At 42.5% G+C, this 144179-nt stretch overlaps 1 protein-coding gene and 1 pseudogene across 3 annotated transcripts in view; both read right to left on the minus strand.

Annotated features, from left to right (window-relative positions):
• Window positions 1-44820: 44820 nt before the first annotated feature.
• Window positions 44821-86860, minus strand: SEC16B (SEC16 homolog B, endoplasmic reticulum export factor). Of its 2 annotated transcripts, XM_023231273.1 has the most exons (25): window positions 84308-84603; window positions 82531-82643; window positions 81663-81783; window positions 80787-80895; window positions 78186-78330; window positions 77387-77535; window positions 76940-77001; window positions 75451-75586; window positions 74747-74977; window positions 70897-70994; window positions 68571-68652; window positions 64338-64455; window positions 63013-63124; window positions 61159-61264; window positions 58427-58567; window positions 57143-57247; window positions 56221-56296; window positions 53532-53831; window positions 52614-52681; window positions 48460-48612; window positions 48189-48287; window positions 47673-47784; window positions 47466-47545; window positions 45510-45608; window positions 44821-44892 (listed from the first exon to the last, which is right to left on the minus strand). In XM_023231273.1, exons 1-25 carry the CDS (start codon window positions 84601-84603, stop codon window positions 44821-44823), a joined length of 3183 nt encoding a protein of 1060 aa, XP_023087041.1. The 2 variants fall into 2 exon arrangements, with proteins under 2 accessions (XP_023087041.1, XP_023087042.1); XM_023231274.2 differs by lacking the exons at window positions 44821-44892; window positions 45510-45608; window positions 47466-47545; ... (7 more) ...; window positions 58427-58567; window positions 61159-61264 and adding an exon at window positions 86806-86860 and having other exon boundaries at window positions 61941-63124; window positions 77387-77538; window positions 84308-84659.
• Window positions 86861-121583: 34723 nt separating this feature from the next.
• LOC111555312 overlaps window positions 121584-144179 on the minus strand; it is a 44595-nt pseudogene continuing 21999 nt past the window's right edge. The window contains exons 5-11 of the transcript XR_002735491.1: window positions 143475-143525; window positions 142866-142927; window positions 141992-142101; window positions 141026-141112; window positions 136606-136789; window positions 133170-133398; window positions 121584-123511 (exon numbers count right to left, since the gene is read on the minus strand). The product of XR_002735491.1 is annotated as a quinone oxidoreductase-like protein 2 (transcript). The remainder of the gene's footprint in view (window positions 123512-133169; window positions 133399-136605; window positions 136790-141025; window positions 141113-141991; window positions 142102-142865; window positions 142928-143474; window positions 143526-144179) is intronic.

A 144179-nucleotide genomic window follows, 5' to 3' on the forward strand; every position in this document is an offset into this window, starting at 1 on the left:
CTGTCATCAAACTCCTTCTCCCTTTCAGAAGCAACTGGAAGAAAGCCAGCATTCATTATTGACCTAGTTCCACAGCACTTAAGATTTCCATAGTGCTTTGCAATGGTTTCTATTAACTAATTCTCATGTCAACATATGAATTGAGTTAGTTTTGTTATTAGTGGTTTGCAAGCGGAGAGACTCAAGTACGGAAGATTTGGCAACTTATTCATGTCTCTTACATTTAATTCACGGAGTCACACTTTGGGAAGCTATTTTCAAACTCACAATAATTCTTTCAAATATCTAGAAAATTCACTTAGTAGGGTACTATTTGTGACTGAATTTCAATATAAACATTGCTTACTTTTGGAATTTAAAACTTTGGTGGCCTACTTATGAAAAGGGAATCTCCTTCTCCCGTGGTTTTCATTGTATTATTGAAGATACATATATTCATATTTTCAAAAATCTTTTAAAAGAACTGAATGTTTTATTGCCATCTCTATGGGCTGCATTTTGGTGTCTGTTACATTTTATTACTTGTATCACTGGCCTTCTTTGGGGGAATATCATATCTTTCTAATAGATGGAAAGTATCTCGAAGCAAACTGTCTTATTCTTTGTATTCCTCCAGGCACGAGGACAGTGCTTGGCCTGTGGTAATGACTTAGTAAACACTTACTGATGAGTTGGTGATCAAGTTGGTAGTTAGTTCCACAGTATTCAAAGTTGTGCTTGTTGGAAATTGTAGTCTCCACCCAGTGGTTTACTATTTTTAAAAAAAATTTCACAAAACATTACTCTACTTTGCAGTATTCAGCCTCTGTGATACTCCTGCTGCAATTAGCTTCCTGCCACCAATGCCCATGAACAAGCCATGGATATTTCTTTCATGACTGAGGAGTCCCTAACTCCACACCTGCCACTCCCTTCATCTCTCTTCCATCCAGAAATTTACTATGTTAAATAGAGCTGATTACTTACGCAATGGGAATGTGGTACAATGACTGTAATAATTGTCATAATTCTTCACTCCTCTCTATGACCCTGACCTTTGCAGTGTAATTTTGATTCTCCTCCCAATCAAGATGTGGAGTCTATTTTCCCCTCCCCTTGAATCTAGTATTGTGAGTTACCTTGGTCAGTAGAATATATCAGATGTGACCATGTGCCTGTTCCAAAGACAGACTTCAAGGGAAGCTGGATGTTGTTACTTATTCTCATGAAACTTGCCCAGCAGAGAAAGGGTAAAACAAGCCCATCAGCCAGCTGGATGATGAGCTTCACATGGCCTAATCCTCCCTAACACCTCAGCCAACAGCAATCAACTGCCAGATACAGGAATGAAGCATACTAGACCAGGCAATCCCTCGTGAACTTGCACAAGCAGGCCCAGCCAAGATCAACCAAGTTTGCCCCAGAACAGCAGAGCCACCCAGCTGCCTACAGACTCATGAGTATTGTTTTAAGGCACTAAGTTTTGGGATGGTTTGCTACACTGCATTATTTAAGTGCTAAATATCTTTAAAGAGGTCTTTTTAATCATAGTCAAATTTAATGGAAAACTACCTTAATTTAAACCCTTTAGAAATTGTCAAGAAATCTGTTCTCTTTTTATTCATTTACCAAGAATAAGCTAAAATATATAACTAATTTTTCAGATAATTGATGTTTACCTCTTTACATATAAAACCTTTTATTTAATATAACCATTTTTATAATAATTGTTCTAACCTCTATTATACACACATTTATACTGTAACATCAACATAATATTTGGGAGTTTTTCCTCTTATTTTTCTTTGACATACAATAATTGTACATACTTATGGGATACAGCATGATGTTTTTATTCATGTATAATGTGTAATGATCAAATCAAGGTAATTGGCATTCAAGCATTCACCTTCACCTCAAACATTTGTTATTTCTTTCTGTTGAAAACATTTAAAATCTTTTCTTCTAGCTTTTTAAAAATATACAGTAAATTATAGTTAACAATATTCATCTTGCAGTGCTGTAAAACAGTAGAACTTATTCCACCTATCTAGCTATAAGAGTCTAATTATTAACCAACTCCGTGTCCTCCCCTCCCCACGGTCCTTCCTGTTCTGTAAGAACCAAATTCTACACTCTGCTTCCAGGAGCTCAGCTTTTTAAATTTCCCATATATAAGGGAGAACATGTAGTATTTATCTTTCTATACCTGACTTATTTCACTTAACATAATGTCCTCCAGTTCCATCCCCTGTTACTTCAAATGACAGAATTTCATTCTACTTTATGGCTGAATAGTATGACACTGTGCATACCTACATTTCCTTTATTCATTCATCTGCATCAACATAATATTTGAATTCTGTATTTAACTTTCCCTTGATGGAATTATTAATAAAAATGCTATCCTAAAGTACTATACAGTAATGACCTGAGGGAGTACCAAAAACTACTGGACAATTTACATTGGGTGGTCCCAGGCCATTTTGCTTGTACTCATATCTGTTGATGCACACATTTTTGGGACCTGCCACCCTTTAAGATGTCATCTATCATTTCTTGCTACCGTAGAATGTGCTTATCCCTAGCAGCTACCTCTCTTTTAATTTGTTTCTTCCTATCGACTGTGGACCATCAAGTCGTATAACCATACGACCATATTGGTAAATTTTTTAAGTTCCCCAAATTAAAGAAATTCTGAGTGACTGTATCAGAACCATTCTACCCTGAGGCAACACTTACACAAAGAGGGAATACAGATTTATTTCCTCTTTTCAGAGACACCTTATCACCTAAGATGAATAATCACCCCGGGAGAATATAAGTGTTAGGTCAAATTAACAAGATATCAGAAAAGTAAAACAACTATAAAAGAAATACATTGAACTGATCAACCTATGAGATATAATATGGGATTAATGGGTCATCTAAATAGAGACAGTCCCCAACTTAATGATGTCCCAACTTGACTTTTCAACTTTACAAAGGTGTGAAAATGATATGCATTTAGTCGAAACTGTACTTTGAATTTTGAACTTTGATATTTTCCTGGGCTAAGAAGAATTGGTGATCCCGCCACTGTAGCATCACCATCACCTGGCAATTAATTGTAGTTCAATGCTTCAAACATTATTCAGGCCCAGTGTGCATTCAGCTGTGCATACAACAGTTCTGTTTTTCACTTTTAGTACAATATTTAATGAATTACATGAATAAATTCAACACTTTATTGTAAAATACACTTTGTGTTAGATGATTTGCCCAACTGTGGGCTAAGGTAAATGAGTGTTCTGAGCACATTTAAAGTAGGTTAAGCTAAGTTATGATGTTCAGTAAGGTAGGGGTACTAAATGGATTTTCAACTTATGATATTTTCAGTTAATGCTGAGATTATCAGGCTATAACCTCACTGTAAGTCAAGAAGCATCTGTATACATATGTATATAAAAACACTATAGAGATAAAACTATAGAGTTACAATTATAGGACATATGTGTATGTGTCTCTCTATAGAGCTTATATTTATTTAAAAGATATGGAGGCTAGGCATAGACATTCATATCACTGGAATTTATATTACTGGACTCTCCAATGGAGAGAAAATATATGCAGAGAGGTGAATGTATTTAGCAAAATAATGACTATAATTTTCCAAGAATTAAAGATATGAGCCATGAAATTAAAGGCTTTATATATTAACGAATGAATTAGATTTTAAAAATCTAAACCTATTATAGTAAATTGTGATTCATAAAGTCAAAAAGAAAATTTCAAAGGCTTTCAGAGAGAAACAAAAGGAAAACACCTACAAGGAAACAAAGACAAAATTGGCATCTAACTTCCAAACAGCAATACTGGAGACAAGAATTCAATAGATAACTATTTTTTAAGTGTTGTAGAAAAATTAATTCAAACCTGGATTTTCATAGCTAACTAAACTTATTTAAATGAGAAAATAAAATAAGGATACTCTTGCTTGTATACATGGCTTCAGAACGCTTCCTATGCTATTAAAAACATTCCCTAACTCCCGAAGAAAAGATATTAGTCAACATGGATACCATGAAATATGCAAAAAGTGATTAAAGGTCTTAGTAAGTATCCAGTGAAAAGTAGAAAGTACGGGGAGGGGGGACAAAAATATGATACACGGAAAACAAAAATTAGGTTGGTAAAAATAATTCCTAATGTATCAGTAATTTTAAAATGTAAATGAATTGAATTCACTGATTAAAGGAAGAGACTCTCAGATTGGATGAGAACATAATCACCATAAAATAAGATACTTCTGAGAACCACATTTTAAACACAAGTTTTCTGAAAGTTGAAAGGATGTAAAAAACATATTTATGCTAGGCAATTATAAACCAAAGAGAACTGGAGTAGCAATCTACATTTCAGACAAATTAGAAATCAAAGTGCAAGAAGCAACAAGAAACAGAGACATTATATATTGATAAAAGAAGTAATGGATCCAAAATATATATTATTTTAAAAAGTAGTATTAACACTTATTGAGGACTAAGCACCATTCTGAATCCTAATCTAAGATCTTTTCGGGTATTAACTCATTTAATCTTCACAATAAGCCCATGACCTAAGTTATATTGTTATCTCCATTTTACACATGAGGCAACTGAGGTACACATATAAGTAATAACCAAAAATACAAATGCATCTAACAATAAAGTTCTGAAATACAAGGCAATAACTAACAAAAATAAGGGGAGAAAAAAACAATAATTATAGTTAAAATTTTTAGATGCATCTTCTAAAATCTATTAAATCAACCACACATGAAAGAAATCCTTGAATCTACAGTCATATCCAAAAAAGAGGGAACGAGTGCTCATTTACAGAGCAACGAATAAATGTAGAGGACGCAGTAGCAGAAGAAAATCACCATCTGTAACTAACAGTGTAAATCTTGATTCAGGCAAGGATCATTAATGTATGATAAAGCCATTGGGCAAAAGATTATTGAAAACACAATATTTACACAATCTTAATATATCATCCCACGGACTACTTATTGATTCCACAGTGAAAAAAATATATATACATTTACAACAAAGAGATCTAATACACACCACCTAAACCAAGTTACCAATAATGGAACAAGCTGACATTACGTGCCTCTTCATGTAATACAATGGGAACAATATAACTTTGAGTCTAAGAACAAAAAAAAAATCAGAAAAATCCATATTGTGAAACATTAGGACAATTGGACTGGACTCATAAAAAATAAGTCGAAGACAACCAAATGCAAAATATGATCCCTGATATCCAACTGACCCTGGATCAAAATTTAAAATAAGATGAAAAATTAGCAATTTCAATTACATCAAAATTAAGGATTTATTCTTCCTAAAGAAATTCCAAATAATATATATAAATACTCCTTCGTCAAAAAGATGAATCTTAATTCCCCTCCCTTTGACTGTGGGCTGAACCTAGCGACTCATATCCAAAAAACAGAATGTCAAAAAGAAAAAAATGTAACTTCTCAGTAGAGAAACTAGCAGACACCACCTTAACCAAGTGTTCAAAGTTAGTATCACCAGAGATAAGTTATATTAATATTATGTACCCTTTGATGTGGTGTGATAAAAAGAGCACTTTACTTCTGTGATCTTCAAAAAAATTCATAAGCCCAGTTTAATCCTAAGAAAACATCACACACTTATTTTTTTCCCAAGATGGTGGATTAGAGGCTTTTAACATTCCTTGGCCACTTGGAAATAGCAACCTAGTGCATAAAGACCAACTCTGTGGCTGGTAGGGTGGCTCATGCCTGTAATCCCAACGCTTTGGGAGGCTGAGGCAGTGGATCACATGAGGTCAGGAGTTAGACAGACCAGCCTAGCCAATATGGTGAAACCTCATTTCTACTAAAAACACAAAAATTAGCCAGGCATGGTTGTAGGCACCTGTAATCCCAGCTACTTAGAAGGCTGAGGCAGGAGAATCACTTGAACCCCAGAGGCAGAGGTTGCAGTGAGCCAAGATCATGCCACTGCACTCCAGCCTGGGTGACAGAGTGAGACCCTGTCTCAAAAAAAAAAAAGAAAAGAAAAGAAAAATAGATCAACTCTGTGAGCTTTAATTCAAGAAGGAAAATGGGAATCCACTATAACCATGAAGGACACCCCAGATCCTAAGGAGGAGAACACAGGCAAACAGCTCCCATGAAGGTGACTGGCTGATAAAAGCGAGTGAAGCCCCAGTATGTGAGAGGACAAGGCAGCCTTCCTTGTAACTCACCTAGCAACCCAGGACAGGGGAGAGCACTTTGTTTTTCCCAACCTCTGGAGCTAACTTGAGGAAAAACTTGGAGGCACCGAGAGAAAGACACTGGGAAAAGCTGCAGGCATTTTCCCAGACTGGTATTGAGAGCAGGACGCCATTTTTAATCCAGTCACAAACGAAGTCAGTCATTCTTTGGCAGCCTAGCAGTGTGACCACACAGGTATTTTAATCTTGGGCCAGATATTGGAGCACTTGCTCTGGAGCAGGGTAGGGGCCTCCACAGTCAGAACTATGGAAAGCACCTCAGTAGTAGGTGCTGGAACTGTGCTCTCCCCCATCACAGGCCTGGAGCAGGAGGAGAGCTGCTACAGCTGCAGTTTCTCCTGAACAATAAGACTTGCAGCCCAGAGCCGGCTTGGCAACCTGGAATCACTTTGCATGTGTTGTTTCTGGGTGCCCCAGCCTGCTCCCCTGAGATCACAGTGAAGCGGAGCCCTCTCCACTCCACCCCCAGGCAGAACTTCAAGAATTCAGAGTACACGCTTGCCTAGATCAGCAGCCTGAGCCACCTAGACCTCCCTGAGCATAGATCATGGTGCAGTAGGGCCCTCTCCATTCCACACCAGGCAGATTACCAGGCATCCAGAGTTCTCCCTCACCTAGATGAGCAGCCTGAGCTGCCCCACTCTTCCTGTGCAGAGATCTTGTTGCAGGGGAGCCCTTTCCACTTCACGCCCAGGCAGATCTCCAGGCACTTGGAGCACTGGCTCACCTGATTCAGCAGCCTGAGCCACCCCACCCTTCCCAGGCATAGATTGTGGTTCAATGGGGCCTTCTTTGCTCCATGCCCAGGCAGATCTCCAGGTATGTAAAGCTCCTGCTCACATAGATTGGCAGCCTGAACCACGCCCCTCTTCCTATGCAGAGTTTGTGGTTCAGCAGGGCCTTCTCTGCTTATGCCCAGGCAGATCTTCTGACATCTAAAGCACCCACTCTTCTGTAACAGGAGTTTAGAAATTGTACACCTAAAGATTCAATGCTATTCCTACTAATGTCATAAACTACTGTCATTTTTCAAAGAATTAGAAAAGACTATTCTAAAATGCATATTGAACCAATATGAGTTGGTTCAATACAGAGCCTGAATAGCCAAAGCAACCATAAGCAAAAGGAAAAAAGGAAAAAAGCCAGAGGCAGTATATTACCCAATTGCAAACTATACTACAAGGCTACAGTAACCTAAACAGTGTGGTACTGGTACAAAAACAGATACACACACCAATAGAACAGAATAGAGAATCCAGGAATAAAGCTGTATACTGACAGCCATCTAATTTAAAGTCAACAAAAATAAACAATGGGGAAAGACTCCTTAGTCAATAAATGGTGCTGGGATAGCTAGCTAACTGTATGCAGAAGAATGAACTGGACCCCAACCTTTCACCATGTATAAAAAAATTCACTCAAAATGGATTAAAGATTTAAATGTAAGACCTCAAACCATAAGAATCCTAGAAGAAGACCTAGGAAATACCATTCTGGACATCAGCCTTGAGAAAGAATTTATAACTAAGTCCTCAAAAGCAATGGCAACAAAAACAAAAATTGATAAGTGGGACCTAATTAAACTAAACAGCTTCTGCACAGCAAAAGAAAATATCAACAGAGAGAACAGGCAACCTACAACATGAAAGAAAACTACGCATCAGACAAGGGTCTAATATCCAGAATCTATAAGAAATTTAAACAATTCAACAAGCAAAAGCAAAATAACCCCATTAAAAAGTGGGCAAATTCGTGACTATCTTGGCCAACATGGCAAAACTCCATCTCCACTAAAAATACAAAAATTAGCCAGGCATGGTGACATGTGCCTGTAATCCCAGGTATTTGGGAGCCTGAGGCAGGAGAATTGCTGGAATCTAGGAGGCGGAAGTTGCAGTGAGCCGATATCACACCACTGCGCTCCAGCCTGGGCAACAGAGTGAGACTCTGTCTCAAAAAAATAAGTGGGCAAAAGACATGAACAGACACTTCTCAAAAGAAGACATACAAATAGCCAACAAACATTTTAAAATGCTCAACATCACTAATCATCAGAGAAATGCAAATCAAGACCATGATGAGACAACATCTCACACCAGTTAGAATGGCTGTTACCGAAAAGTCAAAAAACAGATGCTGGCAAGGCTGTGGAGAAAAGGGAATGCTTACACACTGTTGGGAATGTAAATTAGTTCAACCACTGTGGAAAGCAGTTTGGAGATTTCTCAAATAACTTAAAATTGAGCTACCATTTGACCCAGCAAGCCCATTGCTAGGTATATATTTAAAAGAAAATAAATAGCTCTACCCAAAAGACACTTGTATCATATGTTTATCATGGCGCTACTCACTACAGCAAAGACATGGAATCAACCTAGGTGCCCATCAGTTACGGACTGGATAAAGACAATGTGGTACATATGCACCATGGAATACTACACAGCCATAGAAAAGAATAAAATCACATCATTTGCAGCAACATGGCTGGAGCTGGAGGCCATTATCCTAAGCAAATTAATGCAAAAACAGAAAAACAAATACCACATTTTCACTTATAAGTGGGAGCTAAACATTGGGTATTCATGGACATAAAGATGGCAACAACAGACATTGGGGGCTACTTGAAGGAGGAGGGAGGGAAGGGACAAGGGTTGAAAAACTACCTCTTGGGCACTACGCTCACTACCTGGGTGGTGGAATCATTCATATCCCAAACCTCAGCATCACACAATACACCCATTTAACAAACCTACACACATGCCTCTAGAATCTAAAATAAAAATTGAAATTATTTTTTTAAAAAAAGAAAATATCGGACAAACCCAAATTGAGGGACATTCCACAAAATGCTTGACCAGTACTCCTTAAACTGAGACCATCATAAAAACTAAGGAAAAAAGGAGTAACTTTCACAGATCAAAAGACTAAAGAGATACAGCAACCAAATGCAATGTAGCATCCTGGATTGGATCTTGGAACAGTAAAAGGATATCAATGTGAAAACTGGTAAAATCTGAATAATCTGTGGTTTGGTTAATAGTATTAAACCAATGTTAATTTGTTAGTTTTTAAAAATGTGCCAAGTTAGGTCAGACATTAACATTAAGGGAACCTTGGTGAAGAGAAAACTCTGTAGTATCTTCACAACTTTTCTGTAAATCTAAAATTATTTCAAAATAAAACATTTGCCATATATAAAAGAATTTCTCCTTAACAAAAAAATACAAGAAGAAACTTGCACCAACTAAAATTGACAAAAATAAATGTCTGAAATATACATGGAATTCCAATAAATTAATGAGAAAGACAAGAAAGTCAACTGTAAAATGGACAAGGCAATGGATAGACAATTCCCAGGAAGAGAAATCCAAAACACTAATAAATATATGAAGAGATGTTCTACCTCACAAATAACAATAAATGCACTAAGTAAAATCAAGAAGTATAGTTCCATGACGCAGTCTGAGGAAAAAAAAGTTATGATGAAATAGAAAACCTATTTCACTCCTGATAGGAGAGGAAAGTGGAACAGGCACTTTGGAGAGTACCTGCGCGGTACTACCCATTAAGCATGGGATCACCCCCCAACCTGTAATCCTACTCTAGAGCTAACACTCCAGAAACACTCACCCATGATGGTATAGGGGCATGGATAAAATGGTCCTCACAGCATTGTTTGTAGCAGCAAAGCCTTAAGCCAACAATGGTGTCTGTAACTGGCGTTGTAAGCATCACATGGTGGATACACTCTGGACACGATACAACAGAAGAATTAGCCAGATGCACATTCACCACATGGATAAATCCTAGAAAATTAGGCCAAATGGAAACAGTAAAAAGCAAATATATATGCACATATATAGTTATATATTTTTTTACTGAAATACCATTTATATAAATTTAAATGTCATACATTTTAATGGCATATTCTCAACACATTAGTATGCATGTTTATAATATATCAAGGGAGAGAATAGGCATTGGGATGGGGCATGAAAAGGGAAAATGTGAAAATGAATTAACACATGGGCAAGACCATGAGCAGGTAGACGCCAAGAGCTCCTTAGGATGATGACTTCAATTTGCACCTGAGATCCATGCTAAAGGAAAAAGGGAGAAAATGGCTCTGGATGAAGGTTTGAGGAGATCGCCTTTGAGTTAAGAGCTTGAATTTTCATGTGGATAAATGTGGAAACATCTATATTGTCTGCTCAGCAGCCCTTTTTCTTTACATACTGATTACAAAATAAGTCATCTCTTAATGGCCAGTAAGTCATGTTCACACAAGCAAAGCAGTGCTGTACTGAGTTTCATTATAATAAGATATACCTACAGTACAGCCTGACACTCAAGAGTAATTTTTTCCAAGACCTTTATGAATCCCTCCAATTCACAAATTACCACTATGGCACATAATTTCCCCCATAATATGCATATACAATGAATGAAAACAACATTTTTTCTTTGGGTGCCTGGGGGCAAGATGCCTGACTCATTTACTAGCTGTGCAACACCACTACACTTGCATCCCAGCTGGCAAGTGAAATTCTAATTCATGCTTCAGCAAAAATACAAATTATAATGTATTTTAAACATGGAGGGTCATTTGCAAATAATGAGAAATGCAAATTCTAAATCAATGAAAGTCCAGGGAGTACTGTACCCTGAGGACCACTCTGCTGCCCTGGAAGAGTTACCGCAGCTTTTGAAGTGTTTAATATAATCTCTGAAACAACGGAGGTCATGAGCAAACTCCACTCATTTTGATTGACAATTTGGCCTGTGGCTCAGACCACTGACTCTAAGCAAATCATAGAAGATTGAAATTCTAAAAGAAGATGTTGATTTCAAAGCTTTTAATGATTCAAATTTTCAATCAGCAGTTTTTAGTTTTCTTTTTTCCAGCTCATTACCCACAGACTCTGTGGATCAACCGATGTGTGCAGCCTATCTCCTCCTAATTCCTCTAGTAATACAATCCTGTCCATCATTTTACCTAGCCCTGGAAAACAAAGCCAAAATATACATGTTCATTTCACCTTCATTTACCTTGTCAGGATTCCAAAATCTCGGGAAACAACATTAAAAAAAAAAAAAACCCAGCATATCAGAAAGCTTCTAAAATGAAGCTGATCAAGCCAATGATTTCTTCACACAACTGAACTGATGGGACATTGAATGCAGGCTGGCAGCTCTGGCTGTGACAAAAAAGAGTTGCTTGTGAAAACGGGGAGGAACAGGAGTGTTCAGCCTCAAATCGGACTTGTGTCCATCTCAGTGTCATTCCACCTCGGAGTCTGGAGATGAAAATAACGTGACTTTGAAACATGCCTGCTATTCAGAAAAGCAGCTGATAGTTACAAGTATGAAGTGGGATATGGGAATAGCTTCCTATTGTGTAAAATTGCATGTTATTGAATTGATTGAGTTGTCATTCAGAAAAGGTGATTTTTGAAATGAAGCTGGTGGGGAAATAGATAGAGCAGAAATTCAGATCAAATTCATTCAAGTATTGCGACAGATACTTGTGAAACTAAAGGATTGCAGCTTGGGAAGGTAATGTCATTAAACAACAACACTGAAGGTCATTCCTTGTTACCCTTTTATATAAATGATCCCACCTCTTCTTTGGCTCATTATCACTCAGCAGAGTCACTTGCTCACTGACTTACCTGGAGCCAGGGCCAGTCAGGCCTTGGTAATATTCAGAAATCCCCATGTTGTGTTAAAAGTCTCCTAGAACCCATTTCCCATGTTCTATTCCCAACTGTGACCCACCCTTACCTCTGGTGTCTCCCCTAAGCTACCATTTACTGTGTGTTTACCAGCTGAGGGACATGTAGAGAACCAAAGCCCAACTTTAAAGCCTCCTGTGAGATAGACCACAGTAACACAAAGTAGAACTTCTATAGGTGTGTGGCAAACTGGTTCCATTAGGGTGACCTTGAGAGCCAAGGGGGGTCAATCCTGGATTGTGTCTTATATATAGTAGATGCTCAATAAAAATGCGTATAATGATAGAAATAAAAATGAACAAATGGCAGTTCCCTGAAATAGCAGGAGTCCAAGGAAAAAAAAACAGCAATCAGCATTCAGTTCTGGCAGGTCTGTCCACAGGAACAAAACCCCAGCTGGGGAAGGGAGCATGGGGGACAGAGCTCAGCTTCCTGGAGGACAGGGCTGGCAAGGAAGTAGCAGGTTTCCAGGACTTCAGCCAAGGAGGCTGGGGATCGGAATGGGGTTTCAATCACAACAGGGAATGCAAGTGTCGAATAGGGCCAACTCGGTAAGCTTAGAGGAAACACGTGCAGGCTCATCAGAACAACACAGCCCTGGGCAGGATCAACCAGGAGTGAGCAGGGAGCACTGCAGAGAAGGAGCCCTCAGGGCCTGCCCCAACTGGGGAGTGCTGATGCCCCTCTCCAGTTCGCATCTACTGCCTTTCAAAACTGGCTCCTGTATGGCAGCTGATGCAAGCCCCCACCCTTGTGGAGAGATCACTGACAAGGAGGCCTCAGCGGAAGCACCAGACTCCAGTCCCAGCCCTGCTATGCCCAGAATGCGCCCTCAGGCAAGGCATTTAACTCCTTCAAGTCACAGACCCCTCCTCATAATTGGCAGCAATAGTTAAATTTATTGGAGCATTTGAAGATAAAGAAGATTACACATATGGAAGCACTCTGTAAAGAATGTAACCCTGTAAATGCTGGCTATTTGTGCATTAAGCAGTATTCTATGTTGAATCCAGTTTTGAAATTGTCAAATTGAATTTTCTGGAATCATGGAAATGAAGCTTTAGTTTCTCATTCAAGAAATTTTAAGCATCAGGCAGGCAAACTGAGCTTTGCAAAGAGCAAGAGAAGCCTTCCCTGGGCCCCTGAAAGCACGCTGCAGTTGGCATCTAACCGATGCATTGCCACTTAGCTGAGCTCTGCTTACAGCTGGGATCGGCAGCCTCCGTATGAAGCACATCTAAGTATCTACTGCAGGGCATGTAAATAAAACTTCACTAAGGTAAACAGTTGTTCAGTTTTACAGCCTATTCACACATAACTTTTATGCTCCATTATGATATATGGCTTCTATATGTTTGGAAGTCCTAGAACATCATTTTGTGCAGTGTCCTCTAAGTGACTGGTTGATAAACGGTTATTTACTCACTAGCTTTCACGGCCCATGAAAGTCTTTAAACTGGAACGCTGTCCCTAACTACCCATTAGTGATCATGGTAATTCTTCCTAATGGGATGTGAGCCAGTTATCTTGACAGGCTTAGTGGCATGGGGAGAAAGGTTGGGCAGGATAAGAAGGAGCCCATGCCCAACCCACAGTATTCTACTGCACTGTCTGAATCAAAGGCCATGCCTACCATTGGGACATAACATGGCATGCACTCTCAGCACATAGTCCGTGTCACACATACCAAGAGGATCCAGGAAAGTACTTGTGTGCAATAAACAGCATCTGTTACTGAATCAAGTGACTGAGCCTCCAACGCCTGCCTTCTGCTGGTTTCACACCAACATGACTGTGATCACCTGCTTGATACACTCTTACGGCACAGATAAGGGAATCAAGTATGTTTGTTCCATTTCCTGGTGGCACATGTGAACTCTTCCGTAATGTAAGGCAAATCACTTTTCCACTCTGGGACGGAAAAGCAGTCCACAGTTTGCTAACAGAATGGGTTCAAATTTTGCTTGTAAGATTGTCGGTTGGCATTCGCAAAGTGTTTTTAATAGAAATTATAAATAGTAGTCTGAAAATGTTTAATGGTTATTATAATAACAATAGTGTTAAGTATTAACAGTATGAAGTATTGAGTGCTTATTACTTGCCAGAAACAGTACTAAGCATTTTATAGATAATTTTCATGATATTTATGGTAAGTCCATGAGATGGGGTTTATCTTTTCCATTTCACAGATGAGAAGACTGAGGCTCAGAGAGAGTAAGTAACTTGCCCAAGGTTACAAGGCAACGAAGCCTGGGCTCTTGACCACTCCTCCATAGTCAGCAGTGACCCTTGTGTCCTTTATACTTTCCATATTTCCCAAATTTGAAAATGAATTGTTTTAATTGTACAATCAGGAGGACATTTTTGGTTAGCTTTCTAAGTTAGCCGTCAAAAATTGTTAGCTATACACAGTTGATGAATGAGAACATGAGTCTGATCAGGGCGCCAGGTGAAAGACGAGAAAGAACACAGCAAATGAGGAGCCAGGAATAGAGGAAGAAGTCAGAGATGGAGGAGGAAGAGCAAAAGCAAGCAGAAATGGAAAAAAAGACATCTTCATGAAAGAGAATATGAAAAGGAACAGTGCAAGGAGGTTGGGTTAAGATGGTGAAAGCCTTTGAATACGTCAAAGAACTTTGAACTCTATTCCATCTCCGAAACCAGTGCCACTTTTTACCTCATGTGGATTTCATAACACAAAGATGTAATGAATGTAAAACAACTGTCAACTGGAAAAAGGAGGAAGTAAGTGTTGGCACCTACAAAGACCAATTTTTTTTAAGCATGAGATTACTTAAGTGTCATATTTATAGTCAGAATCACCTTATCCTTTGAAGTGATGAAACAAGATGATTTTCACTTTTCAAAGTACTAATGAAAACCCAGCACACTTAATTATTGCAAATGCTTAGATGCATGTGATCAGGGCTCATGTTTTCTAGTGTACTTTTTAATAACAAATGCTGTTGTATACCATCCTCAACAACATCTGACACTGTCTCTACACTCAGCAGGTACTCCATAAACATCAGCGGCTAGGGTTTCCAGGCACAACTCCACCCTCATCAGGTCACTGGAATATTAAGCAGAGAAACTGAGGCAGAAGTCCAATTGTGAACCAGCCCAATGGCTGTAATCCTAGCATTTTGGGAGGCCAAGGTGGGCGGATCACGAGGTTAGGAGATGGAGACCATCCTGGCTAACACGGTGAAACCCCGTCTCTACTAAAATTACAAAAAAAATTTGCCAGGCGTGGTGGTGGGCACCTGTAGTCCCAGCTACTCAGGAGGCTGAGGCAGGAGAATGGTATGAACCCAGGAGGCGGACCTTGCAGTGAGCCAAGATCGTGCCACTCCACTGCAGCCTGGGCGACAGAGCAAGACTCTGTCTCAAAAAAAAGAATACCTTTTGGAGCCTCCTCAGGTATTTAGGGCTCAGCCTATCACAAGAAAAAATTGAATACCAGGTACTTCCCCTGGCACAGTGGAGTTGTGCGCTCATTGAGCACCCTGGGTGCCAGGCACTGTGTTGATGCTGCAGAAAGAGACAAAGAAGGCAGACTCCTGTCCTCAAGGACTTGCAGGGACTGGTGGGACAGAGCTTGTAGATGCAGGGTGTCCATGGGGCCTGTGCTGAAGGCTGATTGCATAGAGGTGAGATGCCAGGTACAGGGAGCAGAGCAGGGACCCTCTTAGTGAGGATGCACATGGTCTACACTATCCCTGTACAACTGTGCAAGAAGGGAGCTTGCTTTCCTGCATAAAGTGGGACAGAAGAAAGGATATTTGCTTTAGCTTCGATTTGTTTTGACCACTGAGCCCAGCAGACACTTAATTACTTTTCCACTTTATGTGGAAAGTGGTCACTTACCAGCCCAGAAGGGCCAGCCCTAGCTCTTGGACTTCAGCCCCGTTCCTACTGCAGCCCTCTTGGACATGTTTTAGCTCCTCAAAGGCGCCATATTCTCTCCACTTTGGACTTTTGCACTGTGTCTTCCTTCTGATGGGTATATTCGTCTCCCCTCACTCCCCTCTCTCCCTTCACCTGGATAACTCCATTCTGCATTGCAGTGTCAGCTTAAGCATCACATCTGAAAAGAACTCTCTCTCTCCCAGACCAGGTTGAATGCCTTGCTATCTGCCCCTTAGCACACTGTTGTTCCTTTTTCATAACTCTTATCACACTGGTAATTATGTGTTTATTGTCTCCTGCCCCTCTAGACCATGACCTTTATAAAAGCAGGGCTTTATCCGCCTCACGGCCCATTGTGTTCTTAGCATCAAGAGCAGGACTAGGCACAGAACAGATGTTCAATGGGTCCTTGTTGAATGAGTGAGTGAGTCACAAGGCACATCTCCATGGAAGAACAACTTTCTGGCAACTGGTATAAGTCCGTTGTGAATTCCTAGAGGCTGGGACCAAGCCTGAGTCATCTTTGTAGCTGTGGTGCCTTGCATTGTGCTGAAACGCTGTAGTCAGTGAACTCACAGGTGCGGTGCAGAGGAAGGGAGAGCGTGAGGTGGGATTTCCCAACACCAGGCCCTCCCCACTACCCAATCCCAGAAGACCAGATAAATTTCACCGACTGCAGGACATCTTTCCTCTCCAATGCAGCCCCAAATCAGCTTCCTCTTTTCGACTCCTACAGGCCTTAATGTGTGTGCTTTTCAGTGAGCCCTTGTCACACCCTGTCTTTTCATGTCCCTCATGAGCTCCTTGAAAACAGAAGCTGCAGCTCCTTTTCTTTATTCTCTTAGCTCCTAATTCCTTGTGCAGAGCCAGTGCCCAATCTATGTTGATTGAGGGCTGACAAGAAATTGAATTTGTTTCCAAAAAGATTTGATAAGCTCCTTCCCTGGTGGACTTTGAAATATGGGTAGATTTTCAGGTGTGCAGAAAGCAGAGTAAGAACTTTTCTGGAAACAAAAAGGTAAATTGCATGAGTCCCTGTCCAAGCCTTTGACTATATGAAAACAAGTGCCTTACTGACACTGTAAAAATGAGAAAACACTCTTTTTGGCTTCCTTCATTTTAGACAAAGCCTGGCTTTTTCGCATACGCTCCAGTTTCAGAGGGCTCTGGCATAATAGGCAGCCTTCTCCACTCTGACTTAAAGTAAACTCAGACAGGCTCTCATCCCACTGAGGGCAGACTGAGCTGCTTACTCCGGAAAGCTGAGTACAGATTGCCAGCATCAGCACAGAAAGGATCAGCCGCACCACAGAGGCGACCCTGTTACTTCATGCACAGAGCCGGGCTTCCATCAAGGTCCTTCCATAAGGTCCTTGTCCCCACACTTACTGGCTCATTGCCCTGACCCACAGATAATGTACAAAATCTTCCCTTGCCTTTGCATGGCATTTTGCCTTGCAGGATCTCTGCTAAGCCTCTCGCCACCTTCCCTCATGGGCAGAGAGAGGACAGGCCCCCTTAGAGGGACCCCTGGGTGTGTCACTAATCCATCCGCCTGCTTCTATGTCACATTTAATTACTCACTCAATACAGAATTATCTGTACCAAGACTCCAGACTAATGAGATGCTGTGAAGCCTTCAAATTGGGGATTACAAACTGCAGCATGTTGTACCAAGGTCGGTTTGAATTGTTCTAAAGCTCTGATTACTACGTGATCACCTTCTTCTTAACCTGAAACCCTTTAATTTTCATTTTTCAGTAGCAAAAAATTTTAGAGTGCTTTGGAGGAGGCAAAGGGCGCTGCTTGGTTGTTTTAACTACATGAAAGCTTTAGTGATCAATATCTAAATCCTCAGCGCTGCACTGAAGCCAACTACCTCACAGTAATCTTCCCAATGGGGTATTTGACCTTTGCCTCAAGGGAATAAGAAACTACATAGATCCTCTTGGTGGCATTTTGCAGGGAAATAATGCAAAGGTTAAATAGATATTGTTTTAAATGTATCTGTATTCTTATCTAGTTTAATAATCAGAGAGTCTCCATGCAATCCTTTTGTCCCAATTCCTTATCATGTGGGTCTCTCAAAGGTAAAGACTTTGTATCCCACCATATTTGCTGTGCCCAGGAAATATGGGGGTCACAGAGAGCTTTCTGGACATTAACTATACACTCCATACTCCTGTCTAATACAGTAGCTGATAGCCACATGTGGCAATTGAACAGCTGAAATATGGCTAGCCTGAATGAAGATACATTATAAGTGTAAAATAACCACGAGACCTTAAATTTTTAAATGTAAAAAAACAGATTATCAATTTTTTTTCTATTTGATTACATATTGAAATGATGTTTTGAATGTATTGATGTATTGGGTTAAATCAGAGCTTCTCAACCTCAGCACTGTTGATTGATATCTGGGCCAGATATTACTTTGTTGTGGGAGGCTGTCCTCCAATGCATTGTAGGGTGTTGACCAGCATCCCATCCACTAAATGCCACTAATGCCCTCCTAGTTGTGACAATCAAAAATTGCCCAGTGACATTGCCAAGTGACATTTTTAGATATCACCAAATGATTCCTGGGGAGCAATATCTCCCCTGGTTGAGAACCACCAGGATAAAAATATATATACTATTAAGATTAGCATTACTATTTCATTTTACTTTTTCAATGTAGTTACTGGAGAACCTAAAATTACACATGTAGCTTGTCTTTGTGGCTTGTATTGTATTTCTATCGGACAGTGCTACCCTAACCTGTGAGCATCTTGGGATTGAGGTTAATGCCTTTTCATTGTTGCATAACCAATATTGAGAAGAGAGCTCCTGGGGACCTTGTACTGGGGACAGAGTCAATGAGTAATGCTTACAAGTGGGGTTGGTAGGCACTGGCCCATTGAAGACACTCATAGGAACACAGGACAAAAGCTAGAAAGTCACAGATCAGGCCCACAGGTGATAGAGGAACACACTTACAAGTCACGGAGTTTGAGCAAAAGTAAATTCTTAGTAATTGTTATGAAATCACAGGCTGTCCCTAATAGTATATATACCACTGGATAGAGACCACCTCAGGACCCCATGTTGTCTTTTAACTGAGAAAAGCTTTACTGGAGTCAAATCCAGTTTTTTCTTTAATGTATCATTTGAGGGCATCACATCTCCATCAGCACACAGGTCCCCAGGTCCCTTTGCTACTACTTTTTCTACTTTTCAGTCTGTTCTTTCCTCTTTTGGGTTTACTTTCACACCCATCATGTCCCACTCATACCATAAAATCCTCAAAAATTTACTGTTCTTAAATCACCCAACATACCTTTCCATTCACCCAGGTGCTCCCAACCTCTTCCACTGTGGTCACGTCTCCCAGGTCGTGAACTCTTTACTCATACCCCAACCCTCTGCCTCCAGCTCTTTCTAAAATTAGTCCCTTCCTGGTTCTTCTCCTGATAGACCTTAACTTAGGTGCATAGTTTACGGCTAAGGGCAGTCTCTAGCACCAGGTATCTCCCATTTCCTCTATAAGGCTCAGGGCTCCTGTCACGTACCCTACCTCCATGTCCCCATGAAGGAAAAGGAATTTTTACCATGCCATTTTATCTATTAGGTTCCCTTTGACTGAAAGTAACAGAGAACTCCAACTCCAAATGGCTCATAAATAAGAGGTGGCCAGCACCACGGTTAACTTGGCAACTCAGTGACATAATCAAGGACCTAAATGCTTTTTATCCTTTTTGTCTGATCATTATTAATGCATCCACTTTGCCCTTAGGATTGCTCCCTTCATAGTCCCAAAATATCTGCAACAGTTCCAGGAGGCCCATTCAGAGATAATGTCAAGAAGCAGAAAGGGAACGCTCTTCTCCCTGGGTCTCTGTGGAAGAGTGGGACAACATTTCTCATAAGCCCTCAGCATATTGATCACATCTCAGGGGCCAGAACTGCATCAGGTATCTATATCTAAACAATAACTGGCAATACAAATGGGACCACTATGATTAGCTTAGATTGGTGATGCTCAAAGCATGGTCCTCGGACCAGCAGTATCAGCATCACCTAAGAAGTTAGAAATGCAGATTCTCTGACTCCATCTCGATCTCCTAACTCAGAAATTACTGGTGGGTCCCAGTATTGTTGGTTGATTCCAAGGTGATTGACTCCAAGGCACATTAAAGTTGGGGAACCACTGGGTTAAACCAATCAAGGCCTGCTTCTGGGTGAAAGCCTGCCTCCCTTGAAACATGTGGTCATGATAAAGGAGGGCAGATGAACAACACTAGGGTTCTTTCATGAAAGAGAAAGGAGTGATGGAAAAACAGGTGTTGAATAGATAGCCAATATTATCTGTTAGAATCACCATGTGGCCGGGTGCAGTGGCTCACGCCTATAATCCCAGCTCTCAGGGAGGCAGAGGCAGGAGGATAGCTTGAGCCCAGGAGTTCGAGAACTGCCTGGGTAGTATAGCGAGACCCCCGTTCTCCACAAAAAGGAAAAAACAAAAAAACAAAAAAAAGGATAACCATGTAATTTTTCCCTTTTTTAAGACCCAGCCTTCTGGTATTACAAGCTTTTGTTGAACAATTCAGTAACCAATAACTAGCAAGGATATTTTCAAAGAACATTTCTGATATGCTTAGAAAAAGTTTCTATTTCTATACAACATCCAACAAAAACAACAACTCTTCAGCAATGCACACACAGTCTTTAAAATTCTTTCCCATAAAGGGTTTTATGTTATCCTTAGGACAGTTCTGCACAGTAGAAAGAGCAGTTATTATTTTTATTTTCATTTTAGTGGTGGGAACACTGAAGCTCAGAAAGGGCAGAATCACACAGCTCAAGGCCAGGATTCACTTCACAGGTCTTCCAGCTGCTGATCTTCTGGAACATCCTCCAACAGAACTCTGAGGGGGTGGGGGGGTGACCTCCTGCAAAAATATCTTATACGGAGAAAGCTGTGAATGTTTCAATGACTTTCATCTGCATGGCCTTCTCTAATGCAAGACATTGGAATTCCAACTACAAGAAAATCTGACAACTAGAACAAATGGCACAGATTTCCCCACCACTGTTAATTGTACAACAGAGGGATTTTGTATGCTGCTGCCCAAGAAAATGAGCATTTTTATTCCCCACTATAGCATTAATGAATGAACTAAAGTTGAGCAAAAGAGATGCTACCTTGATCACATTGAAATTACCCAAGAAGATGTTTTTCTCTAGAAAATCCAAAAGATTTTTAATTCTACTTTTGTGAGCTAGAGATATGGATGTTTTTAAAATTCTAAATAGGAAAAAAAAAAGCGGAAAAAGCATGTACATTACACATTAAAAAAAAAAAAATGCCAACAATGACTTTTCAGCTAGAGGACCCAAGCTGTTATGTTCTTAAAGAGCCATCAGACCAGGAGCTCAACCCTCAAAGATCGCCTGGGAATCCTGGAGCAACAGAACCCAAGAGACAGGGCCGACATGTTTCTCAACCTCAGAGGCTCCAATCCCCTTGTATTCTATCCATTCTGCAGGCCTGCCAGGAATGCCCTTCAGATCCTGGGAGCACTTTTTACTAGAGCAGTATGGCCTAAGATGGAAATTCTATGAGCCTCCCAACCTCTGTCCCAGCCTGGGTACACCCTGTGAGATTCTGGGGCCCAGGAGACACAGTATGTCATATAATGGGAGATTTTCAGAAGAAAACAATTTTCAACAAGATGAATATGTCAGCAGATTTCAATGGAAATCCTGAATAAAGGACAAGGGCAACATTATCCTAACGTCCTTGCCCTAGGGCTTTCCAAGATAAACAATCATTTCCAGATTCCCACTCCTGGCCCTGCTGCTGATTTGCTACTACTTTTCTTCCTTTTACGGACTCAGTTTACCCAAAATGCTGATCTCTGAGCCCTGAGGTGGTATGGTTCTGTGCTGGACCAGCTCTCCATGTGTAGGTTCCAGCATCTCTCCAACAGGTTAGTCTAGATCTAATGCTGATCACCAAGATGCTGTCACCAAGGATCACTTTCTTTTTGATAAAGAGATGTCCCTACTCCAGTTCCACTGGATCCTGGCACATCTGCCAGGTTCTGTCCCTGACCGAAGTCATACGTCTTCCTGCGAGAACCCAGGTGGAGAAGAGCACATTCCCATCTCAGCCCTGCAGGAGCAAAGGAGTTCAAAGCCCCGGGAAGAGCTCCGCCTAAGCTGGGTTCATGAATGCTTTATTATTGTTCTGCTGAGCAGTTACCCCCATGCCAGGCAAGTCAGAACAAGACTTCTAAGCTATGGTGATGGATGTTTGCAGGGAACCCATGGGAGTTATTAATATTCATGTTCCTGTCACACTTTTGCAAGTAATGGAAGCTTGTTTTCTGTAACACATCATTAGGTGAGGAAGACAAGTGACCTCCTAGAGTTTTGAAGTACAAAGTGTGGTCACCCGAGACCCAGAAGGGACTGAGGGAGGAACAGACAAGGTGAGAGGGTTGAAGGTGTCATATTTTCTCCTTTTGGAGGCTCACAAGAGATCCTTTCAGTGAATGCAGACCTTCGTGGGCCCCTACAAAGTGAGCAGTTGTGGAGCCTGGGAGCTGTTCACTGTCTCTCCTCTCTCACTGACGACAGCAGGACTCAAAATGGGATGTCTGAGACCACAGGTTTGAGAGAGGGAAGTGGGGAATTTGGATGCCTGAGTTGAGCCATTTTGCCTGCTATAGAACACTGGAGGGACCTGCAGACCCAGGACCAAAATGTCAAGTAGTCGTGTGGTCCAGAGCAAGAGCTCACCCACTGCCACTTTGAGTTTAGGGGAGACCAGGTCCAGAGCAGCAAAGGACTGGAGGGAGGGAGGGTAGACATGTGCAATAGCTAAAACAGCTGGTCAATGGGGTGTGGGCAGGACAGCAATGATTTCAAACAGGCCTCTCAAAGCTGCCACTTCCCCTCCCTGCTCTAAGGAATAGTACCCAGCCAAAACAGAAACTGTTTTCTTGCACCCCAACACTGCTCGCACTGTATTGCGTCTAGGTGTGTAGCCTCTCTGCCTCTGTGCATGTTTCCTCATCTGCAAAATGGGCGTAAGAGTAATATCTCATTTTGTTGTGAAAGTTGAGAGTTAATATACATAAACATGCTTAGAACAGCACCTGGCATGCAGTACACCCCATCAAATGTGAGCTATCGTTACAACTGCTGTGAGTATTACGTGTGTCTATTTTCCTCCTTAGACTGAGTTCTCTAGAAGCAGGAACTGTGTCTCATTATATTTAGTACGCCAAAGCCCAGCACTGTGCCAGACACAATTTGGCTGCATAATAAATACCTAATAAATCAATAACTCGATGAATAAGGGTACATTCTCTAGTCCTACCATCCTCAGGCTACACGGAGTCATGTCTTCCCAACAGCATCAGATCATTAATTACTTCGACAAATATTTCTTGATCACCTGCTCTGGGCCAGGTACTGTTTTGAGTGCTCAAGGAGCAGGGCAGGCTCAGTTACAAATAGACTGGTAAGGGACAACCTGCCTAAGAAGGTGATATTTGCAGGAAGCCCAAAGAAGTGACAGAGCCAGCCACGTGGCTGTAGGGAGGAAAGAGAAAGTGCCAGGATCAGCTTGTTTTTACTGCAGTGCCTCGGGGGCATCTATCACAGCTACACTGAAATGGATAGCATTTCCTTCAGCACCTGGGTGGTAGAAGTCACTTGAGGGTGTGTTCTTCCACAGAATCAAAGCAGTCAAGGAGCACCAGCCCTTCATTAACTAAGCTGTGTCTGTGGGATGAAACTGGATTTCTCAGCCTGATGAAGAAGAACACTTCTGAAAATTCCAGATGTGTTTCTGTCTATACATCACAAACCTCTTGTTTCCCTGAGTATATCAATTAAATGAGATATCTGGAAAATGCCTAGCCTATTTCCTGGCACATCGTAACTGTTTTTAATGGTTATTACTGTTATTTCAGTCTTCCTTCACTGTCCCTCAAACCCACCCTTCCAAAATGCTACAGAGGAGGAAAAATACTGGAGGGGCTTTTTGCTACATCACTATTTGGGGAGCGTGGGTGGAGATGGGGAGGAAAGAGACAACTGGCTGTTAATGTGTATGTTCTGCACCAGACTGTGAGCAGCTTGAGAGTAGCAATCTCTAACTCTGTGACTATGCACACTGCCCAGCAGAGCACTTGGCACATAGTAGATATTCAGTAAATGGTTGATGAAGGAAGAAATGAAAAATAAAGTACAGTACCATACACTGGAGCCTGAGGCTGTAATGTGCTCGCTTCCAGGAGCCCTGCCATGCCTCTCAGCCAGCAGGAGCTGGTGACATCCGGGGAGAGAGGCTTGACCCAGACTTCACATCTCAGGAGCTTAACTCTCCTACTGTTTCTTGTGCACACTCCCTCAAATGCCACCTGGTGCTTTAGGTTGCCTGTGAGTGGCAGCCCACAAAGGGGCTTTGGGTGATTTTCCTACAGTTTAGCTTTGTTGGCATTTAGATCAATCATCCCTTTCTGTAATATTAAACTTTAGTTCAGTGTTCTCAGAGAAGATATAAATTATTAAACAAAGGAAAGCAACTCTGGTTTCAGATCAGATGGTGATTAGCATCACCTAGCACTGAGACAAGTCCCTTCATGTGGTCCATGTGTCAGCATAAAGAGTTGAGGATTTGGCAACGATGCTCAAGTTCTAGCTGATATTAATCTCAGTTGTGCCTGGACCCCAAAAGGACTAATTGAAACAATTCAGGCATTCACCATCACTGCAAGAGGGAAGGAAGGGAAAAGAAGGAGAGGGGAGGGGAGGGGAGGGGAAGGGAGGAGAGGGGTGGGAAAGAAAAAGTAAATTTTGATATAAGAACAAAGAGAATTTACAATGACTGCTCATCTTCTATGTATCATGTATGGTACATATGATCCGTGGCATTCTATGTACCATGTAGGGTACATGGTAACATATGATTTCATTTTAATTTATACATCATGAAGTATGTGCTACACTCTCTATTTTGCAAATGATGAAATCACTGTTCAAATAAGTTAAGTGACTACCCAAACACACGCAGCAAGCAGAGGAGCTGATATTGGAACCTGGGTGATATAATTTGACTGTGTCTCCACCCAAATCTTCTGTTGACTTGTAACTCCCACAATTCCCACATGTTGTGGGAGAAACCTGGTGGGAGGTAATTGAATCATGGGGGCAGTTTTTTCCTGTGCTGTTCGCCTGTTAGTGAATAAGTCTCACAAGATGCAGTGGTTTTAAAAAAAGGAATTTCCCTGCACAAGCTCTCTCTCTCTTTGCCTGCTGCCATCCATGTAAGATTTGACTTGCTCTGCCTTGCCTTCCACCATGATTGTGAGGCCTCCCCAGCCTTGTGGAACTGTGTAAGTCCATTAAACCTCTTTTTCTTCCCAGTCTTGGGTATGTCTTTACTAGCAGTGTGAAAACAGACTAATACACTCAGTCTGCCTCATACTAAGCTGCCTGTTCTCAGAAGATGGCACAGGACCCTCCTGATGGCCACGGAGTCCATGCCAAAAGGCTCCACAGGCAATGAGCAACAGTGCCCTGGGAAAAGTTTAACTGTGGGCTATGCCCTTGGAATGAGAACACTGAGAGGGAGGAAGGAATCTTTACACATTTCAATGGCATCAAAATGTTCTTTGCTGTGGAAAGAGGAACAAAGTCTTTCTTTATAGCAAATTGAGTGAAAGTCATATAGTCCTAGAGCGGTTTCTCAACTTTTTCTTCACTATGGTCTGCCTAAAGCAGCCTTTTTAGATACTTTTTTCTGAATCATGAAATTTTAATACCACATATATGCTGTATATTGTATATATATGGATATATCTGTGCTTTATATATGAAAAGAATAAGATTTTTTGCTGCCCTTCCCTCCCCCCACCCCAGAAAGCATGAACTTGGGTTCCACTGAGAACGCATGTCCTACAGCAAGTCAGGGTAGCAGTTATTTCATTCATTCCACAGAATTTGTTGTGGGCTTCAGACCAGAGCACCTCACAGTCATTTTCCCTCCTGAAAAGTGGTGGGACTTAAATTGTCTCATCAAAAAGAAGGGGAAACTCAACTGAAGTCAAGAAACACAGGAAGCCAGGAGCAAGGTAGAGTACAAGTAGCCTTATTTGTGGCAGAGGTTCTGCGGGATGTGGTCTCCAGCTGAAGCTGATTCAACCCATTCAAGTCTGGCAGGACCCCACCTCCACATTAGTGTCCATAATGCCCCTACCCTAAAGTACAGGACTCTCAGGAAGGCAGGCCTCACATGCCCCTGCAAGAGCATGCTGAGGCATGGCCACACTCACATCAAAAAACCCCGGGAATTAGGACAGGGAAGATCCTCAATTCTCCTCTAACTAACTGTCCCGTTTTACAAAGAGGGAAGTGGAGTACAGAGGGAAGTGACTCAGCCAACGTCAGAGTGGCCTTCTTAATGGCAAATGGACAAGAAGGCAGGTCCTGATACCCTTTCCAGGGCATTCAGTCAAATCTAGCCCTGGAATATCTCAGCAAAAAATGCTGATCAAGATCCAGCCCAGTGCCCTGCTCAAAACAGGCTCCATAGCAGGTTAGAAACATGCAGAAGTTTTCCCAACCACACGTGTGGCAATAACAAATGGCTTGGAGCAGTGGTGCCTGAAATGCCTGTGCCCAGGAAGAGTGAGGCAGAGAGACAACCATGCAAATCAACACCAACACACTTGACTCCATTTGGGAAGCTTGCACTGGTGTTGCTCACAAAACAGCAAGAAGAAGCACCCACAGTAGTCCGAGGCGTTATTTGGGGAATATTGATGTCTGAAGCAGCTCATTTGCATTCTTAGAGCCAGATAAGCTGCATGAAGACTTATCCTTCAAGCCACAACTGTAATACCACCTCTTCCAGGAAGCCCTCACCAACCCTTCCCTCCATTCAATCAGAAGTAAACCCTCCCATCTCTCAAAACACTCAAGTTGTATCATGTTTGTGGCACTATACTGCCTTGTATCATAATCACTATTGCATTCACTTTTGCTTATGGTGTGTCTCCCTTTCTAGATTATAATCTATATTCTAGGTGTAGATATAGAGCTAGAGGCTGGGCACGGTGGCTCGTGCCTGTAATCCCAACACTTAGTGAGGCCAAAGTGGGTGGATTACTTGAGGTCAGGAGTTCGAGACCAGCCTGACCAACCTGGTGAAACCCCATCTTTACTAAAACACAAAAATTAGTGTGGCATGGTGGCAGGTGCCTGTAATCCCAGCTACTCGGGTGACTGAGGCACAAGACTCACTTGAACCTAGGAGGCAGAGTGTGCAGTTAGCTGAGATTGTACCACTGCACTCCAGCCTGGGCAACGGAGTGAAACTCTGTCGAAAAAGAAGAAGAGAAAGAAAAGGAGGAAGAAGAAGAAGAGGAAAAAGGAGGAGGAGGAGGAGGAGGAGGAGGAGGAAGAAGAAGAAGAAGAAGAAGAAGAAGAAGAAGAAGAAGAAGAAGAAGAAGAAGAAGAGAAAGAGGAGAAAGAGAAAGAGGAGAAGAGGAGGAGGAGAAGGAGAAGGAGAAGGAGGAGGAGGAGAAGAAAACAAAAAGATATAGATCTAGATATGTATATATTTTACATTCCCTTTCAATGTCTAGAACTGGTCCTTGCCCCCAATATATACTTAGTAAGTATTTGTTGACTGAATACTCTTATGTAAAATCTATCAGGGCAATAAAAGATTACAAATGATTCAACAAAATAGAATTCAAAGAAGAGAAGCCTTAAAGCATTGATATTTTTTCCTACTTCCAAAAGCAAATCCTTCTCTTGGAATTCAGAAAGTAACAAGAGTTGTTGACACAGGAATATGGGGGAAGAGGGAGTTAAATCAATCAGGGATCAAAACAAAAATCTTTATTTTCCCAAGAGTCCCTTGGCCTCTGCCATATGCTTTTTAGGAAGAAAAGATTTCACTTCTCAGGGATGACCCCCATGGAAATGGGGGTGAAATTCAGTTGAAACGGTAAATAAAAATAAAAGAGTTAAAAGAACACCATCAAAAGGCACGTAGAACTCCCAAGTCAGAGTTCTAATTGGTCAGGCAAAATAGGATTGTGAATAGAGCAGAAGGCTGCACTGCAAAAGACCCTCAAACTGCCAACAGAAATCTGAAATCCTGAAAAAATGAACATCAGGCAGGTTTGGAAGAAAATGCTATTTCAAAGATTCCTAGTAAGACCTTTTTACCCACCTGGAGAGACCACACACACACACACACACACACTCACGCTTATGCACATAACTGATGAGAATGTTCCCAGGCCTTGGTAACCTTCCAACAACCATTGTTGCCAACTGCTGTGCCCTTTGGTCCCAAACCACCTGCTTGGTGCAACACAAGCCAGAAATTCCAGCTGAGCATCCCAGGACCATCAAAGTTCACACTAGCCAGGTGACTTCCAAGCCTGAGGGAACAACCAGCTCAAACATTTCACTTGGGATCATGCCAAAAAGCAGCTGCCTGGATAACAGGACCATAACCAGCTCCACTAAGATTTTCCCTCTGGATAAGAAGGGTCACTGGTGCAGCCAGGATATGGGCTGCGAGGCGGGAAGAAATATTCAGATAAAAGAAGCAGAGAATGTGATAAAGTCTATGTATTTCTTTCCAGGGAATTTCAAACCTTCTTGGACACAAAGACCTAGGCACGACCACTGACATAGCTTCTCTTTGCCACAGGATAGTTATAGCTATCCTAATTCATAAAATAGCTAGAACTTATCCGAGATCATACAGCTCTGGAACTCTCACTCTTAAGCATATACTATACCATGTCTTGTGTTAAGATCCCAGGGAAATCCTCGTAGTGTGTACCTCACACGCTCTCACTCACACAGAGTAACCTCTCAATCTCTCCATTGGGATATATGCATGTTCCTGAGTATTTATCCAATTCAGTAAATTAAATGAAGCCTTATTCAGCACGTGCTAGGTGAAAATCAGGACTAGATACAGGGCTGGCTCCATCTGGTGGCAGGAGTCAGGGCTCTCCTCATTGCAGCTCACCCCCAAGGAGAAGGTGCTTGGGACACCACTGGTCATACTGCCGGGTGGTATGTTCTGTGCAATGAGAAAGAAGTTCAATCCTCTTGCATCCTTGATCTGCTCTCTGCCTTCCTTGTTTAGTCGCTGCCTTCATTTCCAGATCATGTCCTCATATTTGGTTAGTGTGGTAAATTAAGCCTTCAGCTCCCTACCAACCCCTACATCCCAGTGCCTCAGGGGTATAACTTAGGCCAATTGTGCTCTAGTCTACACTTCCCTAGACCAACTCCCTGTTAGATTCAGCTGTCCTCATCATTCCTACCACCAGAGTGATCAAGACCTGGGGACAGGCCTCAGAAAAAAAGACAAAGGAAGCCAGTTTTTAGCCCAGTTCTTGAACTCCTCAGGATGCAAAGAGGATGCTGTGACTCACACATGGTGAAGTCAGCTCACCCACGCTATGAGTTCTATGTGGGGCTTTTAGCCAATACTCTGTAGTAATAAATAGCTTGCAATTGTCTGACCTCGTCTTCATGCATTTTCACCTCAAAACCAGTAGTGGTGAACTGGGACTGATTGAGGAGTCTGGTTTTCAGGATGTCACCCATGTCTATCTCCATGTTAAAGATACAAAGATCAATGAACCATGGTTCTTCCCTTCCTTTGATGAGCATACAATTTAGTGGAGACAGAGATTTCTGACAAGTAGTCAGAAAAAAGGTAGTCCGTGCCCTGGGAACACAAAAGAAGTCATGATGGATTTCAACGAAAACATTAGAAGACGTTTTACAGGCCTTGAAGGATGAACTGGATTCTGATGGCAAGGAAGCGAAGTGCAGTCCAGGTTAAGGGAAAACGTGAGTAGAGACTTTGAGGCATGAAAGAGCGTGCAGTTTTGACTTGGATGGATATCAGTGGTTGACACACTGGGTGTAGGAAAGCCTCCATGTTACATGACTCGGCTTTTGTACTTTAACAAGTAAGCAGATACTATAGGTTTGGAGTATTTATTTTCTGAAAACTTTTCCCGACCTCTCCTTTGAACTCTGGACTAGTAAATCCAGCTCATGCGCTTGGCATGCCTCTACTTGTCGTGGACACATACATCTCAAACTTAATGTGTCCAAACCAAACTCTTGCTTGTCGCTCCAAATCTACTCTTCCTGAAGTCTTCCCCGTCTTTCTGCTGCTTGAGCCAGAAACCTAGGAGTCAGGTTATATTCTTTTCTTTCTCTCAGATTCCATAGCCAATTTATCAGCAAATTCTAATAGTTTTACCCTGAAAATATATGCAGAATTCAACCACTTTCTACAACCATCCCCATGGTTACCTCCTTGATCCAATCACCATTATCTACCGCCTGATTTTGTTTATTTGTTTGTTTGTTTTTCAGATGGAGTCTCCCTCTGTCGCCAGGCTGGAGTGCAGTGGTACAATCTTGGCTCACTGCAACCTCCACCTCCTGAGTTCAAGTGATTCTTCTGCCTCAGCCTCCCAAGTAGCTGGGATTACAGGTGCCCACAACCATGCCCAGCTAATTTTTTGTATTTTTACAAATACATGTAAATTACAAATACATGTTGGCCAGGCTGGTCTCGAACTCCTGACCTCGTGATTCACCCACCTCAGCCTCCCAAAGTGCTGGGATTACAGGTCTGAGTTACCCCGCCCAGCCTGAGTTATTACAAGAGCTTCCTGTCTACCACCCAGAGTCTAACCTCTACTCAGAAGCCAGAGTGATACTTGAAAAATGTAAGTTAAATCATGTCACAGTCACTTCTCTGCTCAAAACCCTTCAGCGGCTTCCCCTAACTCAGAGTAATGGCCAAAGTCCTTACCTTGGCCTCTGTGTCCAACAAGACCTGTCCCTACCATCCTCTCTGAGCTCTTCTCCCATTACTCCCTCCTCCTGCCTCACCCCCACATGCTGGCCTCCTTGCTCTTACTCATTCACCAAGCATGTTCTGCCTCAGGGCCTTTACACGTGCTGCTCCCTTGGCCTGGCTGGTTGCTCTCACGTACCTGCACACCTCACTCTGTCACTCCAGCCAGGGCTCTACTCAATCACCTCCTTGTCAAAGAGACCATTCCCTGACCTTCACATGTGAAAAACAAACTCCTACAGCAATCACTCTCTTCCCTTTACCTTGCTTTATTTTTCTTTGTAACATTTATTGCCACCTGATGTATTATACTTTGTTTTTCATAAATCTCCTTCCACTAGAATGTAAGCTCTATGACAGCAAAGACTGTTGTATTCACAGCTGTATCTCTGTGACTAGCAAGGTGGCTGGCATATAGTAAGTGCTCAATAAATACGTATGGTGACTAAGCATAGAAGTACACACAGAAGTACACTATTTTGTAATGTCTAGATCAAGAAGGTGCATGTCTAGAGTCAGAGACATCATTAAAGACCACCAAAGAGGTTCTTATAATGATTCAAGACAGTCAAGGATGAGGTCCAGAGCTAGGGCAGATCCGGGGCTTGCATATGTTTATATATACACTTATGTTATTGGAAGCATAAATAAATAGTGGGTCTCTGGTCATGTCTAGTAGCTTCAAGTCACAGCAAACCCAACTCAAAGGGACTAGAACATTAAAGGGATTCTTTGTGTCCACTAATAAGCATACAGAGAAAGGTTCCAGAGACAGCTAATTTAGCAGTTCACTGATAACACTGTGGACCCAGTTTTTTCTATCTTTCTGTTCAGACATTCTCAGCATTTTTTGTTTTGTCCTGAGACCTGTCCCCTTATGGTCACAAGATAGCTATGGCGGCTTCAAGCATTACCTTCTCAACTAGCAATCCCCATCATCCAGAGACTATTTAAGAGAGAGCATTCCTTTCCCAGCACCACTTTAAGAGTGAGGGGAGCTCTCCAGAAATCACAGAGCAGATTTCTCCTTCCGTACCATTGGCAGAGTTGAATCCCATGCCCATGGCTAACCAGTGCCTGGCAAGGGAATGGGAGAGCTGTGACAACCTTGGCCTAATCGAGATTTATACGAGGGCTGGCAAGGACCACTGTCCCCTGAAACCAGTGTCTTAGGATGCCTGAACAAAATCAGGGTTCTGTTAGGAAGGAAGAAGGGAAGAAGAGCTATTGCCTGTTTGTGACAGAATGATTAACAGCTTGGGAGACATCCAGTTCCTCATCCCTGGGGCCTACAAATGTTGCTTTATGTAGCAAAAGGACTTTACAGATTTGACTGAATCAAGGATCTTGAGATGGGGAGATAAACCTGGATTTTCCAGGCACAGCCAATGTAATCAAAAGCCTTCTTAAAAGAGGGAAACAGAGGGAAATGTGAAAGAGAAGAGAATAAGACCATGTGATGAAGGAAGTGGAGATTGGAGCGGTGTGGCCACGAGCCACCAGAAGGTGGAGGAAGCAGGGAACGGATTCTCCCCGGGAGCCTCCAGTGGGAACCAGCACTGCAGACACCTGGATCTTACCCCTGCAAGACTGGTTTCAGACTTCTGCCCTCCAGAACTGTAAGGTAATAAATGCATGTTGCGTGAAGTCAGCAAGTGTGGCAATTTGTTACAGCAGCCATAGGAGGCTTTTATAGCTGGGAAACCAATTATATCCATCACAAGTAGAAAAGCACTGGAAAAGGCCTGTTGGATCTTAGGAAGACTTTCACTCAACTTTTAATAAACAGGGGCTTTAATAAAAATTCATCACAGCCCCGCCTGCTTCTGGCTTCTTCCATAGCAAGATGTTGGAAGCTGAGGCCAGCCCTGGGCCAGTTCTCTTCCACTTGGCTTGGCCTCTGACATAGCAGTAGCTTTAGGAAATACTATTTTCAGACCTGACATAGAGAAATCATCTTATTTTTTAAGAGCATTTTCTTCCCTAGCTTTGTCTCTCTTTATTTTTTTCCCCAGTGGGAGGAGGAGAAAGAGAAGACTTCATGCCCTAAAGTAGAGATAATTCCCTTCCGGATTTTAAGACCACATTCCCACTGCTTATGCCATTCTGATCAAAGTCAATCACGAATGAAGAACAAACTGGGGCCCTCTATTCACTATTTCTTTAAATAATCTTTCTTCCTCTCCTCTTTGAGGAAAACAAAATTTTAATCCAAAGACTACTATTAACCATAATGATCATGTTTCACATTTATATTCTCAAAGAACATCAGCATCATTAGGCAGTTAATGCATCTGCCACTTCTCTTGGTGAGGCAGGTCAGTACCATTCTTCTCTCTGAGCAACAGTCATCCAGGTGCCGTGAGATTCAGCATTCACTCATCTACTTGTCATCTATCAGTCACAGAGTCAGGGCTGGAAACCAGGTCTGCAGAACCGCAGATCTTTCCAACATACATGGAACCAGTAAGGGCCAACGGCCTCCGGAGAAGATTGAGTTACAAAAGAAAAAGTTTATCAATTAATAACAAGATTTAAATGAATTGTTCCCATTCTTTAGGAGAGATAAGATTTGTGACTAATAAACAGAGAACAGAAGACAATGTAAAATCCAAGAGCTACACTGTATGGCATAGACAACAGAGCTGCAGCAATTCAAAGAAAGGAGAGGTGGTTAAGGAGGTATGTCCCCGTGGAATTCTCTTTTTCCCATGGTTTATATCAAGTAGAATTGTCATTCTCAGAGAGGTGGTCTGTATTATGCAGAGCACATATATGTTCTACCTAAAGACAAAACAGCGACTACACCCACGGCAAAAGAAAGCACATTAGACATTGGTAAATTGGGCCTCTGTGCCCCTGTTATTGGCTGACCTGGATATAAGAAATCTCCTATGTCTTAGTTAGGGCATTGCTACAAGCCTGTGACCCAGCCTGGATCCCTGCTCTGAAGAGACAACACAGAGAGGAACTTGTACGACAGCATCTTATCATTTACTGAAATGTGCTATTTCTTTTAAGGAGCCCAGTGTCTCACTTAAGGCCAACAGGAGACGTCAGCGAGTTTTTTTCAGATAAGACAGAGATGAGTTGTCAGTGGTTCCAGACTTTGGGATTTTATAGACTCATGAAACATCCTCTCCTCTCCCTCTCAAAAAAATGTGGGTGATTCAGGAACCCGCAAAAAAATTAGGAATTTGTTGTTTTACCAAATAAAGGGACTTAAGAGAGAAAAAAAGTAGCAGCTATTATCTACTATTACGTCTTTTTTTTTTTAGAGAAGAAACTTTAACACCAAATAGAGTAAAAGGACCTAATCTTAGAATTCTAATAGATAATACCTTTGGCTCTATGAAAAGCTCACTCTACTGTTTTTATTTTTTCATCTCATTGCAGACGGGTGAAAATTTTGCAGTGTTCTGGCACCAACTGCACACCTGCATTTGGAAACCACCGGGGTGAGTGCTTCCTGAGGTCTCTTACAGCCCTTATTCTATAAGATTCTATTTGCCATTTTACCTTTTCATCCAAATTCAAGGAAAGCCATGCCACGAATCTATCTTGTTCCTTCAAGCCACAGTGACTGCAGATTGTGCCTGCAGAGGACAGTTCTTGAGGGAACGCTTTTATACATCCACCTATCTACTCATTCATTCATTCAACATTTAATAAGTACCTATTGACTATCAAGGACTATATTGGGAAATGGAGAAGCAAAAAGGAATTTCAAGTCCTACTGACACACAAATCATGAAACAAGGAGACAAAGTTGCAGGAAGACCTACAAAAGCAGTGCCGGAGCCCACCCAGGTATAATGGTTGGAAGGCGAGGGGATTTGGGGCATAAGGAAGGTGGGGTACTATGTACATGCTGCCCCCACCAAAAAGTACATCTTTCATTGTACATACCCCGGTAATGATGCTGAGCTGACGGCAGGCATATCTTCAGATAAGCAGACAATGATACATCCCACTGTTCTAATTCTGGAACTGCTATGCCACCTCATTAATATGTGAAAATGTGTTAAAAAGCTGCTGATAAACAGCTGCACAGAGGCAGAAATAGTGGCTCCCATCATATTTGCAAGCTTTATTGGCTCTCCAACATGGCGTAAGAAAGGAAGCTTTGCCTGCATGTATAAACTCGGTAATTTGCTATAATGCTCCACTTCATTGGTAGACATTTTGCCATATCATATCTCCCCAACCACAGTTTCAGGACACTTCTGTTTTACACAGCTCTGTAAACTGCCTCTTTCTTAGGAAGAACTGCCATGTTGACTAGCAACGTTGCTTTAACATTCCAATTTATCAATAAAACAGAAGGTTGACTAGCTTCCGTGCATTGCACAACTTCTAACAACTGAATTTCTACTTGCTCAGAGAGCATTTGATTAAGAAATTAAATACTAGTTATGTATGAATCAGTGCAAGTCCTGAGTTGACTGAGGCCATGGAAAGTGCAGTTCTTAGGCAAGGGGAGTAAAATTTTATCCTAATCCAAGACCAGCCCAAAAGTTAGAAAAGAGCCTTATCTGAAATGTTACAGCCAGAGCAGATTTTCAAACCTCAAGGGCGCTACTTTCCAGCTCCAGGACCAAAAGTCCCAATTTACCTGACCTCAGGGATGGCTCTGCTTCGTATTTCTCCAGCTACACTTCCAGCTAGAGAAAAAGTCCCACTGAAGCACAATCCAATTACCTCCTTTCTCCCGCCACCTCTCCCCTTTCCAGTGACAGATTGATGGACTCCTCAGGTGCCTCCTGAGTGTCCTGAGACAGGAAACAGAAACATTGAGTTCACTGAATTGATTTCCACCTGCTACCTATTTCGACCAGGCCTATGGAGGTGCGTTTCATCACTGACCTTCTCTTGACCCCTCACTCCCTGCCCCACCCAATAGAGGAATTACAGCCTGTTGGGGGAACCCTCTGCTCTGGATAAATATTATACTGTTTGCTGTTTGGTACCAGGTGGCAGTTGCTCCCTTCCTTCTGGGTTGGGGATTATGTATTTGTATAATTTTTATATTATGTTTGTTTTCTTGGTGGATGGTTATCTCATTATTGGAGTGGCATGCTGGAGAGAGGGAGGGTGTAACTCTAGGGGTATGGTCTGCTTGATAAAAGGCAGATAATAAAAAGGTGGGTTTTTTTTTTAACACAGAAAGAGCAGAACTATATAATTTAACCAAATGCAAAGAGTCTTGCATCCTGCAATTATCCAAGCAATACTTGGAGCAGGATAACTTTGAAACTGAATTTTCTTCTAGAAGCATTTAGATGATTCTCCTGGCACACACATCTCCTTTGGCCTAGTTCCCCTGGACCCCTATTCCCTTCCTACCCCCTTAGAAGAGTCCCCGTATGGCCTTATCAGGGTGTCTCCATTTCTTAAAAAATGTGAGTGCTTCCTGGCAGTGCCGAGAGAAGGGGGCCTTAGAATTGCAAATACAGCATTAACTTAAAGCCCTTGGTATAAAATTCGACCTAATTAAGACACTAGCGGGGCAAAGCATTCCAATAGCAATTACACAGGTTGTAAAGGGGTGAATTACCTTTTAAAACCAAGAAATGCTTTTGCCAGAAATAAGCGCCCCTGAGGGTCAAAGGAGGAGTTGTAAATACAGGACATCACTTGCCTTGACCTCAAGTAAGGCGCTTCCCTTCCCTCAGCTGCCACAAATGTCGCTGGCCTGGGGACGAAGCACTAGACTCCCTCTTCCGTAGACCTCCATCATCTCTTTCACGGACAGTTTCTCAGAAGCTGTGATGATCCTTTCATTTTGCCCGCCCTTACTAAGCCACTCATCCCTTCACAGATTTTGTTTGAGCACTTACCATACGCCAATACCTTTATCAGCTTCTAAAGATGCAGAAAAGGATCAAACTCTAACAAGAGAATGACTTCACATGATAATCTCTAGACCAAATATAATTTGTGGACATTTTTTGCAAGTTCTCCTGAAGTTCTCATGGTGGGAAATTATTCACTCAATTCTGTTTTGAATATTGAGCCCTTATTAGGCATGGGTACTGTGCAAGGTGCCAGAAATACAAAAATTAGTAAGTTATAATATCATCCCAGTCCCTGAAAGTCATAAGTCTAGTGGAAAAAATAGGCATACACATAAACATTGGAGACAACAAATAATAGCCCTTAGTTGTACCTGGGAAAGAGAGACACACAGAATCACCCTAGCTGAGACAGCACAGGACTCGAAATAAAGGTCAGTGGTCCTACTTGGTATTGCAGTACAGGTCCACCCACTTTAAATTAAGTGAACAAGAGATAAGGGTACAGGCCAGACTGCAGAAGTTCAAATACCAGGTCCTCCACTTTCTATGTGTGGTTCTGGGGTAGTTACTTACATTTTCTGCACCTCCATTTCCTGATCTATAAAGTGAGCTAATCAAACCCCCTCTCTAAGTTGTTTTAAGGGTTAAAGACAACATATGTAAAGTACCTGCCTCGATGCTCTCCCAGTTCCATCATTAGCTGTGTAACGTTGGATGAGTTATTTGAACTCTGTGCCTTAGCATCTTCCGAATACCTACTTCCTAGGGCCATTAAGAGAATTTAATGAATAAACACATGTAACCTCTTACATAAAATGCCTGGCACAAAATCTCAGTTATTATATTGATGTTTTTATTAACCACAAATATACCCTCAATGTAATAATTAAAAAGCTTTACATTTTAAATTATGTTCTCCTATTCGAAGAAAAAGACCATCAGCCTGGAAACCAGAACTTTAAGAGGATTTAGGAAAATTGATGAACCTCTCTGGACCATGGTTTTTTCACTGATAGAGCCCCCTCCTTCCAAGCCTTCCTGACAACCTCCTTCCGTGGTAGGCAGAGTAGGCGCAACATGACACACCAAGGGCGCCTGGAGAAATGACTATCCTGGGTTGCCCTGGATCACTTATTAGTTTCCTAATTCGTCTGTGAGCCCTTTGAGGGCTAGGACTTTGATCTCACCTATGTATCCCACAGAAGGTCCTAAATAAATGTTTGTTGATTGAGCAAGTGCCAGGTTTTTAGCTGAGATGTTTGGGGGCACTGAGAGATTCAATTGACATACTTTTAAAGTCAACCATCTAGCTAGCAGAAAATGTGAGCCTGGAACTGAAAGTCTTCTCATTCTTACTACAATGTCTTCCCCCAAGACTACAAAGTCAGCATCTACGAAGAGAGAAAATGGGAACGATTGTTTTCTTTATAAATAACTCTTTATTTCAGGGGTTTAACATCAATTACCTTCAAATTGCAAGCTACTCCAGTGCATTTAAAAATTAATTTGATTTAGAAAATGTCAATGTATCTGCAACTCGTCAGGAATGTACCTGTTGCTCAGAGCAAATGACGCTGGATCCCGACTCACAGTTTTAATTGATGTGTATTATTAGGCTGACTAACGCCATCTGTGGGCTTGGGGTTGGTTTGTTGTTGTTTGCAAAGAGAAGCAGCTGAAAAATTAAATAAAGAAATCATGACTGTAAGTCTCTCATTGGTTCTTACTTAATTCCTCGGCATTTATCCAAATACTCAAAGAAGTGGAATGAAATCTTGACGCACAAAACTCATATTATTTTCACTCCAGGACAGTGAGGTTTTCACATGACCCCAAATCATGATTGTAGAATATTAAAACAATGAAAAACAGTGATTATCTTTTACATTCCAAAATGAGCCCTTAAAACTCGGAGACAAGTTTTAAAAGTCAAGGTCTTGGATTTCTTAGAACCAGTTTGGGGAAACATAAAATTAGCTAAAATTTGCTAGCCAAAAGTCTGGATGTATTGACACAATCCTGTGCTGGTAAGTGGGACTTCACAGAGTCTTTGTAGTATCAGCCACTTGGAAGATGCTTTATGGAGAGGCTGTCTTCTGGGTAATCCTCTCTTGGGAATAAAGAGTAACTGCGAGGAAGAAGAAGTTAAAGAGGCTAGGAGTGGAGACTAGGTGAAAAGAGACATTCCGAAAGGAGCCTCATGGATGGCACCCACGCACATGCACACACATGAAACCATATACACTCCTCACCAGGGCTCTTGCCTTCAAATGTGTTCCATTGCAACATTCACAGTCCTTTCGTGCCTCCAAACCAACAGCATGGAGAAGTGGGAAGAATTTCTGCAGTGGCAATTTGACAAGTCTAAATCAGATCATCCTCCTTTCATAGATCATGGTGGTATTTGTGATCACAGTACACTATTACCCTTGTGCATCCAGACTTTGTCTGCATCCACCACATCTTAAAGCCACTTTAGGCCAGGCACGGTGGCTCAAGCCTGTAATCCCAGCACTTTGGGAGGCCGAGATGGGCGGATCATGAGGTCAGGAGATCGAGACCATCTGGCTAACCCGGTGAAACCCCGTCTCTACTAAAAAATACAAAAAACTAGCCGGGTGAGGTGGCGGGCCCCTGTAGTCCCAGCTACTCGGGAGGCTGAGGCAGGAGAATGGCGTAAACCCAGGAGGCACAGCTTGCAGTGAGCTGCGATCTGGCCACTGCACTCCAGCCTGGGCGACAGAGCGAGACTCCGTCTCAAAAAAAAACAAAAAAAAAGCCACTTTAAACTTGGCCAACAGATATGCTACTCTACATAGCTAGCAGTGAACTTCACCTTCATCTTAACCTATAGGGATGATGTAATTTGAATATTTTATGTATTTCCCTCAAAATTATATAAATATGTGAAATTCATATATTATTAAGGGATTGAAGCTATGAAGTTATTTGTACATATATTTAGAACAGCTCTCACATTATGCAGAAATTTCTGTGTTTACATGTCTGTCTCTCCCACTAGACTGTAAGTATTTTAAGTGTCAGAACCATTTTTGTTAGGAAAACAGCAATGCCTGACATGCTATTCAATTAATATTTGATAAATCAGTGAACGAATGTACACATGTCCAGGGACAATGTGGCTAAAAGCCCAGATTCTGAGATCGGACTACCTGGATTCTAATTCCAGCTCCATCCTTACTAGCTGTGTATGTTTGGACAAGTTACCTTACCTCTCTATTCAGTTTTTTTATTCCTAATATATGTTGAAATCACAAAACTATATACTGCATAGAAAGTATACATACATAGAATGCAAGTGTCTGACACAAAATACTCAATAAATGTTATACTATTATTATTGAAATTCAAGATATCTGAACACTGGAGCTACCAAAAGACTCCTAGCATTTATCCGGTTTAATCTCCAATTCTACTGAAGAAAATCCCATTTTGTAAGACTTCATTTCATAAGCTGAGGCATGATTCAATGACCTTCCAAAATGTGAACGAGTTCCCAGGCACAGGTGGTGGTGAGCAGCTGTTTTCCATCTCTGCTGAGGACCAGTTAAGAGTCTTAAAGAGTCACAGGAGTGATTGGAGTAGAAAGTATTAGAAATAGCTTCCTAATGTTTGAGGAACCACAGGCTGAAACCTCAAAGGAAGCCATGGAATCCCGCTCTGTTGAGAATTCTTTAAAAATTGGGTAGGTTAACTGGCTCTCTCTAAGATAGGTAAGGGCCGGGAAAACATCTCACAGTAAAATAACAAGCAGTTTGCAAAGGTCATTTGAGTTTCAGTTAAACTGCTGTTGACCCTGATTATCTGGAAACAGGAATATACAAAAAGGAAGAAAGTATAGGAAGCAGATTTCTCTACCTAGCACAATTGTAATGAAAACATTTTCATATGCTGTTAATCCTCGTTCAGAATAACTTTAAATCTCATTAAGAAACCATTTCTAAAGGACCTGAATGAATGATGCCTGGTATAAGTATGGCCAATTAATGAAATGAAAACAGGCCATTGTTGAGGCCACATTTCGGGACGACCTCAGTTAAGTACCTAACATTCTGTTGCTTGCAGATCATGCTTCATGCAATTTCCAGCTTAAGGCAGCAAATAGAAGAGGGGAAAAGTCACTTCCATTCCACTCTCTGGTGGAAAAAGTGAGAGAGAAACTCACATGATTGGAGAGACCCAAATTACACACCTATTATTCTTTTCAAGCAGAAAGAGGGTTTTGCACATTCCCTCTTGGGTAGAAAGTCTTCTGATTTTAGTGAAGAAGTAGATGCAGTCTCTTGCTCCTCTTCTTGGTTACTCAGAGGAAGATACCAAAAAGAAAGAGACTTTCTAGGGGAAAACAAAGCTAGCAGAGGCTTTGATCCTGAGCAACCTGAAGCCTGGGAGAAGGCTGAACAGAGAGGACACACAGGTGACTGAGGACTCGGGGCTCATTTACAGCTCTATAGCCACATGAGGGTATTAGACAGAGGGCTGGAATAGTAACATGTGATAAAGACCCTGAAATGGAATTTAGTAGTTTGTTCACTTTCAAATTATAGAACATTACATTTAAATGTTTTTATATAAATATTGAATTATGTGTATATGGCAGAATCATAAATTTGCCCACTACTACTCAGCTTTTCAAGAAAACTATGGTTCATTTCGTATGACTGAGCTCTTCTTCCTCCAAGCTTGGACTCTGTTGAGAAGCAGGTGAAAAAACAAACTTGCCAATTAACAATACCTTAGGCTCTTCCCTTTCATACCGTGTCTTTTGATAATTCATTTTTTGAGAGAGAAAGAGAATTCTGTTCATTCTCTTTCCCCAAACAGCTCACGGTGACGGAAAAGAGGGCTATGACCTTCACAGTGTGACCTATTCATTGCTGGTGGCTTGTCTGGCCCACTCCTGATCTTTTGCCTTTTGGGAGACTACTTGTCCCATCTGGCCTTTGGGGTCATTATGCAATTACTCCCTGCTAGAGTCTACACTACAGCAGGCTTCAGGGAGCTCGGAGCTCTGCCTCAGATCCCCAAAGCCAAGCTGCTATGGCTCCCCAGACACACTGGACATGTTGCCAAGCCAAAGCCAGCTTCTCCTCAAGTCTTGCAGCCTCCCTTCCCAATGTTACCAGGGGACCTAGAGGAAAGGGCCACTAGCCCAGTGTGCTCCCTTTCATAGCAGTGTATATCTGTCACAACCTACTCTATTTCCCAAGCCTCCACCTTATAAAAGGAGAAAACAATATTTTCTTCTGACAGCTGCATTGGTTTCACCAAAACGGATTTTAACCAGTTGAAGTCGTAAAATAACCATGACCTTTAGCAATACCACCACCACTACCCAAACAGCACAGATGAGCAACTAAGAACTGGGAGTGACTCCAGCTCCTCAGACCCTTACTGGACCTAACCTAACCAATGAGCAACTGGGCTTGTTTTAACCAAGCATACACAGATGAATAGACACATTCTGACTTTGCCAGAGTAAAACCTTTAAATTATGAATTACCATAAACACCAAGAACCTCCTCCCTTTCTAGTGCATAGAAACCCTGACTCTTCCTCTTCACAAAGTATATTCATTGCTCTGTATTCCTTTGGCTGGGAGGTAACTAAACTCAGTGCTTGCTTTGTTGAGCATGACAGTAGCCACTGGTATTCCACGAATTCTCTTAACAGGAGGAGGACGAGAGGACACAGGCATCTGAGGTCTGTGCCTTCCTCTTTGGTCTGCACTCTCTCCTCCCTAAAGTGCTTTATTTCTTGGACAGGACCTCCCCTACACCATTGTTCCCTTGGGCACAAAGCCTCATGGCCTAATGTTGGTGTTAGAAGGGATGCAGGAAGAGAAACTGACTTGGCAATGACACATATTGAGAAGTATGTTTTAATCATCATCCCTGTCCTATACAGATACCAAGAACAAAAAATCTATAGTCAGATCTGGTAGGCCCCAAAAAACAGTCAAGATCTTATTAGATTGCAAATTAATAATAAAAGACACCATAATAAAGTACAGTTGAGCTTTGAACAATGCGGATATGGTGGGCACTGAGCCCTGCAAAGTCAAAAATCCACATACGATTTTTGACTCCCCAAAAACTCAACTACTGATAGCCCACTGTTGACTGGAAGGCTTACTGATAACATAAACAGTGTATTAATACATATTGTATATGTTATATGTATTATATACCGTATTCTTCAAGTAAGCTAGAGAAAAAAACATGATTAAGAAAATCATAAGAAAGAGAAAATATACGGGCTCTCCATTGAGTGAAAGTGGATCATCATAAAGGTCTTCATCCTCATAGTCTTCACATTCAGTAGGCTGAGAAGGAGGAAGAAGAGGGGTTGGCCTTACTGTCTTGGACAGGCAGAGGCAGAATAAAATCCAAGTACAAGTGGACCCACACAGTTCAAACTCAGTTTGTTCAAGGGCCAACCATACTTAGTATATACCAGGCCCATTTCTAAGGGCCTGACTCATTTAATTTTTGCAATGTCCCTATAAGGCAGGTACTATGATTATTATCATCTTAATTTTATAGATGAGAAAACTGAAATACAAGACAGTGAGGTAACCTTGCCCAAGGTTACAGGGTGAGCTACAGATGGGCCAGGATGCACGACTAGGCAGTGTGGCTCCTGTGAAACTCACACACTAATGCCACAGCACCACCACTGGATGTCAGCATACCAAATTGAAGGAGCAGCAGCCTTTTAAGGAAAAAAGGGGAACAGCATTTACTGAGGGCCCTCCAGGTGCGAAACATTTATGCATACATTTTCTAATTTAATCTAAGAGGTTAAAACAACTTTTTGTGGAACAAAATACACAACATTTAGTTTAGTTAGTAAAGTGACTGACTTGCATCAGAGGAGCTTTTTGTTCATATTTTTTAAATTGGAAAAATAATAACATTAAAGTAGACTTAGAAGTTAAGAGGATCTGTCCCTAGATTCTTCATTAACAAAGGGCTCTTTCCAGCTATTCACACTTGATCACACAATAAAATCATTATTAGAAAGACTTCAGGGCAGAGACCACCAATGTACTGTCTTCCTCTGCAAAAATCAGCCAGAGACAAGCATTTGCTATAAAATTATCTGGGTTTAATTATTATCAACATCAGAACTATAGAACATTAACGTACTAAACCTGTATTTACAATTACATGTACAAAAAAATGTTCTTTGTGAGGAGCAATTTTCAGCAAATCTGACAAACAGCAAGAGTCATTCCTATTTTGGGTTTGAAAAGAGAAATGGAAATTTCCAAGACGCCCCCCTCCTCCCTCTCACTCCAGTGACCCTCCGAACATCAATTTGCAAAGGCCTGAGGTAGAAAGGGAGGTATTAACAATATCAGGCACTCATTCTTCCCCTCTTATGAAAGGGATGAATTTTTAGGAACCGTTTTCCATCATTTATTATACTGATGTGCCATCCATCTGCATCATTAGGTTCAGTAGTTACCATGACAATTTGATGCCTAGAGCAATCTAACTTGATAGCCACATGCCAGAATGTGAAAAAATAGGACCAGCTAAGAAAGTGAGAGAAATATAATTAATCTGAACCACATTTAAAAAAAAAAAAAAAATGTGCACAAAACTAGGACCAAGAGGGAAACTGCTGAAGTATCATTGAAGAAGAAATTATAAAGGGCAGTAATAATCAAGTTTCAGTATAAAAACTTTGCTAAGTAGAGCCATGTATTGGTCTATTACTAAGACAGGAAGAAGTCCAAGTTGGTCTAGAACATTGTTCTGAGCTCCTGCCCCTCCCCCGCTTCCCATTTCCTGCTACAGGACCCTGTGGTCCCATCTTTGATTCTAGCTGTTAGGGCCCTAATTTCCCCAAGGCTCTCAAGCCACCACCATAAGTGCCACCACCATGTCACTCTGCTCATGTGCAGTCTGCTATTAGACCCAGACCTTCCACCTGATGAAATAATTTCCGGCATTCTGAAGCTAATCTTAAGAGACTGAATTGTGCTATGTCTTGAGAGATCTTGTCCTCTTGCCTTCTAAGTGCCTGGTGGAGGCATCGGGCTGACACAAACCTCTTGAGGGTCCCAGTATGGTAGAGAGGGACTGGGAGATTGAGAAAAGGAGAGCAAGCAAAGTTGCGGAGATGAACGTGGGACGCGTGTTTATTCTCAGCATGGCTGAGTGGGATAGCGACGCTGAGCTAGGCGATTTGGCCGATTCAGGCTAGTGGCCATGGGCAGCTGGAAAAGAAGAACAAATATTACACTGAGTACAAACATGACTCTGCAAGGGATTGATTGGATGGATGGAGCTAGGGCACCCTGAGCCTCTGTGTAGAACATTTCCCAAGGTTGTGTTCTAATTATCTACCTCCACCCAACACCGTCACCTAACTCTGGTGAAAAGAAATTGGATTTTATAAAGAGAGGAGGCCAAATGAGACATTAGCAGAGCTAAGTCTACCCAGTTTGCTGAGGAACAGGGAACTTAGCTTCTCTCAAAGTTTCCAATGATCCCTTTATCCCCAGGACAGACTGACAGTGCACCCACACTACTGATGCCAACACCGACTGTGTCTCCCACGTCTCAAGAGCTATTAAAATTTAAATACGATATTAAGAGTAACTACACTTATTGACCATTTTCTGGGTTCCACGCTCTTCATATACATATCTGTGAGCTAGCTACTACTGACCTCATTTTACAGATGCAGAAACTGAGACTTGGGCAGTCTCAAGACTTTCCAGTTGCTCAAGAATTCACATATCGTAAATGGCAAACTGGGATGATAAACCTAGGTCTCCTTAATCCAAAACCTGTGCTCCTGGCCAGCCCCTCCCCCTGAGGGTTTCCTTACCTGAGGGACCTGAGATGGGTTGTAAAGAGGAACAGCCCCTTTTAAGGCAGGTGGAGGAAGCAGAACACCAGGGTTGGAACAGAGCTCAAAGGAAACACTCTGTGATAGAAAAGCATGGAAAATCCCATCAGTGCCCGCCTCCCAGATTCCAGAATGTTGAGGCTTTCAAGAAGCACATCAGGATTATTTGGTATTTTTCTCAGTGATTTCTCTGAGTTCCTTATCGACTCTCCAAAGGACATAAACAGAAATTTCTCAAACGAAGAAATGGCCAATAAACAAATGAAAAAAATGTTCAACATCAATAATCTTCAGGGAAATGCAAATTAAAGCCACAATGAGATACCGTCTTACTCCTGCAAAAATGACCATAACTAAAATGTCAAAAAATAATAGATGTTGGCACGGATGTGGGGAAAAGGGAACACTTCTACACTGCTGGTGGGAATGTAAATTAGTTCAACCTCTGTGAAAAACAGTATGAAGATTCCTTAAAGAGCTAAAAGTAGAACTACCATTCGATCTAGCAATCCCACTACTGGGTATCGGCCCAAACGAAAAGAAATCATTATTTGAAAAATACACTTGCACAGGTATGTTTATAGGAGCACAATTCACAATTACAAAATGTGGAACCAACCTAGGTACCCATCGACTAATGAGCACGTAAAGAAAATGTGGTATACATATACGATGGAATACACTCAGTCATTAAAATGAACAAAATAATGTCTTTGGCAGTAACTTGGATGGTGCCAGAGGCCATTATTGATTATTCTAAGTGAAGTACACAGGAGTGGAAAACCAGGAACCATATGTTCTCACTTTTAAGTGGGGAGCTATGAGTACGTGAAGACATACAGAGTGACATAATGGACTTCAGAGACTCAGAAGGGGAAGGGTGGGAGGAGGGTCAGGGATTAAAAAAAACTAGGTACAACCCACATCCATGCCAACACTGCTTGAGTGATGGGTGCAATAAAATGTCAGAATTCACCACTATATAATCGCTCTAGGTAACCAAAAACCACTTGGGCCCCAAAAGCTACTGAAATGTTTTAAAAGAGAACCATATCAGAAGGATTTCTTAATAGAACTCAGGGAATCTCAAGCAAGCAAACATGGTTCAAGTGGACACATCCAACCCCTGGGTCCGGAGTGGCAATATTGACAAAAAGAAAAAGCCTCAGTAAATTATACTGATACCATCATAAAAAGTAATATAACCTTCAAAAGGCCTAAAATTATACAAGTGTTATCTAACCAGGCTTAAAGAAATAAAAATGTTTTCCTAGCCATAGATATGAAATCCATACTAATGTGAACAACTCATCAAGAATTTATCATAGCCCTGGACAAGGTCTCCATTGAACTCTGCGTCTTCCTGGGACAGGTAAAAAGGCAATTCCCCAGGCTTCCCCTGAGGAAGCTGTTATAGGTTGAAATGTGTTCCCAGAAAAAAAAAATCACGTGTTGAAGCTCTAGCCCCCAGTACCTCAGAAAACATATGTTTGGAGAAACATGAAAATACAACATTTGGAGATGGGGTCTTTAAAGAGGCAATTCACATAAATGGAGGTCATACTGGCAGCCCAATCCAGTATGACTGATGTCCCTATAAGAGGAAGAAATCTGAACACAGACATGCTCAGAAGAAAGGCCGTGTGAAGACGTAGAAAGAAGATGGCCAGGCACAAGCCAAGGAAAGAGGTCTCAAAAGACACAACCCTGCTGAAACCTAGACCTCAGCTTTCAGCCTGCGGAACTGTGAGAAATTAGGTTTCTGTGGTCTGAGCCTCCGTTCTATGGTACTTTGCTATGACGACCTGAGCAAACTAACACAGCAGAGAAGCATTCCTCATGTTCCCCAGGAGTCAGCACCGTCCACACTGAAGGTTCAGTCCTCAAACACAGGCATCTGGTGGGATCCAAGGCTCCAGCCCAGGGGCTGCTCACCTCAGGTCCAGACAAGCCTCCAACCCCAGCACCCGCAGCTGCTCCCCCACTGGATGTGGATCCTCGGCCTTCACCCCCACCTGGAAAGCAATGAGTCAGAGCTGTTTCCTCTGCTCAGGACTGGGGGTCCCACTCCCAGAGGGCACCCCCACCCTTGGGAGCGCTGAGGGGACCACCCATGGCCCAGAGGACGCGAGGTGGCGGTACCTGTGCCCATGGAGAAGGCGCTAAGAGCTGGCAGAGGAGGGGACTCAGGGGAAGGAGTCAGTGAGAGGCCCAGGCCAGCCTGGTGGGGAGAAGATGCTCTGGGGGTCTCCCGCTTTGTGGAGAAAGAAAGGCAGCATTGGCGGCATTGGTGGTTAACAAATTCACGCCCACCCACTTGCGTTCCCACACTCAGGATGGCGGCCTTGCCGCAAACTGCTGCTGGGTACTTCCCAAAACCCCCTGTCCTCATCCCACTCTTCTGCTCAGTAATCCACACTAGCTCCCGACTGCTGACCCTCTAAAGTTACATTTCCTCATCCCAACTTTTTAAAGCTTTTATAATCTGCCTTGCCCCCACAGGACCAATTCATTTCCCACCATCTTCTGTCGCAAAACCTCTGTCTCGTGTGGCCTGGGGTAGAGTCAGGTGCCAGCTCTGAGAGCTCCTAGGTGCTAAGGCAGCTCCCTCTGAAAGACCCACAGACAGAGGCATCCTCTCCCTTCCACAGAGCCTACCTCAGAGTCAGGGCTGTCCGGGGAGTCCTCCTCTCCAGAGGGAGATGCGTTCTCGGTGGGCTTCGATCGAAACCAGCTGAACCAGCCAAACCCTGAGCTCTGGAAGGGGAAGAGGACATTTTATGACCTGCAGGTTTGCTTCTCCCCCTGACTATGAGGTTAACCCGCCCCCATGTGACAGTCAGAGCCCAGACTTCCAAGTCTGCACCACCCTTAAGGAAGGGAATGGCAGGGGGAGGAAAGCCGGGGAGAGAAGAAAAAGTCCCTCCACCTTTGTATGCTCCTTCCCATCTCCGAGCTTGCCTCTCCGGGCAGTATTTTGGGGAGAGTTTTTATCAGCCTCATCGGAGGACTCCTCCTCATCCTCCTTGGCTGAATTGGTGGAACTCTCAGAAATACTTGGTGCTCTGGCAGCCAGTGGTGTCTGGAATTAAAGAAAGAACTCACATTTGCATGGCACTTGACAGGTTACCAAACACATTTGCACGTACTCCCTCACCTGACCTGCTCAGAAGCAGTGGGATTGTCTCTCAGAATCATATTGTACTGAAGAGGAAGGAAGGTTTAGCCATGAAAAATGACTTGCTGAAGGTCGCAGGATAAAGACAGAGCCCGAGACCATGTTATCCCTAATCTTACAGACCTTCGTCTGTGGTGCCACCTCTCTAGAAACATACAGTTTTCAGAACTATGCCAAGGCCTGGAGCAGGGGTTATGGACTGCTACTGCTGGAGATGAAGAGGGCCAGAAAACACCCCACAGAGGCCCACAAGCACCCCCAAAGAAAACAGAGAATGTAGCAACCACCAAACATAACTTGTCTTAGAGCTCATTTCCTAACAGACTTGCTCAAGATCAACTGTGAACATATGCACCAGAGAGGGGTAAAATACACCCACATCCCTTTACATTAACTTTTTTTTTTATTGTGGTAAGATAGACACAAAATAAATTTTGCCATTTTAACTATTTTTAAATGTGCAATTCAGTGGCAGTAAGTATACACACAGTGTCGTACAACCATCACCACTAGCCGTCTCCGGAAGTTTTTCATCATCCCCATTCCATAACTCCCCATTTGCCCCTCCCCCAGGCCCTGGTCACTGCCATTCCACTTCTGTCTCTGAGGTTGCCTATTCTATGTGTCCCACATAGGTGAAGTCATATGACATACTGCCCTTTTCTGTAATATTTACATTTTTTACTCTCAATAAAACACAATTGATACAAACCTTAGGAAATACTTTGGCAAAATAAAGAAAAAAGCTTTATTTTTTGTTCAAATGCATATAGTGTTGACTTTGTGCCTGGCACTGTTCTAAGGGCTTTATATGTAGTGATGCATTTAATCCTTACAATAGTCCTGTGAGCTAGGTGCTATTATCTCATTTTATATATGAGAAAACTAAGGCACAGGAAGGTGAAGCAACCTGTCTCGGGTCACCCAGCTCGTAAATGGCACAGCAAAGGCTAAATAAAGGTAGGCTGTCTGGCTTTCCTTCTAGGAATTCCTCCTAAGTGAATGATTCAAGACATAGACAAGGGTTTATATACTAGGATGCCCAGCACTGTGTGATATATATGAGTGAGAAAAGGAAGGAGGAATGGAGGGAGGGAGGGGAAAGGATACAACACTCATAATGATTAACGACAACACGGGAATAATCTACCAGAATGTGAGCTCCTTACTGTGGTCATGGAGGCCCCGTAAGCTTGCCTCTGCTGCCCTCCAGCCTTGTTTCTCAGCCCTCCTCCCTACTGCTCCCCACTCTCAGGGCACAGTGGCTCCCTTGATCTCCCTTAACTACACCAAGGGAGCCACTCCAGGGCCTCCAGTCCTGCTGTTTCTCTGCCTCGAACGCCTTTCCGCTAGATATTCACCTGGCTCATTTCCATGCTCCATCCTCATCTCCACTTGAAGGCCTCCTCAGTGACACCTTCCTTGGCCACTCCTCTGAAGTGAGATGCCTGGCACGTATACTTGTCTATGTTTAGTCACTTCCACTAGACTTGAGTGCCTGAGGGAAGGCTTGGGCTGACGTGCTGATGCCTCCCCAGCCCCTGTGACAGGGCCTGGCACATTGTAGGAACTCAGTGAATATTTTGAATAAATGAATGAATAGCACTACTTTCATAAAATGAATTTTGCCATGCCAATATTAAAAATTATATTTATGGGGGGCACCAAGATGGCCGAATAGGAACAGCTGCAGCCTCCAGCTCCCAACGTGAGCAACACAGAAGATGGGTGATTTTTGCATTTCCAACTGAGCCTCCGCTGCTGATACCCAGGCAAACAGGGTCTGGAGTGGACTTCAAGCAAACTCCAACAGACCTGCAGCTGAGGGTCCTGACTGTTAGAAGGAAAACTAACAAACAGAAAGGACGTCCACACCAAAACCCCATCTGTACGTCACCATCATCAAAGACCAAAGGTAGATAAAACCACAAAAATAGGGAAAAAGCAGTGCGGAAAAGCTGAAAATTCAAAAAATCAGAGTGCCTCACACCCTCCAAAGGAGCATAGCTCCTTGCCAGCAATGGAACAAAGCTGGATGGAGAATGACTTTGACAAGTTGAGAGAAGAAGGTTTCAGTCAATCAAACTTCTCAGAGCTACAGGAGGAACTGTGAACCCAGTGCAAAGAAACTAAAAACCTTGAAAAAAGATTTGACGAATGGATAACTAGGATAACCAATGCAGAGAAGTCCATAAACAACCTGATAGAGATGAAAACCATGATATGAGAACTACATGACAAATGCACAAGCTTCAGTAACCAACCTGATCAACTGGAAGAAAGAGTATCAGTGATTGAAGATCAAATGAATGAAATGAAGCAAGAAGAGAAGTTTAGAGAAAAAAGAGTAAAAAGAAATAAACAAAGCCTCTAAGAAATATGGGATTATGTGAAAAGATCAAATCTACGTCTGATAGGTGTACCTGAAAGTGAGGGGAAGAATGCAACCAAGTTGAAAAACACTCTGCAGGATATCATCCAGGAGAACTTCCCCAACCTAGCAAGGCAGGCCAACATTCAAATTCAGGAAATACAGAGAACGCCACAAAGATACTCCTCGAGAAGAGCAACTCCAAGACACATAATTGTCAGATTCACCAAAGCTGAAATGAAGGAAAAAATGTTAAGGGCAGCCAGAGATAAAGGTCGGGTTACCCACAAAGGGAAGCCCATCAGACTAACAGCAGATCTCTCGGTACAAACTCTCCAAGCCAGAAGAGAGTGGGGGCCAATATTCAACATTCTTAAAGAAAAGAATTTTCAACCCAGAATTTCATATCCAGCCAAACTAAGTTTCATAAGAGAAGGAGAAATAAAATCCTTTACAGACAAGCAAATGCTTAGAGATTTTGTCACCACCAGGCCTGCCCTACAAGAGCTCCTGAAGGAAGCACTAAACATGGAAAGGAATAACCATTCCATGTTGGAATGTACCAGCCATTGCAAAAACAAAAGTCTGATAAAACAGACTTTAAACCAACAAAGATCAAAAGAGACAAAGAAGGCCATTACATAACGGCAAAGGAATCAATTTAACAAGAAGAGTTAACTATCCTAAATATATATACACACACACACACACACACATACACACATACATACACAGACATACATATATGTGTGTATACATATGCATATACAGAAAAATAGTGTAAGAAAAGAAAAACACGTTGACTGTTGGATTGAGTGATATTTGATTCTTTATATGATACTTCACTTTTAGATTTTTCTATAACAATAATGTACTACTTTTCAGTCAGGAAAAAAAAAAACAGAAAACCATAGAAGTTTGTTAAGACCTGTACCCCTGTTTTTCTACTTTAAAAAGTTATAGGATGTAACCCTCCAACCAGGAGAAGCTGAAGAATGCCTTAGGTTTGGGACAAACACTGCCCATTGCTGAGGGCAGGGGTGTGTTCAATCAGAGCTAGAGAGAATGATTCATCAGACATGGTCACCTCCAGGACCTTAGAGCCTAACTGAGGAGAAAAGACAGAGGCAGGCACTGTCACAGCTACCACAGATCTTTCTTTGAAATAAAGCCAGGTAAAAATTAAAACAAGGAAATATCAACAGTCTTCCATGGCAGGACAGGGTATGGCAAGCATTTTGTGCAGAACTGAGAAGATGTCAGAGGTAACAGAGATCTGAGAGGCCAAAACAAACCAGCTCAGTTGCTCCCTCTCACCCCGTGGACACAGGTTGGTGGGGTTGAGTGTAAACAAGAACACAGCCTCCCACCCAGCTCCCAGGAGGTGGTATAGGAAGAGGCATGGCGAGATGTGGAAGATAAAGCTGCTGCAATGCTGAGGAGGAGCTTGCATGTGGCCAAGAAACCAGGGCAACTGGTAAAAACCAGAAGTGTGTGAGTGGGCAGTGGTATCTTTTATGCTGTGTGCTCTCACCTGTGGTTTGGAAATGACCTCTTGGCCATCAGGAGGCTGGGAGGTTTCTTGAGACATTGTGTTCTCTCCTGAATCACAAACAGAAATGGAAATAGCAGTGGGAAGTTGTGCTTTTCCCATCTATCCTGAAGAAGAGTAACTGGGACACAATCAGCTTTCTTAACTGCAGCAGAAGCTCTGAGTCCATAAGCCCAAGCCAATCACAGCAAATACAAAGAATGCTCACATGGCTCAGCTCAATACCAGCCACCCCAGGACATGCTATTCAACTCATCCTCTACTTCCACAGCCACTCTTCAGGAGTCTTGGAAATCAGAGCAACATCAAGCGAGGTCACAGGGATCCTCCATCACCTTCCTCTCCATCTGAGCCTTCATCTTGGACAGGACCTAATCCTGGAAGGTCTAAGATCTAATCATTCTAGGTGACTTCCAGCATCTCCCTGGCATCGCTCAGCATTGCTCACCCATACTTGGCCATTGTTGTCAAAGGTCTGATGAGCCTGAAAAAACTCGGGACCAAGACAGACACATGGGTTTCTGCTGGAGACCCTAATAGTAAGCTTTTGGGTGCAGGATGATTGGAGAAAGAGAACTTGGCCTCTATTTCTCCATCCTGTAATCTCTCTCCTAGAAACTATGTAATCGTTTGGATGGCAGGTGTGGCTCCATTTGCCCTGCTGTACCCAGAGGAGATATGGACCGGGCTGGAAGACAGCAATCTCCTTCAGATATATGCAAAGCACCAGTATAGTGGCTGAAAACTAGCAGGCCCTCAGTAACAGGCACATACCCCCGCATCTGTGTCTTTCCCAGCTCCAACCCAACCTCCTCTGACTGGTCCCAGCACCTCCCTTTCCTGCTTCCTCCCTACCCAGACCCTATACTCAACGTGGCCACCCTAGCTGCCAGGTCTTACCAGGGCCCAGGTGTGTCTGCAGCGTTTCCTCCCAGGCTGTTCCTCCAGGGGCCTCTGTCACTGCCACGCTGCTGCCAGTTCCTGATAGGTGGATCTCAGGAACTGAGTAAAGAGGCATTGGTGCCCCTGTCTGCCCTGCACCCCCTCCTGCTGGGTAGGAGCCCGGCTGGAGAGGGAGGGGCTGCTGTGGGCTGGGCTGGGGCAGGCAGGTCTGCTCAAGCGTCAGCCACAGAGCTGAGCGGTACCCAGGGGCTTCAGAGTAACCTTGACATCCAGAAAAGTCCTGGTAGAAAGTGTTTTCTAGGACATAGAACGAAGGTAAAGAAGTGAGACCTGAAATGTGGCATTTGCATACTGATCACACCAGAAACATTCCTGCTCATGTCTTCTTTGGAAAGCAGTCACAAGGACAAGCTATCGAATGTGGCTTCCAGTAACGTGATGACAAGTAAAACACAGAGTGATGGTAACACCCTCATTGCTGTTTACAGAATTGTTTCCTTCACTAGTGTACCCTAAAAATAAAATCCTAAGCCCCTCCATTGACTTAACAGACCCCCTCTTGGACAAGGGGACCCCAGAAAAACCTTAAAAACTGAGTTCCCAGCCATGACGGGATGGGAGGTGAGACACCCTTCATTATACCCCCTCTCTTTTGTAGTTCAGACACAACTGACCAGCATTAATGTTAAAAGCGAGATCTTAAGACTAACAGATCTTATGGCTTGGTGGCCATAAGATACCAAATTATACACAGAACCTAAAGCCCTGCCAGGCAACGGTTAAGTCCCGCACCTTAAGAATAAACTGTGTTCTCATGGCCACGAGGTTTTTTTCTCTAGCGGCTCAGCAAGCACTGGCCTTGAGATGAGCAATGTTAAAACAATTACAACTCATTCCACTCGCAAATGCTGACTAAATGAGCCTCTGTTCCATCAGCCATAACCACAGCTTTGATTGGACAAGACTGATTTCAGTAACTTTCTCCAGATAAGAAGACCACCAACCATGAACTGGGTCTGGCCAGTTTACAGAGGGTCCCCACTTGAGTGTTTCTGTGTCCCGAAAAGACCTTTTGACAGGTAAGGCCTAATTGTAATATGCTTAAAGGATAAGTCTCCACCCCAAGGTGAACATGGGTCATGTGTTACATGCATGTTAGCTCATCAGGCATGTGTGAGGACCTCCTTCGTGAACAGTCACAGCTCCTCCTATAACGTGTTAAATACGTATGTTTGATCAACCCATTCAACTTAAATTCTTGTCTTACCTCTCCTTCCCTCAAAGTGCCTGGCTATACTTCCCAGCCTGTGGGATGGCCACCTTGCAGGCTGGAATCCTTTGTAAGAAATAAAGTCTCCTTTCCGAATGTACACATTGTGTGACCATTTTTTTAAGTTAACACTACCTTGTATGATCTCTGAGCCTCTAGCCAGTGGGTTGGGAGGGCTGAAATTACCATCCTATCTAACTCACATCTTTTTAATTTTTGATAAATTATTTCTTCTGTAAGGACTTCCTAATGGACTTGGGTATTTAAAACTTAGAAAGCTTCCAGCTAAAAACCCAAACCAGATCACAGAAATCATGGCTTTGTTCTTAAAGAATCAGAGTACAGCTGCATCCATGTCCCTACAAAGGACGCAAACTCATCCTTTTTTATGGCTGCATAGTATTCCATGGAACTATCACAAGAAGAGAAAACCAAACACCACATGTTCTCACTCATAGGTGGGAACTGAACAATGAGTTCACCTGGACTCGGGAAGGGGAACATCACACACTGGGGCCTATCATGAGGAGGGGGGAGGGATAAAAAAAAAAAAAAAAAAAAGAATCAGAGTACATTTGCCCTGGAAAAGACCTGACTGGTAACATAAACTAAGGTGTGGACCTATAACATGATTGGTCACAGGACTGGCCATGGGTGGCCGACCCACCTGCTCCATTGGACACCAGGAGCCAGGGCTGTGGGGAAGCAACATCTACAGGCACCCAGCCTAGCTCTCCTCCACCCCCCACCTTTACAGACCCTGCTACACAGTGAGAAACAGAAGCCAAGGCCTGCCCTGCCCTCCCTTCCCTTTGCTCATGCCTGAGGAAGGACACAGGGCTGGGAAGAGACGAGGGCCCTTTACTGACCCTACTGCTGGGGGAACTTGGGGAAAGAGTACAGAGTTAACCAGGGATATGGTGGCTGCCAACCCACCATTGGGAAGCATCCCAAAGGAAGAATAGAGATGCCGTGAAAACATTGAAACATACTTATTCCACAGTCATCTGGCAATTGCCAGCTCAAAACTCTTAAGGACTTTCGACATCCCCAACACTAACATATGATACTGATGAACTACAATCTCTGGACTCAAGAAATGTATCCAGCTGAAGAGAAGTTAACACAGGAGAAAGAATCAGCTAACAATACAGTGCAACACAAAAAACACTCAGGTATTTAAAAACCTGAATCGTGAAGCAGACACTCTCAGACTGAGGGAATTTAGAAGTGTGGGGGATGTGTGAGGCTGGCAGGAGCTGTGTGGAGGAGGCGCCTGGACAACGGGGTGGATTTACACAGGCAAGGCAGGCACCCTGGGAAGGGAAGGGCGAGTGATTTTGTAAATTACTTTGTCTCGTAGAATCGGATCCTGAGCGTCAGCTATGTATATGCTCAGTTCATCATTTGGGGTACCTGTTGTTGTTCCTCTGGCTCCCGAAATAGCTGAGCGAGTAGGATGAGGATCCCCAGTGTCTCCTGCTATCTTTTGCTATTCAAAATAAAGTAAAATTCCTTTTAAGCAGCACAAAGGAAAAACAAGAACAGAGAAACAAAGTGATTCAAAACTTAAGCCAAAAAGAAACTTCCTTTTTCTTGGAAGGAAGACAAGGTAAGGGAAACACTTGTATGCTTAGGGGCCTGGGGGATCATGTGGATGGAGCTTCCAACTCTGCCCAGACCAGGCAGAGATGGCTGGAGACCAGAGTCATCCACCCTCCCCTGAAGGAAGGAGCGCATGGAAAGAACTAAATGGTAGGCCTCAGCACGTACAGCAGATAGAAGGGGTAGAGGCTGGGTGTGCTTTAAAAAATCCACCCTGTCTTTCCTTCAGAGCAGAATGGGAAAAAGAAAATGGAGGAGGCCCCGTTCCAATTACTGTTCCAATTACAACCAGCAGCTTTTGCGATTGTCAGAACAAAAAAGAAAAGGCCCGGAAGTCTTTTAAGCAATTGCCCCACGTTACATGAAAGTGACACTGGTCCACTGTGATCCATTGTTCCTAGCAGAGATGGGGAAGCTTTGATGGTCATGAAACATATTCTCTGGGGCCTCAGGGAAGGGTGGCAAGAGTGATTGGGAAGAGCGCCCCAACGTGTCACATGTGAACATAGGAAAACGCTTCCACACAGGGACAAGCAGCGGCAAGGAAGCTGAGTCCCACCCCTTCCCCAGACACCAACTGTGCCTCATGGGTGATGGAAGAGACCGTGGCGAGGCATGGGGACCAGGGACTTGCTAATGTCAGCGCCTCCCTGTTCCATGTCTAGGGGAGGGAGGAGGGAAACAAAGGCCGACACCCGCCCCCCACCACTGCCCTGGCTCCAACCCCACTCACCTCCAGCTGCCTCCGAAGTTGCACTAGCCAATCTGGCTCTAGGTCCCTGTCTCCACTGCGTCTTTCTAAAACCAGAGGATCTGACAGCTTCAGTTTCTCTGCTAGCTGTGCCAGGTTTCCAGATGGGTTAGGGGCAGAAAGTAAGAGAGAGGAGAGGAGAGAGAGGGAAGAGAAACGGAAAGACAACAGGGAAGAGAAAACAAGGAAAAAGGAGAAAGAGAGCCTTAATTCACTTGTAAATTACATTATAAAAAATAATCGAAAAATAGCTAATTCAGCAGACATCCTTCCAAAATTGCAACATAAATAATTAACCCGTCTTGGGTGTTAGATTCTAAATAAAGTATGAGGAGAAACAGTTACTCAGCTTCATTTCTCTGCAAAGCTGTCTGCTCTGTAACAGTGTTTCTCAAACTTAGGTGTACATACAAATTTTGTTTGAATTCTAATTGTAAACTTGTTAAAATGCTAATTCTGATTCCATACATCTGGGCAGGGGCAAAGAGTCTGCACTTTTAACCCGCTCCCAGGTGATGCTAATGTTACTTTGTATTTCAAGGATTTATTCCATAAACAAGTTTTAGTTACCAAACCTTTTCTAATCATTCATTCTGAGCTCCTTGCAACCATCAACCTGTTGGCAGAAACTTCAGGGTATGGGGAGGCTCACCACCACAAATTTTTATACGTTAAAGAATCCAGCACGTGGGCCTCATCTAAGGCAAAACAAAAATTTAAGGGTAGGCTGCTTTTTTACTCTCTAGCTAATGGGTTTTTCTTCAATTAATTGAAACAACTATTTGCTTGATTGTTGTTTTCTTCCCTAGGAACTAAAGGTTGATATGTTTTTCTTTTCTATTTTAAATGTACCTCACATGTGATAAAATATTCCATGCATTTAAAAGCATTTTAATAAGGATCATTTACTCTTTTAATCACTAAAATATATTTTCTAAGCCCAGCTTTTATAATTAGAATGCTTCACCATAGCATGTAGTTTTACTGTACCAGAAAACCAGATGCAAAAATGAATTTCTCAAGTAGCACCGACATGGTTTCCAGTCTCCAATCCCACCACCGCCCGCCCAGAGAGCATCCTTCTTTGTGTAGTGTTGGGCCTCTGCTTATCGCATCTGGGCACGCATACGTGGTCAAAGACGGCCGTGGGCTCCAATTTTACGGCAGGTTCAAAGAAGATGAAATGTAGAGTCTAAGCTGCTCTACAATGGCTTTCTCTGAATAGTGAAGATAAAACAACTGCACAGAACCCTTTGAGAGGCTCACCTTGATGAGTTCCGCTAATAGCACAGGGTGACTGCTCTCTCCCTGGCTCAAGACAGCTGCACCAATGGCTTCGCAGTAATGCAAGGCCTGGGACACGAGGCCATAATCTGCCAGACGGGAAGCATAAAGGAGCTTATACACCTGTGAAGGGAAACGAGTCAGTGACTAGTCCATCCAGGCAGGGGGAGAGAGAGAAATGTAGATAAGACTTCTTGGAAGTCAGCTGACTGTCAGCTTCCGCTAACTCTGGCATCCAAATATCAAGAGGCTTGTGCCATTTGGAGCATTTTATCTATGCGCGGGCACAACTCCAAATCCAGCCTGCAGTTCCTGCATTACAGAGAAAAGAACAGGAGTCCCATCTGCTCAACCTTCCTAGGTGCTGGTCACCGTGCAAAGTGCACTGGAGTCCTTATTTATTGGGTAGCCCACTTATCCAGAGAGCCTGATGTACAGGCACAGGACCAGGCAAAAGACGGACATTAAAAGAAGCAAAAATAGCCTGGGTGCGGTGGCTCACGCCTGTAGTCCCAGCACTTTGGGAGGCCGAAGCAGGCAGATCACTTGAGGTCCAGAGTTCGAGACTAGCCTGGCCAACATGACGAAACTTCATCTCTACGAAAAATACAAAAATTAGCTGGCATAGTGGCATGCACCTGTAGTTCCAGCTACTCGGGAGGCTGAGGCAGGAGAATTGCTTGAATCCAGGAGCCAGAGGCTCCAGTGAGCCAAGATCAGGTCACTGCACTCCAGCCTGGGTGACAGAGCAACTCTATCTCAAAAAAAAAAAAAAAAAAAAAAGAAGCAAAAATAGACCCTAGTGCAAAGGGCATAAAGTTATTGGAGAAAGCTTACTGAGAAAAACAACTAAGCTCTCATGAAAGCATGAGTGGCAGGGCAGGAGCAAGTGTGAGGGCTTTGGTATCAGACAGACCCAAGTTCAAATAAAAGCTCCATGTGAGGTGTGAGACATTGGGCTAGCTACCTCATCTCTCTGTGCCTCAGTTTCCTCTCTACTACATGGGAATATTACTACTACCTACGCCCTTGGTTGTTATGGAGATTAAATGAGATAATTCAGGTGAAGTACTGAGAAGAAACAGCATGCAAGAGATGTGGGCGGATAGCATGTAACCCTTCCGGGCCTCCGTTTTCTCTTTTGTAAAAGGGAGTTAATCATACCTACGTCACAGGATTTGAAACAATACACAAGAAGTACAATGCCACAATGCTGGGCACACAGAGCACATTCAAAGTAGCTAATCTCATTACTAAGAGCAGCCCCAAGCAGCACCAAAATAACTGAGAGTTGGGATGAATAAACAAGAGAAAAAAAAGGAGACCAAAGAGCCAGTCGAGGAACTGCAAAGAGGAGCTCATCAGGCAAGGTTTTGCTGGAAAAGGTGAGTCTTTGGCAAAGCCCTTAAAAAAAAGAAGATGCTATAGGACACATGCCTAATGCATGTGGGGCTTAAAACCTAGATGACGGGTTGATAGGTACAGCAAACCACCACAGCACGTGTACACCTCTGTAACAAACCTGCACATTCTGCTCATGTATCCCAGAACTTCAAAGAAAAAGAAGAGAAGATGCTAATTGGGCCCCATTTCTCTATGACACAGGAATTCACTTTCAAGGCTTTGTGTTGTGTGTGCATGTTGTTGTAATTGTTGTTGCTGCTGCTGTGTGCACCCTCGACACCAAGCACTGAAGGAGAAACAAGGAATTGCTGGAAAAGATCTCTACCTAAAGAAGATAACTAAGGTAGGAAGGTAAGGTACCCGTGCATGAAAGGCAAGAAAACGCAAGACAGCGTGAGTTCAATGTCAGTGGGGGCCCCTGGATTCAGCTGTGGGAGCCACACCGTGCCTGCCATGGCCTCAACACTGACAGCAGTTGCTGTGTGCCAGGCGCTGTTCTCGTGCATTAGAGAAACTAACTCAATGTCATGCCAGCTCCATTACGAAGCACCACTGTCATCCCATTTTACAGCTGAGACCACTGAAGGCTGCCATCTCAGTCATACTCATAGGCGTGGTCCGGGGAGCCTGCATGGAGGAAGGGATGGTGCTGGACGTCAGAGCTCACGGAGGATTTAGACAGAGGAGGGCACGATGTCAGCACTGGTCTTAACGAATGTAAGGTGACAACGGCATCATGGAGAAACATTGCAAAGACAGGGCAGAAACCACAGCATGGTCACCAACCGCACAGCTGATGCCCTGAGAGGGACGAAGAGGAGTGAGGACCAGGGCTGAGCACAGAGGGATGTCCAGGGGTAGAGGACAGAGGAGTTCAAAAGAGGCCCGAGAAAGAGCGCGGAGCAGAGGGAGGGTGAGCAGCCACTGGGTGGGCTGGGCCTGCGTTCCCACTCCATCCCACAGGACAGCTGCAGGAGCTCAGAAGGAGGGAGCGCTGTCTGGAGACGGGGAGAAGGAGCTGACAGCAGGAGTGGGGCGCAGGCCAGGGCGGCAGGCAGGACGTTCAAACGTCCGCAGTCAGGCAGGAGCCTCCAGCAGAGAGGCCTCTGCAAGGTTTTACCTTTGTATTATAAAACGCAGACCTTTAGGGGACGTAAAAAGAAATCCTACACCCTCCCACGCTTAAGCTAATGAGGAAAAGTTCAGTGGTAACTTAGCCCTAGGTACTAGTGCCAAAAAGCAAAGCTGGAAATACAGCTGCCTGCAGCTGCCTGACAGTGACAGTGGTGGCCTCATCTGGGCTCAGTTACCTGGAAAGAAGGGATGAAGGATTTGGGGCGGCCCAGCATCTGGCAGTACTCGAAGATTTCCGTCCTCTGGATTGCCTCAGTTGTTGCAAATTTCAAAAACTCTTGACTAAAACCAGGGAATAACAATAAAAGAGATTGAGGTGTGGGGCACACGGGAGTTAAATCCTAGTGGATCGCCAAACACCAGCTGCAGCCTTTCATGGGGGGAGTTTCCCTCCTGGGCTGATCCCTACAACGGCTTCAAGAGAAGAAAGAGACTCTGGGCTCCCAGAATGAGTGTTTCACCTCCTCTCCCTCTCCCTCCTTGAGGCTGAGGAAAGAACAAAACAGAACTCTGCACCAGAGGCGCTGGGAGGCAGAGGCTGCGGAAAGAGGGCGTCGCCTGCCTTCTTGCTGAAGGGTAACTCAAGGCAGGCTACCTCGAAGGGCACTGGGCCCTCCTCTTAAACACACAGAGAGCTGGTCCCCATGCCCGTAAAGCCTGTCGTGTACCTGTAAAGAGCACCCCTAGTTTGAGCAAACTCGCACAAAAGAGGGGAGCCATGTAACACCCCAGGAGCACTGAGACCAAAAGGCATGGCAGAGCAGGCGAGGACTGCTGAGCCAGAAAATCGAACAAGCGTCTGTACATTGGGTGTTCATTCCACCAGTGAGGATGGGGACTGAGTGAGATCTGATCGGGGCAGGTGGTGGGGGGCACAAGAGTCTCATGTGACCCAAAATTTCTCCCATCAACAGCACGCCATGGTGTTTAACATCACAATCACCAGGTTATTCCTGCAGGGAAGGACTTTATTTCTAGGAATTTCCTCATTCAACATAAACCAACATAAACATAGGAGGGGAGACATATTAGCCCACACACTTATTGTACATTTGGCACAGAAGGGATTCTTTGACAAGCTAGCCATGTGCTATCAGAGACCTGGACCTGGAAGGAACAGGCAATGAGCTGGGTATGTTGCCTCAGCGGTAGGCAGTGTGGTGCAACAGTTAAAAGGGCTTTACAGCCTGACTGCCTGGATTCCGAGTCCAACTCACCCACACCCTCGCTGTACCATCTGAGACAAGTTCTTTCATCTCCCTGTGCCTCGGTTTCCCTCCTCCATGAGTACGATTAAAATCTTTGCTTGACTTCACTTCTTCGTAGGGTAAATGTGTAATAATTAAAGGAAATAGTGCAAAGAAAATGCCTGGCACAACGTAAGAGCTTAGTGACTCTTAATGCGTATGGGGAGGGGAATAGAGAGATACAGAACAGGGAAATCCACTAGGGAGCGAGTCGTTCTGTCTGTGCATTCATTCACTGGGAGCTGACCGGAGGGCCTCCTGCAGGAAAGGCTAATGCTATGGCCAACAGAGAATGTCACCAGTGGGACTCTAAGTAGCTTGTGCACCAAGTCATTGTAGGGATGCTAGGGCCCCAAAGAGAGACTAAACATAAACTTCTTCCATTATCCAGTTTTGCCCAGGGCGGGCTCTCAGAACAGGCCCAGGGCTGCTTAAGACCAACCCACAAGCCTCCACACGTAATTGGTTTTTTTAAGGAACAAAGTCAGCTTGTGGAGCCAGGGTGCCACCTAGTGGCCAAAGGACACAATACTACACAAAGGCATCAGCCCACCTCTTTGCAGAGCAAGACCTAGGGCCTGAGGCCCCCCGCTGATGCTGTAACGTGGGGCCCACGGGGCATCTCCTTGCACAGACCTGCACAGGTAACAATCCCAGATAAGGGAGCCAGTGGAAGCTGAAATTCACATGAGGAAATGAAAAATGGATTCATAAAACCCAACAAGGGCTAAAACAATCCCTTGGAAAATGTCCTTCCTGTTTCCTTTCTCCCAGGTCACATACCTGTGGCTGCTGCCCAGCAAGACCAGATGATCTGTCTTCACGGTGTAGTGGCCAAAGGGCACATGAGCCATGAGGTAACAGAAGTGAGCTGCCTCCACAAGCCCCTTCCCAGCTGCAGGAGGAAGAGAACAAGACCCAGTCCCGGAGCACACCCGTGTGGGGGCCCATCATCTGGGTGGGATAGGAGAGAGATGGAAGAGTGGCCTCGGGGGTCAGAGGGGAGAAGCCACATGGGACTAAATCAATGAGCCTTTCATAGCATGAGTCACAGACTCCTAAACCCCACTCGTCCCATCAGCCCGTTTGGCCTCAGACATGATATTTCTCTTCAGCCAGAATAAGGCACGATTTCACCTTCTACCTAAAGGATTTTTGATGAGGAATTCTCTGAACATTTTAGTCTTTCCTCAGGGTGAAAAATGAGTTTGAAATGTCTGCACCTGAGCAAAGAAGGAGACTACTGGGAGTCGCCATTCTTAAACTAGGCTTCCTGGAGCACCATTGTTTTCCCTGCTAAAGTCAAACATAAAAATCACATTAATTACCAACATGTTTTGAAATGTTCTCCCATACATTTTCCACTGCCTCAAAATTGAGTTAATTCAACTCGGTACAATACCTAGCACAGTGCCTGGCCCCCAGGAAGGGTTCAACAAACATTAGTTCCCTTCTACTCAGGGTGCTGCAGGGTCTCCCTATGACTTGGCACAACCTTACCATAGCTATTTAAGTTTAACAGAGCAATATTTTTAAAAGCCCCATGGGAGCACCATGATTTCTAGATGCTCTGCTTCTTGGCTACATTTGAGAACCACTGGTCTGGAACATTCAATAGCCCCTAAGTGTTTATAAGGCCACATTCACAGAGAGATGATAGAAAGAAAGACTACAGGGTTAACCCAGAGTGGTTCAGGCAAAACCAGAATTTCCTATCTGATTGAACTGGGTCACTGAGAAATTTACAGCAACAGGAGGCAAGGTGTCCTATGCGTTAACTCCATCCACAGGGGAATCTGACCTAGGGCTAGAAAAATCAGCTGCTCAGAGCAGACTCCTACAGCAGCAGAACACCAAGTCTCAGGGGCCTGGCCTGCATTCACTCACAGCAGAAATTCTGCGAAACAGAGAGACAAGAAGGACATGCATTTCCCTGGAGTTACTTTCCCCAAAACATGGAGGCTCCTGGGTCCAGGAAAAGCCTGGGGCATAGACTCTGGGCCCTACCTAGAATCTGAGAATCTAAGAGCAGGATGTTTAAAGCTGGCCTGGACAGGGAGGAGTTGGGGAGGGGAGGGGAGGGGCGGGTCAATGCTGGTGTCGCTTACCCAGAGTGTCACCCATGGCAACAATCGCACGCTGATACAGCTCCGGGTCCCCAGCCTGATTTGACAGAATCACAGCCAAGTGAGGCCTCCAGTCTCCCCACTGCTTTTCTCCACAACACTGAAAAGCACCAGAAAAAAAATAACTTAAATGTACAATCATTTAGGAATGGCCAGATGTACATAAAGAAGGCTTTTGTCTATTTCCTGGTCCAGAAGCTGTCAGAGAACGCCCACTCTACCACCTGCAATGCTGCCATTCATTGATTTAGAGTTCTCATCTTTAAAAAGGTAAAACTCTCAGAAGGACACAGATAGACAGATACGTATACATGCATACATACATGCATTCACAGGGATATTGGAAAATGGATAAATAAAATGACATTGCTCACTTACTGTTTTTCACATTTCTCCCCAGTGCCTGACCCCCAAATAGCTAGAAACAAAACTCAGAAAAACCCTGAGGCTTCAGTGGTTTTTTTGGTTCAAGATCAAACAGCCTTGGCTCATGAGTAGAAGAGGCCATAGCCTGTCACAGAAGTCAGGGGAACACGGGCCTGCTTAATGTCTTACCAAATGCCTATGTTTTCTGACTTTACAAAGCCCATTCACACACATCCTCTTATTTAATCTTTACAGCAACCCTATGAAGTCCAGTTCCTATTACCACTTCAGGAATAAGAAAATCAAGCCAAGTGTCCCAGCTACGACAATGCAGAGGCAGCAGAATTCCACCAGGGGGCAACAGAGAGTAAGCAGCGTGGTGGAAATGTACAAAACCCCGCATAAATGGTGTTTTCCCTACCATCTCTCCCTAAGGCTGTCCTACTAAACAAAGGAGAATTTCAAGGCAGAAAATATCAATAAAGAAACAATATAATGTCATGGAAACAACACAGGCCCCAACTCGAGTCCTGCATCTTACTAGCTTACTTACCTTGAGCAAGTTTCTTAATGTCTCTGAACCTTTGTTTTCTCATCCCTAAAATGGAGATCATAATTTCTACCTAACGGGTTATTGTTGATAATAAAATAAGATAGTTGTGTAAAGCACATCGCATGGTGCTTCACATTTGGTTTGCACTTAATTACATGTAGATATAAATACACACACACACACACAGTTGGAAGCTGAGCAGAGGAAAGAGGTGATTTGCACAGCCGCCTACCTTCCGATTTGTTATATAGATAGGTAGGGCAGGAAATTGCCAATAATAACTAAGATTTGGAGGTTAAAACCATTCATAATTACTTGGTCTTTGTAATTATCCCAGGGAATAAAAGATGTTTTATTCAACTCCATTTTATACCCACTCCTTGTTGATCTGGTCAATGCAGTGTGAAGAGGATGATGACAATGATGGTGATGATAAATCATAATAATAGCAGTTCTCATGTGTCACATCGAACCATGAACCATATCCTGTGCTAAGCATTTCTCCTACCAACAATCACATGTGCTAAGTCCTATTATGACCTTCATTTTAACATGTAAGCCAAGCTGCTTCTTGCTGATCTACAAAAACCAGCAAAAGAGAAGGAAATCCCTTGCTAAACACACACACACACAAAGAAAAACTTAGAGGTCATTATTCTGTCTCCTTGCTGGTGATGTGAAAAAGATCACTATGAATCAGATCAATGGAGAGGTGGAGGGGACACAGGAGAGAGAGAGCGAGAGATAAAGCACCAACACTTATTAATTAACGTCAATGGGCCAAGCATGATGGTTGATATGTTCAGATGTTCTCTCTCCTTTAATTTTCACAATAACTCTACTGGTTAGGAACCAAAATCCCAATAAAGATTAAAAACTGAGGCTCGGCCGGGCGCGGTGGCTCAAGCCTGTAATCCCAGCACTTTGGGAGGCCGAGACGGGCGGATCACGAGGTCAGGAGTTTGAGACCATCCTGGCTAACACGGTGAAACCCCGTCTCTACTAAAAAATACAAAAAAAAGCTAGCGGGGCGAGGTGGCTGGTGCCTGTAGTCCCAGCTACTCGGGAGGCTGAGGCAGGAGAATGGCCTAAACCCGGGAGGCGGAGCTTGCAGTGAGCTGAGATCCGGCCACTGCACTCCAGCTCGAGCGACAGAGCGAGATTCCGTCTCAAAAAAAAAAAACTGAGGCTCTGTGAGATTAAGAAACAAAGCCAAGTTCACCTGGCGTACATAGAGTCTAGGTTAAACTGGTGTGAAACCCACGTCTGTGTTGTCCTGTTGCCGTGCTTTTCCACCACCCCATTCATCACATGGAACTGAAATCCAGCCTTTTAGTATATGCTGAAGTGCTGGGAAACTCCCTAAGATCAAATAATGCATTGACACATCACCTCTGGCTCCTCCGTTTTCTCATCTAAAAATAGGGGAAATTTAGCTAACTCTACTATTACAAAAAAAAAAAAAAACAATGAACCATAGCTAATTGTATCATTTCCTGCATTTAGTGCTTCGTGACATAATGCAGTTCCATTGTGGAGCACAGGCCATTCCACTGAATTGTGAGGCACACTCTGTGCTACAAAATAGCCAGTTGATTTGATGACGGGGCATGAAAATCATTTCTCTTTTCTTGGAATTAGCCACAAGTAATAAGAAGGATAAAAAAAAAAAAAAAAAGGAAAAGCGTGAGGTCAATTTTTATTAAAACTAGTGTTCACTAGATATGAGAGCCTCAAGATATGAGAAAAGGCTACCAAAAGTAATGGAGATTGGACAGAGGTCCCTCCATGGGGAAGCCGAGAGGACACAAGGGAGAGGACCCCACAGCTCTCCCCACCAGCTGGAGAGTGGCAAAGGCAACTCAGGCTCACACGGAAAACTCTGGGTCCTGCAGAAAATGCCAGATGGCCTGGAATATGGCCTGGCCCATCCTCTGCACGAACCTAATATAAATAACTGGAAATATAAACCCAGAAAAGATTCAACTCCTTTAAAGTTATGTAATATGAGAAAGCAAGCACAGAATGTATACAAATACACCCTAAGACAGAAGGAGGAAGGTAACATGAAAAATAGAGGGGAGAGAGAACATTCACTACAAAAACGTTACCACAAAACAAATGAAAACTTGTCACCAAACATTTTGTCATGAATTTAAGTAAAATAATGAAACAATTGCGTCTGTGAAGCAAGAGCATAATCTGAGTTATAAGAGCCCAGGAAATAGATGGTGGATAACAGGAGATGAATGTAATGTGCAGAGCTCAGGAAAAAAGCAGGGGAAACTGAAGAAATAGACAGAAACACCAGAGCACAAAAGCAAGAGACACCGGTGAAAACACAGTGAAGGACAGAGGAAGGAAAAAAGAAAGGAAGGAAACAAGGAAGGAAGAAGGAAGGGAGGGAGGGAGGGAGGGAGGAGGGAAGGAAGGGCGGGCAAGAGAAGAAAGAAGAGAATAAAAAATTATTAAAGAGAAAATTATAGGTATAATTCATATATGTATATATATGAAATATGTGTACATGGAATTCCTGAAAAGGAAACCAAACTAATGGGAACAAAACAAATATTGAAGGATATAATCCAATAAAATATTCCTGAACTCTAACATATGAATGTACATATTAAGAGGACATGCTATATATACCCCAAGGAAAAAAATGGATCCAGACAGTCAACACCAGGGCATAATCTAGTAAAGTGACTGGACGTCAAAGGTAAGGAAGGAATACTTTGGGGCCAAAAGATCAAGTCTCCTATAATGGGCAAACTATCAAGCTGGGCTCAGACTCTCAGCCACATCAACTCTAGAAGACTGAAATCGAGTATGTCCAGCTTTGAAGTGCCAGTGTGCAGTGGTGGGAAACATTCCTCCAGAGAAAAAGAAGGGCAGCCCTGCCAGGGGAAGCCTGCAGAACAGGCACAGGTCCTCTTGCCATTCACAGCAGAGCAGGCAGCTTTGACATTTTGGGAAGGCCAAGGTCTTCAGAGTCAGACAGACCCAGACAGATCCTGAGCCCACCACTCACTATTTCTGACCTTGGGTCATCTTACACCTTTGCAGCTCAGTTTCCACATCTGCAAAGCAGAGAGAACATTTCCTACCTCTACGCATTAAACCAAATAATATGCATCAAAGCACTTAGCACAGGGCCCAGCACATGGTAAGTGATTAACAAACTATTAATATTATCATCACGTTTGCTCCTGAAAGCCATCACACTCCTGAGCAGTCCCCACCCCATCAAGCCCTCGGGATGCCAGGGTGGTAAAGGAATCCTGTCACAGGGGTACCGTGGCTGCCTGTGGAATCCTCCCCGACATGAGCTGGAATAGGGTCTGCAGTGGGTCATTGAGCGCCAGCGTGCTGGTGAAGCTGCAGAGAGAAGGATAGTCAGTGAAGACCACGCCCAGGGAACCTCTTTACCCATTGCCCACAAAGCTCAGGGCCTCACATAATTTTATCAGATTTTGGCAGCTTCCTTAGGAACGTGAACATCTCTTTACTTTCTGCCGTGCCTCTGTCACATCCTCCTTTGAGGAGAGATGGCAGGGTCCTCGATCTACCACACACCCCAGCTAGATCTCATTGTTGGGGGTATTTTCTGCACCTTGGTCTTATTGGCCTAACTCTGGAATAACCATTTCTGTGGGCCTTCTTCCATCACTGAGATGACCCACTGACATCTCAAAGGTCCCCTGGAGAGCCACAGCAGTTTATCTGGAAGCTCTTCTCCATGGGCACCCCCCTTCCCAGCCACCCCGATCTCCCACTCACTGCAGCCCTCCTCCACACCAAGCCCACAGCACTCAGTGCCATTTTTCTGGCTCATCAAGAGCCTGGGTCTGTAGTGCTTTTGCTCACAAGCACTAAATAGCCATTTTCAGTAACCAAAGAGGCGTGGAACAGGGGCCAGAAATGATCCTGCTGATGACAAACCATGGGATATGCTTAACAAGGATATAATAAGCTCTACAGCTGATTTGAGATTTAAGCTTACTCAGTGAGAGGTATTTTTCACAATTCACTGGGCTCCATCAAAAATCAATGGCCCAAGGCAAAAATCTGTAGCAGAGATGTATGCTACAATGTGGGGCTGTGGGATGTTCGTTTTCAAAGCCGAAAGGAAAATCATCCTCAGAACACCGTCCTTTATTTGACAGCACCCTTGCCACCGGAACTCCAAGCATGTATCATAATACAACTTCTGTGTTCCTCACCATTCCAGTCTCCAGGAAGACTGAAGGGTGGAGTCGTCACGAGACTCAACCGTGGCCATCACCCAGAATGGGCCCGCCGGTAGTGCAGTCATTAGGCCCTCAGACTGAACTTAACATGGAAGTGTTAAGTGTTTTTGTTTGTTGGTTTGTTTGTTTTTTTGAGATGCAGTTTTGCTCTTGTTGCCCAGGCTGGAGTGCAATCATGTGGTCTCTGCTCACTGCAACCACCACCTCCTAGGTTCAAGCGATTCTCCTGCCTCAGCTTCCAGAGTAGCTGGAATTACAGGCGCCCGCCACCATGTCCGGCTAATATTTGTATTTTTAGTAGAGACGGGGTTTCACCATGTTGGCCAGGCTGGTCTCAGATTCCTGACCTCAGGTGATCCACCCACCTCGGCCACCCAAAGTGCTGGGATTACAGGCGTGAGCCACCATGCCGACGCAAGTGTCATCTTCTAATTCAACCTCTGCCCAACAGGATTTACGGCCAATTCAAATGTAAGTTCAGCTGAGAGGATAGCTTCACAGCTTTAACCAGCACTAGAAGCTAAGCACTTTGAGGTAGCATCTTTCTTGCTGTCTGACCCAAGTCTGCCCCTTACAGGAAGGTCCCTCACCCCACCCACCACATTTGTCCCTGCCAACCCGTGGATGCTAGGAGGAGCCTGAAGGACTTATTCAGAAACGCTTCTCCATCCAGCACCCTTGTTTGATCCTGGCTTTCTTTCACTGTTTCATCTCCTTATTCCAAACTCCCGGCTATGGACCCTTGCTTCCATCCCTACCTCATCCTGGTTTGGGCATTTTTCCTGGTCCACACTGGCACCCAGATCACAGTGTGCTGACGTCATTTCTGACTAAGCACATCTCTTGAGTCTCAACACCTCCCACTGCCGCCGATGCAGACTTCTGGATCTCACTGCCAGTGCAAAAACTCCTTTTCCTACCACAGCTCACGACCCTGCTACCCCACACCCCTACCCTACTCTCAGTACCCAGAACCTCATCACAAATATAAACAGTAGACAACTGCTTACGTCAAAGACCCTCAGTCCCAAGGCTCTAAGGAAGTGATCACCTACCCCTCATTACCAGAACTAGCTGGAACAGCCCCTCCCAAAGAGAGAAGGCTACTGCAATGTAAAAACCTATTTAATTTTTGGAAACTCTCATCCTGGGCAATTTTACTAAAACTCTGGATTCAATTTAGCAGGTAGAAAGAATGTATCTGTGTCTAAAACAGAGAAATGCTATGTCCAGCTCAGAAAAGAGAACATGGAAAGATCCTTGGAGTGTGAGGCTCCTCGGTGCATCTGGCGTTTCTCCACACCCTCATCCTCCGTCTTTGGTGAGGAGGCCTCTCTGCCCCACTGGTCTCTTTTGTTAAGTTCCAACTCACCCACTCATGACCCAACTGTAGGTCCGTGGGTCCATCTTGCTGGACAAGAACAAAGCATGGCCCCACAAGTGGTTCTTCATGGCCCACTCCAAGGCTTCCTGAAAACCAAAACATCACATTCAAGAGTGCCTTTCCCACCTTCCACTCACAACAAGTACCTGTGCTTAGGCACTGCTGCATCCTGAGCAGCGGAGGCTGGGCTTCCAGAAAATTCTTAGAGCCTCATATAAGAATGTGAACAGCCAGGAAGCAGGTTATAGCTAGCATAGTGTTTTTCTCTAGGATGTCACCTTCACCAGCCTTCACTTTATCAAAATCCACTGTGCTATTCCATCAGCTTCCCGTCAGACATGGTTGCCAGTTAGCCTCATCTCTTTAGCAAAAGTTTCGTAGCACTTGAACATCAAGACTACAGTAAATACCAATGTATAGTATACTTGAAAATCGCTAAGAGAGGAGATTTTAAGTGTTCTCATTAGAAAAAGCATGATAAATATGTGATGTGACACATATGTTAACTAGCTCCATTTAGCCATTCCACAGTGTGTGTGTATATATATACATATATATCATGTTGTATACTATACATATATACAACTTTTGTCAATTAAAAAAATAAAAGACAGTATCATATACAAAAACAAGAAATTAAATATTTAAATGTAAAAATGAAAAGTACTTCAACTTCATTTTTATAAATTAATTTTGAAGTAGAAAAAGCCTTTCTAAACATGACCCCCAGAAACTTACAATTTTACACAGAAAGCCCTAAAAACATAAAGAGCTCCAACAAATCAATAAGCGAGGATCAGAGACTCAATAGAAAAATGCAGGAAATCAATGACAAAAAATTCACAGATTAAAAAATATTCAACTTCATTGAATTCATTTTGAATTGAATTGAATTGAACGTATTCATTTCAATAAGAGAAATGCAGGCCCAGTGTGGTGGCTCACACCTGTAATGCCTACACTTTGGGAGGTTGAGGGGGAGGATCACTTGAGCCCAGGAGTTTGAGACCAGCCCTGGCAACACAGCAAGACCCCATATCTACAAAAAAATTTTAAATTCGCTGATAATTTTTTCTTTTGAGACAGTCTCTCTCTGTCACCCAGGTTGGAGTGCAGTGGCATGATCTCAGCTCACTGCAACCTCCACTTCCCAGGTTTAAGCAATTCTTATGCCTCAGCCTCCCAAGTAGCTGGGACTACGGGCCATGCCACCATGCCTGGCTAATTTTTGTATTTTTTGTAGAGATGGGGTTTCTCCATGTCACCCAGGCTGGTCTGAAACTCCTGGCCTCAGGTAATCTGCCTGCCTCCCAAAGTGCTGGGATTACAGGCATGAGTCACCACGTCCAGCCTTTTTTCACTTCTCAGATTGGCACCTATCAAAGAGTTTGAAACATACTGTGGTAAGAATGTAGGAAAACAGGCACTCTCTTGCATTGCTGGTAGAGTGACTTGGCACAACCTCTAAAAGGCAATTTGTCAGTATCTATCAAAATTATAAACCATATCCTTTGACCCAACACTCTGCCTCTAGAAATTTATCTTACATATATATTCTCTCACACTGGGCAAAATGACAGTGGTTATTCATTGCAACATTGTAATTGCAGAAGACTGGAAGTACTCTTAATGTCAAGCTATATGGGGTTTAGTTAAATGAATCATAATTTATCAGTAGAAAACTATGCCAATGTAAGAAATAATGAGAAAGGTATTTATATAGGCTATAGAGCAGAGGTCAGCAAAATATGCCTAAAGGCCAAATCCGGCACACTGCCTATTTTGGTACAGGCCATAGCCTCAGAATAGTTACTACCTTTTTAAGTGATTGGAAAAAAAATTTTTTTTAATTTCACTATGCATTATAAGTATATGGTAACTCAAATTTCTATGTCTATAAATGAAGTTTACTGAAACACGGCCACACCCATTCATTTACATATTTTCTGTGACCACTTTCACACTATAAGGGCAGAGCTGAGTAGTTGTACTAGAGGCCCCATGGCCTGCAAAATGTAAAATGTTTACATTTTACATTTTTTACATCTGTCCAATTATAGAAAAAGTTTGGCAACCCTAATATAGAGTGTTTTCTGAGGTATTTTGTAAAATGGAAGAGGGAAGGTACAGAAATGGTATACAGTATGCTATTTTTTAACAAAGAGAAAATAACAATATAAGCATAAAATTTCTCTGGATATTTCAGAGAGAAAAATTGGGTGACTAAGGGATGAGAGCATCATTTCCCAATTATGTCTTTTTTATATTCTAATTTTTGAATGAAATTGATTCAAATTGATTTTAATTATCTATCCAAACACTTAAATTTTTATGACTTTTGTAAAGTATAATCTCAACCTCAAAATTAAGCTAGAAATCAATCTTCATCTGTTTAAAGTACAGACAGTCCCTGCTTTATGAGTTTTTGACTTTACAATGGTGTGAAATCAATACACATTTGGTAGAAACTGTACTTCAAGTGCCCAGACAACCATTCTGTTTTTCACTTTCAGTAACACATTCAATAAATTATATGAGATATTTAGCACCTTATTAAAAAGCAGGCTCTGGGTTAGATGATTTTGTGGGTTAAGGTAAACATTCTGAGTACATGTAAGGTAGGCTAGGCTGTTATGATGTTGGGTTAGGTTTATCAAATGCATTTTCAACTTATGATTTTTCTATTTAATGATGAGTTTATTGGGATATAAACATTGTAAGTCGAGGAGCATCTGTATTCAATATTGATAGGAAGCCTTAGATATAGCAGCAGGAGTATTTGTAAACAAACTTCCTGGAAATTAATTTGGTATATATATAAAGAACCTTTTAAAAGTGCATACCATTTATATACCCAGTAATTCCACTTCTAGGAATCTGTCCTAAAAAATTTAAAAGATCAGATAAAGACTCATGTAACAAGATGTGTAAATGATATAATTTATAACGGTTGACAAAATTGTAAATAGTCTAAATATTCAATAATAGTAGAATAGCTAAATAAAATATGATACATAATATGATGGAATATTGTATAACTATTTTTTAAATGGTGTTGTTGGAGGATATTTAATGCCATGAGGGTATTTTACCATATCATCTTAAGTTTAAAAAGAGAAATAAACAATTGTATATGCAATTTTATTTTCTTTTTAATATATATGCATGGAAAAATGCTGGAAGTAAATATATCAAAATGTTAACGGGTATTATCTTTTCGATTTTTAATTTTTTTATTTTTAATTTTTATGAGTACATAGTAGGTATATATATTTATGGAGTAAAATATATGAGCTATTTTGGTACAGGCTTGCAATGTTTAATAATCACATCATGATAAATGGGGTATCCATCCCCTCAAGCATTTATCCTTTGTGTTACAAACAATCCAATTATACTCTTTTAGTTATTTTTAAAGGTATAATTAAATTATTATTGACTGTAGTTCCCCTGTTGTGCTATAAAATACTGTCATATTCATTCTATTTTTTTTTTTTTTTTTTTTGCACACATTAACCCTCCCAACCTCCCTCCCACCCTCCCCTACTGCCCTTCCCAGCCTCTGGTAACCATCCTTCTACTCTCCATCTCCATGAGTTCAACTCTTTTGATTTTTAGATCCCACAAATAAGTGAGAACATGTGATGTTTGTCTTTCTGTACCTGGCTTATTTCATTTAATAGTTCATTGTCTTTTAATGGTAGAACTGTGGGTGTTTGTATTTTCTTTGTTGTTTCTTTCTGAACTTCTCGCATCCTCCCTGAAATGAGTGTATACTATTCACATAATTGGAGCAGGGGTGAGTGGTGGAGAGGGATTGGGCGAAGGGCATACTTGCCTTCTTCCTTCCATAGTAGAGCAGTCTAGTGAATTTCTCCACGATCTGCGCAGGTGTCTCCACACTGGGAGGGATCTCTCCGGTGAGCAGGTTCGGGGTCCCAGAGCTCAGCACTGGCCAGTCCTCATCGGTCAGGCTGATGAGGTTGGCCACAGGAGGCTGCCGTTTGTACTTCTCCAGCTTCTTGCAGTCTTGCATTAGCAGTTCAGCAATGTCAGACCCCACCATGGACTGTAAGGCAAAGAGGATCATCTGAGGAGAATCCTATGGGTCCTCAGGCTGGCTGCCCCAGCTGGAGAAGGAAGGCACCAGGGAGCCTGCCTTCTTCGCAAGGAGTCCAATTATGCAAACATAAGGCAGTCGTTTCTTAGATTGCTACATTTCAAACTTCAGCATCACTATCATGGTTATTTTCTGCCTGTCAGAAGCCACAAAGCTTACCAGAAACATTTACAATTTCACAGGTATATTACCTGGCTGGTGCAATAACTCAGAAACTACAATATTCCCAGACCAAGGAAGATCATCAGGGAAGATTTGCATTAGCAAACTGGCATTGACATGTGAGCAATTTTTCCCCTTGGGGCAATCTGTGGCTTCTTTAACATTGCTTTTCATAATCATGCCATAAACATAATCTTATCTATCCCATGAAGACTTAAATTTCAGCCTGCACCTGCTCTCCCGCCAAAACAGTAACTTACCCCATTCTGGCGACAAAGGAGAACCAAGAGCTGCCACAGTAGAGCCGAGTCTCTGCTCCCCAGTGTCTCAGATTTGCAGCTCTGAGCTGCTTTCTGCTGGCAAAACGTCATAATATCCACCTTATGTATATCTTCCCTACATGGAAAAAATTTAGGGAGCGAAGAGTGAGCAGGCAGACACTTCCCTGTTTCGGACCCCAGGCTCCTCCTAAGTATGCAAGTGCTGGCTGGGCTGTGGTTGAGATAGAAATCTGACAAGTCAGGGCTAGAGTAATGAGTCTATAGCTATAGGATTGTTATTTTCTTATAGAACAGGAAGAAATTTCAGAGATTCTCTCATGCACCCCCTCCATTTTATAGATGAAACAACAGAGGCCCAGAGACCTGAAGTCACTGCACAGGATAGCAAGTAAAAGCAGACTTTGGAGTCAGACAACCCTGGGTCTAAATCTCGGTCTGCCACTTCTCTGTTTAGACAAGTTTCTTACCTCCTCTGAGCCTCAGCTTTGTCCCCTAAAATAGGGACAGTAAAAGAACCTACCTCCATACAAAAAGGAATTAGAAAATTGTGTGGCATGTATTAAGTGATCAATATGATTGGCATTATGATTTGCTCAAGATCATCCAATAACATCAAAGCCAAGTTAGGCTTAGTACCCCAGTCTTTGAATAACCCAACTCGCTTTTTTGCCCCATATCTGTATACCTGTATGTAAGAAACAGAGAGAACACTCATTTTTACTTGAGGGAACTGTCAGATGCCATAAGAGGAATACATTTATATAGTGGTGATGATACTTTCCATGTGAATAATCTCACTTGAGACTCAGACAAGCCTCGGGTAGGGAGAGCAGGTGTTATACCACTTCCGGGGGAAAACTAAGGTTCAGAGAGGGCTGACCTGTCCACCATGGTATTCCTAGTACATAGGATGCCTGAGCCTGAGACCCACGTGGGCTGTCATCCAGCAAGGACTCTCTCCTCAACAAAGATGCCCTGAGTTACATTTATCAGAAATGTAACTAAATATTTAAAAGCAGTCCTAGCTGAGTACTGCAGAGGGCTCACTCGCACACTGTTCTGTAACTTGAACACTGCCGATCTTATCTACCTCTCCAGGAAAAAGCCACTGTTACAAGAATTGTTTCTGCTATGATCCACTCGTCAGGGACTTCCCAGGCGATGCTCCACTTTTCTGCTAACATCTATCAAGCACACGGAACACTAAAACTTCCTACCATGCAGCCTCTGCAAAATGGAACTGGTTTTAGATTTCTAAACTGTCATGCTAATTTTGCTTTCTGTCCTTCAACTATTGAACGGCTTGTCAAAATGACTCAGGCCACATCTGGTTCTATCTTGTAGCACAGAGAATTCCACTCCAACAAGGACGGACTTTTTTTTTTTCAAGGAAACCAAGAACATATCTCCAAAATGCTGATCTGAGCAGGAAGATTGCCCTTACTCAGCAGCTCTTACAGCATTTTACCTAATCAAGGGTCCTGAGAAACTTCTCATCTCCTCTTGCTCTTCGGAATCATTAAGAATAACCTGCAATAAAACAATCAGATTTTATCTTTACGACTGTGTCCACCCTAGGCCCCTTTCAGTCAAGTCTAGTATCAGACCCCAGGGCCGTGGGGCTAGGATGTGGCTCAAGGCCTTGTGGAGAAAGCAGAAAGAAAAAAGTGAATCTTGTTGCTAAAGATGAGCCACTGACATCTCAGGAAAAACATAACTCTAGCATCAATTCTTTCAGAGAAGAGCCCCACCCATTCCTGCACCCCCCAATCCAGGGGGTACATGGCCCAGTTTCCACAAGAGCATCCCATTCCTGGAGATGCCCCAGCTCAGGCACAGGAAAGCAAGGTAAGCACATTAGGAGTAGTTAGGTAAGCAGTGTGCCAGCATTCCAGGGACACTGGGTCTTCTTTACCTCCATGCTGTGCAGTTCAACAAGGGCTGCTTGCCCGTCAGTGGGAGAGCTGGGACCTACACACACCAGCTGACCTCCTGGCCCGAAACTCACAGGAACATGAGGAACGTAGAACTTCATGGGTGCTTTGGGACCAGCTGAGGAGACATCTTCTGACCAACAGACACAGATGGACATTGTTAGCGTTACTTCCATCACTTTTCTTTAGTTCAGGAATATGCCACAGACGTATTTCTGCCCAAATTCTGCCTGAACCAAAATAAGATTCTGGGTGGGTTGTATAATTAGAGGAAGCCCATGTTCCCTGCACCAGTCAGATTTAAGCCTCTGAGAATGTGTCATAATACAATGCATGGGCTTGATGATTCAGTCCAAATGATAATGCACTCAGCCCAGACTCTCAGTGATGTTGAGAGGCCAAGGAGTCTCTGGCTTTCGTGGCCTCTATACTCATGACCAAGTTCCTACATCCAGACAAAGCAATGATGCTTTGCGTCTTGCTTTTGCTTTTCCTAATTCTCTCTGGTCTTCCCTTTCTTAAAAGCACCACTGAGTGCCCCCTTTCCCAACCTGATGATGGATAGGGGCAGTGTTCCCTTTCAGGAATCAGCTATGATGCAATTACTATTACAAGCAAAAAGATACAAAATGGAACCAAAGTTGACCTCTCTGCCCCAGAGACCTACATAAGCAAATGAGGTGGACAATGATCCATCATACGGCTGACTTTCCCAGAGACTTTCCACCCAGCCTCTCCACATCAGATTCAACCAACTCTTGTGATCATTTTAGAACCCACCAGCCTGAACTGGACTCCAAGCTGCTGAAGCTGGGGGATCATCCCACTCGGGGGCATCTGTGATGTACTGACTGAGCTCATAGCTGCTGGAGCTGAGACCAGACTCACGCTGCTGGAGAAGGTTGGACTCACTAGCCAGTGACGGCTGAAAGTTAAAAACAATACAAACACATAGGAAGAAGTTTCAGAGAGCTGGTCTTCTCAAGCATTCCTTCAAAGAAACAAAATACATACAGTGAAAGTGGATGTGTTGAAAGGAGAAAAAGAGAAAATCAAGTTGATAGGCATTTGCCAAAGGATATATTATGACCCAATGGAAAGAGTGGAGGCCTTGGGGTCAGGGGCCCTTGAATTCAAATCTCGGCTTTGTCTTATACGCAGCTGCTATGCCCCTGGACACCTGATTTAGGCTCTCTGAGCTCAGTGCTTTCATCTGTGATATAATCATATCTGCCCTATATACTTCAAGTAATTCATGTATTCATTCATCAACTTTTTTTTTTTTTTTTTTTTTGAGACAGAGTCTCGCTGTATCATGAGGCTGGAGTTCAATGGCACGATCTCAGCTCACTGCAACCTCCACCTCCCGGGTTCAAGCGATTCTCCTGCCTCAGCCTCCCAAGTAGCTGTGACTACAGGCGCACCACCACGCCAGCTGATTTTTGTATTTTTAGTAGAGACGGGGTTTCACCATGTTGGCCAGGATGGTCTCGATCTCTTGACAGCATGATCTGCCTGCCTCAGCCTCCCAAAGTGCTGGGATTACAGGCATGAGCCACCGTGCCCGGCCTCATTCATTGACTGTTATGCTCTAGGTACCATGCTTTCCCCTTGGATGCAGGTGTAAAGAAATTCATGGGGCCAGGTATGATGGTTCATACCTGTAATCCCAGCACTTTGGTAGGCCAAAGCAGGAGGATCACTTGAGCCCAGGAATTTGAGACCCCAAATTGCAACATAGCAAGACCCCATCTCTACAAAAATAAAAAAATAAAAAAAATAAAAAAATAAAAAAATTTAGCTGGGCATGGTGATGCACACCTATAGCCCCAGCTACTTGGGAGGCTGAGGTGGAAGGATCACTTGAGCCCAGGAATTCAAGGCTGCAGTGAGCTATGACCATGCTGTTACACTCCAGCCTGGGTGACAGAGCAAAACTCTGTCTCTAAAGAAATAAAGAAAGAAATTCATTGAGTTTACATCTTGTGTGCATACAAGTAAAATAATGAATTCAAAAGCTCTTTGGGCCAGGCCAGGGGCTCACACCTGTAATCCCAGCACTGTGGGAGGCCGACCCAGGAGGATCAGATCGCCTGAGGTTAGGATTTCCAGACCAACCTGGTCAACGTGGTGAAACCCCATCTCCACTAAAAACTACAAAAATTAACTGGGCATGGTGGCACACACTTGTAGTCCCAGCTACTAGGGAGGCTGCGCCAGGAGGATCACTTGAATCAGGGAGGCGGAGGTTGCAGTGAGCCGAGATTGTGCCACTGCACTCCAGCCTGTGCAACAGAGTGAGACTGTCTCAAGAAAAAAATAAAATAAAATAAAAAGTAAAGCTCTTTGTACACTGTAAAGTGCTGTACATGTGTATGTGGCTGCTGCCATTGTATTGTTACTATTAGTCATAATCATATGTGCCCTACCCTATTAAGCACTAAGTATACAAAAGAAATTGACCTCAAAAATCATACAAACCTAATAAAGGAAACAAGATTAATACAAGACTTTCAAAATTAAGACCCAATCTCTGGCTGAGCGTGGTGTCTCAGACCTGTAATTCCAGCACTTTGGGATGTCAAGGTAGGCAGATCACGAGGTCAGGAGTTCAAAACCAGCCTGGCCAACATGGTGAAATCCCGTCTCTACTAAAAATACAAAAATTAGCTGGGCATGGTGGGGGGTGCCTGTAATCCTAGCTACTCGGGAGGCTGAGGCAGGAGAATCGCCTGAACCCAGGAGATGAAGGTAGCAGTGAGCCGAGATTGTGCCACTGCACTCTAGCCTGGGCAACAGAGTGAGATTCTGTCTCAAAAGAAACGAGCCATCTCTGTAGTATATTTGCAAATTTTCCACAAATCTAAAATTATTCTAAAATAAAAAGTTTACTTTAAAAAAGATCTCTATTTTGTGGCCCAGCTGGTGCATACAATAAGATTTTTAGAGGAACAGGATGAATGAAGAGTTAGAAAAGGTTTCAAGCCCTGCTTCTCAAACCTGAATTCAAAGATTCTAGCAACTTCCCTCTTCCTGGGTTAAACCAAATTGCTAGTCCCCTGGGGTCCCTAACACCTGGATGAGAGAGCGTCCTCTCTTTCCCAGTATGTTGGAGTGAGCTGGGTGACCTTTCTCAATCCCCTCAATTTGCTGAAAATGCACAGGAGGAGTTCAGTTTAGGGCCTCAGTTGCCTAAGACTGAGGCAGTAAGGAGGGAAGAAAGGAAGGCATGGGTGGAGGTTCTGCCAAGAGGGAAGGAATGGGTCCTCCAGACGGCTGGCCGCTGGACATCCATCCCCAAGGGCCCTGTTCTGCCACTGCTGACAGTGTCAGCTGAGACACATGGACACAGTCTCCAGCCCCCACGTCACTTTAGGTTACCTTATTTTTCTGGGCCCCAGCAAGCAGGCTCCCTGGAAACAGCTCCCCGGGCCACTCCTGTCCAGAGTTGGAAGCAGGGCTGCCTTTATAAAGGTTCCTACTGTTAGATCTGCAGCAAAATGACAGGAGCAGTGAGCGGGGTCCTGGGCAAGCCAGCAAGGCTGAAGCACTCTCCGCCGGAAGCTGACCTGCTCCAAAGCATGGCCAGGTGCCATGTCAGCCTGGGTGCCATAGGAGAAAGCATTTTCCTCCCACTTGCCACCTCAATCTACTAATCCCAGAAAAACAGGAGTGCTTGAGTTCCACAGCTCAGTGGCTGGAAGCGGCCTCAGGTCCTGATGAGAAGGGTTGGTCTCTACAGCCTGACATTCTGGAATGACTTACATCAGAGTGTTTAGGTTGGTGAATTCCAGAGCTGCGAGCACTAGGACAGATGCTTGGTCAAAACTCTCTTCCCTGTCTTGTCTTATCACCGGGAGATGGCCCATTCTCAGGGCTCAGGCATAGGCTGAGGAGAAGCACCCTAGCCCCAGGTAGGTTCTCATGACCTAATCATGAGAGCTTTTTCTAGGCCACATCTGTTCTGAGGCCAACACAGAATTAAAGTCCTCTTTTAGGACAGACCTCAGGGAACCTCACAGGACTCAGACTTGCCCAGCTTTGGGAACAGACTCTCAGTGATAAGAATCTCTCTTCCCAGGGTCCATGTTAACAGCAGACCAGGCCCATCCTGGGATACTCCCATATCCCTGTGGCTAAACCAAAGGTACACAAGCTTCTGGAGGTAAGAGACCAGCATCAGACGCCAGAAGATTTGCCCAACATAGTCTGAGTTTGACAACATCATGTCAAACTGGCCTCTCCTTTCACACTTACTGTAAGTGGGTCTCACTATTTGTTCCAAGTGGACTGTGCTGGTTTTCATAATGATGTTCATCAAGGTACTTTTGCTCTCGGTAATCTTCTTGCCAGATATAAGGACTCCTTTGCCTTGGCACTGCACCCTCAGAGAAAACAAAATCAAGACAGGTCACTTCCTGTTTCTGAAAGTTCTTAGAAAGATATTAGTGAGCTGTGAGGAGTTCCTAGAGCACAGTAGATCTAAAAACATATTTTCCAAATTGAAAAAATAGATAAGTGAGAGCTAATGATGAAAGTCCATAGGACGCCTCTCAGTCCCCTCTGAACTAATTAGCATGGATCTATACAACCGCACAACGATGGGGATTGGTGTGTACATGTGTGTGTGGGTGTGTGTGTGTGTGTGTGTTCAATGTTGAAACAGATTTATCTTTGCTAGCAGTTCAGACGTTGCCATTAAGACACACCCTATACCTATTAGTATAGGGGAGAACACTCCTTTGGGTGCATATCTGCTGTCCTCAGGGTGAAGTGACAGACTCCTACTGTAGCCCAGCAGATGTCCTTAAGAACTGACTTCACTGTTACTTGGTCAAAGACTATAATCTTGGCTATAAGGCAAAGTAGAAGAAAAAATGTGGATGAAGTGCAAACTACCCATAGTACTAGTAACAGTACCATCATCTATGCAAACAAAGGAAAACTACTCCTTTATGTCTCTTCTCAGGACATCGAGGAGGAGAATTTCCGCTGTGGTCTCGTCTGGCCAAGAAAAGATGCCCAAGGTGAGGGTCTGAACATGGCTCCGTTGGTCTCTCCCCTGCCTCTCAGACCAGCTGCCCCATCCCCAAATCCCAGAGGCTTCTTGGAGACTTTTCCATACCTCTTTCTTCCTGCAGCCACTGTGGGTGTCCGTGATAGTAATAACTTCCATAAGCATATTCCTCCCTCATTGTGGGAGACTGATAGCCCTGATATGAATTCTCATAACCTGGCCTAAAATAGCACAGAGAAGACTGGTCAGTTGAGGACAAGGGTGGTAAAGACAGAAACCAATGGAAGACTTGACAAACTAAACAGCTTCAGAGGACAGAGTTGTGACCCAGCCTAGAATCTGCTTGAAAGCCATGGTTAATTCTAGATCCTATAAACAGAATCAGAGCAGGAGTCAGGCCTTTGTTGCATAACAAGAGTAGAATTTTTATAGTAAAAATTTTTTACTTAAAACTCTATTCTAAAAACCTCTTTTTTATTTAAAACTCTTTTACTTTATAGTAAAACTCTCACTCCCCAAATACATACATACTATCTTAGAAAACTCTGTCCTGACATTATCTGAGAAAATCACTTCCTGAGATGACTGTGTTAAGTCTCCAATATACCACTGTAATTTCCATGCTTATTCCAGATGGAATTGAGATTAAAAAGTCAAACTGGACTATCTTAAGTCTGATGACTTTTATTGCCTCTGTCCTGAACATGCCTCTCTTTGAGAATTCAACAATCCAAAAAGATTGGGGAGAGGACCATCATAATACTAATGTTTTATCAATTAGTAATTTTTTTTTTGAGACAGAGTCTCACTCTGTCACCCAGGCTGGAGTGCAGTGGCATGATCTCGGCTCACTGCAATCTCCATCTCCCAGGTTCAAGTGATTCTCACATCTCAGCTACCCAAGTAGCTTGGATTACAGGTGTGCACCACCATGCCCAGCTAATTGTGTTTTGTTTTGTTTTGTATTTTTAGTAGAGACAGGGTTTCACCATGTTGGACAGGCTGGTCTCGAACTCCCAACCTCAGATGATCCACCCGCCTTGGCCTCCCAAAGTGCTGGGATTACAGGTGTGAGCCACTGCACCTAGCCCAATTAGTAATTCTTTAGTATTTCTTAGGGACAAATTTCATTATAATAATAGTCATAATTTCAACCCTGAATCTGTAAGCAGGTAAATATTACCCCTAAAGTAGAACATAGATGGCTTCCAACATTCCATGAAATATTAAGTCCAGTGCTACAGGCCAGGGAAACAGGAATTCCAGATTCTCCAACCTGAATAGAATGACCTCACTGCAACCTCTTCGTTCCGGACTTGCAGCCTCCAAGTTTCTATCTGCTTTCCCTAAGGTCGATTTTTTTAAAGTTCCCATTCATTCAATACGGATTATTGGTATGCCTGTTACATTCCGGGTACTGTGGTAGGCACTAGGACTCTTCTTGGTGCTGGTAGTGTCAAGCTAATCCCAAGGCAGACTGGTCTAATGACAATGAGGAACTCCTTATAGGGATCTCCAAGAAAAATTTTCCATAGTCTGCATATACTGCCTTTTGCAATCCCAGAGCAAGAGGGTTCCATCTGCTCTTTTGAATTTCACCACTTTTTCTTCCCTCTTCACTGCCCCCCACCAACCCCCCAATACTCAATTGCATTTGTGATGGCTTTAAGAAGTTCCACTAGGGGATAAAGAGGAGAGAAATACTATCTTCAGTCATCAGAAACAAATTTGGGAGAGGACAGGATTTAGCTAAAGCCATGTAGTGAGGTAGAGAAGGAAAAAGAAAAAAGGGGGAGAAAAAGAAAAGGAAAAGGAAGAAGGAAAAGAACAATCTATTCATAAGCATTTGGGAGAGTTGCATTCATTCCAAGCCCTAAAGCCATACCTTGAATACAACTGACTGGGATAACCACTTTCGTAATAGTCAATTCTAGACAGAGGCTGATGCCAGTCCCCAGGCCTGGAGGCATAATGGGACTGTTGATGGTCCGCCCTGGGCTCCTGCTGTGGCTGGGGGCTCCCACGGTTGTCTTGCCATTGGTGAAACCTCTCTCCATTGTGCTGAGACTGAGGGACAGGCCGATGATGTCCATCTCTCCAAAACCCTCCGTCTGGATCCTTTGAGGGTGCTGTGACCTTCCCTCGTGTCTGGGGCAGCCTCTGGGGAGCCCAAAGTTCCATCACTGACTCTGAATTTGTCTTGGGTTTTGAGTAAGTTGTGTAGTTATTTTATCTTCCTGCAGACAAAAGAAAAAGGAAAGAAAATCATCATTTGAAATCTATATCCAAACATAGTGGTTGACTAGGTTTTGTGAAAAGAGTAGCTATGGTCCTCGAAATCTATCTAAAACAAACCATATGGTGACGGATACAGAGAAATCTGAAAAAAAAATCTCAGATACATGAAGCAAATAACAGACTAGACAATTATATTGATATTGCTTAAAAAATTAAAAAGTACATTTGGAACAACGACAGATGAGGGAGGCATCGGAGACAGATAACAGTAATAGGTACAGCTAAAAATGCTATCAAGGAATCCCAGTTGATGTTTCTTCACATATTCCGCCAGCAAGTGTTTATTTAACACTTACAGTGGAGGCCCTGTGGTATCATTGAGTGGGTCTTGCAGAGAGCTAGATCAGCGTTCAAATCCTAACTCTGCCACTTAACTAGCTAGTTCATTTTTTCAAGCCTCAATTTCCTTACCCATGAAATGGAGACTGTAATGACTACCTCACAAGGTTATTGACAGAGTTAAAGATAACCTATGCAAAGTGCCTGACATGTTACCAACATGTTAAAGTGCTTAATAAATAGTAGTGTTATCAAGGATAAAGATGAGGGTAGTATGAGTGGCTGAAGATGTTTACAAAACAGAAAGAAGTTTAGACTGACCTTTTCAAGAAGCACCTTTTCTGAATCCTTACATTAACCCCCTCAAAGAACTAGAACCTATATAATATGGTCATCCCTGCTCCTCCTCCAGAGGAGCCAACAAGAGGCAAATTTAGGATTGTTTTCATAAAAAATTAGGAGGCCATGTCTCCGGATTCTTCCTGGCTGGAGATTTTAAATCCTGGAAGTCTCCCTAGCATCAAACTAATTTTCCCCCACGTATTCCTGGAAAGGGAAATTGCTCCAAGGACTGATTACCTTCCAGGTTCCTCTGCTCATAGCACGGGGTGGTGGGGGGCAGGGGTTGTACCCGCCAAAGGAAAGCACACCTCAGATCTTACTCTTGCTCAGGATTCTCTTGTGTCAGGAGCATCCACAGACTAGGTCGGCCTCGATTTTTTTCTTCCTTAGAAACTGTTTTAGGTTGCAAGATTCTGATCAAATCAGTTAACTTGTTTCCATTACTGAAGATCCCAGCCTCACATAAAAATTCGTATCAGAACAAAAGGTCAAAAGGGTGGGTGTTGAAATCGAGACGTCACTCTGCTCAAACACCAGGGAGCCAGGGTCGGCAGCTATGAGCCAAGAGCTGTGAGACAGCAGAACACACAAGAAGAGCAAGGTGCAGAGGGGGCCTCCCACCCCAAGGTCACTCACAACTCAGGGGAACCTGTGGCTTCCTCCCCATGTCAGCTCACTCCCTTGAAAAAGCCAGGGGCAATGACAGCTTTGCCAGCAAATCCCTGGAAAGGCCAAATGTCCCAGACACAAGGAAGGGCACATGAGCCTTTTCTGAAGGCTGGTGGAACTCAAAACCATTTGGACCAAGTAAGCGGAATGAGAAGAAACCTGCTTTCTCCTTGTCCCCAGATAGTCTCACTAGGCAGCCCTTCCCCGAATGCAAAGGTGCAACACCCAATCTTTCCACGGAAATCACATCATTTTGCTGCCAAAAGACATCAACTCCAGCAAATCAGTCCTCAGATTAAGGACACCAAATAAATAGCACCTTCGATTCTCAAAATGAAGGAATTACAACTATGATGACAAATCACACTCACACATTCACATAAATGACCTTTCCTCGCCCCGGTAAAGGCCGTCTCGCCTTTCCTAATCTGACGGCACAGCACGTCCAGCTCAAAGAAGGGAAAGAAGGGAGCAAGTGCTCCCACACACCTGCTCCGATGGCTTCCCACCTTCCTCCAGCGCTGCTCCAGGGACCTGGCCCAAGAGTGCCCCCTCCCCTCTTGGAGACTGTCAAAGTCCAGGTGCCACATCTACCACGACTCACCGGGCCCTCAGATCTACAGCATGTCAGTTACCTTTGCAACTGCCCAGCCTCCACGGAGCTGATTCATTAGGGCAAAGTACAGCCCAGATACCGCAGTCCGGGACCCGCCTGACTTGACAAATTTGCTCTGAACCCTGTCAGAGACTGGCGCTTCTGTTTGCCTGAGCATGGACTGAGCCAGGTTCACTCACATGAGAAATCATCCAAATTCCCACAACAATCACGGAAGAGAGACATCAGGAAGAGGAAGTCCAGAAGCCCCGAGGCAGCCTGGTCTGGCACGAAAAGCACCACCTTTGGGGTGTTAACTCGGGGCCCTACCACTAGCTGGTTCTGTTACTTAACCTCTCTGAGTTTCAGTTTCTTTTTCTTTAAAATGGGAATGGCAATGCTTAGCTTATGAGGGTCATTACGAGGAGGAAATGTTGGTAAAGCATCACATGATATATAGGTAAGTATGCCCTGCAGATCAATATTATCTTTTCCTTTCCAACGAGACGAGTTAATTCCACCGGTCGAGGCGCATGGGGAAGGGGACATGTTCGCTGGTGGGAGTAAACACCTGGTTTGCCCAGTGCGGGTTTTTCTCGTGTATGTTTCTCTCCATTGGGCTCTGGTTATGTAATACATTCTGTTATCTAGCTGGAAGGCAGATTTATATCCCCAATATTGAACTGAAGGCACTAAAAAGTTTTCCATTATAACAAGAAAGTAGTTTCTCACACTTGGAATACACATTTCTTCTGCAATATCAAGGTAAACATGGAGAAGCACATGACTACTTCTGAATTAATATTTTAAAATTCTGAATTTTAAAAAATCCCAAATGGTTTATTCTTTCTCTCAACAAATGCTTACTGTGTTCCTATTAAGGGCCAGGATTTGACACACATAAATATAAAAGACACAAATTAGTCTCTCATATCTGTCATCACTAGTCCAGGGAAAACCACCCTCTTGGGTCTCATGGTCGTATAGGGTCATGTATCTAAGCTACACGGTTTTCTCTCAGCCCCTCAGCTGACTCTAGAACCCAGCAACTGAGTATAGAATTCTCTGACTGCAGCTAATGGTTTCTTATTATTTTTTTTTTTCCCAAGACAGAGTCTTCCTCTGTCACCCAGGCTGGAGTGCAGTGGTGCAATCTCGGCTCACTGCAACCTCCACCTCCCGGGTTTAAGCAATTCTCCTGCCTCAGCCTCCCGAGTAGCTGGGATTACAGGCACGTGCCACCACACTTGGCTAATTTTTGTATTTTTAGTAAAGACAGGGTTTCATCATGTTGGCCAGGCTGGTCTCAAACTCCTGACCTTGTGATCCACCCGCCTCAGCCTCCCAAAGTGCTGGGATTACAGGCATGAGCCTCCGTGCCCAGCCGTTAATGGGTTTCTTACCTCACTCTTGGTCTGTGAAGTTTGGCTCTCTAATGGCTGCACTGTTGTTTTTAATCCTTCTGGGAAGAGGAACTAGAGAAGGACACACACATTGACAGCAGGAATCAGAACGTGGATGATGATTACACTGACTTGATATCAAATCGTATGTTCTGATATATCACAATAACATTCATAAAAGTTCTTGATGTTACTCTTTTGGCATATAATGTGACATTAGTCTTGCCCTATAACACTAGCTGCATTATCGGAATGTTAACTTTGAAAAGGACCTTATAGGTTATTTTAGCAACTTTGCTTTTTTGATGATAAAACCAAGATCCAAAGAAGTGAAATGACTTACCCAAGATCACAAAGTTAACTAGAAGTCCAGTGAAAATTACACTGGTGTGCTCTAGCTGCCTTGCACAAGGTTAATAAGAGCTGATTATTAAATATTCAGGAATTATGTGAGCCAGTTGTTAAACCATGGAAAACTTGAAATCCACCATGGTGGGAGTATTTACACCACAGAAATTGGCAAATGCTACAAAGCGAGGTTGTTGGTGGGTTGTTGGTTTTTTTCAAAGAACCTGTTTAGCAGCATACTGATTTTAACCCCAAACTCTTACTTCCTGATTCAGTGTTCTTGCAATTATAGAATTGTCATTCTGTTACTAGCCTTCATTGCACAACTCTGGCTTAAACATCTAGTCAAATTATTCCAAATGCTTCTTTTGTGACATCCCAAAGTATCTCTAATTATCTCTAGAGTTGTTATGAAACTCTTTAAACACTCACCAACCAAAATTAATTCTAATTAGCTGTAATTATTCTATATAGACATATGGCATCCAACAGTTATATGGGTCACAAAATTAAGTAGATTGTGGTGGGATCTCACCACTCCAAAGGGTTTGGGATTTATCATTTCCTACCTTCCCAGCCCTACATAACTAGAATTACTAAGTCTTTCAGCCCGGCAGCTCAATTCTTCCTGATTTCTAAACCAAATTGACCCAGCCTGACAATACACTAGGAGCTCAATCCCCACCAGGAGGTGGACCAGAATGAGTCTTGCCACCCCAGGTCCTGGCTGCAGTGCTCTTGGATAATCCAGTAGCCTCCCTCATGCCCAAATGGCTACAGTCTTCATATTATCCTGCCCCAAGTGCTCTGTCCTCATACCTGATTCTTTCTCTGCATCCCAACTATGTACCAGGATTGGAATCCTAGAAGTTTACTAATTTATGTGAATTTCCTTTCCCAGTCTCCGTCCTCCTTTCCAAATGCCAGACAGCACTGTCTAGGGTCTAGCTTCAAACAAGAGTAACTGCCTACTGTGAACTGAATGTTTGTTTCTTCCCAAAATTCATATGTTGAAATCCAACTCCCAATGTATTAGGAGGCAGGCCTCTGAAAGGTCATGAGAGTGGAGCCCTTGTCAATGGAATTAGTTCCCTTATAAAAAAGACACAAGAGGGTTTGCTTCTCCTCTCTCTCTCTGCTCTCTGGTGTGTAAGAATACAAACAAAAGATGGCCGTCTGCAAACCAGGAAGTGGCCCTCATCAGACACCAGATCTGCTGGAATCTTGATCTTGGACTTCCCAGCCTCCAGAAGGGTGAGAAATAAATTTCTGTTGTTTAAGCCACCTAGTTTATGGTTTTCTGTTACAGTATCCCGAACTGACTAAGACACTACCCTAGTTTGACACCTGTCTAGCAAAAGTATTACCACTGTTAATGATGCTGCTAATGTCTAGCCACTGGATTAGTGCTGATGGATGTGAATACCCACCTAGATCTAGGTCAGGTTTGCCATGAATCCTTGAGCACTGTGATTTAATGACTGGTTACTCTTGCAAAGGGCAGCTCATCATTTAAGACATCCTCCAGGCTTCATCCTATTCCTTTACTGAAAGTAACAATTTAGAAAACAAGCTGAGAAGATCTACATCAATGTGTTATCAGTAGTTATCCGCTGGGTAATGGAATGATGGATGATTTTATTTTCTTCCTCTTGCTTATCCATATTTTCTAACTTTTCTAAAATAAATGTATATTATTTTAAAAGGCAAAATTAACTAACATTATTTTTTATCAATAGTGTTAGTTCAACCACCAAATGTGTTATTGTCACATCAGTAACTAATTAGGCATTCAAGCTGCTAAAATGGGACAGTGCTCAAAGCTTCCAAGATTGATTAACTGTGCTCAGTCTGCTCTTCTTGATAGAGGTTGAGTAATTTATTCACTGAACAAGTGTTTATTGAACACCTACTATATGCCCATCACTATCACATGCACTGGGGATACAAAGATAAATAACATGCAATATCTGCCCCCAAAGAAGCTCTCAATGCAGTAGAGCAGTAGACATTGAATCATAATACAATCAGTCACAGTACAGTGCAATCATAATACAATGCAATCATCATTCTAATGGCTATATCACTGATTTTTCTAATAGAAGAAGCACAGGGGAAAGCAGGAGACTAGAAACGGTAAGTGTGCTATTCAAGGCTATTCCACAAATCAAGCAGGACAGATGAAAGCCTGAATGAGAGCAGCTGTGAAGAGACTGGAGGAGAAGGGACATATAGAATACATACATGTTTATAAAATATAATCAACATGCATTGATGGTCTGTTGACTGTAGAAGGTGAGGGAGAAGGAAAAGTCAAGGATGATCGAAGTTTTCAGGCTGTGGAGATGAGATCATGCTACCTTTTTTAAAATTTTTGGCTAATAATCTTAGAAGAGGAGCCAGTTTAGTGGGTAAGATGATATGTTCAGTTTTGCACATGCTGACTGTGAGGGGCCTGTGGGACACAGAGGTGAGTGTGGTCAATAAGTAGTTGGCTGTAATGAGCTCAAGAGAAAGGATGGAGGAAAGACGTGGTGGTTGAAGCCACAGACACAGATAGGATCACTGGAGAAAAGCTTAGAAGACAAGTCTGAGGAAGGGGCTCTGAGATGGACACAGAAGAACTGGACACAGAAAGAGGAGCCTATGAAAGATAGTATGGAGGTGCCAGAAAGATGAGCAGAGAACCAGAAGAGGATGGTGTCCCAGAAGCCAGAGGTGATGGCTTCAAAAGCAGGATAGTGGTCAACAATGCCAAACCTAGGAGGAATATTGAGAAAGACAACAAGTAAAAGTGTGTTCTCTGAATCACTGGATTTGACAATTAAGAGGTTTGATGATCTTAACAGGAACAATTTCAGTAGGGCCATGGTCAAGGGAGTGAGGGATTAGACATGAAAATCACTTCTACAGTACATGGAAATTAAGGAAGAGGAGGCAGCAAGTAAAATTACTCTTTCCAGAACCCTAGATGTGAAGAAAAGGGCTGGGGCTACCATGAGGCACTCAGATTTGAAGAATTGGTTTAGGGTGGACTAGCCAAGAGAGAGTTTCTGCTGATTCATATGGAGAGACTGAAAAAAACATTTACTGAAGGAAAAAATCTCAGAGAAAATGGGTCACATGGGATCCAGAGCACAGGAGCAAAAGTTAAACCTAGTCGAGAAAGGGCACCCGTTCCTCTAAGACAGGGAAAAAGAGGTGAAGATGGGCATAGGTGGAGACAAGTTTGAACATAAGGGGACAGAAACCAAGAATTCCCTGTGTAGTAGAATGCCAAGTTCTACTGGCCATCTCTAGGGTGAGCATTTGGTAAGAGACTTGAGAAACATTACGACGGTTTGGAATGGCCACTGTGGAATACAGGAGTGGGCTTTCACTAAGAACGTGTGCTCAGAGTAACAAGTGGGCTGGAAATGCATCTGTCATTGGACACCTAGGCTGACATCAAGCTCCATGGGGATGTCAGCCTTCTGTGCTTTGTTCCGTGCTATATTTGCAGTGCCTTGCACAGTGCCTGGCATATGACAAGAGCTCAAAAACATTTTATTTATAAATGAATGGACACCTTAAATGTACACCAGCAACAGCTTATACTGTATGACTGTACCCAATAGTTTTCATAGCCTGAGTATAGAATTAAATATTGAAAGACAGTTTCCAGAGAAAGTAAAAGAGAAGGCGGAGGCAGTCCGTGAGTCTAGGGAGCTGATCTAAGTGTGGATAAAGAGATGCTGCGTGGGATATAAATGAGACAAAAACAGACACAAATTACTTGCATACTTTATTAAAATGAGGTCCCTAGCTAATCTTAAGAGACCCACTCCAACAAGACAGTGAAAGAAAAACATTACATTACAATAATTTTTAAAAAATTCTTAACCAAAGTGGGAACGATGGGATAATGGCCACACATGTATTTCCAGCCACAGCGTTGTGGCTCTTTTTAGTCAGCAAGCATCTCATATTTCTGACTCCAAGAATGAATCAGGGGGTGACGGTTTCATGCAGAGCAGCCTCTTGACTCCAGCTAAGCTACCCCCTGGAAACAGTCTTGGGATATGGAGGTCACAGCCTCAGCCAGTGTTGGCCGCCAAGACTTCAGCCCCTTGCTTCAGGTGAGCTGAGTGGCAGACAAGATGCAGAGCATCCTGTGCTGCTCAGCTGTTCTAGTTATTAGGAGAGTGTATGCCAAGAAAAGATGGTGCCTGTGCCAGAGACAATTAGCCTGGCACAGGTGCCATAAGCTACCAGTGCCAGTCCTGGGATTGTTACTCTTACCACAACCTTAGAAGCGAAGGTTTAGGCACAATGCAGACTTCCTACGGGACCAAGGCACCCTGTGGATGCACCCGCACAGGACTCCTTCAAATGCCACCTACGTGGCTGCCTGCAAACCTGCCCAATCTGCATCCACCTCTGCTGCCAAGAGCTGGAGAGGCAGTCTATCACTCAAGAAGAATGACTCTATGCTTCTTTATTAGCCCTAGACTGGCAGAGGTGGCCCAACCTCCTCCTCTCTTCACCCCTCCCATTTGATTAATGCCCCCTGAATCAAGAACAGTGGGCAGCAGACGGATGCTGCTGTGACTTCTGACCCCATGTCAAGCTCCAGCAGGCAGAGGTGACTCATAAACCCACCAAATGAAGTAGGACTGGGATATTCCTGGAATGTTCTCTCAGCTGCAGGCCAATAGGATGTAAATTCCCCAAAGGAGCAAGACAACTTGGTGGTCCTGGAATAAAGCTGTCCAGCAGTGAATCCCAACCCTACTATGCTGGCTGCGTGTACTTGGGCAAGCTACTCTGCATCTCCTTTTCTTCATCTGTAAAATAGGGATAATAATAGAACCTCCTACCTCACAGAGTTATTATGAGGGTAAAATTAGATTAAAACCCTACAAAGTGTTTGGCAAATCACAAAATGCACAATAAATGTTAACTGTTATTATTTCTCTGGAAATAGCATAAATTGCCTAAGAAGTATTCTGCACAAGTCATCAGTAAGGGATTAATTGATTATTCATCACTGCTGTGAAATCTACAACTCCTCCTTGACACATAATCCAGTGCCCCCATTGAGCCATGAGATCAAGAAGAAACAGAGAAAATGTGTCATACAATGACACAAGAAAAAAATAATGGGCTAAGGTGAAAACAACAAAATTAGAAACTTTAAGAAAATATAGCCCAGTGCTTCTCACACTGGAGTACTTGTTGTTTCAGGAACAATGCAGGATGCCATGGGATACTCAACAATTTTCTTTTCTAAATAATTTAATAGTATCTTAATTTAAAACAAATACAAATGGTTTTGAACGAAATTCAAATTTGCCTTAATTTTTAAGATGAAGCATGATACTTCAAAGAAATTTTACATGTGCAATGGGACAGATACAGATACACACACACATACCCTGTACCCCCAGAAGTCACTCCCTGCCATTTGTTGGAAATTTTTGAGAGATGCACTCTAAACAGAAGCAGACATTCAGACACACAGAGCCAATGAGCTGGAAAGGATCTGTGGAAAGTCTCCATCCCTGCAGGTGAAGCAGCGTCTAAGCCAGAGACTCAAGCCAAGGTGCTCATGCACACACAGCTCTTTCATTTACAGTCGTAGAACTTTAACTACTCTCTATTGCTGGATAAAAAATATCATATTATATAAGACACTACAGGGTACCCGAGTACCCAGGGGGCTAGTGACACTCTCAGTTTACCTGAGATGGGTAGTGTTTGTCCTTCAAGGAAGGTAGGTCGTCAGGCTCCGTACAGAAACACACCCCAGTATTTTACAGTCCCATACGTGACTCAGACCCTCACTGCAGCTGTCTGAATAGCGTAGATCACCCCCATACCACTCAGAAGTCTGCTCCTCTCTGGGTACAGAGCTGCGATCTTGTTTATATCTCCTTAAAATCTGTCCTTTCCTTAGTCATTTTGGGAAGTAGCAAGGCCCAAAGGAAAGAAAATAGAAAATGAAACCTGGATTTGGTTTTAACTACACCACTTGCTAGTCATGTTCCTTTGGAAGAATTGCCTAATCTCTATAAGCCCATCTTTAAAATGAAATTTTTAAATTATATTTTAAAAATGAAATCTCATTTAAAAGGGCTGTGAGGTGGATGAAATGATATATGGCAAAACACCATAGAAAGTGCCTTTTAATTACAGAAGTGGGTTTTCAATAAATCTTTGCTTTTCTCTCTTTCAGGTTCCTTACATTCTGTTAAAGGTGTGAGAAGCTAAACTCTATACAAAGCTCATGACTTTGGTACATTATGGGAATTGAGAGCTCAGGCTTTCCAGTCAGAATTGGATTTGGGTTACAATGCCTCCGTTGATTAGCTTGAGCTTTCAGGTAAGTTATTTAACCTCTCAGCCTAAGTGTCCCCATTTGTTCAATGAGTATATAATGATGAATATCTTCACAAGGTTGTTATAGAATAGATGAGATAATGTACTGTGCATGGCCTGTAGGAGGTGCGCAATTAGCATTTGATAAATAAATGAATGCATGATATAGGAAAAGCACTCAGCACAGTCCCTGCACCTTGGTAAGTGTCCAACAAATGGTTTTTGTCAATGTTGTTTAAAAGAGCATAGCACTATTTCTAACTGGGCATGGTGGCTCATGCCTGTAATCCCAGGAATTTGGGAGAATGAGGCAGGAGGATTGTTGAGGCCAAGAGCTCAAGAAACCCTAGTCAACGTAGTAAGACCCTGTCTCTACAAAAAAGAAAAAAATAGTTGGGCGTGGTGGCTAACACCTGCAGTCTTACCTAATTGGGAAGCTTGGGTGGAAGGATCACTGAGCCCAGGAGTTCAAAGTTGCAGGGAACTGTGAACATATTGCACCCCAGCCTGGGTGACAAAGTAAGACCCTGTCTCAAATAGATAAATAAATAAAGAGCATAGCAGAAGAGTTAATTTATAGGCTGTTCAGAGTATATGTTCTTATTTAGCTTTTATCATAGCAGTTCATATTTAACTTTTAGCTATTCTTTATTATTGACATAATCTAATCAGAGGTTATTGTTTTTAATTTTTATTCTGCCCTGTCTGTCATCATAATAATCCATTGCAGTCATAGCTTATCTTTCCCAGAGATGCCTATCCTTAGCTCATTATTTTCCTTACCCAGTGGCATCAGTAGAATGTCCATTTTAGAGGCAATAAAAGTGATACTTTTACCAAATTCACAGAGTGTGTCAGTATCAGTCATCAAGTAGAGGAAAATCAACCACAGGTCTTCTAGTGGAATGCTTTTGCTCAGAAGAGCATATGGCTTAGTAATAGCTATGTAATATATTTAACACAAAAATGCAATTGTTTAAAATCTATTTCATGTGAATATAAAAACTATAACCTTCAAAATTATCAGTCAGTGTAAACAGGTTCATTCAACCTGATGACAGATAGATAGATAGTAAATAATAGGACAATTTCTCCTTGTCCCATTTGTCAGCTAATAAAGGTACATACCATTTTGCAGGTTCTACTGCTCTGCCCACTGCTCCATGTACAGAAATGGCCCATGCGTGTGTACAGTGTGGATGCATACATGTGTTTAAATGGCACTCACATCCCATGCTCTACCAGTCTGGAATGAGCGACTGCAAATATAGCAAAGCTCCCCAGCAGTGCTAATGCTAAATTTATCACAGCAGGGCAATTTCCATAGAAGTCACTTATGATGCCAAAAAACCAAGTTCAAATTTCAGGTTCTGGAGGACACTGAAGGGCACAACAAGACGATTTTCTAAGTGTATTTGTCCATTTTCATGCTGCTGATAAAGACATACCCAAGCCTGGGCAATTTACAAAAGAAAGAGGTTTAATGGACTTACAGTCCCACATGGCAAAGGAGGCCTCACAATCATGGCAGAAGGCAAGGAGGAGCAAGTCACATCTTATGTGGATGGCAGCAGGCAAAGAGACAGCTTCTGTAGGGAAACACCTCCTAATAGAACCATCAGATCTCGTGAGACTTACTCACTATCATGAGAACAGCATGGGAAAGACCTGCCCCCATGATTCAGTTACCTTCCACTGGGTCCCTCCCACAACATGTGGGAATTCAAGATGAGATTTGGGTGGGGACACTGCCAAAGCATATCACTAAGCATATGTGTCTGCAGTCATTACAAGGGAGATGGCTAAAGTTCACTATTTTCTGGGAGCATCCCATAAATGAATGTTGTAGATTCTCTGCATGCAACACTGCTCCTGTGATGTAGTTTCTGTACAAGCTTGCTAGATGTATTCCCTTTTACACTTAGGATGCAATATTCTGTATGCCCCGTAACATTATGACACTGTGACACCATGTCCTAGTTCTGATCCAGATGTCATTCATTAAATAAATTATGTTGCTAAATGAATCCAACTGCAGTATAATTTCATCCCTGGGATAATTTTTTTAAATTATCTCCTTCATTCACCAGATAATATTTTAGACAATATTAATTCATTTATTTATGAAATAATAAATGAAGGCCTTCATTTATTCAGTTCATATGGGAAAAAAGCCTTTTCTTAACCAAGAAATGGGTGGGAACCCAGGGGTACTTCATTATTGTGTATTTCTTGAGTATCTACTATGTGCCAATAATCATTTTAGGTGTTAAATTCAGGCCACACTAAATGGGCAAGGTGAACCTGTTCCTTCTCTTCTTGGAGTTTAGTGCCTAATGGGGATACAGCCTAGGTGACATGCAATTCCAATGATAAGTGCTAGGAGAGGATGACAATGAGAAGCAGATGTAATGCACAACGAAGGTATCAACCCTCACCAGAGAAGGTTTCTCTGGAAAAAAAAAAAAAAAAATCTGTCTCAACTGAGACCTGAAGGATGAGAGTGCATTATCCTGGAAAGAGAGAAAGGAGAGCAAGAGAGAATGTGTTCTGGGCAGAACAGACACGATGAGGGCTAAAAGGTGAAGGAAGACCTGGTACATTTGCAGCATCATAAGGGGTTTTATGCTCAATGTGATTTGAGCTTAGAATGCAAAGAAAAGTTGAGAGTTGATACTGAAGACTGTCCCTGCTTGGCACCTGGACAAGGACAGTGGAGTGTAGAAATGGCAGGTACTCATCATAAGTATGTGCAAACCCCCAATGTTTAGCTTTTATCAGAGCAGTTATAGGATAAAAGCCAGGGGGTTTGCACACCATTATGAAGAATACCTGCCATTTCTGCCAGCATCCTATACTCTGGCTTTTGGTAATAAATTATCAATTTTACTTTTATGAACTACCCTACCCCCTCTCAGTTTATCTGTCATGTGTGAGACTGACCCCATCTCTTGCTCTAAGAATGGGCACAAAATTTAGACCTGGACAGTAAGAGTCTTGCATCTCCCTGGCCATGGTGATTAACTCAGCAGTCAGCACATGTCCAGAGACATTCCAAAAAGCATGCACCCAGAACTTATGCATGAACTACTGTGAAAGAGCAATGTTTCTCACTGACTGGGTTGACTGACACAGAACATCAACCACTGCAGCAAGCAGCCATCTGTCCACCATTTATTCGTTCAATAATTAATGACTGAATAACTATTATGTGCCTCCTGTTGTAGGCATTAGGAATACAAAAATAAAGACATAATTCTATTTCTCAAGTTTTCACCATTAACTGGAGAGACAAATAAAGTAAACTAATCACTTTAATAAAATGTGGTAAGTGTTAGGGTAGAAGTTACGTACATTATTATACGCAGAGGGAAAGGCAGCCAACTAAGAGAAAGCTACGTTCAGGATGGGCCATGCTGAGTTGAGGTGCCTGCAGGACAAGGTGTCTTAGGCAGTAAATATGAGTCAAGAGCTCCCAAGAGAAATCTGCAGAGACACGCATCTGTAGTGGGCGGTGTTCATTTGTTTATACTTTGCTTCTTTCCTGAAGACTTGTATGTGCTTTGATTTCGGCATTATCAGCATACAAACCGTAATTAAAATCTCAGATATGAATGAGATTGTCAAGGAAAAGCACATACTTCAAAATAAGAAAATAATACTTTAAGGTAAAAAGCAGAGGAAGAGAAGTCAATGAAGACTAAGAAGGCAAAGTCAGAACAGCATCAAAGGCAACCAAGGGAGGAGAGGCTGTCAAGAAAGGCATAAAGACCACAAACACAGTAAGACATCAAATTACATAAGAACTCAAAAGTGCTCACTGGAGGACTCCAGTGGGGTTGGTGAAAGGGTCAGAAAAGGGAGAGAACAGTAAGGAGGGATTGTGTTTGCTCATTGGCTGGTTTGGTGGGTAGTCAGTTGGTGTATTATAAAATGGGAGAGACTTAAAGATGTTTTTACTTGTGGTGGAAAGCCGGTAGAAAGCCAGTGGAGAGACTGAAGACACAGCCAGAATAAAGGAACTGAGTGATGCGTGTGGTGGTTCCAGAGGAGGCTTATGGGGATAGGTAATCCAAGAGAAGGGATTTGTTCCCGGTCAGGAAGTACACCTCTGTCTTAGGGAAGGGAGGGAGGCAGCAAGGGTATGAATGCTCATGCAGATAATTTTGTGAGCTAGGCTAGCAGGGCTGATGGACAATAAGTCTACATAAAACTCGTGCTTTTTAAAAATGGATTTGATCCATCATTCTACTAACATGTTATGAATCTCCCACAACTTCCAAAGTCAAAAAGGACTGAACTGATGGTGAAGAGTTCTAGGAAGCTGAGGCTGCACTGCATGGCCACCAATGGTGGGTATTTTCTGTTCTACTTGAAACCACAGCATGGCTGATTTTTTTTTTTTTTTTTTTTTTTTTTTTTTTTTTGCCTCAGTTAAATTTCTTTCAAACCTTAAGTCTATGGGTCACACTTATTTCAAGCAATGTCATTTTCTTAAGAGTCAGGCTGTTGTGTCTTTGCCTCTCAAAAGTCAGCAGCAGTTTGAAAGGTACTTGTTCCAATCAATAACCATTTGAAAACAGAAAGAGATATTTAAGATGAGTCTGTGTGGAATTGTTCCCTTTAAGACATCTTCTCAAAAGCAACCTTTCTACCTATCAACATTACACTGTAAATGGGCCCATCTAGGAGAATCCTTCAAGTTTCTGTTACAGAATATCTCAATCTGATGAGGCCTGGCTGGTGACATGTGAGATTCATTTCAGAAATAAAGCGCCTGTCCCTGAATTGGATGTGGAGCTAAGGTAATGCTGTGTGAGAAGCTGTTCAGCAAGGGGAAAATTCACATTAGGTGAGCAATCAATTACTGAAGAGGTTATCCATCCCAATGCATTCATTTTATAGCACATAAACTGAAGCCCAGAGTGCCATATGGTTCACTGGGATCAATGCCAGGATCCTAATCCAGGTCCCCTGATTCCCAGCCCAAAGTTCATTTCTCCTCTTATAATATCTGTTACTCCTGCTGGGCAGCAGACTCCTCAGGGGCAGTGACCCACCTCTTCCATCTTGTTCACCCCGCATAGAGAGGTGACAATCAAAAATATCTGTTTATCAATAAATTAACCACACTCAGGTTAAGCCGCTGTTGGTCACTTAGGTTTTATGCAGAGCCGAACATCAGAGTAAAAGGTCTCAACAGAAAGAAAAAAAAATCACCAACCCGTAAATACATGGTTTATGAACTCTGAAAATACTAGAAACTGTAAACATGACTTCCAGGGTGGAAGCCTTGGGAACAGCAGCCACAGAGCCACCTCTCGTAAAGAAATCCAAGCCAGAGTTTCATTGTCATGGGGTTGGCAGGCACCACACCCCTAGTCATCTATATAGCTTGAGAACAGAAGTTTCCGCATTGCCTCTAAGTCAGTTTTAACCAACTTGAATCCTCCTTAAAATATTTAACAGGCTCTCTCCTTTCCCCAAACACTGTAATTGCTAAGCTTCCTTTCATCTTTCATCTTCCCATAATCAAACCTGCCTAAAGTTTTTTGGTAAGTTGAAATCACGTGTTCTTTTGCACATTAACAATCCATTCCATCCCCCAGGGAACAGCCTTTGCCAGAGTATGAAGGAGCTCCAAGGAGTTAGGGTTGGAAATTGGCATTAGCCACAGCTGAAATTAGTTTTTTCAAACAGAACCCTATGAAGTTCTTCATTTTGCTGAAAACCATGCGCTGGCTTAATGCCTTTTTATTCTGGTTGAGACCAAATGCTTCTCAAATGAGTCTGCTAGAAGGATCCCCAGTGAGAACTGTATCCCCTCTTAGCATTCTTCAGTTTGCATTTGGTTTGGGTTAATTGGTTAATGGTGAAAATAAGTACTTACATCGATTGCCCCTAAATCAGGAGTTGCTGCTGCTGCTTCTGCTATATCCCATCATGACAGCCTGCTGTTACTTACTCACAGCTGGCAGATACCGTAAACTGTGTTGCCACGTCAGCTGCCCAGAACCTTTCTGCTTCAGCAGCAGTTTCCCATCGGAATGGCTTAATATGCAGCTCCTGAGGCTGGAAACATGATCTGACCACCATATTGAGAAGGTCCAAATAAAAGAGGCCACTCTCTGAAATTACAGAAAGAAACCACACACTCCCCTTTGTATTTCTGAATGAGAATTCCACAGAGAACCTAACTATTACATTGAATTCCTAAACAATCAGGACAGCAGGTGAATAATTGGGGGAAAATTCCATCAGGATTAGACATTGAAAAAGTGAAAATTAGGGACTCAGCATTACAGATGTTAGTTCATTATAAAATTGTTAGTTTGGAGTAGCAAAAAGCTGAAAATGTGAATGCTCATGAATAAAGAAATAGTTGGATAAATTATGAGATATTTATGTTGTGAAGCATTAGGATACCTAATAACAAATAATAAAGCTATGCCAGTTGACTTGGAAGGGTGTCTATGACATATTATTGAGTGAAAAGGTATATTAGCCCACATGCCATTATATATGCATATACAGAATTATTTCAGATTATTTTTGAGTGTGTAGGTATCAAAGAAGACTGTGTAATCAGAAGAAATAATAAAGCTGTCTTTATTATGTAAGAATCATTGACAAGTGGTAACTTGCCTGAACTCTTATGCTTCCAAGCCCTCTGCTAAATCTTAAATGGATCTGGGTTTTTCCTCTCCCTGTTCCAAACACACAAAAGAATCCTAAAGATGTCTCCTGCTTATTTGGAAAAAACAAGCCATGCAAAAGAGAAAACGTAAAATCCTCTTCCAGCCCAGACCTCACACAGCCCTTCCCTCCTTTGAGATTGTTGTCAAAGGCAGGTCAACTTTTCATGTCCTTTCTACAGAGGGAGGGACCCCAGAGTACGTTGCTGACAGTGCTGTTCAATCCATACTGTCTCAGATAGTGCCTCCAGGGGTGACTCAGAGATTATTTTAAAAACTACCAATTGCAGAAAAGAGGAGACCTAGAACTGATCAACCAATCCCTGCATTTTAGCACCAGTCAAAAACTGGGAAATAAGCACTTATTGATCCATGACCAAATAACCAATGCATCTTGCATAATTAGAACACAAGAGAGGTCACTATGTATTTCTCAGCCACTTTTTTGAATTAAAATGAAGTGAGCTGGGCAAGGTGGTTCATGCCTGTAATCCCAGCACTTTGGGAGGCTGAGCCGTGCAGATCAGTTGAGCCCAGGAGTTTGAGATCACCCTGGGCAATATGGCGAAACCCCATCTATACTAAAATTATAAAAATTAGCCCTGTGTGATGGTGTGCTCCTGTGCTCCCAGCTACCTGGGGGCTGAGGTTGAGAGGCATGAGGTCAAGAATTCAGTGAGCCAAGATCACACCACTACACTCCAGCCCGGGTGACAGTGTGAGACCTTGTCTCAAAAAAAAAAAAAAAAAAAAAAATTATGTGAGGCATATGAATGTACTTGGATGTTAAATTATCTTAATTATATAGACAACAGAAGTTTTTTTTTTAACGGGGAAAATTATAGAAAATTCAAGTTTTCAGTCACTTTAATGGCTATGTATGAAGTACATACAAGTATGAAGCAGAAGGCACATATATATTAGGTATTTATTACCCTGGAATGGAGGAAGTTCTCAATGTTAAATAGGGAAAAGGCCTGATTTTTGGTAAAATTTCAGAATTGTAGAACTGTTTCCAAAATAGCTTTTTAGGAACCATTCCAAGATGGCCAAATAGGAACAGCTCCAGTCTGCAGCTCCCAGCATGATCAATGCAGAAGACAGGTGATTTCTGCATTTCCAACTGAGGTACATGGTTCATCTCACTGGGACTGGTTGGACAGTGGGTGCAGCCCACAGAGGGTGAGCCAAAGCAAGGTGGGGCATCACCTCACCCGGGCAGCACAAGGGGTCAGAGGATTTCCTTTTCCTAACCAAGGGAAGCCGTAACAGACTATACCTGGAAAAACAGGACACTACCGCCCCAATATTGCACTTTTCCCAAGGTCTTAGCAACTGGTAGACAAGGATATTCTCTCCTGTGCCTGACTCAGTGGATCCCAAACCCACGGAGACTTGCTCACTGCTAGCACAGCAGTCTGAGATCAAACTGTGAGGTGGCAGGCTGGCTGGGGGAGGGGTGTCTGCCATTGCTGAGGCTTGAGTAGGTAAACAAAGCGGCCAGGAAGCTCGAACTGGGCAAAGCCCACCACAGCTCAGCAAGGCTTCTGCCTCTATAGACTCCACCTTTGTGGGCAGGGCATAGCTGAACAAAAGGCAGCAGACAGCTTCTGCAGACATAAACATCCCTGTCTGACAGCTCTGAAGAGAGCAGCAGTTCTCCCAGCATGGCATTTGAGCTCTGAGAATGGACAGACTGCCTCCTCAAGTGGGTCCCTGACGCCCGTGTAGCCTAACTGGGAGACAGCTCCCAGTAGGGACCAACAGACACCTCACATATGCAGGTGCCCTTCTGAGACGAAGCTTCCAGAGGAAGGCTCAGGCAGCAATATTTGCTGTTCTGCAGCCTCCACTGGTGACACCCAGGCAAACACAGTCTGGAGTGGACCTCCAGCAAACTCCAACAGACCTGCAGCTGAGGGACCTGACTGTTAGAAGGAAAACTAACAAATAGAAAGGAATAGCATCAACATCAACATCAACAAAAAGGACATCCACAGCAAAACCCCATCTGGAGGTCACCAACATCAAACACCAAAGGTAGATAAAACCACAAAGATGGGGAGAAACCAGAACAGAAATGCAGGAAATTCTAAAAACCAGAGTGCCTCTTCTCCTCCAAAGGATCACAGATCTTTGCCAGCAATGGAATAAAGCTGAACAGATAATGACTTTGACGAGTTGACAGAAGTAGGCTTCAGAAGGTCAGTAATAACAAACTTTTCTGAGCTAAAGGAGCATGTTCAGACCCATCATAAGGAAGCTAAAAACCTTGAAAAAAGGTTAGACGAATGGCCAACTAGAATAAACAGTGCAGAGAAGACCTTAAATGACCTGATGGAGCTGAAAACTATGGCACGAGAACTACATGACATATGCACAAGCTTCAACAGCCGATTCGATCAAGTAGAAGAAAGGGTATCAGTGATTGAAGATCAAATTAATGAAACAAAGCGAGAAGACAAGGTTAGAGAAAAAACAGTAAAAAGAAATGAACAAAGCCTCCAAGAAATATGAGACTATGTTAATGTGAAGAAATATGAGACTAAATACATATGCACCCAATACGGGAGCACCCACATTCATAAAGCAAATCCTGAGAGACCTACAAAGAGACTTAGACTCCCACACAATAATAATGGGAGACTTTAACACCCCACTGTCAATATTAGACAGATCAACGAGACAGAAAGTTAACAAGGATACCCAGGACTTTAATTCAGCTCTGCACCAAGCAGACCTAATAGACATCCACAGAACTCTCCACCCCAGGTCAACAGAATATACATTCTTCTCAGCACCACATTGCACTTATTCCAAAATTGACCACATAGTTGCAAGTAAAGCACTCCTCAGCAAAGGTAAAAGAAAAGAAATCATAACAAACTGTCTCGCAGACCACAGTGCAATCAAATTAGACCTCAGGATTAAGAAACTCACTCAAAACCACAAAACTACATGGAAACTGAACAACCTGCTCCTGAATGACTACTGGGTAAATAATGAAATGAAGGCAGAAATAAAGATGTTCTTTGAAACCAATGAGAACTAAGACACAATGTACCAAAATCTCTGGGACACATTTAAAGCAGTGTGTAGAGGGAAATTTATAGCACTAAATGACCACAAGAGAAAGCAGGAAAGATCTAAAATCAACACCCTAACATCACAATTGAAAGAACTAGAGAAGCAAGAGCAAACAAATTCAAAAGCTAGCAGAAAGAAGAAATAACTAAGATCAGAGCAGAACTGAAGGAGATAGAGACACAAAAAAACCTCCAAAAAATTAATGATTCTAGGAACTGGTTTTTTGAAAAGATCAACAAAATTGATAGAATGCTAGCAAGACTAATAAAGAAGAAAAGATAGAAGAATCAAATAGATGCAATAAAAAATGATAAAGGGGATATCACCACTGATCCCAGAGAAATACAAACTACCATCAGAGAATACTATAAAACACCTCTACACAAATAACCTAGAAAATCTAGAAGAAATGGATAAATTCCTGGACACATACACCCTCCCAAGACTAAACCAGGAAGAAGTTGAATCGCTGAATAGACCAGTAACAGGCTCTGAAATTGAGGCAATAATTAATAGCCACCAACCAAAAAAAGTCCAGGACCAGACAGATTCACAGCTGAATTCTACCAGAGGTACAAAGAGGAGCTGGTACCATTCCTTCTGAAACTATTCCAATCAATAGAAAAAAAGGGAATCCTCCCTAACTCATTTTATGAGACCAACATCATCCTGATACCAAAGCCAGAGACTACAACAACAAAAAAAAAGAGAATTTTATACCAATATCCCTGATGCAAAAATCCTCAATAAAATACTGGCAAACTGAATCCAGCAGCACATCAAAAAGCTTATCCACCACGATCAAGCCGGTTTCATCCCTGGGATGCAAGGCTGGTTCAACATACGCAAATCAAAAAATGTAATCCATCACATAAACAGAAACAACAACAAAAAACACATGATTATCTCAATGGATGCAGAAAAGACCTCTGACAAAATTCAACAGCGCTTCATGCTAAAAACGCTCAATAAACTAGGTATTGATGGAACATATCTCAAAATAATAAGAGCTATTTATGACAAACCCACAGTCAATATCATACTGAATGGGCAAAAACTGGAAGCATTCCCTTTGAAAACTGGCACAAGACAGGGATGCCCTCTCTCACCACTCCTATTCAACATAGTGTTGGAAGTTCTGGCCAGGGCAATCAGGCAAGAGAAAGAAATAAAGCATATTCAATTAGGAAAAGAGGAAGTCAAATTGTCCCTGTTTGCAGATGACATGGTTGCATTTAGAAAACCCCATCGTCTCAGCTCAAACTCTCCTTAAGTTGATAAAAAACTTCAGCAAAGTCTCAGGATACAAAATCAATGTGCAAAAATCATAAGCATTCCTATACACCAATAATAGACAAACAGAGAGCCAAATCATGAATGAACTCCCATTCACAATTGCTGCAAAGAGAATAAAATGCCTAGGAATCCAACTTACAAGGGATGTGAAGGATCTCTTCAAGGAGAACTACAAACCACTGCTCAACGAAATAAAAGGACACAAACAAATAGAAGAACATTCCATGCTCATAGATAGGAAGAGTTAATATCGTGAAAATGGCCATACTGTCCAAGGTAATTTACAGACTCAATGCCATCCCCATTGAGCTACCAATGACTTTCTTCACAGAATTAGAAAAAAATACTTTAAAGTTCATATGCAACCAAAAAAGAGCCCACATTGCCAAGACAATCTTAAGCAAAAAGAACAAAGCTAGAGGCATCATGCTACCTGACTTCAAACTATACTACAAGGCTACAGTAACCAAAACAGCATGGTACTAGTACCAAAATAGATACATAGACCAATGGAACAGAACAGAGTCCTCAGAAGTAACACCACACATCTACAACCATCTGATCTTTGACAAACCTGACAAAAACAAAAAATGGGGAAAGGATTCCCTGTTTAATAAATGGTACTGGGAAAACTGGCTAGCCATGTGTAGAAAGCTGAAATTGGATCCCTTCCTTACACCTTATACAAAAATTAATTCAAGATGGATTAAAGACTTAAATGTTAGACCTAAAACCATAAAAACCTTAAAAGAAAACTTAGGCAATACCATTCAGGAGATAGGCATGGGCAAGGACTTCATGACTAAAACACCAAAAGTAATGGCGATGTAAGCCAAAATAGACAAATGGGATCTAATTAAACCAAAGATCTTCTGCATAGCAAAAGAAACTACCATCGGAGTGAACAGGCAACCTACAGAATGGCAGAAAATTTTTGCAATCTACCCTTCTGACAAAGGTCTAATATCCAGAATCTACAAAGAACTCAAACAAATTTATAAGAAAAAAAAACCAATACCATCCAAAAGTGGGGAAAGGATATGAACAGACACTTCTCAAAAGAAGACATCTATGCAGCCTACAGACACATGAAAAAATGCTCATCGTAACTGGTCATCGGAGAAATGCAAATCAAAACCACAATGAGATACCATCTCATGCCCATTAGATTGGCAATCATTAAAAAGTCAGGAAACAACAGATGCTGGAGAGGATGTGGAGAAATAGGAATGGTTTTACACTGTTTGTGGGAGTCTAAACTAGTTCAACTGTTATGGAAGACAGTGTGGTAATTCCTCAAGGATCTGGAATTAGAAATACTATTTGACCCAGTAATCCCATTACTGGGTATATACCCAAAGGATTATAAATCATGCTGCTATAAAGACACATGCACACATATGTTTATTGTGGCACTGCTCACAATAGCAAAGACTTGGAACCAACCCAGATTTCCATCAAGGATAGACTGGTTAAGAAAATGTGGCACATATATACCATGGAATACTATGCAGCCATAAAAAAGGATGAGTTCATGTCCTTTGTAGGGACATGGATGAAGCTGGAAACCATCATTCTCAGCAAACTATCACAAAGACAGAAAACCAAACACCGCATGTTCTCACTCACAGGTGAGAATTGAACAATGAGAACACTCGGACACAGGGTGGGAAACATCACACACCAGGGTCTATCAGGGGTTGGGGGTCTGGGGGAGGGATAGCATTAGGAGAAATACCTAATGTAAATGACGAGTTGATGGGTGCAGCAAACCTACATGACCCATGTATACCGATGTATCAAATCTGCACATTGTGCACATGTATGCTAGAACTTAAAGTATAATAACAAAAAAAAAGACAAAGAAATAACTTTTTAAAAAGAAATGTTCTTTTACTTCCACTACAAAAATAATTTAAAGTAGAGTCCTAAAAATTTTTTATAATCCTAAAGGATCTTGTCTCAGTTTGTATGGGCTGCTATAACAAAATATCATAGGTTGTGTGGCTTACAAACAGCTGTTTAGTCCTCACAGTTCTGGAGTCTCAAAAGACCAAGCTCAAGAGGATGGCAAATTGAGTTTTTCATGAAGACCTTTTCCTCATATGCAGACATCTCACTGTAACCTCACATGGTGGAAAGGATGACTGAGATCCCTCAGGCCTCTTTTGTAAGGGTATTAATCCCATTCATAAGGGTTCCACCCAGATAACTTAATCACATCCCAAAGTCGCCACCTCCTGATACCATCACCTTGGGGGTTAGGATTTCAACATATTAATTGTGGGAGAAAACAAACAATCAAACCATAGCATGTATCTCTAATTCAACCCATAATTTTAGATAGAAATAATTAGAGATTCAGGCCAGGCACGGTGGCTTTTACCTGTAATCCTAGCATTTTGGGAGGCTGAGGCAGGCAGATCACTTGAGCTCAGGAGTTCAAGACCAGCCTGGGCAACATGTCAAAACTCTCTCTCTATAAAAAATACAAAAATTAACCGGGCATGGTGGTGTGCCTATTGTCCCAGCTACTTGGGAGGATGAGGTGGGAGGATCACTTGGACCCAAGAGGTTGAGGCTACAGTGAGCTGTGATCACACCAGTGCACTCCAGTCTGGGCAACAAAATGAAACCCTGTCTCAAAAAAATAAAATAAATTAGAGATTCAGAAAGGTTAAATAACTTACCAAGGTCGCACAGTAGAACTCAGGACTTTTGGCTCTCAAAGATCCCAAAACATCGTGCTGCAAATATTAAAAACAGATCTTGTGGAAAGTGGCTTGTCATAATCAGAAAAGACACTCATAATTACCATATTCTTGGTTTGTATGCAAAGAGCACTTCCTGAGATTTATGCAAAGAATAATTAAATATGGCCTGCATTTGCCATCTTGTCTTGCAATTAGTTTATTCTCCTTTAGGTTGTTAATAATTACTCAACTAGATGAAATTAAGGATGCAAGTAGATCTCCATAAAGAGCACAATGTAAACAAATGCCAAGTGTGTGATATCAACATTAAGTGCTGCGAGAGGTCAGCAGTGGGAGATGAATTCAAATTAACTTGGGGTAGTAGAGAAAAAAAGGTTAGTGAAAAAAGAAATAAGAAGGAATATTAAAAGATTTGTTATCTGTGAATGCTGCACATATTTAAGAACATGTGTACTATACAGGCTCTTATTGATAATATTGAGCTTTAGTTTACACGGAACTTGTGACCACCAATCATGAGAGAATATTGCAGTCTCATTTCCCAAACATTTCCCCTACTTAAAAAGAGATACATTTGGAATATGTGCAAAGAGCGTGCATCCACATACTCATAAACCTGCATTTTCTTTGGTTCAGACAGCTTGGATAAATTAGGGAAGTTACTAGACTTGTCTGCATGTAACTAAACAAAAGAATAAAAATGAAAGCAGGAGGCTGAGGCAGGAGAATCACTTGAACCTGGGAGGCAGAGGTTGCAGTGAGTCAAGATCATGCCATTGCACTCCAGCCTGGGCAACAGAGAGAGACTTCATCTCAAAAAACAAAAAGACAAATAAAGGCCGGGCACAGTGACTCGCACCTGTATCCGCAACACTTTGGGAGGCCAAAGCAGGAAGATTGCTTGAGGCCAGAAGTTCGAGACCAGCCTGAGGAATATCACAAGACCCCCATTTCTAAAACAAAAACAAAGTGAAAAATGCAATAACTGGGCTGGACGCAGTGGCTCACGCCTGTAATCCCAGCACTTTGGAAGGCAGAGGCGGGCTGTCAAGAGATCGAGACCATCCTGGCCAGCATGGTGAAACCCTGTCTGTACTAAAAATACAAAAATTAGCTGGGCGTGATGACGCAGGCCTGTAGTCCCAGCTACTCGGGAGGCTGAGGCAGGAGAATTGCTCGAACCCAGGAGGCGGAGGTTGCAGTGAGCTGAGATTGCACCACTGCACTGAAGCCTAGTGACAGAGCAAGACTCCATCTCAAAAACAAACAAACAAACAAAAAAAATGCAATAACTGATGTACTCCTAAATACATACCTTTTGGGTCTCATAGGCACATCCTTTCCCATATCACCAGCAGATTGGAAGTATTAGCTCAGACTTCACTAAACCAAACCCGTGGCAGAAAATAATACGTATAATTGTTTCTTCTTGAAAGAACTGTAAGCTCCACTACTTAAGCTAAATTACTTATTTACAATAGATGAGAAATCTCAGGTTTACCCATCACAAGACTGAGTCAAGTATTGGGAAAACATCTTGAACTCCCCAGGAGTGACTATGTAAAATGTGAAAAACTCCTTTTTAGAGCGAAGGCAGTATATCACAATGGTTATGTGTGTGGGCTCTGAAGCCACACTGCCAGGCTGGGTCCTGGTTCTGCCACTCTCTGGTTCCATGATATCAGGTAAATCACTGAATCTCTCTGGGCCTCAGCTTCCTTATCTGTGATATGGGGTTAGTAGTAACTACCTCAAAGGTTGTTGTGAAGAGTGATTGAATCATTACCAGTAAAGCATTTAGACAACTGCTGTAGCCTATGGCCTATAGCTCTAACCTAATAGTAATTAGTAAATTGTTATGCTATTATTTAACAATTGTTGAGTGTTTACACTTTGTCAGCTTTGTGCTGTTTTTTTTATGTATATAATTTTATGCAATACACACAGTAGCCTTTGATGTAGCTACTGTCATCCAGCCCCTTCTACTATAGGTGAGAAAACTGAAGCTCAGAGAAGGTGGGTAATTTGCTCAATGGCCCACAGCTAGCAAGGATAGAACCAGACTTTGAGTCAGCCAGGTGCGGTGGCTCATGCCTATAATCTCAGCGCTTTGGGAGGCTGAGGCGGGTGGATCACGAGTTCAGGAGATCGAGACCATCCTGGCTAACACAGTGAAACCCTGTCTCTACTAAAAATACAAAAAATTAGCCAGGCAAGGTGGCAGGCACCAGTAGTCCCAGCTTCTGCTGAGGCAGGAGAATGAGTAATCCGGGAGGCGGAGCTTGCAGTGAGCTGAGATCGCGCCACTGCACTCCAGCCTGGGTGACAGAGCAAGACTCCGTCTCAAAAAAAAGAAAGAAAAAAAAAAAAAAAGAACCAGACTTTGAGTCCAGGTCTAGTATGGATCAAAAGCCTGAACTTTTAATCCCTGTTGATACTTCCTCCCAAGTCAGCAGTTAAAAAATACACAACATAGACCCTTTCCTCTGCTGATCCATTCACTGGTTCATTCGCTGAGAGCTGGCTGTGTGCCACACACTGTCCCTGGCATAGAGGTGAAACAGATAGACCAGAAGGGCACTGCCTGCATGGAGCCTAGGCGCCAGGGAAGGAGGGACAAGTGAACAAAAATAAACCCATCATGTAATGTCAGCGGGGGTAAGTGCATAAGGAAGGGTCAGAGGATAGAGAGCATTAGGGCCTGGATGGCAGGCTATTTTAGGCAGAGGAGTCAGGCAATACTTCTTTGAGAAGTGGAAATGAATCCAGTGAGGGGTTTTTCATGGCAAGAATGGCAGGGGAAGTGTGGAAGACAGAGTGACTGTAAGTGCAAACGTCTGGAGGCAGAAATGAGCTGGGCCTTTTGGAAGAGTGAGGAGGCAGAGATACTAGAGGGAGTTGGTTTGGAGAGAGAAGGTGTAAAATAGCCTCTCAAAGAATAGGAAAGTGAATTAACTAGGGAAATGAGGCAGCACTGCCAGGCACCACTGAGAATCCACTTGCACTCTGTGCATAAAATTAAGACCAGTAAGTCAGCTATGTATTTTTATCCAGCCATACTCTGAGATTTGGTGCCTGGATGCAGACCTGAATTGGTGAGTAGAGTTTTATCAGGTCTGGGGTTTGCCAGGGGAAAGCATTAGAGAAACATGAGAGCCAGGGAGCTGAACAGGGACCACAGACTCAGGCTGGGAAAGGAAGGAAAAAAGGGGAGCCTGAGGGTCATGACGGACAATGAAAAAGTGTATGGATTAGGGAACGTGGAGAGGCCAGACAGTGGTCAGAGTTGGGGTGCTAGAGCGGGGGAACTGGAGGTGAGGAGGTGGTGGTCAGAGTGAGATGCCAGAAATCAACATTTTTGAGGTTGGAGCAAGTACTAGGAAAGCCATCACCACAGCATAACTGAGAGTGGGTAGCTGAGGCGGGAGGAAGGGCTGCTGGCACTAAGGAGGGTAAGAAATCAAGAGGCCAGAATACTACTTGCATCACCAGCTTCTCAAACCTGGCCACATTCTAGAATGACCTGGGAACTCTTAAAAAAAAAGTGCCATCTGGGCGTGGGGTCTCACACCTGTAATCCCAGCAGTTTGGGCAGCCGAGGCAGGTGGATCACTTGAAGTCAAGAGTTTGAGACCAGCCTGGCCAAAGGTGAAACCCCGTTTCTACCAAAAAATACAAAAATTAGCCGGGCATGGTGGTGTGCTCCTATAGTCCCAGCTACTCAGGAGGCTGAGGTGGTGAATTGCTTGAACCCAGGAGACAGAGGCTGCAGTAAGCCAAGATGGTACCACTGCACTCCAGCCTAGGTGACAGAGTGAGACCCTGTCTCAAAAAATAAAATAAAATAAAAATACACATGCCTCCAACTCCCCAAAGATTCCGGCTTAATTGGGTAGAAACAGGGAAAGAGGAGGGGAGAAGCTTAATGGCGGGCATTTTTAAAATCTTCCCAGATAATCCCAGATAATTGTAAAGTGCAGCCAGGGGTGGGACCGACTGACTTGTGGACAATGCAATCACCAAGAGAAGAGGTGAGAAGAGCAAAGGAGAGCTGACAGGGGCTCAAAGCTTCACTCAGTAGGAAGAGTGACAGCAGGCTGGTGGGAGGCCACAGCACAAGAGGCTTACCCAGATTCCCATGGCCTGTGCTTCCAAGCTTGGGGGAGGGTTAGGGAGAAGCAATAGCCTGGGAGTGGCCATGAGGAGCAATGCGGACACCTACCCCACCATCAGGCCCCGGTACATTTAAGGGGTGTCCCCCTGTCCCCAGGAGCTAGTCGGGCATCATTTAGAGCGTAACAGTGAGGTTGAGGATACAGAGGAAGGGGCTGGGGGTCAGGCGCCTGGGAGATGAAGTCAAATAAGGAACCATACAGAGCCGTGTAGGGGAAAGACCCGGGAACCTTATACTCAGGTAATCACCAGGTAGGGCACAAAGGGACTAGGACCAAGGCCTTTCAGGGGAAGGTGGGTAACCTATTCTAATTAGAGCCTCTCTTTTGTATTTTATTTAGACTCTTGGGCAGCGTATTAGTTTTCTGTGGTTGCCATAACGAATTACCACAAGCTTTGTGGCTTAAAACAACAGAAATGTATTCTCCCACGGTTCTGAAGCCTGGAAGTCTAGAATTGAGGTGTGGGCAGGGTCACGCTCGCTCTGCAGCCTCTAGAGGAGAACCCTTCCGTGCCTCTTCTGGCTTCGGGTGGCTCCCAACCAGCCTTGACATTCCCTGGCTTGTAGCTGCATCAGCCCACTTTCTGCCTCCATCTTCACACCGCCATCTTCCCTCTGTGCAGCCACATCCCTCTCTCTCCTTACGAAGATGGCAGACACTGGATTTAGGCCTCGCCCCAATCCAGTATGGCCTCATCTTAACTTGATTACGTTTGCAAATACCCTATTTCCAAATAAGGTCACATTCACATATGCCACAGGCTAGGACTTCAGCATATCTTTTGGGGGATGGGGACCTAAATGACACCAGCTCTTTGGGCCACTGTGAATTCCACTGAGAACGTGTCACAACCACAAGAGGGTCAGCCATAGGCCTCCTTTCTGGCCCTCTGTGTCAGGGCAGGGGAAAGACAGTCTCAGCAGGCACACACACAGCTCCATGGGCTTCCTCAAACCCGCTTGAGAGAGAAAACAAAGCTCCACCAGGAAAACGCATCCCCACAGTGGGTAACCAAGTCAACTCTCTATTCATAGCAGGTCAGCAGTGTCTTTGAATACACATATTGCATATATTTGATGAGAAACCACAATATGACAAGAGAATGAAAGCCTAACAAACGTCCTGCTAGCTCATCATTAGCAACAATCAGTGAAATTGAATCCATCAAGACAACAAAAATAACCTGTGTTGTGTGGCAGAACCCAAATTTCGTTAAATGGGTAATGTACTCCATCCATCAATTAGCAAGAATTAAGTGCCTGCTATTGCAATGTTAACACAGGAAAAATAAAATGCACAGCGCCCTCCTGTGCTTAGCCACTAGTTGGGGATGTGAAGAAACTAGAGCCACATATTAAAGACACGGTAGAGTTAATTGTTAAATTGCATGATGTAGATAGACTCAATAACACAGAAATACAAAAATAGGAGAGATCAAAGATTAAAGATTACTCAAATTGGGCTTTCTGGAGTTTGGTAAGAATTTCTGTTCTGTATATTCCAGTCACCAGGCTGGCTGGACCCTAAACCCTCTATATTCACCCTGTGAGAGTCTCAGCATTCCTCTTTTACAGGTGAAGAAACCAAGATTCACAGACATGAAGTGACTTGCCCAAGGTCAGATAGCAAAAATTTCCAAGTCGAGAATTGAGCACAAGTCTTTATCCCCAACTCCAAGGCTTTTTCTACAATGCCCTGAAGGATGAGTAGGGTCTGGATAGGTAAGGGAAAATAAGAAGAGTAGTTCATGTATGGGAAATAGGATTAATATTTTATTATTACATTTAGCTCATCAGCTCCTGAGAGCTGGCCTGAATCCCCAGATGAGAAGCGGCTGTCAGTCTCTTAAAATAACTGCTCTTAAAATATCTGGGTCAGTGAGAAGAGGATCACAAGGTCTCCTTGTGGTTATTTTTAACTTAAAAAAGATAACCTTTGAAGCAAAAGAGAGGATAAAAATGAAATTAATAAATACATCAGAATTTTTACAAGCTAAAGTCAAAAGAGAACTGTTCTATGGGAAGAGCAGGTTATTGACCCTGACTTGGAAGCTGTAGGGAGGTATCTCTGGTGGATCACAGTAGTTCCTGGTTCCATCAGATCTGTAAAGGGTGGCCTGGAATCAGAAAATGGACCCGAGACATGAGCAGAAATACAAAGCATATCCTGTGCAAGGGCTAGTGTCACTTCCTCACACTGCCTCCAGAGAGGCATTGCCCTTCACCCTTTCTTGAGAGAAAAAAGGGGGGAAGAAATTCAGCAAACCTCACCTTCTACCACTGGCTCTCGCAATTTTCAGAACAAAAGGAAAGGAAGGGGAATCTTTTAAGCAAGCGTGGTATGTTACGTGAAAGTGGCACTAATTGACATGTAAATGCTGTTTAATATTGAGAAAAATATTCTGACATGTAAATGCTGTGTTAATATTGAAAAAAATATTCTGAGCACTGTTTTATGTTTATTGTGACAAATTAGCAATAACATGAACTCCCTGCACAGGTTTTCCATCAAGTCAAAGGTTCTAGGAATGAGGAAGGAACTCTAGTTGTAAACGCCAGAAAATATGTTTCCATCAAAGGGAAAGGTTCCTGCAAAGCACCCCACTGTGTCACATGTCAAAGGCAGCACATGAAAACAGTAGGTTTCCCTCAGGTCTGAGGCAAGACAGGCACTTTCCTGCACTGAATCCCATGCCGGGGAAAAATATCAGATATAATAGAAGTCCCACATCTAAGGTATTGACTCCTTGGTCGCATCTCTAATCCAAGACCTGGATCATAGCAAGTTTCACCGTTTGCTGAACATCACTGAAGGACAGGACTAACAGATACAATGCCGCAAGTCAAATATGCGAATCTATGGCGATCTGAGGACTGAATTGCTATGGGAGTTCTGAGGAGAGAAAGATCAATATAGGCTGGTTTCGCTGAGGAAATGAGCCTTCAAATGGGCCCTGAATGGATACAGCTTGCGCAGAAAGGGAATGACAGAATCTTGGTACAGGGAGACTTGTTCCTCCAGGCTCTGGCATGCACCACAGACAGCATGGTGGACAAGGTGCATCCCAATCTCCACTTTCATAGAACTCATAGTCTAGCAATCAGTCTCATTAGAGAAGAGGGTACTGGTGGGTCATGACAAAAGCTGGCACTTATCTAGGTAGGGTCTATGATGTGCCAGGCACTATGCTAAGTGCTTCACAAATATAACCTTATTTGATCCTCGTAGCAACCCAATGATAAGGCCATTACTATTATCATCATTTTATGCATGGGAAACTGAGCTCACAGACCTAATTAGTGGTGAAGCAAAAATTCAAATCCAAGGTTTCCTAGCTCATGAGCCATTCTCTCTCCACTATGCCACATGGGAAATAAGATCAGATGAGATTGCATGAAGTAGTGCTTGAAAGCCAGGTGAAGTAATTCATATCTACTATGGAAGAGATAGGAAGTTATCTGTTATCAGTTCTCTCTTCCTGTGACCGTGTACCCCCTCTGTCAAAGTCATATTCCCAAGAGATACACATGGAGCTTAAAGGATCCTCCTGGTAAGACATGCTTCCCCTGCTCCCAGATCTCCATCAGCTTTCCCACCTTAGTGAACTACAATATTTTTCTCTCTCCCTTAAATCCTAAACCAATGATAGCCATAGGAAACCAGTCCCCATGGTTTTTCTCATCCAGCTCCTGTACTGGCCTTTTTCAGGGTTCCTAAGATCCATAAGAACCCTGGAAGTTACCCAAGATTAAACACTCCCCATCTTTTAAGTGGCATCTTATCACCCAAAACATCCAAAGGAGAAGAAAGATGTTTGCAAAGTTCTCCCTACCTTTAGTTCTTTAGTTTACCCACCAGATCTTCCCAGAAAGGGAAAGGGGTATCAGAAAAGGGGTATCTGTACTTTCTCCACCTCCCTAGAGGACCAGGGATTCTTCCCTGCCCTCCATCCTCTCTATTTCTTGAGTTGTGAGTACTGCTCCCTAACTAGGCTAGGGTCAGGAAGGGCACAGTAAAGCTCATCCTACCTGAAGGGCATAGAATTGGAAATGATACAATAAAAGAGGAAATTCTTAAATTTAAAGGATAAACTTATTTATCAATGACAAAACACTTTCAGAAACATTGCTTCATTTGAATCTCTCATAATAGTTAGTTGATACTACCTTCCCTCCTCCTTTTTTTGAATAGATGAGTAAGCTGAGGTACATAGAAGAGAAATGATTCTCTAAGGTCACAGAGGTAATACTTGCAGCCAGGCCCCTGAGCCCAAATTCTGTGCTCTCTGCTCTCCAGCAGGTACACTCAGGAATCTTGATGTAGATAAGGATGCCAGATAGAGGCAGGTAAGTTTAATAGTCATTCCCTATCATCATCCTAACAGATTAGGGAGATTTAACCAAATAGTTTTGGTTTCATTTTATAATTTCCTATGAATCTATCCTCTAACAATATAAATCTCTTACAATATTTGCTTTTGTTGTATATGTTCTATATGTTTACTCTTCTTCTGTTAAAAAGTGCTATTTTTGCTTTGCCCTAAAACTACTGCTTTAAAATGTTAAAGTTGTCCTTAGCTCTTATGCTCTGGGATTTAATAAGTTCATATTTTTATACTAGGTTTTCATTATCTTATAAATCTCAATCATATTCCCCCCTCAGCCTGTGTCTTTCTTTCCAGAATGAAAAGTTCTAATTCTTTTATCATCACCCACAAAGAATGCTCTCTACCCTCTTGATCAACTTACATGTCCTTCTCTAGACCTTGTCTGGCTCTGTAATTCTTTGAGGTACATCAGATCATTGGGCTCCCATCACTCTGTCTATTCTTCTGTATAAAAGAGCACAATGACTTTAGCTAAAATGTAAAAATATTTGAGGGACCATTTTAAAAATCAAACGATTCTTTTGCTCCATGTCAGCCCAGCATATGCTGAAAAAAATATACATTTTTTGCTCCAATAAAATGAAATGAACTCTGAAATGAATTTAAATACACTGGTAAAAGTCAACCTTGTAATCTATTATGAAAACAACTCACAAAGCACTTTGACATACCTTGTCTCATTTGACCCTCACACGAACCACACAAGGTAGAGAAAACATGTGATCCTTATTTTTCACATGAAAAAGGTAAAAAAGGTAACTAGACCAAGATCAAAGAGCTGGAATTAGAGCCCCAGTCCCTGGCCCTTCATTAAGAGGATGGTGCTTTTGCAACTGCGCAATGCATCCTTCCTTGTATTCACCTGGCACTTATTTTAAATCACCAAACTACCCCTTCTAAGACTTTTAGTGGTAAACAGCACAGTTATGAAATATTCCATGGTTCTATTGAAAGGAAACATGTTCAAGGCCAGTCTATACCCTACTCTTTTCTCACTCTACACACTCTCCATGGATAATCTCAGCCACACCACAGGCATCAATATTACCTTCATGCAAATGATTCCCAAAGTTGTATCTCTAAGCCACATCTCTCTTCTGAGCCCCGGACAGGTATTTAACATGTACCGTAAATCGCAATATTTACAAAACTTAACCTTTTGCCCCATCATAGCCCCTCTCCACTGCCAAAACCCAATTTTGATGTCCCTCTTCTCAAACATCTAGGAGCTAGAAGTCATCTTGACATTTCCCTCTCCTTTCCTCCTCCTTATCCCTATACCCAATTTAACATCAAGTCCTTTCATTTTCATCTCCTGCATAGCTCTCCCTTCTGTCCATTTATCTCCTTCCCCATCACTACCATCTTAGTCCAAGATACAACCATCTTTCATTTGGACTTTAATGAACTCCTAGCTGTCCTTTCCTCTCCAATCCCTTCTCCCCACTATAGTTGAAGGGATTCCAAAAGGCCATTCTGGTCGTGCTGCCCCGTTCTACCTCTGCTTACAACACTTCAATGGCACCCCTTGCTTTTAGGGTAAAGTCAAAACTCCCAAATAACTTGTTTGCACATCCCTGCCTAACCTGGTCACCACTGCCAGCCTCATCTCACAATAGTTGCCTTCGCTTCTCAAGCTTCAGCCCCACCAGCCTTCTTTCAGCTCCCTTTATTCACTGTGCTGTCACTACCCACAGGGTCCGGGAATATTCTTCCCTTTCTTCCATATCTAAATCTCTAGGATTAAATTCCTAGCAGCTTCCATCTTCAGATAGAGGCTCAAAGGTCTTTCTTCAGGGAATGTTTCTTGACCTTCCTGAGTTGAATTCCTCCATTAGACCTTGGATGGCACCAGTTTAGCATGATTTTGTATATTTGATTAATGTCTGTCTCCCCCACTAGATTTTTAAACTTTTGCTCACATAGAGGCACATCGATAAATGCTTATGCGAATAAGCTCACTAATAAGGAAATGATTATATATTATATACTTCCTCACTATGGAATACTAAGCAGCTGCTAAAAAGAGATAACTCTTTATACTAATATGGATGTCTATATTTTTAATTTAAAACAGCACATTACAGAACAGTATGCATACTATTTTTAAAACTTATATACGTATATCTTTATTTTTAAAAAACCTCTGTTTGTGGGGGGTTGTGGGGGCTGTATTTAAAAAGGTTTGCAAGACTCAAGACTAACAACAAATTGCTTGCAGTGCTTTCCCTGGAAAATGGAAATAAGACAAGAAAGAGGAAGAATAGGATAACAATTTCTACTTATAAATTTCTGGGTTGTTTGACTTTTTCCAGTGACCATATGGTATTGTTGTAATTATTTTAACAATGCCATTTTAAAAATGATGATGGAGTTCACCAAAGTTCAAGAAAATGACAGTTTCTAAATACAGTGAGAAAGAGGTGAAAAAGCCACTTTTTACATGATTCCTCAACAAGGATACAGTTCTAGAAACAAGTTAATTTCCACGTCAGACCTTCAATCTACCAATAAGCTCTGATGAAGAAGCAAAATGGAAGAGAACAAATGGAAATGCCAGAATTTGTTTATTTAATTAGGTCTTCCCCTCACATCACTTTTACAAACAAAAGAGATTTGAAAAGTTATTGCTGGCCTGGCACGGTGGCTCACACCTGTAACCCTAGCACTTTGGGAGGCTGAGGTGGGTTGATCACTTGAGGTCAGGAGTTCAAGGCCAGCCTGGCCAACGTGGTGAAACCCTGTCTCTACTAAAAAAAAACAAAATTTATCAAAATTTATACAGGCATGGTGGTGTGCACCTGTAGTCCCAGCTACTCAGGAGGCTGAGGCAGGAGAGTCTCTTGAACACGGGAGGCAGAGGTTGAAGTGAGCTGCAATCATGCCAATGTACTCCAGCCTGGGTGACAGAGTGAGACTCCATCTCAAGAAAAGGAAAAAACAGTCATTGCTCCTTGATTCCTATATATCAACTTGGAAGAAAAATAAGAAAACGAAATAATAGAATGAATTTTTCTTAGTTTACTCCAATTGTTTTAAATTAAATACAAAACATGAAGGCACTTCACTATCCTTTGCTTCTCAAATAACAGCCCTTATTATCTTTACCAAAACTCAAATAGAAAAGGTCGTTTTCTAAATTCACACAGATTACAGAGGAAGGAGCAGGGACAAATATACTGGTGGTGCATAAATAGGATCATTTCACAGCTAATGGCAGAAAACCTCATTTGGGTTTGGAGAGAAGTATGTGCAGGTGGAGAGACCCACAGTTACTGAAAAAGGGGAGGTGGGCGTGTGGGCATGATTCTTCCAGCAGCAGCCTACAAGGACGAGCTGGGAAAAATCTGTGAATATAGAATAAATACTGTCACTTGGAGCTGCATTGATTCTTTTTTCAGACTAACTAATGGCTCAGATGGTAGAATAATCAAACGATGACTAAAATATGAGTCAAATGCTTTCAAATCAAATCACTCCAGTGAAACAGGAACAGAGGCAAGCAGAGAACAGGTCATTAGGGGTTCTAACCAAAACTTGTTAAATCGGAAAAAACTCACTCTCCTAAATGACTGTCTCTTTCTATTTAAGTCATTTTGATGTTAGTGAACTGGGGACAATAGATCTTTATTACTTGTGACACTTACTGATCAGCTCTCAGCAGCGGAAAAGGCAGCTCCCGGCTGGGCTCATACACTTTTCCCAATCCTGATTTGTCTTCTCTCCCACGATCTATCCAGCGTGTCTTCAGTTATGCCAAAGGGTGTTAGAAAACTCTAAAATAAGGCTCAAACTTTACTTTCTTAATATTTTTGAAAACCAACTTTCATTTAAATATAAAAGTAGTTCATATTAAGATGAAATGGGGTTGGGGGAAGGGAGGTGAGAAGAAGCCTATTATGAAATGGAATCACAGGGCACGAAGCTCCCAGAAGGCTGAAACACACCCGCTGAGATTCGGAAGAGGCGGCAGCAAGTGTGCTGGCCCTCATGGAGGCATCACGTGGCCCACAACACACACGTGGGTGATTTCCCTGACATCTTTCTCCTCCCTCTTCCTTCTGCTAATTTCTCCATCTCGAATTCTTCCCTCAAATGTTAATCCCTATTTTATCATTCTATTCTTCAAAAAACATATATTTTTTTCTAAACAAAGCCTCTTAACACATTTATTGGAAGCGGGCTTCATCAAGAATAAGTGGAAGTACCCACATCTCCCTGTTGTGTCAGGTGCCTGTTTTTATCCTCGTGCCACCTCCTCCTTTCTGAGAATTATCACTCATGCAGTAGGAGGAATAGAGCACAATGCTTAGCACCCAGCAAAAGTACAGGACCTCTCCCAACAAACCAGGACACCGGCAGAGACTGGAGCTGACTCCAACCTAAGCTAGGCACGCTACACACACTCCCTGTTCTCCTCCCTGAATAGATTCACTTAGAAAAGAGGGTAACATGATTTTTAAAAAACTTCTTTTATTGTTGTCATACATGAAATTTATCATTTTTACCATTTTTAAGTGTACACAGTTGAGCAGTACTAAGTACCTTCCCACTGTTGCACAACCATAACCATCACACACCTCCAAAACTTTCCATCTTCCCAAACAGAAACATTGTACCATTAAACAATAACTCTCCGTTCTCCCCTCCCACCTTGCAACCAACATTCTACATGTTGCACATTTAGTCTCCTTTATCCAAAATTCTTGAGACCAGAAGTGTTTTAGACTTCAGATTTTTTCAGAGTTTGGAATATTCACATTATATTTTGGGATAAAAGTTGAGCATCCCAAATCCAAAAATCCAAAATCTGAAATGCTCTGATGAGCATTTTCTTTGAGCATCACGTCAGCATTCAAAAAGTTTCAGATTTTGGAGCATTTCCCATTTCAGATTTTGGATGTCAACCTGTACTTTCTGTTTCTATGAATTTCACTACTCTACGTACTTCATATAAGTGGAATCATATAGTATTTGTCCTTTTCTGTATGGCTTATTTCACATATAATGCTTCCAGGTCCATCATATTGTAGTACATGTCAGAATTTCATTCCTTTTTAAGGCTGAATAATATTCCATTATGTATATACCACATTTTGTTTATCCATTCATCCATCGATAGACATTTGGGTGTTTCCAAGGCAACATATTCTTAATTTAATCCCACACTTTAAAACTTACAGGTAATTTAAATTCAATTCAACTTACTATTTACTAAGGGTAACTCATTATGGGAAGTACTGTGGGAAATACAAGGGTAAATCAGACATGGTGCCTGCTCTCAAGGAACTTATGATACATTGGGAAAAGAGAAGAGAAAGAAGTAGAAGTAACCAGCATTTGCTAATTGCTTGCCATATGCCAGGTGCTTTACCCAATCACTGCATGTATAGCTCCCAATGACTAAGTTAGATATTGTAATATCTACTTTATATAGGGAGAAGAATGAAGGCACTGAGACCTTAAGTAATCACCTCCAAAGCTGGGATTTAAACTCATATCTTGGCTTCAGAGGCCTGTGTTCACTCCACTACACATGTTGTTCCCTATGATTCAAGGCAGAATGTGACAAATCCTGGGGAAGCTACAGGAAGGTAGAAGAGGAAGAGAAGAGACTGCTCCTTGCCTGAGGGTAAAGGCACATGACAAAGGCAGGTCTTAGAGTTCAGGAAGGCTTACGTTTGACAGAGATGGAGGGTGGAAAAAATTGCACAAGCAGGGCAAAATAAGGGAGGCAGGAAAGTTCAGTACATACTTAAGGCTGGAAAGTGGTGCGGGGAAAAATCACAGTCATAATGAAATGCTGGCTCAAGGGGTCTGAACTCCACGATCAGGCAATGGTGAGCCACTGTAGTTTTCTGAAATGGGCCATAGTCAGAGCTATGCTTCGGGAAGATCACCATGGTAATAATACATCACAAGGATGGAGGGGGTGAGAGTAGCTTAAAGGTAGGAAAAGCAGTTAGAAGGTCACTGGTGATAGCAGTTGAGGCTTAATTAGTCAGAATGGAGAAGAGGATATGGACATGAGAGATATCTTAGAGGTGGGAATGACAGAACTCAGCAATCACTGCATTTCATAATGCATTGAGTAGACTGACCATATACCCTGGTTTGCCTGGGATATGTTTTCCTGATGCAATTACTAATGGCACCCTTTTACTCTCAAAAAGGTTTGGACAATAAACTATATAATCATATTAGTTAGGAGTTGATTCTGTTGTAACAGAATCAGAGGTGACTCCAAGATTTTAAACCTGGATTAGTAAGGAAAGTGGTAACACCTTTGGAAACACAGAAGGGAAATCAGGTTTTGGGGAAAGACATGGAGTTTTGATCTGGACATGTTAACTTTGCTGCTCAGGTGAGGATTTATTTAACAGCGAGAAGCACCTTGCCCATGGATTTCCCCTGTATCACATGAAGGAAGGCATCATTGACCTAAAACAAAATGCAAAAGAATGTGGTCAGATTTGCATATATGGATATTTCAACAAACATTTGATGCAGTATCAATTAATAAAATAACTAAAGTATTAAGATGTATCTCCAATGAACCATAAATAACTATGCAACACTAACTAGTTATCACAAATGCAAAGGAAAACAAAAACATTGAAGAATAACCTCAGTATTTCTCTCTGTCTAAATGTGTAATTATCAGTGTTGTCAGATAAATGCCAGATGCTAAAAAGCCCTAGGCCTGTCCATACGCCACTGTAATAGTGCTTTGTTTTCCAGCTTTTGAAAGAATGGAGCCACTGGCAGAAGAATCCGTATCTTTATGTTTAATAATTTTTGTTTTTTTATTAAAATTATCCTACTTCCTGTGTAACTGAAATTGTAATCTATCTTGAATCTTTTTTAAGGAAGTACAAGTTTACAAAATATATATTTAAAAGCAGTTACAGTAATCAAGGCAGTGTGATATTGGTGAAAGAATAGACAAACAGATCAATGGAATAGAATAGAGAGCCCAAAAATAGACCCATACAAATACAGTTAACTGATCTTTGACAAAAGGGCAAAGCAATTCAATGGAGACAGAACAGTCTGTCAACAAGTGGTGCTGGAAAAACTGGATAGCCACATGCAAAAATATGAATCTAGATACAGACCTTACACTCTTCACAAAAACCACCTCAAAATGGATCATAGACCTTAAATGTAAAATGCAAAACTATAAAACTTCCAGAAGAAAATATAGGGAAAAATCTAGGTCACCTTGGTTTAGCAATGCGTTTTTAGATACAGCACCAAAAAAGCACAATCCATGAAAAAAAAAAATGGGTAAGTAGTCTTCATTAAAGTTAAAAACTTATGCTCTGCAAAAGACACTGTTAAAAGAATAAAAAGACAAGCCACAGTCTGGGAGAAAAATCTCTGCAAACACATATCTGATAAAGGACTTGTATCTAAAATATACACAGAATTTTTAAAACTTAACAATAAAAAGCAGGCAAAAGATCTGAACAGACACTTCACCAAAGAAGATATACAGATGGCAAATAAGCATATAAAAAGATGCACAACATCATGTGTCACTAGGGTATTGAAAATTAAAACAACAATGAGATACCACTACATACCGACCAGAATGGCTAAAATCCAAAACACTAACAAAAAATGCTGGTGAGGATGTGGAGCAATAGAAACTCCCATTTGCTGCTAGAGGGAATACAAAATGGTATAGCCACTTCGGAAGACAGTTTGGCAGTTTCTTACACAACTAAACATATCCTTACCATACAATCCAGCAATTTCACTCCTAGGTGTTTACCCAAATGATCTGAAAACTTATGTCCATATAAAAACCTGTATATAAATGTTTATAGCACCTTTATTCACAATTGCCAAAACTTGGAAGCAACCAAAATGTCCTTCAATAGGTGAATGGAAAAACAACCAGTGGTACATCTCTACAATGAAATACCATTCTGGGATAAGAAGAAATGATCCGGCCGGGTGCGGTGGCTCAAGCCTGTAATCCCAGCACCTTGGGAGGCCCAGACGGGCGGATCACGAGGTCAGGAGATAGAGACCATCCTGGCTAACACGGTGAAACCCCATCTCTACTAAAAATACAAAAAACTAGCCAGGGCGAGGTGGCAGGCGCCTGTAGTCCCAGCTACTCCGGAGGCTGAGGCAGGAGAATGGCGTAAACCCGGGAGGCGGAGCTTGCAGTGAGCTGAGATCCGGCCACTGCACTCCAGCCCGGGCAACAGAGCAAGACTCCGACTCAAAAAAAAAAAAAAAGAAGAAGAAGAAATGATCTATCAAGACAAGAAAAGACGTGGAGGAACCTCAAGTGCATATTTCTAAGTGAAAGGAGCCAGTGTGAAAAGGCTACATGCAGTCTAAATCCAGCCATATGACATTCGGGAAAAAGCAAAACTGTAGAGACAGTAAAAAGATCAGTGGCTGCCAGGGATTCAGGGACTGGGGGTAAAGATGACTATGTGGAGCCCAGAGGATTTTTTTAGAGCTGTGAAGCAATTAAATCTAGACAAAAAGCAATTAAATCTAGACAAAAGTAATAGTAGCATGACAAATGTGGAAGGAGACTTTTGCAAAGTCTCAAACTAACAACTAGCACTTTGCTACTCAAAGGGTGGTTCAAGAACCCCAGTCTTCCACATCATCTGGGAGCTTATAAGAAATGCACAAGCTTGGGCCCCATCCTGTCTTTGCTGAATCATAATCTGAAACTTAACAAGATTCCCAGGTGGTTTGTATGCACATCAAAGTTTGAGAGTCACAGATTACACAAGGAACATTTGCAACTTAGTAAGAAAAAGACAGGAAGGCCAGGCATGGTGATTCATACCTGTAACCCCGGCATTTTAGGAGGCCACGTTGGGAGGATCGCTTGAGCCCAGGAATTGGAGACCAGCCTGGGCAACACAGGGAGACCCCATCTCTATTAAAAAGCTTTTTTTACTTAGCCAGGCAAGGTGGCACACGCCTATAATCCCAGCTACTCAGGAGGCTGAGGAGGGAAGTCATTTGAATTTGGGAGGATTGCTTGAGGCCCAGAGGTAGGCTTCAGTGGACCATGATTGTGCCACTGCACTCCAGCCTAGGTGACAGAGCAAGACCTCATCTCAAAAAACAAGAACAAAACCCAAAGACAGGAAGCCAAATAGAAAACTACACAAAGAGCTTAAATTGCAATTCAAAGCACTGGAAACCTGAATGGATACCAAATATATGAAGAGATACTTAAATGTATTAGAAATCAGGAAAATTCAAATTAAAATAGTAAAATGCCACTTTACACCTTATCAGTTTGGCAAAGTTCTGAATGTTGAACATATCAACAGAGTGACAAATAAACAAGAATTCTCACGTACTGCTGATAGAGGCATAAACTGGTCGAGTCATTCTGGAGAGTAACTGGCAGTCAAATTAAGTATGCATCCATTCTATGACCCAACAATCTACACCTGGGAAAATAACCCCAAAGTGACCTTTGCACAAGTCCCTAAGGCTGTGCAATAAGGCTGTCTACCGCCATACTGATTATTATGACTTGATTAGGGCACCAAGTCAACCTCAAAGTTTATCAGTAGAGAATGAATCTGTAAACTGTGGTGGATGCATACCATGCACCATGATGTAGCAGTGGGAAGCAATGAACTGGATACAGGAACGGCAACACAGATGGATCTTTAAAAGACAGCACTGAGTGAGTTACATGAAACAGAACAAGGTCTAGTGCATAACACCATTTATGTAACTTAAAAAGAAATTAACACACAAATTAACTCTTTGTTTTACAAGGAAATGTGAATCCAAAGATACATATCCAACTCATCACAGACTGGCTCAGAAGGTAGGAAAAAGTGGGGAGAGGCAGTGGGAAATGAGGGTAAAGGGAATAAGTAAATACAGACATTCATAAATATACAGACATAAAAACAAAAGATCAGCTTTCCATGGCCCAACAATGAAAACGTAATGAAGATTATGATTAATCAACCCTTTCCATTTGAGATTCTCCAAAATAAATAAAGAAAGAAAATAAAGAAAAAGAAGTACAGGAACAAATCAATCATGGCAATCTCTCTGCCGCATGAGATTCCTGGTTTCAAAAACCTCTGTCTTTCAGAGCTCTGTGCCTTACAGAGACCTTTCCCATCTAAGCAAATTTAGACTCTCGACGAGGAGGTGGAAGAGGTCTAAGACAGATGTTTGAAATGCTCATCCCCCCGTCCGTCATTTCCAGGTGACTCACAGCTGCATCACTCTCCCTGTCAGTTAGAAATCACTTGTTCCCAGAGATGTGTCATAGTCCAACAATAGAAAATACTTGAGAAAATAAATAATATTAAAGCTAGTGATACTTTTCACCTGGCATCCTAAGGGAGTCAAGGATCTTCTGCAAATAAATGTTAACATAAAAAGAAAGCTGTCCCTTCAAATGCTCAAGCTAATTTTAATCATTGTGCATATAAGTCTTTATTAAAATGTATCACATATTTCTGTGACTTCTGTAACAGAGAATACTGTTGAACCAGGAGGTTCAATCCTGGCCTACAGAATTGGGATAGTTTCTAAAAGGCAAAAACTTTTGGTTAGCAGTACGTTGTTATAGGTGAATTATATTCATCACATCATTGATCTAAGTTTATCTAAATCTTAGATACCACTACAAACCTAATGAAATGGCTAACATTCAAGGTAACAACTGACAAGACTAAGTTTTGGCAGATGCAGAGCAACTGGAACTCTCACACACAGGGAATGCAAAATGGCACAAGTACTTTGGAAGACAGTTTGCCAATTTATTAAAAGCTAAACGTGTAGTAGCAAACCAGTACAAGCAAAATCCCAAAATGTTAAAACACAGAGCTCACCTTTGGGCACATTTGTATGCCAGAGCACCAGTTTCGAATCCAGAATACAGCCAAAGAAATAGAAAACCTGTGTGATACAGGCTTTGATAGGAATATAGTAACATCAGCCTTCTCTTCAAAATCACAGAATATAGAAACTGAAACAGAATTGTTTCTGAATACCCGAGGCATAAAGAGCTGCTGATATAATCGAAGTTGCCTCTTTTTGAAGGGGTATCAACATTTGTTCTTTTTAGAATTCTGCACAGATTTATTTTAAAGTTATCATTCAGAAGCAGCTACAATTCAATCCTTGCCTTATATCATTCTTGCTTCATGATGTTATCTAGGCAACAATGGAAAATGAAGAGAAAAGTAAAACCAATTACACATCTGTGTAAATTGTCTTAAGTTAAACATACGTTTAGCATATAACCTAGAAATCTCAGTCCTAAAATATATAAAACCATATGTCTATACCTGTCATGAATGTTTATAGAAGATATATTCATAATCACCAAAAACTGAAAATAATTGAATGTCTACATACTGGTGAATGAAAAAGACTGTGGTACATCCATACAATGAAATACTACTCAGCAATAAAAAGGAATGGACTACCAACACATGCAGCAACACGGTGCACCTCAGAAGCATTACGTAAAGAGAAAGAAACCAACTCAAAAGGCTATATACTGTATGATTTCATTTATATGACACTCTGGAAAAGGAAAAATTAAGTGGGAAGAAAACAGGTTAGTGACTACCAGTAGCCATGGAGCAGGAAAAGGAGACTGATTACAAGGCACATAAGGGAACTTTTGGGGGTGACAGAAATGTTCTTATATCTTGACTGTGGTGGGGTAGCTACATGCCGTGTAGGTTTGTCAAAACTCGGAGAACTGTACACCTAAAAAGCGTGAATTTTATTATATGTAAATTATATCTCAACAAACTTAACTTTTTTTAAAAAAAAGTCAGACAATGAGGTGCTAAACATAAAAATAAATAAATTTTTGAAGTTGAGCATCAGCATGAGCCCTTAGAAAATAGAACCTAATCAAAAGTTATGCCCTAATGCATCAGAGGGTTGCAATCCCAGGGAGGCAAGGGTAACAGAAAAAGTAAAGCAAACGAAGGAAAGAAGGAGAGAAACTACAGGGCATTGTGTTACTGATTTTTAATTGGTTGTAGCTTCAGGGGGACATGTAATTGGCTGTTTTTCACATGTGACCTCTATAGAGAAGCCATTGGGTAGTGGCAATGGTTGAAAAAAAAAAAAAGAGAGAGAGAAAGAAAGAAAGAAAAGAAAAGAAAAGAAAAACAAAAAAAAGAAAAAAGTCTGGGTGGAGTGGCTCACGCCTATTGTCCCAACACTTCGGGAGGCCGAGGCAGATGGATCACCTGAGGTCAGGAGTTTGAGACCACCCTGACCAACATGGTGAAACCCCAACTCTACTAAAAATACAAAATTAGCCATGAGTGGTGGCAGGTGCCTATAATCCCAGCTACTCGGGAGGCTAAGGCGGAGAATCACTTGAACCCGGGAGGCAGAGGTTGCAGTGACCGAGATCGTGCCACTGCACTCCACCCTGAGCAACAAGAATGAAACTCCATCTCAAATAAATAAATAAAGCAGCCATATGAAACAGTCAACAGGGAGGAGAAAAGGCAAACAATTTATCTCCTTTCATTCCTCCCAATGAAAAGCTTGCCCAATGGAATGAAGTACCCGTACTTCTGGACTGCATTGCCCAGACCCTGTATATAGTTTCTGAGGAAGCCAGAAGCTTCAACAGGTCCATTTGGATCAAACCTCCATACCAGAGCTGCAGATGCTCCCGTATAATGAACACAATGGCGGCCTTGCCTCTAGGATCAGCTCCCAACCCAGGAAAGCACAAGGCAATCAATGATGTTAGGAGATGCATCCTAGGGATAGTGGTCTGGGCTGTATGAATTGTAGGATGAGCTATAGGAGTCATCACTGGAAAAGCATGACAAGTGGCCAAGGCCTGGGGCAGGTGGGGCCAGCAGATACGAGGAGCTCCACAAACTGAGTCTAGAACAATGGGCTATAACTAATAGACCTTCTAAACCAAAAGAGTAGTTTCATTTTTAAGAATATGCCACAGATACACTGAGAAAATTTCACGCAATTTCTATCCATTAACAATTTCTATCCATCTGTTCATGTGATGATCTCACCTGACCTTTAAATAATAAATAAGTTCAGATCTGTGAGGTTAAATACCATGTCAGACTGACACATTCAGGGACAACTCCCTACAGAAAACACACTGCACATCAAAATAATGCCCTCCTCTGGACAGATCACAGAACCAATTCGTGATCCACTCACCACAGCATAGACATGATCCTTCAGAAAATAATATATTCTAGGTAGAATTCAAAATCTAAAGACTGTCTTATAATCCTTCCCTCTGAGACATCAAAGCAAAAATGTTATAGTTGAGGGGAACTGAAAAAAGTTCAACTCCATATTTTATCATGGAAATATATTATGCTTTTTAAAAGTTACTATATTCGTTATGTGCTTTTACATGTGTCATGTTACTTAATCCTCATAATCACCCTAGGAGGCGGGGTATATTACTGCCCCTGTTACAGATGAGAAAACTAAGGCACAAAGATGTGTAATTTGCCCACAGCCAGCGTCTGAATGCTGTTGGTCTGAGCTCAGAGCCCCACACTCCTTTAACAGCCATGTGAGCGCCTGCCGGAAGCTGGAGATACAGAGGTGCAGACAGCACATGGCCCTGCTTGCACAGACTTTCTGCTCTACGGGCAAGACAGGCATTAAAGAAGTAATCACAAGTAAATAAAGGAGAAGCAGAGTCCTACAGAAGTTCATACCCTGTGCCTACTCAAAAATCTATGGTGCAAAGCTTGTGGTCATATTAGTATCAACTATCAAGGTTAAATCTGCAAGCACACACATTCAGGAGAAAATGCAAGCCAGTCAGAAACACTAGTGCTTTTTAGTTAGTATTTTCTCTATATACAGTACAGTGGTCATTTTCCAAACCCAAACAGGTCCTGACAAACAAATTTTTCCAGTATGTTAACTAATTTACACATTTACTGATTTACTCATTTAATATTTTTCTTACCCAGGCTTCAGTGAAATTAATTATATATTCATTTAACCATCTTCATTTTCAAAAGAACAAAAGAACAAAATATATAAATTCTGGTATTGCTTAGGAAAATATAACAGTATAACTATAACATAGTTAAAATAATGTCTTTCACACAGATAATTCTATGATAAATAGATAAACTGCATCCTATAGAATAAGGCTTCTTGGAAGTGACTTCTTGGCTTATTTGAGGAGGGAGTTTGACACAGTCATAAGGAGCCCAAATTCTGGCATCAGATGGACCAAGACTAGATTTACTTCCTACCTATCACTGGGCAGGGCGCCTAGCCTCTGTAAGTCCTGATTCTTTCATCTGTAAAATATAATCCAGTTGGCATACCTCAAAGTGTTTAGCATAGTTCTTGACCCACAGTAAGCACCTAATGTATATGAGCTGTCATTCCTATTATGAATCCTCTAAATGGTTTGCATATTGAAAGAAACAGAAAAAGAAGACATGGTAAATGGATGGTATACGAATGAGATGCTTGAAATGTGTTAGGGAGCACAGCCTACAGATCCACTCGATTACACCAAGGGCAGCAGAGTGAGAACAACTCTATAAATCCCACATGCAGAGCCCTCACTGGAAAGCAGAAGGGCAAATGGAAGCTGACAGGTGGTTACTAATTACATAGTCAATTCATGTTTACAGAGGAGAGAGAATTTCAACGGGGATAATTAAAACAATAATCCACCTCTGGCTTTCCTTCCTGCCTAAATGGCACCTAAAAGACCTTGAGAGAGAAGAGACAGTTCAAATGGATACTTGTTTCCACTTCTGTATGCCTACTTGTCCTTATCCCTTATCAACAGGTATAGCCTCAGGTTAGAAGTCACATGATAAAAGCCACAGGATGGACGGGGACCCAGAACTTGGGATTTTCAAGTTTTTAAGCCACAAGACCTCTTCTTAAAAGTTTGAAAAAAGTAGTTAAAATGTGCAGCCACTCAAACCCCAGCAGCGATGGGGTCCCACAGCCTAGGCAACTCACATCAACACCTGCTGCCCCAGCCCCACATCCCTGCTGTGGCTCCTGCAGCACAGTCTAAAAACTACTCATCACATCCTCCTGCTTATTTAGAGAGGTGGAAACTAAAGTCAGAAAAGCAAGGGGACTTCCACAAAATGACATGGCTAGAGGGATGAAGCTGTGACTGGCATCCAACCAGTTTTCTACTGGCCAGTCAGGTTCTCTTCACCATTCAACACCATCTTCCTGACTTACGTACTAAACAGATAAAGAAAATAAGCCATGTTTGAAAAGAATGTGTCTCCTCACAGGAAGAAACAACCATGGAAGGCTGGTGAGCAATGAAGTCTGGCACCAACAGCTTGGGCTCCACTAATCTGCATTTGAACAAAATATCACCTCCATCTCTGGCTGACAAGAGTTACCATGACAGTTTTTTGAACATTAAAACAAATTAAGTCAAAAAAATAATAAAGACTTCACAGTGAATGCCTAACAGATTCACATTTACAACTATATTGCATATGCATGCTCACAATTACACTTTGGAGGAAGTTTAAGCCACATTAATGAGATTGGGGGGAAGGAAAAAAGGGAGTGAATAGCCAACAAAATTAACTACAGTGACTAATGGATGAATTATAGTCTTATGATGCCAGGCATGATTTAGTGTTCTCCTCACAGAACCCCAACTTAGATCATCTGGTTGTGCTTTAAAGCATCTATATTTTAAAACCAAAGGTCAAGCCAAGCACTTTCTTCTTAGGCTTGTATGTTGTAGAGTTCAAAGTTCATATCAACATGTGTAAATCATTTTCTAAAGAACCATAACTTTCCTCTATCTGAGCGAGCAGTGATGCAGACAGAGCCCTCAAATTTCGGCTTCATGTGGCCTTCACGGATTCAGATTCACATTGGGCCTGAGTCTACAGCCATACAACCCGAAGGCTGGAAAAATCCTGTGACTCTGACACCTGTGCAATCCCACTATTCTGTGTTGCATTTTCATCTTTTCCTTTTATAAAAAAAAAAGTATTTATAGCATCCAGAGATAAACTGCCCAGTAGCTTGCATAAATTATTTCCTGGCCTCACCTGCATCACATCCCTTAAGTGTGTCTCACCTCCTCCAGCTTGCAAACCATTCCGACATATGGTTGGATGTGCCCTTGCTGGCAGTACTGAAGCACTGAAGATAGGCTCTTAGAGAAGACGGGAAAGTTCATTTCTTTGTGTCAGTCACAGTACAGGCCCATGGCAGAGCCATTCTTCAGGAGCAGAAGGTTGGCTGGTACAGAAGCAATGTTTCCTCCAGCAAATCCCACCACCACAATCCTGCCCTCCCATGCCAGGCTGAGGAGAAAGAGAAGAAGAAAAAGAAATCATAAAAAAGCAACATACATGTCACACCCATTAAGAAGGCTAGTCTCGTAAAATAATAAGTGACAAATGGCGAGGATGTGAAGAAATGTAAGCCCCTGTGCACTGCTGGTGGGATTATAAAATAGTGCAACTACTACAGAAAACAGTATGAAGGTTCCTCAAAAACTTAAAAATAGGTTCAGCAATTCCACTCCTGATATATATCGAAAAGAATTAAAAGCATGCTCTCAAAGAGATGTTTGCACAGCCATATTCACAGCAGCACTATTCACAGCAGCCAAGAAGTAGAAGCAACCCAAGTGTCCATCAACAGACAAATGAGAAACAAAATGTGATATATACATACAATGAAATACTATTCTGCCCTAAAAAGGAAGGAAATCCTGTCACATGCAATAACATAGATGATCCTTGAGAACATTATGCTAAGTGAAATAAGCCAAACACAAAAAGACAAATACTGTATGATTCCACTTATGAGGTATCTAAAGCAGTCAACTCATAGAAACAGAAAGTCAATGGTGGTTACCAAGGGCTAGGGAAAGGGAGGAAAGGAGAGTTGTTGTTTAATGGCTATAGAGTTTCAGGTTTACAAGATGAAAAAGTTCTTGAGATCTGTCACACAACAATATGACTATAATTAACACTACGGAACTGTACACTTGAAAATGGTTAAGATGGTAAATTTTATGTTATCTGTTTTTTACCACAATAAAAAAAAAAGGAGAATGAAAAAAAGAGCAATGTACATTAATTCACAGAGACAGAAATAGGACAGAGGTTACCAGAGGTTGGGGAAGGGAAAAGAGGTAGCTAGTGTTTAACAAGTATAGAGTTTTGTTGGGGATGATTATGCAACATTATGACTGTATTTAATGCCAGTGAATTGCACACTTACAAATCATTAAAATGATAAATATTAGGTTATAGTATATTTTACCAACATTTAAAAAACCAACATGTATTAAATCCACAGCTGGGCACTCCTCTTGACCTTGCAAAGTGGCAGGAGTGAACCATCATTTATTACTTTGGGCTTCTCAGTTAAAAAAAAAAAAAAGAAAAGAAAAAAAAATGCCATATATGTCATTTTATATGCCATATGTTATATATGCCATAAGCAAGGTATTAGGGAACCAAAGGAACTAGATAATTTTATAAGGGGGCCCACTTTAGAATCAAGGCTGTTGAGCCAGGTGCCGTGGCTTAAACTTATAATCCAAGCACCTTCGGAGGCCAAGGCAAGAGGATCACTTGAGCCCAGGAGGTCAAGACCAGCCTCGGCAACATAGTGAGACCTTGTCTCTACAAAACATATTAGCCAGGCATTGTGGCACATGCCTGTAGTCCCAGTGATATGGTTTGGCTGTGTCCCCATCCAAATCTCATCTTGAATTGCAGTTCCCATAATCCCCACATGTCATGGAAGGGACCCAGTAGGAGATAATTTACTCATGGGGACAGTTACCCTCATGCTGTTCTCATCATAGTGAGTAGGTTCTCCAAAGATCTGATGGTTTTTTAAGGGGCTTTTCCCCAGCACTTCTCCTTGCTGTTGCCATGTGAAGAAGGACATGTTTGCTTCCCTTTCCACCATGATTGTGCGTTTCCTAAGGCCTCCCCAGCCATGCTGAACTGTGAGTCAATTAAACCTTTTTCCTTTATAAATTACCCAGTCTCAGGTATGTCTTTATTAGCAGTGTAAGAACAGACTAATACACCCAGCTACTCAGGAGGCTGAGGCAGGAGGACTGCTTGAGCCCAGGATGTCAAGGCTGCAGTGAGCCATGCAGCCATGATTGCACCACTGTGCTCCAGCCTGTGCAACAGAGTGAGACCCTGTCTCAGAAGAAAAAAAAAAAAAAAAAAAAAGAGAATCAAGACTATCTATTTAACTACCTCAACCACTTTGTGGAAGAAAATTGGGCATATAAACAAATGTCATTCCATTTGTTTCCAAATGTCTGAGTTGTACTGAGACAACTCAGTTTGAAGATTATGAACTTAGGAAGCAGGAATAAGAAGACATACACTTTAATGAGGGAAGGACCATTTGCTTCATACAAACACTTACTTTAGGATTCCTTTAACACATGTGCCTCTTTAGAGAATTTTAAATAATCTACAAAAATTCGTAAGTATTCTGCAGCTCAGTATGAAAAGTCCCCTACAGTACCATTGCTAAGCAATGAGTTACTGAAACAACTTTTGCAAACACCTTGTATATAAAATATATGTATATTTGTTTGGCTTTTGCTTTTTGCTTTTCTTCTTTAGAAGGGCAATGAGAAGCTATTGCTAAAACGCAATCATCCAGAAGGCAAGGAGGAAGGTAAGAGATGAGCAAGTTTTACCAGCTCTCTATCCTGGCTTTCCACTTGGACTACACACTCCTTCCTTTGCTTCTTCTCTAAGCATAGCACCAGGCATGGTGCAGAGGTGAGCAAACATATAGACTGCCTGCCACCCAGCTCAGGGGCTAGAGAATCAAATGGATCTCTTCTGTGGGTAGGCTACCGTCTCTGCTTCTGCGACTTCTACCTGAAACTGAGATAAACTACAACATTATGCTTGCCAGGATGACGTAAGACATGAAACCAACGCTATCAGAGTACTCCAGAATCCTTGGTTGAAAACGGAATGAGAATTGGTGTGATACAACACTCCTACTAAATCTCCAGTGATATTTTTTAAATAAAACAAGTCAAGGAATTACCTACGCTGCTGGCTGCTTCAGAAAGCAGTAAGATCAGAAGAGCCTGTACCTTGGTCCACAGTGACCTGGGAAAAAGGGAACTGCCGCCCCAGTAATTCTAACAGCTGAACAATGCCCTCTGCAAGAATCCCCCCCAGACATGGATATAAAGTAGTTAGTGGGAACTGGCATCGCTGTATTTAACACATGAATAATTTCTAAAGCATTTGGCGTTGCCAACTAGAGAGTCTGCAGTCATTTTTTGGATATTTTCCAGTTGGGTATTTTGTTTTTGCTATATATAAGCATTTCCTGATTTTCTCTGCTTCTATTCCTTTTCACCCACCCACTCGCTGTTCTCGTTGATGCTGATGCCTACAGGAGAAGTGAACAGCAAAGATGAGAGAGAAGCAAGGCCAGAAGGAAGGCAGAGATCAGGAAAGGTTTCAGCTCTAGCCCACTCTAGACAGACCATCACGTACCTGAGCAGAGCCTCCAGGCAGACGTCTCCTCCCACCATGTCGATGGCCACATTCACCCCACCCTAGCCCACCAGCTTCCTCACTGCCTCCTTCAGGCTGCCCTAACTGTAGTTAACGCTGGACTGCGCACCCCTCTGCACCGCCACCTTGCACTTCTCGTCGCTTCCAGCAGCAGCTATATTACCTGCATCAAGAACACAAGATATCTGATTATCCAGAACATGTCCCAAGAAAGGGGTACCCCACCTACCCCATCTCCAGCCAAAGGGTGCTACTCAAGGAAATCATTGTGACCTTGCTGCCCTGGCATTGGCCTTGAGCCCACACATCAGGCCCAACACAGACAACCTCACTGGCCCCTCCATGCCCTACTAGCCATGAGGTCCACATTTCTAGTAATCCTGGAACCCTAACAGGGATAGCTAGAAGGTGGTTCAAAAGACACTCAGAAAGTCTTCTCAAATGCAAATGAAAACCACATTTATTGAGCATCTACTATGAATCAAGCAGTAAGGACACAAGACGGATCCTTTAGAGCCAAGAAAGCAAGATACAGCAGAGTGATGGGGGAAGTAAAGAGAGGCCCAGAAATGTTAACAAGAGGTACCCAACCTAAATCTAGAGGATCAGGAAAGACTTCCTAGAGGGTAAAACATGATTCAATAGAAAGATCTTGAGGTTAGAGAGACCTTAGTCCAAATCCTGGCTTTGCCACTCACTAGCTGTGTTAACCTAGGCGAAATACTTAGTAAGAATTAATACATTTTGTTACTATTTGCCAGTTAACATTCTAAACGTTTTACATATATGAATAACTCATTTAATTGTAATAGCCCAGTGAAATATACAGTATTATTATCCTTGTTTTTGAAGAAACTGAGGCAGAAGAAGTTAAGTAACTTGTTGCCCAAGGAAGGTCACACAGCAAATGGGAGACAGAGCTGGGGCGCAAACCCAAGTAATTCATCTCCAGAGTCCATGCATTTAACCTCCATACTACCTGCCAGCTTCTCAAGGTTTCAGTTGCCTCATCAGTAAAGTAAGACATTTAAAAAAGTATCGGAGGCCAGGCATGGTGGCTCATGCCTATAATCCCAGCACTTTGGGAGGCCCAGGTGGGCAGATCACAAGGTCGGGAGTTCACGATCAGCCTAGACAATATGGCGAATCCCCCATCTCTACTAAAAATACAAAAATTAGCTGGGCGTGGTGGCACGCGCCTGTAGTCCCAGCTACTCGGTTACTCGGGAGGCTGAAAAAAAAAAAAAATCAGGGGTTGGGCACGGTGGCTCACGCCTGTAATCCCAGTACTTTGGGAGGCCAAGGTGGGTGGATCACAAGGTCAGGAGTTCGAGACCAGCCTGGCCAATATTGTGAAACCCCATCTCTACTAAAAATACAAAAATTAGCTGGGTGTGGTGGCATGCACCTGTAGTCCCAGCTACTCAGGAGGCTGAGGCAGAAGAATTGCTTGAACCTGGGAGGTGGAGGTTGCAGTGAGCCGAGATCATGCCACTGCACTCCAACCTGGGCGACAGAGCAAGACTCTGTTTAAAAAAAAAAAAAATATCTCCAGGCTAAAGAGAAATAAAGGAAAAAGAATTAAATGGGACCCTGTATATAAAGCACTTCGAAAACAAAGTGTTAGATAAACTGAAGCCACTATAACACCATGCAATCATTCTATTTGAACCTGAGAAGAACATTATTGAAGAGATATAATTACTCCCAGTTTACAGACAGAGACATAGACTCAGAGAGCTAAAGCAATCAACCAGGGTTGTCCAGGTAGCAGGTGTTAGAACAACTACTCAAGCCCACTGCTGCGTTACTCCAAAGCCCATGCTTTTCCACTCCATCACCCTAGCAGAAAGCCACACCTAAAGCCTGAAACAGATGGCATAGATGGTCGTGAGCAATACTATGGGGAAGTTTGGGGTTTGGAAGTCTCCAGAAAAGCTGCAAACACTCAAGCATTGCCTAGACATGCCTCACCATGGGGCAGCACCCACCAGCCCAAGCCCTTTAGTCTCAAAGTGAATTTGCAAGGAAATACTCCAAGAACACTGGTGCCCTTAAAAGATTCCAAACTTACTCATAACTATTTGAAACTGAATGCTTCCCTCAAATATTCCCTGGTGGAACCCTGAAATAGTCGCAGTTCCCTGAGGGCTATTAGCACACAGTGCCACAGTGGGCAGACACTGCTCTAGGGTCAGGCACCTGAATTGAATCCCAAGATTCTCCCTAGGTCTCCATGAGACCTGCAGTGAACCATTTTCTCTCTTGGTGCCTCGTTTTCTTGATCTGTGAAATAGGGATAATAAACACACTAGCCATCTCTCAGGGGCTTTGTGAGGATCCAGGGTAAGAGAATTGCTGTGGAGGCACTTTGGAAGCAACATGAAATGCTGTGGATTCAGGGTGTAATCAACATGACCTGTTCCACGTAGGTGGCATGGTAACACTTCTATTTTTGCTTGCGTTTGTTTAAAACCATTATTGCTGTTCAAGAAAAAACAGAGTAGCTTACTTTTAATATATTAATTAAAGTGAGCTTTTCTCTCTACTATTTATAACAATTTATAACGATTTAAAACAATTTGTACAATTTTATCTTCCTCGAAATGTTAAATAACCAATAGCTCTAGACAATAAAACCAATTACAGTCTCTCCCCCAAACAGGAGCTAAAAGCCAATCCTTTTAACATGAAATGTGTTCATATCACTTTAGGAGCCTCCTGGTATCTATGATTACTTTCAGAACTCACATGTCCTCCCCAAATGGAACTTAATATGAGAAAGGAGAGATGTCCCCTAAAGGAATTCCAGACCAATCCAATTATCTCCAGACCTATATACCTAGCTACCCTCTGGCTATCCAATTGCATGCTCCACAGGAACCTCACATTCAACACAGAGAAAACCCAACTCACTATTCCTGCCTGTGTTCTCAATCTCAGTAAGATGGCAACTCCTCGAGTTAACTTAGTGGGAAGGAGTTTGCTCCTTCCCACTCAATGTCTAATAATAACAGGATTCTTTTTAAAGAGATTCTTACTGACATGCCCCGCCCTCTAATAGGCACTGCACGTGTAATCTCAATATTCCCACAACAACTCCATGGAGAAAGCATTCTTTTACAAGTGAGAAAACTGACGATATTAAGCTGGAGGCAGAGCTGGAATCTGAACCTACGTCAGGCTAACTTTAAAGTCCTTGTTCTTTTGACTAGAGCAGGATGCTCTCCAGGTACCAAATTATCTACTTTTTTCCACTTCAGTATCTCTCAATGCATTGCTTCCACTGCCTTGGTTCAGGTAACCTATCCTAATCCTGGCTTGGATTGTTCCAAGAGCCGGTCCTGTTGCTTCCAGACTACCCTTGACCTTTCCCCTAACCCTTATTCCCATGGCTACCAGAATGAACTTTTCCAAATGCAAAAATATCACGTCACTTCCCTACTTTAAATTCTCAACTGCTCTCAATAGCTTCCAATAAATGTTCAAATTCTTCAGCCCCACACAAGGCCCCTCATGATCTTATCTCTGCCGTCCTCTCTAGAGTCACCTTCCACCGTTTCCCCCCGGGTCCTTGGCTCCCAAGATGCTATTTGCAATTCTCTGAATGCACCATGCTAGTTCTTAGTTCTCTATCTTCTAATAAGTCTTCCCACCACTAAAATGGCCTTCACTTCCCTTCTTCCTCTATTCAACAGCTACCAATTATTTAAAAGTAAGCTTAAATGTCCACCTTCTCTAAGAAATCCCCCTTTTCCAACACTCAAAGCCTTAGAAAGATATTTGTGAAGAGACCTAAGTCTTTTTTCATTATTTTATTCATTTATTCATTCATTTAAGAAATAGTTCTTGAGGGCCTACTATGTTCTAGGTACCATGCTAGGTACAGGACTACAGGGATGAACCAAAGAGACAATGTCACTGCCTTTATGGGGATTACAGTCCAGTAAGAGGGAGACAATAACCCGATAATGACACAAATAACCACACCCTGAGCTAGGTATTATGAAAGAGAAGTAGAGGGTGCTATGAAATCACATGTACAGAGGAGGGAGAGGGGACTCACCTAGACTGAGGGACAGAGAATACTTCTCTGAAAAAGTGACATTTGAGTTTAAATCTGAACGACAGCTCTGAGCATTATAGGTAAAGAAAATAGCATGTGCAGAAGGCATGAAGTGGGTCAGTCCTTGCCAGGGTCTAGTAGCTGGAAGGATGAGTGATTTGCTTCTAGGCCTCCTCCCTAGTCTGTAAGTGAATAGATGGCAAGACCCTGCTCTGGGTTACTTTATATCCCCAATGCCTTGCACGTAGTTTTTAATCAATGAATGAATATATTGTTTGAATAAATATGTGCTTGAAAACTGGACTTATGATTTTTTTAAATGGTGACTTTAACATACAAATACCTTGGCCTGAAGAACATTTGTTGTCACATCACCGCAAGGCCTGTGCTCCAGCCGCTGCCATCACTAAAACAATTTCTCTGTGCCAACGAAAGATGAATGCTACTTCCGAAACCTTCAAAAGTCAACCAGTAATATGATTTCACAAATATTTTAGAAACAGAACATTTTAAAGCAAGAATGTTAGACGTTGTTTCATTCAAACCTTCATATACATCTGTTCTCTACCCTGTAAGCTTACGGATGTGACTTCTAGATTCGCGTTAATTTGGTTCAGTTTTGAAGACTTGCTAGGAAAAAGATTCCTAAATCTCTCTAGGTAGCCTCTCCCTCATATCAGTGGCAACCTTTCCTTTGAGCTACCACTCCAATTTATTCTTCAGAAATTCTATCTTAAAATCCTTCTCATATTAGATACTGCCCAATGTTACAAGGTGATGAGCATGTTACAAGAGGAGTTGAGCCACGGCTCAACTAAACCCACCTCTCTGAAGCAATTCTGAGTCTCAGCTCTCTGAAAAGATCAAGAAGCAGTATGGATGCTCAAGGTAAAGAGTCAAACTTCAGCACCTTTTCTTCTGAAATGTCCCATCTGGCACACTCAACAAGGCCTCACAGAAACAAATACCATGGGCCTCTAATAAACTCAGAGGGAAATGGGCTTAAATAAACCAACTCTCACACTTTAGTATTTTTTATGAGATCTCCAGAGTGGTCACATTTGAGAGAGGTATTTCTCCAATTCACACTGGCCAAGTTCACAGTCTATCATTTCCTCTCAGACAGAGGGATATCCTCACAGTCAAAAAACCCCAATCTCAAGTGGCTACCTCCCTTTGGCCTGTCGTCAGCCAAAAGGAAGGGAAAGGAAGGGAAGAGGTGGGGCATGGCCTTGTTGGACACTTCTGAAACCAAGAGATGGGTACCTTCTAGCCTTCTATCATCTACACAGTCCTTACCCGGGCTGGGAATGGGCCCGATGCTCAAGAGCAAAAATTGCAGTGCCACAAGTTATAGGGAGGACAGCAGCCTCTTGTAGGGAGACCTTTTCTGGAATCTGTCACAGGTCCTATAAAAGAGATAATAGTGACTTACGGATTGAGTGGATGTACCTAGTCATAAAGGCTGCTCAGTAAATATTAGGATTTGATTCAGTGACTGATTGGCAAAGGGAAACACCTGCCCATAAACAAGCCCAGAGGAAGTCAAAACTAAGCAAGCTGTAGCAGATTTCAGGACTTGAATGCATCAGACTTCAAAGCCCGAAGGCTAGCATCTGGCTCAGGAAGGAGCCAACAGGTAGAGAACCGAACACAGATCACGGTACTGTGATGGGTGAACCGTCTAATATGTCAGTTTTACCTCAATAAAGCTGGGGGGGACAATTGTGTACTGTCCACCACCAGGGGGCACCATTCACACCTGCACAACCATACTAGACTACCTTGGCTGGCTCCATTCCCAGGGCTATCTCTTTCATAAGCTTTGTGTCCGGGAGTAGCCCATTACATCCAGCTCAATGCCCAAAACCAGTTTTTCTACTAAAACTACCTAGTCCAAATGAACAGCCAGCTCGAGGACTCAGAAAACAAAATGTTGTTCTTCATTAAAACACTCAACGCAAACAAAGCTCTGTGCAAAGTGTCACGTTAATGAAGATAAGGAGTTTAACATTTGAAAAAATGAACTGCTTAGCTGAGAAACAAGACATGACCAAATAAACACAAAGACAAAGAAGGAGAGGGGAAGACAGGAAGGAGGGATAGGTGGAAATTAAAGAAAAACAAAGGAGAAAAAGCATCTTCAACCATTAATCTTGAGTGGTACAGATACCTTCTGGTCAGTGATGCATTCTTCAACCATACAATTAAAATTTCTTATGCCAATAACTCTATCTCCCTAAAGGAAACATACCATTAAAGATATGTGCAAATGCATGACCTTGCATTCCTTTTCCTGAGTTAATCAAAAAAGAAAAAAAAATGCACATCTCTGACTCCAAAAGACACAGGTTGGTCTTAATTATCTATTCAGAGTTAATGTTTAGTAAATAAAATAATAATTCTCTCAATACCACCACCATATTGTCAAGCCAATTTGAGTGAGCACATTTGAGACGATGAGACAGAGTAAGGCAAAGGTTGATTTGAATTAGAAGCCCAGTCTTAACTTCACAAGAGGCTCAAGTTCTCTGTCCTCTCAGTTAAAGACTGAGGTGCCGCCTTTTATTCATAATAAAAAGTTTAATGCAGCCAGGAACTTCCAAAGACTTCCTTTCCCCAATTCAGAATTTGTTCCTTACCTTTCTATTTAGGTTTCCCTTTGGTGTCTGCAGGCAAAAGCCAGTAGAAGCAAGACCCTTCGGCTACAAATGAAGTTAGCACATTTTTCATAGCTCCATATATATTGATTCCCTAGACTTCAACTAATTTATCTCTTTACCTGTGCTGACATCTGTACCTGTCTCCAATACTGTCCCAGAAAACTCCATTCCTGAAAACATATTGTTTAAAGATTAGGTTATCTGTAAAACACAACACCATGGAGATGAGAAAACACTGATCGACGGGCTAGTCCAACAGCTTTTGGAGCTGAGGGAGTTTAGGTGCCCTTCCCCCTCTCCATACGCAGGCAGAGAGATAAGGGTGTTATATCCAAAGCAGAGGAATGTAAACATAAGATTTCACAATCACAACCTGGGGAAGCTATAGTAGTCCCAGTCTTACCATGACACAAATGAAAATTTCAAGAATGTGCAAAAGCACAGAGAATCACAGGTACACAGGTACTTTTGACCCTAATCACTGGGACCTCCTATAGCACCCCAATGACAATGTTCATCCTATTTATCTGTTTTCAAGTCTCTTCTGCTGGACTATAGGGCCCTCAAGGACATGAACTGTGTTTATTCAGACAGTACTTGGCTCAACTGGATGAACTAATGTTGTCTGTCCTTTCCTCTTTCACCTCTGAATTTTCTGAAGTAATTATAATGTTTCCTACTTGAGCTGCCAGGGGAATAACTCAATTGAGTATGACATCTTCCCCCCAACCAGTATTTCAGCAAATATAAACAGAAGGAAATGGTTCCAACTGTTGAGATACAATCAAATACCCTGAGACCAAAACACGGTAACTATTTGCAAT

This window comes from Piliocolobus tephrosceles, chromosome 1 (genome assembly GCF_002776525.5).
Source record: "Piliocolobus tephrosceles isolate RC106 chromosome 1, ASM277652v3, whole genome shotgun sequence".
In the NCBI taxonomy this organism is placed as follows: Eukaryota; Metazoa; Chordata; class Mammalia; order Primates; family Cercopithecidae; genus Piliocolobus; species Piliocolobus tephrosceles.

Bases quoted from the DNA above. Each gene is read 5' to 3' on its own strand.
- SEC16B (XM_023231273.1), bottom strand. From the start codon at position 84,603: ATGGAACTTTGGGCTCCCCAGAGGCTGCCCCAGACACGAGGGAAGGTC. The intron at 81,784-82,530 runs GTATGGAAAAGT...CTGAGGGTGCAG, and splicing joins GTGGCTGCAGGAAGAAAGAG to TGCCAAGGCAAAGGAGTCCT. The intron at 78,331-80,786 runs GTAACCTAAAGT...TTTAACTTTCAG, and splicing joins CTGGGGCCCAGAAAAATAAG to CCGTCACTGGCTAGTGAGTC.